Here is a 144179-nt window from a genome sequence, read left to right on the forward strand (position 1 = left end):
TGAACAACGATGTAATCATTTTTTCAACTTCAAAAAGCTACATTCGTTGTGATAATTTTTTCATAGGAATTAATTTTTTATTAAATTTTATGTAATATTTATAATACAATATTAACTTTTATTAATTATTTAGTATCTGTAGATGCTTTAAATATGTGTTCGTAATTTGTGTGTTATGTGCAACATTTAAAATATAGTTTTTATGGAAGTTTAAATACGGGTAACAAGAAACAGAAGGAGGTGAACTCACCCCTTAACAGGAACCATTCTCAACACGTTGAAGCTCACTCACCACCCAACTACAGCCAGTACCACCACCAGCGTGAAATTATTTTTACTAATGCAGTTGATAAGATGACAACAGCCATAACCTCTTTGACGAAAATCCTCGAAAAACAAAACCAAGTGGCTTATCCATTGTACGTCGTTAATAGATCTAGATCGGACAATCCGTACATAGAAAATTTAGCTATTAATAATACGACGAATATTAATAATTCAAAAACTGATAACAAAGTTGACATAGATAAAATAATGAGCAAATTCATTCGATCCCAAGAATGTCTAAAAACAGTTGTACAACCCATCCTACACAAATTCTCCCCTAGCAATAATTCTGATAACCACGCAAACGACGTTACTCTCAAGGAGCTCTTCAAACCAAATGTCTCCCCACGAAGATCTTCTGAATTAGATTGGAATTCAAATACGGGAATATATATTGATAAAAAGGGTACCTCATCGTTTGTGCTGCCACGACGTTCATGTGACCCGAAAATTCCACAGGTATGTGTATAAAAACATGAAATTGTATTGTGATGACTTTGTTTAGTATTAATGTTTTTAATTTTATTGTTTAATTACACATGATTATGGCTGCGTGTTTGCAGTGGATGCCCATTAGTTTTAGACCACCGGAGGATATGATTCTAACGACGGATGAACTTGCTTGTGCCGCATATATTTTTGGTCCGGATTTAAAGTTTCAAGTTAATCGGTAACACCTTATAAGACTATTCGATTTGATGCAAGTCTACTTTATACTTTCGTAACAACAATTTTCTGAATTGAATATTTGCATGTGCATTCGTAAAGGGATGAAGTATTGGTGTCAACTCGTACCGCATATGCAAATAGAGAAAGTTTAGCCACGTTAATTCCAGGAGAACAAGTCATCCAAGATGTAAATATTTATTTTTTATTATTTAACATTAAAAAAGTATAAAATGTTAATGTTATGTATCGTAAAATTAAAAATATGCAAATGTATTTATTTGTAGGTTATAGATTTCCTTGCTTGCATTCTCACACAATAGCATAAAAAGCTTAACAAGTTGCCCTCCGTATGGTTTCTGCCAACAACTTTTTCAGTAAGTTTTAGTACAAAAATACTGTGGATAAATTTGTATTTAATATTTTGTTTGGATTAAGTTTCAAGCAGCATATGAATAATTTGATGTCATATTTTTTTATGACAATATAATCAGCAATTAGCACTTACATGGTCCAGACCACCCAATCAACTAAGGGAACAATATGCAGATAACTATATGTATAAGATTGAGTACTTATCAAGGGTAAGTCCTTTAATTTTTAGTAAATAAAATATGATTTATTTCATACAAATTGTATGGTTATCTTAATAGCATAGACTCACAATCCTCCTTATTTTGTAAATAAGTATATTTTTGTCCCCATCAACGACCTCAATGAGCATTGGTTCCTGATAATCTTAGACATAAAAAAAGAAAAGATCGTTGTGCTTGATTCTTGTAAAATACCAGACAGAAATTATGGTAGGCTATTATCAGTTAAAACCATGGTAAGTGGTCCAGTTTGATTTTGTTTGAAAGTAAATTTAGTTTTTCAACTTTTATTCTCTTTACTATTATGAATGTTTTGTATATAATAAAAAAAACACGACATCGTTTGATTACAATTGAAATTTGTATTTTAAGATCATTGCTATATTCGGTTTGTAAGTGATTTAATAGTTTGTTTAATTTGAAATTAAGGTTCATTTGTTAACACTAATATCAAATTAATAATTTTTAAATTTTTTATAATCTATCCATTTTAGACAGGTAATAAAAATCAACCCGTTACATTGCTTGCACTACACAGTATCACATTATATTTTATGTCACACAGGCTATATTCATCGAACGAATGTTAAAACACAAATCTTTCTACAATTCTAGTGAAATTACTGTACCTCGGATTTCTAAGTTTCGTATCGTAGAACCGTCTGACCTGCCACAACAGAGGAAAGGCTCGTAAGTAATATTATTTTAAATTTTTTTTTACTTTCATGTCTATTGAGTTTGTTATGTACGAATCATGTGTTCGGTTAAACTGATTAAGTAGTACAATCACACATTTAACTTTTCAGTAATGACTGCGGTATCTGGGTTGCTCAATGGATGAAAGAGTGCGGGTGGACTGATGATTTTGGCATCACGGTAATCAAATTTATTCAATTAATAATTTTTTTATTATTATTAGAAAAAAATGTAATATGTATCTAAGTGTATATATATATATATTATTCTAATTGTTCCGTACTTTTTAAAATTATTAGGTCTCTGACAGTGATAGGATGATGCTAGCAATCGACTTGGTTAGCAAGGAATTCAATATGAAGAAGTCAGAAGTTATGGATAAGGCACATGCATATATGAAAAATATACTACAAAAATAGTCACGACTACAAAAGGATATGTAGTTTTTTTTTCCATCGCATTTTATTTTTTCCGAGACACATCATATTTTATTATGCATTTTTTAGTTTAAGTGATTCTTTGGTTATAGGATATTTTGTTCTCTTATCGAATCTATTGTTGAGTCATTTGATGTTTATTTCTATGCTTAATAAGAGAGCTAATATCATTTAACTTTAATCTTTTGATTTCAAGATAAATCCAAAGATATAACTTTTATGCATTATATAATTTAAAAGTTACTTATTATATAGCTATCTAATAACATTCTCAACTTAAAATAACTGTTGTTTCTGGATAGTAATCAAATGACGATAATACTAATAAGAAGATTCACATTCGATTATGAAAATCAATCTCATCCTGAAGATATGATATCATTTTTTCTAAAAATGTAAAACCAAGCAATAATGTATAGTTTACTTAATGTGTATGTTGAAATAAATGTTAATTGTATATAGTAGCAGCCACACGTGGAATTGCAATGGCTGTATTTTGTCTCAATGTACTATATTACACTGCGATTTAAATATACAAGTCTTTAATTAAAAAACTTACATTTATGTGCTGTTTTTTACTAACTTAGTTCGAAATAATAAATTTTGATATCATTTTATAGGGTTACTGACATCAAATTTTGATAATTTGGCCAAAAATTATAAATGCTTTGTGTCTTAATTTTTTCAGCAAACCTTCAACAACTCATAAAAGTTTATAGCATATATGGTTTTAGATTATAGTGATAGACAATGGTAAAAGTTGCGATGATAATACCTGGTGATAATTCATAACGATCGTGCGAAGAGAAGGTAGCAGGATAAGAAAAAAATAAGAAAGATGGCCAATGTAATTTAATAGTCAATAATATGTATGTGTACAGAGATCAGTATACAGTAAGAGAAAGAATATTGTTTAATATGATGAAGGGATATTACAAAAATGTATATTAATGTTTTATAAAAATAAAAAATAAAGATAATTTAAAAAATTAAATATAAAATTTAAAAATATTTTTTACCAATTGATAATATATATGAATATAAAGGGTATTTAGAATATGAATTTTTATCTCTACTTCAAATTAGATACTATTAAAAATAGATAAGTAAAGTTAATAACGTTTATAAATAGTTAATTATTTATAATGTTTATAAATCTTTAATTGAATTTTGTTATACATAATAACAACATAATAAATTTGTTTAATATCTTATTTAATTTAAATTTATAAATTTTATATAATATAAATCGAAAAAACTTGGATAGGTTTTTTTAATGTTTTTATTTTTAATGTTTAAATTATTATATCCAATTAATAAGGTTAAAATTAAAATTAGAAAAGTTAGTCTTATAAAGAGTTACTAAATATATTAAACTGCTAATATAATAATTAAGTAGGTTAGTACCCTAGAGTTAAGTAGTGTTCCATCCAATTTAAAATTATTGTGCTTTACAAAAAATATTTTATTTTACCAATATTATTTACCATGAGTTTTTATAAATTCATGCAATATTGATAAAAGACTTCCTTTTTTTCCTGTTCATTTTTCGGAATTCAATTTACATGATTTTTTATTTTTAGTTTACAGGAGTTTTATAAACCCCCTTTAAAAATTTTTAATCTTGGGTAAATAGTCGCCTCTTTCAATTTTTTCCCAATTTTGGCGCAAAAGAAAAACCTAAACCCGCTCAAACCAAAACATTCTTCTCAATCCTTTCCTAATTCCATCGTCTATGCTTCACACCAAAATCTCTGTTTTGCTGAGCTTTTGTTCCCTAAACCCATCGTATATCCTTATCTAAACCCATCTTCTCGTCAGAAACTCTGTTCCTTGGCTGCTTCTACTAATGGTTGCGTTGTTGATAGGGGTGTTCAAAACCGATTTAAACCGACAAAACTGACCAATCGAACCAAACAAACCGAAAATCGAATAAATCGAAAACCGAAAAAACCGAAAAATGATATTTTGATTTTTTGCGGTTCAGTTCGGTTTTCGATTTTAATTGTAAAAATCCTAACCGAACCGAACCGAACCTGTTACTTAAAAAAACCCTAAAATTCAAACCCCCCAACCCCCAACTTACCCAAGTAGTCGCCACTCCCACACTCAGCATTCAGCAACCCTAGTCCCCACTCCCCAACTCTCTCCACTCTCTATCTCCCCTTGAGTCCTCAACCACTCCACAGCACCAAAAACTCCTCCTTCCATCCTCCATAGAGCCGTCGACCTCTCAGCCACTGACATCGTCAAATGGCACCCTCTTGGCAGCCCTTCCTCGTCAGTCGTCACGCTTCCCTCTTCTCGGTTCTCGGCGCGGTCCTTTCTCTTTCGACCTTCCTCATCGTGCTTCCCTCTCCTCGGCGGGGCTCTGTCTCTCCCTCCCTTCCTCGTCGTCATCCACGCGCTGCAGCCGCCGTCTCCTCCACGCACCAGGAGCTGCGTCGTCCTCTACGAACAGCATTCTTCGTTTCTTCCAGAACTTGAGAGGAGTCACCAACATTTGATTCCATTCAATTCACCCTTCATAAACCCTAATCTTCAACCAGGTAACGTTCCACCTAGTTTTCTTTCTTTGTCCCTTTCAGCATTCTCTTCTAATATCAAATCCTAGGGTTTATCACACATAGAATTGGACGATTTGATTCATGTTGCGTTGAAGAATAATGTAATTTGGCTTTCAATAATTTTTTTCTGATAAAATAATTGTTCAATTGGTTGTTTATTATATATCGATGCTAATTATACGTGGGATTATGCCATGTTTAATCACTATATTTTGTTTAGATTGTATAACAAAATTTCCAGGAAGTTCTGTGTAATTTGTGAATCTGTTAATTGTATAATTATGTTTTTTTATTCTGGTTTTAGCTATGGTTGTCTTTGTTTGTGTCTCTCTTGGATTGTGAATTTGTGATGCTGTGACATGCCTTGTTTTGTTTGGCTATTTTTTTTTTTACCTTTTAAATAGTATTAGCTTCCTGATTTGATTAGTTTTGTTTATTCTAGTTTAGTTTTATACGAGCTTGCTTGAATTTGCTTGAAATTTCTTCTGATTGCTGGTTTACTGTCATTGATTCATTGTTGCTGGTTTTTGTTAACTTGTTATATTTGTTTTATTATTTTACTTGTCACTGATCATTGATTTCATTGTTGCTGGTTGTTGTTTTATTGCTGGTTCAGTGATTCTAATTTCTTTTATCTGGTATAGCACAAGTCAGTCAATATTATGAGATACTGATTTTTATTTAATATTTCTGTGTTTTGCTGCTCCTGCTCCTGCAGTTCATCCTGAAAGTTGGAAACCTATGTGGTCTGTTTCAAGGTCAGATTGACTTTAGTTATGATGTTTCATTATGTGATTTGTTTTCTAATCTATTCATTTAACTTTTTGGTAGAACACAGTCTGATTCAGATGTTTTCTTTGATGACAGGCCAATAATGCATACGTATTCCCCGAACAGAGCAGCGATTCCCCACCGCAGAACAGAGCAGAGATTCCCCACCGCCGCTGCACCACGAACGCGAAGACCCAGATCAACACAGCACCTCGCCACCACCAACTGACCCAACAGGGCAGCACAGCAGACAGCACCCACGAGGCCACGATCAACAAAGCACCTCGCCACCTCCACTCAGCAGCGTTTCTGGGTTCTGGCCACCCACGATCAACACAGCAGGTCGCCACCTCCACCTCAATTTATTGTTCAGTTTATTGTTGATAACTTGGGTTTATAATTATGAAATAGTTAGGGCTTGATTTTGTTAATTATTATTTCTGTGTTTATGAGTTGCTGGATTTGTTTAGGGTTTTGTTACTTTCTTGTTAATAACTTTGATTCTGTACTTCTGAGTTGCTGGGTTCAAATTCTATGATTCTCTGATTCTGTGATTCTGATTCTGTGATTATGTGATTCTGAATTGATTTTTGGTTTGCTGCACTTATTTTGCTTGTTTTGAAATTTTGTTAGTAATACTGATGAGTTACTATGTAATTTCACTCATTTTTGTTCAATAATCATTGATTCATTGTTGCTGTTTGTTGGTATTGTTTACTTTATTGTTGGTATTCTTGTTTGTTGATTCATTGTTGCTCTTGCTCATCACTATTTCGGTTTTTTCTTCTTCCTTCCTTGAATATGTTTAACTTCTATTTCTATTCCGCCGTCTGATTTTGTTGAGCCTCTACTTTTACTTGGACTTTCCAACACCATTTCTTGTTGCCTTCCATTTTTATTCTAACATTAACACAAATTTTTTAAATTAAATCTAAAAATGTAAAAAATTAAATTTAGATAAAATAAAAAATTATAAAGATAATTCTAATATGAACTGTCTGTGCTTTGTGATGCTGAAGTCGCTCTTGTTGTCTTCTCCAGCCTTGGCCGTTTGTATGAGTATGCTAACAACAGAAATCCTCTCGAAGTAAGCTGTTGATTTTCTGTCATATCAAGTGTGCTCTGGTGTTTTCCTTAATACTCTATCTCACTTGTGCATATTTTCTTTGGTAATTTTCACCAACTATTTGTCTATTTTGCAGGAAACAGCTCGAAACAGCTCCAATTAGAGTTTTTGGACCATGGAGTACTAATTTTGTTGAAGAATTAGCTTGAGCCACTTCCCGATGGAAGCTTGTCAAATATTAACATAATGGTTTGTACTTTGTATATTCTGAATCATAGTTATTAAGTATTTTTCGGGAGTTTCTTGTATTGGTGCAAGTTCAAACATAAGTAACTGGAAAGTTATAATGACATTCACCAAAACTAAGTAATTCCTCACAAATTGTATTTGCTTGTATTCTAGATCTTGATCACATCAAACCAAATTTAACTTCGACTTACTAAAAGCTCAAAAGTTGGCTCGAGCTTTTCTTCTCTTGTATTAAAATAATTATATATGTATAGATGTGTATATAATACAAAATATAGAGCTCAAACATAGCTCATAACTTGCATATACATGACTTTTAAAAAGGTTAAACTACTAGAAGAATAAATTAGTGATGTTAGCCTCTCATAACTTGCTGGCAAATTCATCAACTGTGATTCCCTCAGCTGTGATACGCTTCTTCCCAATTTCATTGCCACCTTCATTTCAAGGAGCTCCCCGTTTTCTCTTTTCTCCATATCACTTTCTTCCAAAGTTAATTCAATGGAGGTTTCTAACTGCTAGAAGAGGCCAGCAGAGTTTTTATACATTTCGAATACCATACCAACTTGGCCTTCTTGCTCGAAGGTGTTGATTGCAGCATCCAAAGAACCAGCCATGAGAGGCACCATTGACCATTGTAGCATACCTAGCCGTTCTTGTCAAATTCTCATTCTCTCTGCCGAGCAAATAAGCAAGTCAAATTCATAGAAACCACACAAGAATGTTGACAGCAAACAGCCACAAATTTATTTATAGATTTATGTGCTACTCTTTTACCATAAATCTCAACAATTAAATAGTCAGTCTATCACGAGCAGCAATATCTTAACATTTCAGATATCGGTTTTCCCATAGTAAAAGATCATTCTAGAATTCCAAAAATCCAAAATAATTTCATGTTGAACCTTCTAACCATGGTGCATAAAATCAAATAAAATAAATAAAAAGTAAGAATGATTGTAAAAAAAGGAGACCTGTAAGGAATATGCTGATGTGTAGAAATGTCCCTGTATTTCTTAGCAATACCAAAGTCAATGATATACACCTGACATTTTTCTGAATAAGAAAGAAAACCAAGTCAATAGCATGCTCGATCAGACACACATGACTTGTCCTTCAATAATTTAATTTGCCACTGAAATATGCAGAAACCTTAAATTGCCATGCCCTACAGCACGTCAGCACCCCATAGCTCTAATATATCTCTCTTAAGGAAAAAAAAAAGAACTAGTTTTGCATATTCATTTCTTGGAATATCACTAAAACATTACAATTCTCCTAATTTCGGCAGCTCTTGGAATTTTATTTAAAATTTTATTTAAAGTTGCATAATTATACATCATTCTTTATGCAGTAATAGTTGGCTTTTTCAAGTGTCAACTAAATAGCATATTCTTGCTTTCCAACAGGATACACCATGTGCAAATGCCTATTTATATTAAAAAACCCCTTTCATATGGTAAAAGTATTCTCGTTCTCTTTTTCTTTTCTTGCTTTTTGGTGAAATATGGTAAAAGTCTTCACTTATAAACTAAACTCACTGGAATTAAACTATAAATCAAAGAAACAATAATGAAAGAAATCAAAGGGACACAATCAATTGAGAAGAAAAATGACCAAGTTATTTAGAGATATTGAACCATATTGCTATAAAGGAATACAAAAGGCATATAAAACCATATTGGATTCAATATCGCAGTAAAGAAAAACATATTACAAGTTTACAACAGATAATCACAAAAGGAATTTGGAAATTGAATTATGGAAGGCTGTGGTATTTTCAATGTATTATTGCTCATAAAGCCACTCAAATTCAAGATACCCCGTGAGGATTTGAAACATGCAAATTAACCATGCACAACCAGCTGTTTAATGCCTTTTTAATCAGAATAAACAACCAATAATAGTGCATGGATGAAATGCACATAAAATCAGATGAAAGGATCACCGGTTTACAGAGGTCTTCAAGGAACTCAGAGTATGTAATGGGTTTCATGTCATTGAATTTAGCAATGAATGAATGCTTGATGATATCAATTATCAGTTTGCATACATATTCCCATAATTCTCACTCACTAACAATGTACCTCCTAATTGCCCATAATACCCTTATCATATTCATATCATATTTCCTTAAAAGATCAAAACGCATACATAAAATATTTATTAGTCTTTAACCAATGCAACCCATTAAGTCCTAACAAAATTAGAATTTAAATCAAAGGGATGCACTAATCATGGACTTCAACACCGTATCTAACTTTCATTTTGCTTAAAAAGTGACTTTTATTCATCATATTGTAAAAGGGTTTGCATAATTTTCTATTTAGCATAGGAACTAATCATCAATATACCAAATAAGCAGAAATCAAAGGAAAATAAACTCTAGCAAGCACAATAACTTACCAAAGTAAACCAAACTGTATACATTGTCCCTGCTGTATTGCTTATACACATTGCTTTTTATCTGAGCAAAATTATTTGACACCAGCAAAGCGAACAATGCATTGTTGTGAGCAACTATACAGGTTGATAGAGTGATTGCCTGAGCTAATAACATAAAAGAATGAACAAGTAAGACTAGTCAAGGAACCAACCTCTGTTTCTTACTCTTGCTTACAAAGAATAACATAGTTAACAAAACATATATGATTTTTCCCTTTTCTTTGGTGTTTTTTTTTTTGGGGGGGGGGAGGGGAGACCTAAGAATCTGAGAAAACGAAAGTAATTCCAACGAGGAAGGATACTTGAAGCAGCAATAGCTAAAGATTCATCGGCAATAAATCTCCATATCCAGAATCTCGTACTTGTTGGTGGACAACTTGCAAGTCCTTCAAAAAAACTAATGAGATCAAAGCATTTACGTCATCTGAATTGGAATCTATAAAAGAATTTGTACCCCAAAAATACAAAGGAATTATGCTTATAGTCTATCCTTCCATATACCGATCTTGATAATAATAATATTGGGTGAGAGGGAAGGATACCGTGAGGAAGGCGGCACTGCTTGTGACGACGCCGCCCAATGATAGCAACACGTGTCCCTTCTTCTATAGCATCAGCATCATCAATGGCAAAAATGAATCTACAATGGAGCAGTTGCTAATGATTATGAACTAAGATTTCAAGTATTAGAGCAATAGAATGAAAAGAAGAAAAAAAAATCCACTTTACTTTACACATTTCCACCTTTTACTTAAATTTAAGTTTCAAGCAACCAAGATCCTCTAAAACAAGAAACACTCAACATTAAAGGAAAATGTAGAAGCTAATTATTTTTATGCACACTTGACTACTGTTTTGGTAGGTATCCAATGGTATCCCAAACTTTGCTGCCTCGCTTGCACTTGCAACAGACTTGGAACAACCGATGCATTAAGGTTCAACGGTTCATTGGTTTGATTGAAATTCCCATTGTATAAAGATATTTCCATTGCAGAAAGTGACCAAAATTCAGAATATGGCTAATTCAAATAGCTAACATCATTAAAACAGCATAGTAATGACTGATAATATAAAAAAGGAAGGGAAGAAGAAATGTAAAGTGCCAAAGAGGAAGAACTCACATGGGAATCCCTACTATGTCCTTCAAATTACCGGTACGAAGCTGGCGACCCAAATGCTGGATTGCCATACCAGAAGCATGACCAGACCCCAATCCTACAACCATTCCACTTTTCACATATGTGTCTACCTATCAAACAGCATATCTACAAAATCATTCATCTTCCAACAATATGGAAAATCACTATGCATAAAAAAGGAGTTTTAATCCCAACATAAGCCTAGTAACCCTAAAATCTGGACAACAAAAAGCTGCATACATTACAACACTAGGCATCAACAACAAGAATGCAATACTGTATCAACTAATTCACAGAAAGCAACCCAACAAAAAGAGAAAGGATTTTTGACAAACATTGCTAAGTAAAACATGAAACTAGGGATTATGATAACAAAGCTAGTGAATTCTGAATTGGCATGGATGAAAAACCATACATTGATCACACATAGTAAATTGCAAAGTTGCAAACTTTGAAAAATGCAGAACTGGGAATTCGAGTTTCATAGGCATACAGTGTATTGAGCTGCTCGGAGAAGTGCGGAACTGTCATCGAGACAGGAACGAGTCACCATTCTTAGAAAATCGTGGTTGCTTCTTCTTCTTGATCTTTTTAGAGGTGTTGAGGAATGAAGAGGAAGCTTTGTTGAGAATGATGAAGATGATGAACAACTAAAAAAAGCAATTTGATTCATGTTCATCACACTTGGTGGTTATTGCAGAGTGGATAAGGGATTCTGCAACGCAATTTCATGAGACTGTGAGAGGGAAGGATACCGTGAGGAAGGCGGCGCTGCTTGTGACGACGGCGGCGGCGATGCTTTCGAGCACGGAGATGGCACGACAGACGGAGAGAATGGGGGCACCCAATTAGGCGGTTATGCTCGGTGGCGGCGACGGTGCCAGAACGGAGGAGGAAATAAAGAAGATTAGGGTTAATTTTGTGGGAGCATGATTTGGAGAATACTCAAAAACTGAATTTTTAATATTTGAGTAAATTATATAATTATTTATTTTGGGTTATAAATTTAATTTATCAATAATTTAATTATAGTTAACATAATAATTAATTAAAATATGACATGTCTCATAGAGTAATATATATGTTATTATAGAAAGAATAGAGTAGAATTTATTTAATATTAATTATACATTTTTAATATTATCATTTATGTATTAGTAATCATCATATATTAGCTAAATTGATATAATATGATTTAAGATAATATAATAAAAATGATAGTGATTATTTTTGAATTTAAATATGAGAAAGTTAAGAGTTAAAAGGTTTAAATGATACTATATTATTAATTAATAATACATTGGTTATAATTTTCATTCGACTACTTGCAAAGTTAATTTCGACATTTAGTCGATAAATTTTGGGTTGAACTTTTTTTAGAGGAATCTTATCTGCTTTTCGAATTGAGATTATTGATACAAGTTTGATCGATATCTTGTATCGAGGTCAAACAAAACATAATGCAAAACAATTAAAAAATAAGATATTTTTATCTTTAAAATTTGATAATTTTATGATAAGTGAATATCTTTTTTATTCTTTTGTCAATGCTAATTTTTTTTTTAAAATCCAAAAACTGTAGAGATCGAATTTTGGTTAGTAAATATATTTTTTAATTAATTATTTAAATATTCTCGCAGAATTTCAAATTAAATATACAAGTAACTTAATCAAATATAAATATTATTTGTCACTTATAAAAAATAGCATTTTATATTTTATTATTTCTATCATATTTTAGAATAATTAAAAATATCCTTATCATTAACAAATTTCAAAGGTAATTTTGTTTGAAATATTTGATAATTTTAAGTAATTTTAGTGGTTTTATTCTCTTTAAGATTTTTAACCATTTTGGAATAACATCTATACTTTTCAAATCTCAACTGATTGATTGTGAGAAATAGGGATGTACATAGTCCGGTCCAATCCAAAGACCTGATCCGATCTCGAATATTTTAGGGACTAATTTATTGTGATTTTACTGGGTTTAAAATCGGATAAAGATCTCAAAAATAGACCCGGTCATTATTTCAGACTAGGTCCAAGTCAAGGAGAATTCGGCTTCACTTGATCCATCTGTATCCTAAGAGAACTAAAAAAGATATATATGTTTTAAATTAATTTTAATATTATGTTATAATAATTATAAGTTTATTGTTTTATTTTTAATCACTTGTTGAATTAGAAAATAGATAAAAAAAAGCATCAAATTAAAATTTATGCATAAATTTAAATTCAAATATGGATATCAACTTTTTAATAATAATTTTTTTTTATAAATAAGTGTATCATAAATATTTTTTTTTATAAATTGTTGTTAAAGGGCTTAGGGTTTAAGGGTTAGGGGTTAGGGCTTAGGGTTTAGTGCTTAGGGTTTAAGGGTTAGGGGTTAGGGCTTAGGGGTGAGGGGTTTGGGATTTGGGGTTTAGGGATTTATGGGTTTAGGGGTTACGGGTTAGGGGTTAAGGTTTAGGGTGTAGGATGTAGGGTGTTGGGCTTAGGGCTTAGGGGTTGGAGGTTGGGAGTTGGGGGTTGGGGCTTGGCGTTGGGGGTTAAGGGTTGGGGGTTGGGGGTTGAGGGTTTGGGATTTGGGGTTTGTTGTTTGGGGTGTAGGGTGTAGGGTGTAGGGTGTAGGGCTTAGGGCTTAGGACTTAGGGTTTAGGGCTTAGGGGTTAGGGTTTAGGGCTTAGGACTTAGGGGTTAAGGGTTAGGGTTTAGGGTGTAGGGTGTAGGGCTTAGGGCTTAGGGCTTAGGGCTTAGGGGTTGGGGGTTGGGGTTTCGGGGTTAGGGTTGAGGGTTGAGGTTCGGGATTTATGGTTTGGGGTGTAGGGTGTAGTGTGTAGGGCTTGGGGCTTAGGGCTTAAGGGATGGGTGTTGGGGCTTGGGGTTAGGGCTTGGGGTTGGGGTTGGGGGTCGGGGGTTAAGGGTTTGGGGTTTAGGGTTTGGGGTTTGAGGTGTAGGGTGTAGGGTGTAGGGCGTAGGGCTTAGGGGTTAGGGGTTAGGGTGTAGGGTGTAGGGCTTAGGACTTAGGGGTTAGGGCTTAGGGGTTAGGGGTTGGGGTTGGGGCTCGGGGCTCGGGGCTTGGAGGTTAAGGGTTGGGGGTTGGGGCTTGGGGTTGGGGTTTGGGGGTTGAGGGTTTGAGGTTTGGGGTTTGGGGTTTGGGGTTTGAGGTGTAGGGTTTAGGGTGTATGGTGTAGGGCGTAGGGCTTAGGGCTTAGGGCTTAGGGGTTAGGGGTAAGGGGTTTAGGGGTTAGGGGTTAGGGGTTTATGGGTTAGGGTGTAGGGTGTAGTGTGTAGGGTGTAGGGCTTAGGGCTTAGGGGTTGAGGGTTGGGGGTTCAGATTTTGGGCTTGGGGTTGGGGGTTAAGGGTTGGGGGTTGAGGGTTGAGGGTTGAGGGTTTGGGATTTGGGATTTGGGGTTTGGGGTGTAGGATGTAGGGTGTAGAGCTTAGGGCTTAGGGCCTAGGACTTATGGCTTAGGGCTTAGGGTTTAGGGGTTAGGGCTTGGGGTTTAGGGCTTAGGGGTTTGGGGTTTAGGGATTTGGGGGGGTTTAGGGCTTAGGGATTAGGGGTTATGGTTTAGGGTGTAGGGTGTAGGGTGTAGGGCTTAGGGCTTAGGGATTGGGGGTTGGGGTTTGGGGCTTAGGGCTTAGGGCTTAGGGCTTGGGGTTAGGGGTTGGGGGTTGAGGGTTGAGGGTTGAGAGTTTGGGATTTGGGGTTTGGGGTGTAGGGTATAGGGTGTAGGACTTAGGGCTTAGGGCTTAAGGCTTAGGGGTTAGGGGTTAGGGCTTAGGGCTTAGGGATTAGGGGTTTAGGGTGTAGGGTGTAGGGCGTAAGGCTTAGGGTTTAGGGCTTAGGGGTTAGGGCTTAGGGGTTAGGGGTTGGGGGTTGGGGCTTGGGGCTTGGGGCTTGGGGCTTGGGGTTGGGGGTTGGGGGTTGGGGGTTGGCGGTTAAGGGTTGGGGGTTGAGGGTTTGGGATTTGGGGTTTTGGGTTTCGGGTTTGGGGTGTAGGGTGTAGGGCTTAGGGCTTAGGGCTTAGGGGTTAGGGCTTAGGGCTTAGGGCTTAGGGGTTAGGGCTTAGGGCTTAGGGCTTAGGACTTAGGGGTTAGGGGTTAGGGCTTAGGGGTTAGGGGTTTGGAGTTTGGGGTTTAGGGTTTGGGGTTAAGGGATTTGAGGGTTAGGGTTTGGGGTTTAAGGGTTAGGTTTTGGGGTTAGGGTTTAGGGGGTTTAGAGTTTAGGGGTTTGGGGTTTAGGGGGTTTAGGGTTTAGTGGTTTGGGGTTGTGGTTTAGGGGTTAGGGTTTAGGGTTTAAGGTTCTAGGGTCTAGGGGTTCTAGGGTCTTAGGGGTTCTAGGGTCTTAGGGTTCTAGAGTCTTTGGTTTCTAGGGTTTAGGGTTCTAGGGTATTGCTCGAATCTCTCAAGAAACTAACTCTCCTCCCCAACGATGGCCACTTTCGCCGCCACAACCGCTGCAGTGTCGCACCAGCTCTCGCAGAAGGAGCAAGACATCCAAATGATGCTCGCAGCTGAGGTTCATCTCGGAACCAAAAACTGCGACTTCCAGATGGAACGCTACGTTTTCAAGCGCCGCAATGATGGTAACCCATGCTTCTTTTGATATTTTCTTTGTGGTTATACGACTAGTTTAGTTCTTGAAATCTAATGAAGAACACATATTTGTGTAGTTTCTTTGGGGTCTAGATACTCCTTGCTCTTCAATGGGTTTAGCATTTTTTCTTCTATTTTTCGTGTGTAGGGTTCTTTTTTTGGGAGACCTTTTTATTAGTTTGTTATAGACTAGTGTTTGTCAGTTGTTCTCGATTTGGTTTGTAAGGATTTTGACATGAGTATGTGTACTTGCATTATCACATTGTTTTCAAAACAGCTTATTATCATAATTTTACCAATGAGTTTCTGATGAAAAAGCAACTTATGTCCCAAAATTTATGAAACATATACACGCCTTTAATCTTTCCGATGCTTCCCTTTGCAGTAGGAAAATATTTTTATGGCTTGGTTGATTTTTCGTATTTCTTATCCCCAGGTATTTACATAATTAACCTTGGCAAGACATGGGAGAACCTCTAACTTGCTACTAGGATTATTGTTGCCATCGAGAACCCTCACGACATCATTGTTCAGTCTGCTAGGCCATATGGTCAGAGGGCAGTCTTGAAGTTTGCCCAATACACGGGTGCGAATGCAATTGCTGGAAGGCACACTCATGGAACATTCACTAATCAGATGCAGACATCCTATAACGAGCCTCGCCTACTCATTCTGACTGATCCAAGGACTGATCATCAGGTGCCACTTTTTTTAGATGTTTGAAACTTATTTTTTTCACTTGTGTTGAGTGTAGTGGTGTATGTTGTTTCACAATTAACTGTCAATATGTTTTTATGGGAGTTTGAAATTCTATTATTAGTTTATCTCATTTTGAGTTTGCTTTTCTATTTTTTTATTTTTAAAATATGTGCAGCCCATTAAGGAAGGTGCTCTTGGAAATATTCCAACAATTGCCTTCTGCGACACTGATTCTTCAATGCGCTATGTTGATGTTGGCATTCCTGCCAATAACAAGGGGAAGCACTGTATTGGTTGTCTGTTTTGGTTATTAGCAAGGATGGTTCTGCAGATGAGGGGTACTATTCGTCCAGGGCTTAAGTGGGATGTGATGGTAAACTAATTTTGCTCTTAACGAGTTGAACTATTATTATTTTGTAGCTCTTTTAGATTTATTGTGTTTTTCTCAATGTCTGCATTGCAAATGTCTCATCTGGTATGCACTTTTTTAGAACAATCTTTCTTGCAGTACATACAGGTGTAAAAAATTTGGGTAATTCACATGATAAAATAGTTTGGGGTTCAAAATTATATGGATGTTCTAAACCAATTTTGTTACACACCTGTCCTAGATAATCTAAAAGGTGTTTAGGACAGGCGTGTAGCAAAAATTGGTTTAGAACATCTACATAATTTGAACCCCAAACTATTTATTCATCTGAATTACCCAAAAAATTTCATATTTTATCAAAAGATAGTAGTCTTATTATGTTGTTTCCTTTGAACTTTAGCTAAATTATGTCGACTTTTCATGTATAGGTGGATTTATTCTTCTATAGAGAACCTAAAGAGGTCAAGCAACAAGAGGAGGAGGAATTACCAGCTGCCCCAAAATATGCCATTCAAGATTTTGGTGCTGCTGGCATTGCCGGCTTCCCTGCAGCTGATGGGGAATGGGGGCTGTGACGTTAGGATTTTTGCTAGTAAAGAATTTTACAAAAATAGTCGCGTTGTAAGTATAGCTTCTAAACTAACAGAAAATCCCTTCGTACAAACGTTGGTTGTCACAAGTAACAAACCCTTTTAAAATTGATAACCGAGTATTCAAACCTCGGGTCGTCTTCTCAAGGAATTGAAGGGAGGTATGTTCTTATTATTGGTTATGGGTTTTGTAAATTAGGGTTTTGAAAGTGAGGAACAAGTAAATTAAATGACAAATAAAATAAATAATTAACTATAAGATAAACTCTTGGCAAGATATGAAAATTCGGAAGTCCTATCCTAGTTACTCCTATAAGAATGGAAGTTAATCCCACTTAGTTAACTTTTGCGTAAGCAAGGGAAAGTCAAGTGAACTAATTGGTTAGATTTCCCAAGTCCTAGCCAAATCCTAAGGAAAGATTAGAGTTAGTGGAATTCCAGTTAATTAACCGACATAACAATCAATCATGAATAGTTGATAACTCAAGAGCTTCCAGTTAATCAATTAAAGCCAAAAGGGAAGAGAATCTACTTGAATGAAAATAATTTGGATAGAGCCAAAGCATCAATAACATAAATTAAAGAGAGCAATCATAAATCTGAAATACCTCAAAATCATAAATTAATAAAGATATCACATGTAACATGGGCAGTTGTAGCCAAATAAAGAAGTTGAGTTGAACAGAGAAATTCATAAACTAAATTGAGGAAATAAATAAAAGGAACATTGAACCTGATATGAAGATGAAATAATCTTGAACTGAAAAGAAATCCTAATCCTAAAATAAATTCTAATCCAAATCCTAATCCTAAGAGAGAGGAGAGAACCTCTCTCTCTGAAAACTACATCTAAAACTATAAAAAGTGTATTATGAAAGCATAATTATGAATGGATGCATTCCCCCACTTTATAGCCTCTAATTTGTGTTCTCTGGGCCGAAAACTGGGTTAGAAACAGCCCAGAAATTGCTGATTGTGAAATCTGGTCCGTACAGGTTGCGGCAAAGTAACGCGGAGGCGTCATCCACGCGTTTGCGTGGAATGAGATTCGCAGATGCGACGCATCCGCGTGGAGCGCGCGTTCACGTCACCTTTCTGTACGGCCACTATGGCGAATTATATATCAAATCGAAGCCCCAGACGTTAGCTTTCCAATGCAAGTAAAACCGCATCATTTGAACCTCTGTAGCTCAAGTTATGATCGTTTTAGTGCGAGAGGGTCAGGCTGACAGCTTTTCAGTTCCTTCAACTTTTTGTATTCCTTCTACTTTTGCATGCTTCATTTCCATCCTCTAAGCCATTCCTGTCCTGTAATTCCTGAAAGCACTTAACACACGTATCAATGCATCTAATGGTAATAAGAAAGGATTAAATAAAAGGAAATAAAAGCCAAAGAAGCATGTTTTCAATCATAGCACAAATTTCGGAAGGAAAACGTAAAACATGCGATTAGTATGAATAAATGGGTAAAGAGTTGATAAAAACCACTCAATTAAGCACAAGATGAACCATGAAATAGTGGTTTATCAGGCTGTTATAGCTTTACAATCCTGGACTGAACCAGTTCCTCAACAACCCATTGCAGCTGCACCTGCTAACTGGGCCCCAGACGCCGGTAAGAATAATTGTTTCCACTCTGGATCTGTTAGTCACATGCGTGATTTAAGTTCAATTTTATCTATTGAAATTTTTTTGTCTATCAAGTCTTTGTATTTGTTCTCCCATTAGTCTGTTAAATTTGATGCAACATAATTGTCGCATTTGCTTCTAATATGTTCTAGTCAAATAATTCTGGATTGTTGTTGTGTTGAATCGTTCTCCCTCAATATGCAAGAAAATCGGTACGCCTTACCATAGTTCTGTCAGAAACTGTGATGGCAATATATTTGACCTAAGTTCTTTTGTATCCGCAGCTGTAGGTGATTGGGAGCTAGTTCCAGCTCCACAGGCTTCCGTTCCTGCACCCGGAGGTGTTGCCCCCACTGGCTGGGAATAAGCACTCTTAAGATTTAAGCACAACTCATCAAAATTGTTCTGAAGAATTTTCTCTTCCTTTAGTGATGTATATTGACACGATTTTTAACAAAACTGTTATTTTAGAGAGTACAGTTTGTTTTATGTTCTTATTTTGTGATTAGGGGTTAGGGTTTAGGGGTTAGGGCTTAGGGTTTAGGGGTTAGGGGTTAGGGCTTAGGGGTTTGGGGTTTAGGGTTTGGGATTTAGGGATTTTGGGGTTTAGAGGTTAGGGGTTATGGTTTAGGGTGTAGGGTGTAGGGCTTAGGGCTTAGAGCTTAGGGGTTAAGGCTAAGGGGTTGGGGCTTGGGGCTTGGGGCTTGGGGCTTGGGGCTTGGGGGTTGGGGGTTGAGGGTTGAGGGTTTGGGACTTGGGGTTTGGGGTTTGGGGTGTAGGGTGTAGGGTGTAAGGTGTAGGGCTTAGGGGTTAGGGGTTAGGGGTTAGGGTGTAGGGTGTAGGGTGTAGGACTTAGGGTTTAGGGCTTAGGGCTTAGGGGTTAGGGCTTAGGGGTTGGGGGTTGGGGGTTGCGGGGTGGGGGTTGGGGCTTGGGGCTTGGGGTTAGAGGTTAGGGGTTGGGGGTTGAGGGTTGAGGGTTTGGGATTTTGGGTTTGGGATTTAGGATTTGGGGTGTAGGGTGTAGGGCTTAGGGCTTAGGGGTTAGAGCTTAAGGCTTAGGGGTTAGAGCTTAGGGCTTAGGGCTTATGGTTTAGGGGTTAGGGCTTAGGGCTTAGGGGTTAGGGGTTAGGGGTTAAGGGTTTGGGGTTTAGAGTTTGGGGTTTAGGGATTTAGGGATTAGGATTTGGGGGTTAGGGTTTGGGGTTTAGGGGTTAGGGTTTATGGGTTTAGGGTTTAGGGGTTTGGTGTTAGGGATTATGGTTTAGGGTTTAGGGTTTAAGGTTTAGGATTTAGGGTTTAAGGTTCTAGGGTCTTAGGGTTCTAGGGTATTGCTACAAATCTCTCAAGAGACCAACTCTCCTCCCGAACGATGGCCACTTCTGCCGCCACAACGGCTGCAGTGTCGCACCAGCTCTCGCAGAAGGAGCAAGACATCCAAATGATGCTCGCAGCTGAGGTTCATCTCGTAACCAAAAACTGCGACTTCCAGATGGAAAGCTACGTTTTCAAGCGCCGCAATGATAGTAACCCACGCTTCTTTTGATATTTTCTTTGGGGTTATATGACTAGTTTAGTTCTTGAAATCTAATGAAGAACACATATTTGTGTAGTTTATTTGGGGTCTAGATACTCCTTGCTCTTCAATGGGTTTAGCATTTTTTTTCTATTTATCTTTTTGTGTGTAGGGTTCTTTTTTTGGGAGACATTTTTATTAATTTGTTATAGACTAGTGTTTGTCAATTGTTCTCGATTTGGTTTGTGCTATTGATTGAAAGGGTCAATTTAATTATTAATAAGGATTTTGACATGAATATGTGTACTTGCATTATCACATTGTTTTCAAAACAGCTTATTATCATAATTTTACCAATGAGTTTCTGATGAAAAAGTAACTTCTGTCCCAAAATTTATGAAACATATACACGCATTTAATCTTTCCGATGCTTCCCTTGGCAGTAGGAAAATATTTATATGGCTTGGTTGATTTTTTGTATTCCTTGTCCCCAGGTATTTACATAATTAACCTTGGCAAGACATGGGAGAACCTCAAACTTACTGCTAGGATTATTGTTGCCATCGAGAACCCTCAGGACATCATTGTTCAGTCTGCTAGGCCATATGGTCAGAGGGCAGTCTTGAAGTTTGCCCAATACACGGGTGCGAATGCAATTGCTGGAAGGCACACTCCTGGAACATTCACTAATCAGATGCAGACATCGTATAACGAGCCTCGCTTACTCATTCTGACTGATCCAAGGACTGATCATCACGTGCCACTTTTTTTAGATGTTTGAAACTTATTTTTTCACTTGTGTTGAGTGTAGTGGTGTATGTTGTTTCACAATTAACTGTCAATATGTTTTTATGGGAGTTTGAAATTCTGTTATTAGTTTATCTCATTTTGAGTTTGCTTTTCTATTTTTTTATTTTTTAAAATATGTGCAGCGCATTAAGGAAGGTGCTCTTGGAAATATTCCAACGATTGCCTTCTGCGACACTGATTCTCCGATGCGCTATGTTGATGTTACCATTCCTGCCAATAACAAGGGGAAGCACAGTATTGGTTGCTTGTTTTGGTTATTAGCAAGGATGGTTCTGCAGATAAGGGGTACTATTCGTCCAGGGCTTAAGTGGGATGTGATGGTAAACTAATTTTGCTCTTAACGGGTTGAACTATTATTATTTTGTAGCTCTTTTAGATTTATTGTGTGTTGCTCAATGTCTGCATTGCAAATATTTCATCTGGTATGCACTTTTTTAGAACAATCTTTCTTGCAGTACATACAGGTGTAAAAAATTTGGGTAATTCACATGATAAAATAGTTTGGGGTTCAAAATTATACAGATGTTCTAAACCAATTTTGTTACATGCCTGTTCTAAACAATCTAAAAGGTGTTTAGGACAGGAATGTAGCAAAAATTAGTTTAGAACATCTGCATATTTGAACCCCAAACTATTTATTCATCTGAATTACCTAAAAAATTTCATATTTTATCAAAATATAGCAGTCTTATTATGTTATTTCCTTTGAACTTTAGCTAAATTATGTCGACTTTTCTTGTGTAGGTGGATTTATTCTTCTATAGAGAACCTGAAGAGGCCAAGCAACAAGAGGAGGAGGAATTACCAGCTGCCCCAGTATATGCCATTCAAGATTTTGGTGCTACTGGCATTGTGGGCTTTCCTGCAGCTGATGGGGAATAGGGGGCTGTTACAGCTGAACAATCCTGGACTGAATCAGTTCCTCAACAACCCATTGTAGCTGCACCTGCTAACTAGGCCCCAGACGCCGGTAAGAATAATTGTTTCCACTCTGGATCTGTTAGTCACTTGCGTGATTTAATTTCAATTTTATCTATTGAAATTTTATGTCTAATAAGTCTTTGTATTTGTTCTCCCATTAGTCTGTTAAATTTGATGCAACATAATTGTCGCATTTGCTTCTAATATGTTCTAGTCAAATAATTCTGGATTGTTGTTGTGTTGAATCGTTCTCCCTCAATATGCAAGAAAATCGGTACGCCTTAGCATAGTTCTGTCGGAAACTGTGATGGCAATATATTTGACCTAAGTTCTTTTGTATCCGCAGCTGCAGGTGATTGAGAGCCAGTTCCAGCTCCACAGGCTTCCGTTCCTGCACCCGGAGGTGTTGCCCCCACTGGCTGGGAATAAGCACTCTTAAGATTTAAGCACAACTCATCAAAACTGTTCTGAAGAATTTTCTCTTCCTTTAGTGATGTATATTGACACGATTTTTAAACAAAACTGTTATTTTAGAGAGTACATTTTGTTTCATGATCTTATTTTGTGATTAGGGGTTAGGGCTTAGGGTTTAGGGCTTAGGGTTTAGGGCTTAGGGTTTAGGGGTTAGGGGTTAGGGCTTAGGGGTTAGATGTTTGGGGTTTAGGGTTTGGGGTTTAGGGATTTGGGGGGTTTAGGGGCTAGGGGTTAGGGCTTAGGGTTTAGGGCGTAAGGTGTAGGGTGTAGGGTGTAGGGTGTAAGGCTTAGAGCTTTAGGGTTAGGGCTTAGGGCGGGTTTGGGGTTGGGGCTTGGGGCTTGGGGCTTGGGGTTGGGGGTTGGGGGTTAAGGGTTGGGGGTTGGGGGTTGAGGGTTGAGGGTTTGGGATTTGGAGTTTGGAGTTTGGGGTGTAGGGTTAGGGTGTAGGGCTTAGGGCTTTGGGCTTTGGGCTTAGGGCTTAGGGGTTAGGGGTTAAGGGTTAGGGCTTACGGCTTAGGGGTTAGGGGTTAGGGGTTAGGGGTTAAGGGTTAGGGGTTTAGGGGTTAGGGTTTAGGGGTTAGGGGTTATGATTTAGGGTGTAGGGTGTAAGGTGTAGGGTGTAGGGTGTAAGGCTTAGGGCTTAGAGCTTAGGGATTAGGGCTTAGAGGTTGGGGGTTGGGGCTTGGGGCTTGGGGCTTAGGGTTAGGGGTTGGGGGTTGGGGGTTGAGGGTTGAGGGTTTGGGATTTGGGGTTTGGGGTGTAGGGTGTAGGGTGTAGGGCTTAGAGCTTAGGGCTTATAGCTTAGGGTTTAGGGGTTAGGGGTTAGGGTTTAGGGCTTAGGGGTTAGGGGTTTGGGGTTTAGGGTTTAGGGTTTAGGGATTTGGGGGTTATGGTTTGGGGTTTAGGGGTTATGTTTAGGGGTTAGGGTTTAGGGGTTTAGGGTTTAGGGTTTAGGGGTTTGGGGTTAGTGGTTATGGTTTAGGGGTTAGGGTTTAGGGTTTAAGGTTCTAGGGTCTTAGGGGTTCTAGGGTCTTAGGGATTCTAGGGTCTTAGGGTTCTAGAGTCTTTGGGTTCTAGGGTTTAGGATTCTAGGGTATTGCTACGAATCTCTCAAGAGACCAACTTTCCTCCCCAACGATGGCCACTTCCGTCGCCACAACCGCTGAAGTGTCGCACCAGCTCTCGCGGAAGGAGCAAGACATCCAAATGATGCTCGTAGCTGAGGTTCATCTCGAAGGCAAAAACTGCGACGTCCAGATGGAACGCTACGTTTTCAAGCGCTGCAATGATTGTAACCCACGCTTCTATTGATATTTTCTTTGGGGTTATACGACTAGTTTAATTCTTGAAATCTAATGAAGAACACATATTTGTGTAGTTTCTTTGGGGTCTAGATACTCCTTGCTCTTCAATGGGTTTATCATTTTTTCTTCTATTTATCTTTTCGTGTGTAGGGTTCTTTTTTTGGGAGACATTTTTATTAGTTTGTTATAGACTAGTGTTTGTCAATTGTTCTCGATTTAGTTTGTGCTATTGATTGAAAGGGTCAATTTAATTATTAATAAGGATTTTGACATGAATATGTGTACTTGCATTATCACATTGTTTTCAAAACAGCTTATTATCATAATTTTACCAATGAGTTTCTGATGAAAAAGCAACTTCTGTCCCAAAATTTATGAAACATATACACGCCTTTAATCTTTCCGATGCTTCCCTTTGCAATAGGAAAATATTTTTATGGCTTGGTTGATTTTTCGTATTCCTTGTCCCCAGGTATTTACATAATTAACCTTGGCAAGACATGGGAGAACCTCCAACTTGCTACTAGGATTATTGTTGCCATCGAGAACCCTCACGACATCATTGTTCAGTCTGCTAGGCCATATGGTCAGAGGGCAGTCTTGAAGTTTGCCCAATACACGGGTGCGAATGCAATTGCTGGAAGGCACACTCCTGGAACATTCACTAATCAGATGCAGACATCGTATAACGAGCCTCGCTTACTCATTCTGACTGATCCAAGGACTGATCATCACGTGCCACTTTTTTTAGATGTTTGAAACTTATTTTTTCACTTGTGTTGAGTGTAGTGGTGTATGTTGTTTCACAATTAACTGTCAATATGTTTTTATGGGAGTTTGAAATTCTGTTATTAGTTTATCTCATTTTGAGTTTGCTTTTCTATTTTTTTATTTTTTAAAATATGTGCAGCGCATTAAGGAAGGTGCTCTTGGAAATATTCCAACGATTGCCTTCTGCGACACTGATTCTCCGATGCGCTATGTTGATGTTACCATTCCTGCCAATAACAAGGGGAAGCACAGTATTGGTTGCTTGTTTTGGTTATTAGCAAGGATGGTTCTGCAGATAAGGGGTACTATTCGTCCAGGGCTTAAGTGGGATGTGATGGTAAACTAATTTTGCTCTTAACGGGTTGAACTATTATTATTTGGAGCTCTTTTAGATTTATTGTGTGTTGCTCAATGTCTGCATTGCAAATATTTCATCTGGTATGCACTTTTTTAGAACAATCTTTCTTGCAGTACATACAGGTGTAAAAAATTTGGGTAATTCACATGATAAAATAGTTTGGGGTTCAAAATTATACAGATGTTCTAAACCAATTTTGTTACATGCCTGTTCTAAACAATCTAAAAGGTGTTTAGGACAGGAATGTAGCAAAAATTAGTTTAGAACATCTGCATATTTGAACCCCAAACTATTTATTCATCTGAATTACCTAAAAAATTTCATATTTTATCAAAATATAGCAGTCTTATTATGTTATTTCCTTTGAACTTTAGCTAAATTATGTCGACTTTTCTTGTGTAGGTGGATTTATTCTTCTATAGAGAACCTGAAGAGGCCAAGCAACAAGAGGAGGAGGAATTACCAGCTGCCCCAGTATATGCCATTCAAGATTTTGGTGCTACTGGCATTGTGGGCTTTCCTGCAGCTGATGGAGAATAGGGGGCTGTTACAGCTGAACAATCCTGGACTGAATCAGTTCCTCAACAACCCATTGTAGCTGCACCTGCTAACTAGGCCCCAGACGCCGGTAAGAATAATTGTTTCCACTCTGGATCTGTTAGTCACTTGCGTGATTTAATTTCAATTTTATCTATTGAAATTTTCTGTCTAATAAGTCTTTGTATTTGTTCTCCCATTAGTCTGTTAAATTTGATGCAACATAATTGTCGCATTTGCTTCTAATATGTTCTAGTCAAATAATTCTGGATTGTTGTTGTGTTGAATCGTTCTCCCTCAATATGCAAGAAAATCGGTACGCCTTAGCATAGTTCTGTCGGAAACTGTGATGGCAATATATTTGACCTAAGTTCTTTTGTATCCGCAGCTGCAGGTGATTGGGAGCCAGTTCCAGCTCCACAGGCTTCCGTTCCTGCACCCGGAGGTGTTGCCCCCACTGGCTGGGAATAAGCACTCTTAAGATTTAAGCACAACTCATTAAAACTGTTCTGAAGAATTTTCTCTTCCTTTAGTGATGTATATTGACACGATTTTTAAACAAAACTGTTATTTTAGAGAGTACATTTTGTTTCATGATCTTATTTTGTGATTAGGGGTTAGGGCTTAGGGTTTAGGGCTTAGGGTTTAGGGCTTAGGGGTTAGGGGTTAGGGCTTAGGGGTTAGATGTTTGGGGTTTAGGGTTTGGGGTTTAGGGATTTGGGGGGTTTAGGGGCTAGGGGTTAGGGCTTAGGGTTTAGGGCGTAAGGTGTAGGGTGTAGGGTGTAGGGTGTAAGGCTTAGAGCTTTAGGGTTAGGGCTTAGGGCGGGTTTGGGGTTGGGGCTTGGGGCTTGGGGCTTGGGGTTGGGGGTTGGGGGTTAAGGGTTGGGGTTGGGGGTTGAGGGTTGAGGGTTTGGGATTTGGAGTTTGGAGTTTGGGGTGTAGGGTTAGGGTGTAGGGCTTAGGGCTTTGGGCTTTGGGCTTAGGGCTTAGGGGTTAGGGGTTAAGGGTTAGGGCTTACGGCTTAGGGGTTAGGGGTTAGGGGTTAGGGGTTAAGGGTTAGGGGTTTAGGGGTTAGAGTTTAGGGGTTAGGGGTTATGATTTAGGGTGTAGGGTGTAAGGTGTAGGGTGTAGGGTGTAAGGCTTAGGGCTTAGAGCTTAGGGATTAGGGCTTAGAGGTTGGGGGTTGGGGCTTGGGGCTTGGGGCTTGGGGTTAGGGCTTGGGGGTTGGGGGTTGAGGGTTGAGGGTTTGGGATTTGGGGTTTGGGGTGTAGGGTGTAGGGTGTAGGGCTTAGAGCTTAGGGCTTATAGCTTAGGGTTTAGGGGTTAGGGGTTAGGGTTTAGGGCTTAGGGGTTAGGGCTTAGGGGTTAGGGGTTTGGGGTTTAGGGTTTAGGGATTTGGGGGTTATGGTTTGGGATTTAGGGGTTATGTTTAGGGGTTAGGGTTTAGGGGTTTAGGGTTTAGGGTTTAGGGGTTTGGGGTTAGGGGTTATGGTTTAGGGGTTAGGGTTTAGGGTTTAAGGTTCTAGGGTCTTAGGGGTTCTAGGGTCTTAGGGATTCTAGGGTCTTAGGGTTCTAGAGTCTTTGGGTTCTAGGGTTTAGGGTTCTAGGGTATTGCTACGAATCTCTCAAGAGACCAACTTTCCTCCCCAACGATGGCCACTTCCGCCGCCACAACCGCTGAAGTGTCGCACCAGCTCTCGCGGAAGGAGCAAGACATCCAAATGATGCTCGTAGCTGAGGTTCATCTCGAAGGCAAAAACTGCAACTTCCAGATGGAACGCTACGTTTTCAAGCGCTGCAATGATTGTAACCCACGCTTCTTTTGATATTTTCTTTGGGGTTATACGACTAGTTTAGTTCTTGAAATCTAATGAAGAACACATATTTGTGTAGTTTCTTTGGGGTCTAGATACTCCTTGCTCTTCAATGGGTTTATCATTTTTTCTTCTATTTATCTTTTCGTGTGTAGGGTTCTTTTTTTGGGAGACATTTTTATTAGTTTGTTATAGACTAGTGTTTGTCAATTGTTCTCGATTTAGTTTGTGCTATTGATTGAAAGGGTCAATTTAATTATTAATAAGGATTTTGACATGAATATGTGTACTTGCATTATCACATTGTTTTCAAAACAGCTTATTATCATAATTTTACCAATGAGTTTCTGATGAAAAAGCAACTTCTGTCCCAAAATTTATGAAACATATACACGCCTTTAATCTTTCCGATGCTTCCCTTTGCAATAGGAAAATATTTTTATGGCTTGGTTGATTTTTCGTATTCCTTGTCCCCAGGTATTTACATAATTAACCTTGGCAAGACATGGGAGAACCTCCAACTTGCTACTAGGATTATTGTTGCCATCGAGAACCCTCACGACATCATTGTTCAGTCTGCTAGGCCATATGGTCAGAGGGCAGTCTTGAAGTTTGCCCAATACACGGGTGCGAATGCAATTGCTGGAAGGCACACTCCTGGAACATTCACTAATCAGATGCAGACATCGTATAACGAGCCTCGCTTACTCATTCTGACTGATCCAAGGACTGATCATCACGTGCCACTTTTTTTAGATGTTTGAAACTTATTTTTTCACTTGTGTTGAGTGTAGTGGTGTATGTTGTTTCACAATTAACTGTCAATATGTTTTTATGGGAGTTTGAAATTCTGTTATTAGTTTATCTCATTTTGAGTTTGCTTTTCTATTTTTTTATTTTTTAAAATATGTGCAGCCCATTAAGGAAGGTGCTCTTGGAAATATTCCAACGATTGCCTTCTGCGACACTGATTCTCCGATGCGCTATGTTGATGTTGGCATTCCTGCCAATAACAAGGGGAAGCACAGTATTGGTTGTCTGTTTTGGTTATTAGCAAGGATGGTTCTGCAGATGAGGGGTACTATTCGTCCAGGGCTTAAGTGGGATGTGATGGTAAACTAATTTTGCTCTTAACGGGTTGAACTATTATTATTTTGTAGCTCTTTTAGATTTATTGTGTGCTTCTCAATGTCTGCATTGCAAATGTCTCATCTGGTATGCACTTTTTTAGAACAATCTTTCTTGCAGTACATACAGGTGTAAAAAATTTGGGTAATTCACATGATAAAATAGTTTGGGATTCAAAATTATACAGATATTCTAAACCAATTTTGTTACACGCTTGTCCTAAACAATCTAAAAGGTGTTTAGGACAGGCGTGTAGCAAAAATTAGTTTAGAACATCTGCATAATTTGAACCCCAAACTATTTATTCATCTGAATTACCCAAAAAATTTCATATTTTATCAAAAGATAGTAGTCTTATTATGTTGTTTCCTTTGAACTTTAGCTAAATTATGTCGACTTTTCATGTGTAGGTGGATTTATTCTTCAATAGAGAATCTGAAGAGGCCAAGCAACAAGAGGAGGAGGAATTACCAGCTGCCCCAGTATATGCCATTCAAGATTTTGGTGCTACTGGCATTGCCGGCTTCCCTGCAGCTGATGGGGAATGGGGGGCTGTTACAGCTGAACAATCCTGGACTGAACCAGTTCCTCAACAACCCATTGCAGCTGCACCTGCTAATTTGGCCCCAGACGCCGGTAAGAATAATTGTTTCCACTCTGGATCTGTTAGTCACATGCGTGATTTAAGTTCAATTTTATCTATTGAAATTTTCTATCTATCAAGTCTTTGTATTTGTTCTCCCATTAGTCTGTTATATTTGATGCAACATAATTGTCGCATTTACTTCTAATATGTTCTAGTCAAATAATTCTAGATTGTTGTTGTGTTGAATCGTTCTCCCTCAATATGCAAGAAAATCGGTATGCCTTACCATAGTTCTGTCGGAAGCTGTGATGGCAATATATTTGATCTAAGTTCTTTTGTATCCGCAGCTGCAGGTGATTGGAAGCCAGTTCCAGCTCCACAGGCTTCCGTTCCTGCATCCATAGGTGTTGCCCCCACTGGCTGGGAATAAGCACTCTTAAGATTTAAGCACAACTCATCAAAACTGTTCTGAAGAATTTTCTCTTCCTTTAGTGATGTATATTGACACGATTTTTAACAAAACTGTTATTTTAGAGAGTACATTTTGTTTTATATTCTTATTTGTTTAATCCTTCATAGATACTCAATATATTGAGAAAATTAGTGATCAATATCCGACATTCTTCGTTCTAATCAACATAACCTTTAAAGTAGCATGGACATAATTGAACATACTGTTTACATCAGCTCTCTCTGATATTACATTGATGATCAATTTTCTTTACTAAAGTATTTCTTGTATTTCTTTAGGGTGTCTTTGAAAATTCAAATAACTGGAAATAATTTAATTTGTAAATCAAATCTTATATTTGGAATAGATAAAATTTAAGAATTGATTTGATTTTTAAATATATGAAATTTACAATTAAGATCAAGTTTGAGGTAGCAGTTTTGGGGTGTTTATTAGTGGTGATGAAAAACTATGGGATAAATAAAAATTAAATTATTATATAAATATTTAAATCAACTTATTTTTTATTTTACATAAATTTAAATATACCTCATTTTAGTTCATTTCATTTCGAACGAAATGAAATTGATTTTAAAAATAGTTTCAAATACACTTTTATGTAAAGTACACTATTGAACCAAAATTGATATGCTTGTATTATTGACAAGTTGACCAAATTACATCAAGTAATACTATGGTGAGTGAATGTCGTTCTCACGATGATTACGGGTGGCAAGTTTGCCCCAACTCGCCTCGCCCCGCCTAGGCCGTTCCATAAACGGGGCGGGCCGACCCGTCCCGCCAACTAAAATGGGTTCAAAATGCTAGCCTGCCCCCACTTTATGGCGGATTGGTGGGTCGGTGAGTTAGCCCGCTTGACTTTTTTTTTAAATAACACTCATTAAAATGAACTAAAATATAGTAATTAAAAAATTAAATAAAAATAAAAAATAGTCAAATTATAATATAATTTTTTTCACTATCTTTTTTTTTAATTTTTAACTTCAATAAAATTGTTCAAAATAATATTTGTCAATAGAACTATCTTTATTTTGAAAAATAAGTCACATAATTTGAACAAATATGCAAAATTGTAAAATAAGATAAATAAAGTTAATAACTAAAAGAAGAATAAAAACAAAAACAAAAAAAAGTGTTTGAAAATTGTATAATTATTAATTTTATAATAGTAATCACTTTTTTATTTAATAAAAAAAAGAAAAATAAAAATATTCGGACCGGCGGACCGGCCTGCCCCGCCCCGCCAAAACGCGCCAATTTGGCGGTGCGGGTTTGGCGAATTTTTTTAATTTGGCGGGCTCCAAATCCTAGCCCGATGGGTTCATCCCGTTTTGCCACCCCTAACGATGATTAACGGATTAAAGCAAGCAATATCTAATTAAATCTCTAATTAGGTCAATCAAACATTGGCAAGAGGGTTGTGGATCTTGAATTAGAAGCAAGAACAGTGAAGAGGAGAATTGAGAGAACGAGAGAAGGCTTAGGTAGCATTTGTTTTGAGGTACTGGAATAGAGACTGAGAGACGGAGACCCTGTATCATGTTTCTTGACTCAGAGACTAGTACTGAAATTTCTGTCTCTGTCCTCAAAATTTTAGTACCTCTAAAAAGTGGGGACACAGGAGACTGGAATTTTTAGAGACGGAGACTAAAATTTTAATAACATTTTATACCTAAAATATTCTCATTTCAATTAATTAATTTCAATTTTACCCTTTGTACAAATTAAATTAGAGTTTCATTCTTGTTTCAATTTCTATCTCCCACTTTGTACCAAATAGAATACTGAGATTTATTTCAGTCTCTCAATCTCAGTTTTTCAATCTCTATCTCTCTACCAAATACTACCTTAGAGAATTAGGAAGTAATTAAGGATAGGGAATGTTAAAGGTTTCGGAGATGTTATATTCTTAGAAAACACTTACCAGTTTTTTTTGTTGATTCAATACAATAGGGGAAATCTCATAAAGTTCCTTACCAAGACAACAGACACACTATGGATCCTTCGCATGCTGGGCATACCTCTTCTGTGCGTCTTTCTCGTGGCGGAAACAGAACAACAAGGAAAGACCTGGCCGACCTGCCCGATGCTTGTGTTTCCTTATTTTGACTCAAATAAAAATCTTTTCACAACAAATTATTTATAATCAAATTCTAATTCCTTGACAATTTAATTTTTCTTAACTTAATTAATCGTCAATTTCTTGGTCAATTAATTAAGAGAAAAGATGAAGAACGTTTTTTATTTAAAGCCACACAATTTTCAAAATACTATTCCTAGTCAAGTTAAAAATCATGACAAAGAGTTTAGAGCTAATTTCAATATTAAATTTTCTAAAGTAATAATGGAATCCAAGACAAAATTAGAATATTTTCTAATACTTCTAACCATTAAATATGAAGAACGAAACTTAATCCTGAAAAAGTAGAAAAACATGAATCAAAATAAAGAAGACACTTGAATTACTAATCTATGAAAATAAAATAGAGCTCCTAACATTTAACAAGAGAGGTTTAATTACTCATGATAGAAAAGAAAATAACTAAAATTAAAGAAGGAGATATTTGGTCAAAGATGATCTCTATTTTGTGAACCTTGTTTATTTATTTATATCTAACTTCCTACCTAACTGAAATTTAAAAACTAATATTATCTTTTAAAGAGAAATATAACTTATTTAAATTTAAATTTAATCTAATCTAAATCCTAACAACCAAATCGTATCTTTCTAGAAGAGGTTGTTGCTAACTAATCATTTAAATCTTGAATCTTGACTTAAATTGAAACTTCCTAGGAGTTGGTTAGGCATTTGGCGGTGGGCTTGGTGTACTTAGCGATGGGCTTTGAAACTCTTTGGATTGTTGGGAGTGAAAAGTGCAATTGGAGTTTTGGCGCCCATTACTTGGAATTTTGGTGGAGTTGGGCGCTAGGGGTGTTTGCGGTTCGGTTTGGTTCGGTTTTTTATCGAGGTCATCCGAACCAAACCAAACTAATTAAAATCGATTTGGTTTGGTTCGATTTGTTCGGTTTTTTCAATCGATTCAAAAAATATACTACCATACTATTTCACAAAGTCATAACATTGAAATCGGCAAGCACAAATACACAATAGCTAACAAAGTCTTGATCCAATGAAATTTAACGATAAAAGGAATTCAAATACGACAATTAAAGAAGTTTAAAAGTTCGGTAGTCAATACAACTGAAAATAAAAATAAATTTTCATTAAAAGATAGCCAAGTTATGGTGTCTTCTCTAACAAAATAGCGAAACTTCTTAACGCAAACCAACTTAAAATAAAAAAGCAGTTAAATAATAATAATAATAATAATAATAATAATAATAATAATAATAATAATAATAATAATCAATAAAATTATTAGAGATTATTCTACAAAAAATTTAAATTTAAAACTATTTAATATTTTTGTATTTAATATAATAAAAAAATATACTATTTTAAAAAATATGTTTGTATTAAAAAAATATGTATTTAATATAAATTCAAATTAAAATATTTTCTTTTAATACATATTTTTTTTACATAGAATATCTTTTGATTATATTAAATACAAAAATATCAAATGATTTTAACCTTGAATTTTTTTGTAAAATAATCTCTAATAATTTTATTGATTATTATTATTATTATTATTATTATTATTATTATTATTATTATTATTATTATTATTATTATTATTGAGTGACTATATATATATATATATATATATATATATATATATATATATATATAGGTAAATTCTACTCTATCCTTCCTATAATAACATGTATATTATTCTCTGTAACATGTCATTCTATAATTGGTGGTTATGTTAATTATGGTTAAACTATTGGTAATTAAATTATAGTCCAAAGTAGGTAATTGTATAATTTACTAAAATATTAAAAACCCAATTTTTGTTTCTTCTTGAAATCATGCTCCCAAAAAATGAATCCTTGCTTTTCAATTGATGAATCCCAAGATCGTGAAGACTTCTTGCAAATGTTGATCCTTAAGAAGGAAATTTCAGCATCGTTTGAGCATTAGAAAGAAGATGACGGAGTACAGCCATTAGTGATTTGCAACGGTTAAGAATTCATCAAGGCAAGTTTATCTGTGGGGCTTTAATTATAAAATTATCCTACTTTAGTTAAGATATTAACTCTTATTGAGTTAAATTAATTCAAACTAAAACTAAACATCCAATTAAAATGTGCCACGTCACGGGTTAATTTACATGTTGATTTAGAGGGGGTTGGGTAGAACTCAATATATATATATATAAATCTAATGAATAAATTTATTATTATTTTTACAAAAAAAATGTAGTACAGTATTATTATGTAATTAATAATAATTATTATTTTATTTTATTTTATTTTTGGAAAAAGACTGTTATGTCGAAGAGAAACGTTGAGAATTGATTTGTACATTATTTGTTTTTGGAGACTAAAATGTCTATTTTTAAAATTTACAAACCTATTTACAAACCTTGAGAATTAATTCTGTATATTAATTTTTTTGGGGGCTAAAATGTCCAATTTTAAAATTCTTGGGAACTAATTTGGATAATTACTCTATAATTAAATTTCGAGAATCTCTAAAGACGAATTCATTTGAGATCAAAGTACTCAACCTAAAATTTTTTGAACACCAATTTAAATTTATCCTTAGAATAATAAATATTTAGTATGACTAGTGAATTATGATTATTTTATTTAATTAAAAAAACCCATGTCAAAACTATGCCGGTAAACATTATGAAAATTTCTTGTTTACAAAATGACTTATAATAAATTAATAATTAACTTTAGATACATGTTATGATTTTTCATTTCTAATTCTCATTTGATTCTATTTACAGCAGGTAATATCTCAAACAAGGCAAAACAGAAGGATTTGTCGGAGAAAATATCGGCGGCAAGGAATGAGAAAGGAGCAGAGGGGAACCCACATGTATCAGGGTTTAAGTTGACTAGGCTACCTTAAAACTTTGCAAAGAAATCCCCTATTCCATCTCCTCTATCAACCCCAAGAAGCAACACTATTGAGCACACTAACTATGAATCATCAAACATTTCGTTGGAAACAACGGTTCAACCAGCACAAGAAACCCTGGAAGAAATGAAACTTGCCGAGTTGAAAAAACTGGCCAAGTCAAGGGGAATAAAAGGTTCCTCTAAGCTTAAGAAGATCGAACTTATCAAAGTACTTGGATCCTAGACCTAATCCTAGTTTTCCTTGTGATGACTCTAACTACCATCAAATTGTACAAATGTATGGAACTATGGATTATATGAAACTCAGATTTCATAGATTTTATGCAAATCAACATGGTATGCTGAACCGCTAGAAGTCATAGAACGGTTCAAACACAATGCTTTTGTAGCTATAACAAGCGGTAACAGATATAACAACATTAACAAAATTAAGTCCCTTCCGAAAATGACACCCTAAATTAAATAAAAACAATACCGACATTGTATTGAACTCAAAATGAAACAAATATCTTGCTTCATAAAATTGGGCAAAATCCCATCAAAACTTGAAGAAAACCAAATGAAATAGTTGCATGTTGCTGACTACCATTCCAAAAAAAAAACTAAAATAGTGCTGTCTAGGATACAATTTGTTGGGACTTGTTAAGAATAACTCTTTCGTACTTAACTTGAAACCACTTCATTGCATCTTCTTTGGTGACCCTGTGTTGAATTCCAACATGGGACTTTCGTCTCCTCCGCCTACCCACACGGTATCCAGCACGCTCTAAGGCGACAAAGAAATCCATGCCGTAGATCCCAGTAGAAGGATCATACCTGAAGCAAAATAACATAACATTAGCATAACACCACAACTAAAAATTATTTTCATATATTTAGCTATTTATGCTGTAAAAAATTGTAGGTGGTGCATGTGGCATCTTAATTCTTAAAGCTTTCTCTTTTACTTGTACAATATCAAGCATTTATTTTTCACACTTGTTATCTATACCAGCAGCTTCTGCTTAATTTCGTAATTGATGGTTTAATTTGTTTGGTCTTTGTATTATTATTGCAGTAGATTTATACCTTTTTATTTGCTACATATTGTGTTTATTTGCATCCCAATTAGCTCAAACAGAGTTTTCCGGAATCCCTCATATGTTTGTGTACTTTTAAGATACCTTGTATTTGAATTTGAGGCCATGATAGAATATAGTTTCAGTTGTCCTGAAACTCTCTTCTATGGCTTTTGTTTGACATATCGCTGTTGTTCATTTTTGGAGCAAGATAGCTCTGGCAGTTGTGACATTGATTTAAGGTTCTGCAGCAATTGGGCAAAATAGTGGTGCTATTATTTGTGGGCACACACAACTTGAGGAAAAACATTCTTTATCTAGACTTGCAGAAAGGGACAGCAGCCCCATGTTGATGATGGTTGGTGTACATAATTTGTTGAGTGGAGAACCATAATATCTGGCTTTGGTCCAATTTCATGTTCTGTGCTATACTGTCTTGGACGGTTGGATATAAGCTGTCTCTCCTACTTTCATTTAAATGAACTTGAACATCGATTCTTGTTCCAAATTAGATTGGAATTCTGATAAAATAATATTATTAGTCAAGCTTAATATCTTAAGGTTTCAAATAGTATAATGTAATAACTATCCAACACTGCAAGTTGCTTAACATAGTGATCAAGATAGATAGCAAAAGAATACAATGTGTATAGTGTGATCTTTATGCATGGGAGAGAGAGAGAGCATAAAGAATAATTTGATGAAATGGTGATGGAAAAGACACGGCCAAGATATTCCTATTGACTGCTGTTAGTTATAAATGCGGCTTTGTCCAATTAAGGTGCCTGATTTGCAAGGAAGGAGGAATAGTCGGTGGAGTGGATTGGTCACTGCACGTGATCTGCACGCAGCTTTGTTAGAACTTTGCACTTTCCTATGTGTTTATTCCATGATTATGATTGTTGGGTCCATTTTTATTTTACTTTTGAAATAGTTTAGCCATGTAGAATGATTTTATTTGGTCTCAAACTCTCAATGGTGCATTCGCTTGTTATGAACAGATAATACCCTCTTGCAAGTTGCAAAGCCTATAAGAAGAAAGGTGTTGCGATTTTTAGCCATAGAGTCTGCGCTTGCTTGCACGCGTTACAGATCACAGAAAATTGTGGACCAGCTATTTTACCCGTGGGAAAGAATAAGTAAATAAATAAATAAAAAGAGTATAAAGTATAATATATGTATGTTCATTTAAGAAATGGAGTGGGGGTCTGTGAACTGTGATTTAATACCAGATGTGTTTGAGAATTGGTTTTTTCTAATTATTTTTTTCTTTTTCTGGGGAAGATGGATGTGGTTGCTTTTCATTTCTATAGCGTTCTTGGCTTCTCTTTCTTCACGAGTTTCTCTTTGAGCAAACACTGCTATTTAGCTGGTACTTCAACTTCCTTTTCTTGTTCTGTTCTGAGAGAGTGAGGTAATAAAGATTTCTAAAAATCTTATTTGATTGCTGTTTTTCTTGGATTCATTTCATTCATTCACCTTTTTTGATTTCTTATGCTTTTAATATTAGTCCAACAAATCATCAACCTCTTGGTAGCTTAACTTCATTCTTAAATGGCACTTATAAATTGGTAGAAGAGTTCACTTCACAACAAATTTTTGGGAAGAATAATTTCGTATGGCTTTCTGCGACATAATGAGCAAAATTTTCATCTTATTTGTTCTTCAATACATAACTTGATGCAATTTGGGGTAGTGATATATTGATAATGTTCCCTGATATTGTGCGGACTAAGTTCTGAGGATAATACTATGATGCACCTTGTTAAAATGTGGCAGAGGTTCAAGTTCAACCTTCACCCTTTGCGTTCAAAATGGCTGTCTCTCCATTTACCAATTCAAAGATTATAAGATCTAAAGGAGACATCGAAGAAATTCAAACAAGTAGAAAAATTGAAGACAATAGATCTAAATCATTCAAGGCTGAGAAAATAGAGTCACCTCATCATGAAGAGATAATGGATCTACTCGAAAGCATACGAATTTCAATATCAAAGGGTAAATCACAATACAAGGATAAGCCCTCAGCCGAATATGATCAAGATATTCTTGGTGAACCAAAGAAACAAGTGAAAGGTATTGCCTTGGTTATAATGGCAGATCTTCATATATTTTAAGAAAATACCTAAGTTTATTTTATTGTACTTTTGCATATATACTGAGGTTATCTATATTTTTCAATACTAATCAAACTGAAGAACAATCACCAAGAACAAATTTGCCATGCAAAAAGTAGCATGTCGTTGTCAATTAACTGCTCAAACTTCCATTACGAATCCTCTTAAATTGTTGAAACTAAACAAGCTTCCATCGATACGTCAACAAAATTTTAAAACTCAATACCAAGACTACAAAATACTAAATATGTATGTTTCCTAAAGAAATAATCCCAGAAGAAAAATTGCTCAGGAAACAAAGAAAACATAGAAACAAAATTCCAAACTCGATGCCTAGTCCCAGCCAGTGGGAGCAACACCTCCAGGTTCATGAACGGATGCCTGTGGGGCTGGAACTGGCTCCCAATCACCTGCAGCTGCGGATACAAAAGAACTTGGGTCAAATAAACTGCCATCACAGTTTTCGACAGAACTATGTTAAGGCGCACAGATTTTCTTGCATATCGAGGGAGAATGATTCAACACAACAACCCAGAATTATTTGACTAGAACATATTAGAAGCAAATACGACAATTATGTTGCATCAAATTTAACAGATCCAGAGTGGAAATAATTATTCTTACCGGCGTCTGGGGCCCAGTTAGTAGGAGCAGCTGCAATGGGTTGCTGAAGAACTGGTTCAGTTCAGGATTGTTCAGCTGTAACAGCCCCCATTCCCCATCAGCTGCGGGGAAGCAGCAGCACCAAAATCTTGAATGGCATATTTTGGGGTAGCTGGTAATTCCTCCTCCTCTTGTTGCTTGGCCTCTTCAGGTTCTCTATAGAAGAATAAATCCATCTACACATGAAAAGTTGACAAATTTAGCTAAGGTTCAAAGGAAACCACATAATAAGACTACTATCTTTTGTTAAAATATGAAATTTTTTACACCTGTATGTATAGCAAGAAAGATTGTTCTAAATAAGTGCATACGAGATCAGACACTTACAATGCAGACATTGGAAAACACAATAAATCTAAAAGTGCTACAAAATAATAATAGTTCAATCCGTTAAGAGCAAAAATTAGTTTACCATCACGTCCCACTTAAGCCCCAGACAAATAGTACCCCTCATCTGCAGAACCATCCTTGCTAATAACCAAAACAGACAACCAATACTGTGCTTCCCCTTTTTATTGGCAGGAATGCCAACATCAACATAGCGCATCGGAGAATCGGTATCACAGAAGGCAATGGTCGGAATATTTCCAAGAGCACCTTCCTTAATGGGCTACACATATTTTTTTGAAAAAAAAATAGAAAAACAAACCCAAGATGAGATCAATTAATAACAGAATTTCAAACTCCCACAAAAAATATATTGACAGTTAATAGTGAAACAAGTGAATAACATAAGTTGCACCTGATGATCAGTCCTTGGATCAGTCAGAATGAGTAGACGAGGCTCGTTATAGGATGTTTGCTTTTGATTAGTGAATGTTCCAGGAGTGTGCCTTCCAGCAATTGCATTCGCACCAGTGTATTGTGCAAACTTAAGGACAATTCTCTGACCATATGGCCTAGCAGACTGAACAATGATGTCCTACGGGTTCTCGATAGCAACAATAATCCTAGCAACAAGTTGGAGCTTCTCCCATGTCTTACCAAGGTTAATTATGTAAATAACTGGGAACAAGGAATACGAAAAATCAACCAAACATAAATTGAATTGACTCTTTGAATAGAAAACACGAAACAAATAAAGAAAAATTGACAAACCACTAGATTATAACAAATTTATAAAAAGTATATATCAAAAAAGGAACCCTAGATACAGGAAAAGATAAATGTAAAAAAACCGAATACAAAATTCACAAAAGAGCAAGGAATATATTACAAAAAAAACTACGCACATCTGTGTTGTTTGCATTAGATTTCAAGAACTGAACTACTCACTACAGTTTGAGTAAATATGAAAAAATCCATATCAGAATAAACAATTTGAGATTGAAAAGATATAACATTTTGCAAAATACCCTTCAAACTCGCCATAATCGACACACTCTTCAATAATATTCAGACTCAAAATCCAAAAGAAAAAACGAAAAAGATCACGAAGACTGACCATCATTTCGGCGTTTGAAGACGTAGCATTCCATCTGGAAGTCACAATTTTTGGTTCCGAGGTGGACCTCAGCAGCAAGCATCATCTGGATGTCCTGCTCCTTCTGTGACAGCTGGCGTGGCACTGCGTCAGTTGTGGCGGTGGCGGCGGAAGTGGCCATGGTTGCGGTGCAGATTTGCGCTCTTGAGAGATTTGGAGACAATGGAAGCTCCAACTCATAGCAGCTGCAGTATCAAACGAACTAGTTATTTGGAATGAAGGGTATTTTAAGGGGATCCGTTTCTGTTTCTCTAAACCCTAGTTTTGTTGTGAAATGACACCAATGCCCTCTTCTTCCTCCTCGTAAGCATAAATTATAAATTAAAATTGAGCTCTCCAAACTATTCAAATAACACTACTTAGATATGAATATGATATTAGTTAAAACTGTTTGGTCTAGTGAAACAGATCAAAGAATAAAGGAACTGGAAGCAGGGTAGTAAATTAGAGTCTAAATCATTAACCGATTCGGTTATATTCTGTTTTTATCCTTCTTCTAAGCTATATATATATAATTGTATTATGTGCCTCGCTCTTATATATTTATTTGGCCTAATTCATTCAGACTTAACTGCCAAGACAGTAATCACCACTCAATATCATATCTAATGTAATCAAATATTTAAATAGGAACAACTCTTCACTAGAATAAAAATGCAAATATTGTTTATCAAATTGTTTTGCAATGACTTTTAAAAAGAATGAAACCATTTGGACTTAGCATAATAAACATTTATCCAGAAACAAACACAGGCACCGATAAAGGCATAGTTTTGAAAATTAGGACGACCCAAAAAATTAGTCCAATTCAGAATATTAACTCAGGAATATAAATTACACAACCAGAAATTCATAATCGGAATCAGATTAACCTAACTTTAGATTAACTCAATATTAACTCGGAAATATTAATCAGAATCAGAAATCAAATTCATATCAACCTAACTCAGAAATATAAATTACACAACCAGAATCCATAAATTCATAGTCAGAAAATCATTAACCTAATCAGAAATTCAGAAATTCGTTAACCAAATCAGAAATTCAGAAATTTGTTTCAGATATTCGTTAACCAAATCAGAAATTCATTAACCTAATCAGAAATTTAGAAATTCAGTAACCTAATCAGAAATTCAGCAACTCAAATCTCAAGAATCCAGAAAATCAAAACACAAAAATTCAGATTAATAGGAATCTCATTAATTCAGAACACCCAAATTCGTTACCCTAATTCAGAAATCTAAATTCAGAAAAGGGGATAGAAGACCAGCGAAGACCAGGACTGACTTACCTGAACCTGATGGAGAAAAGGGGAAGCAAGACTAGCGTCCAACGAAGACCGGCAACACGAACAGGAGAAGATGACGACCACGACCAGGAAAAGACGACGACGTTGCTGAGTCTGGGGTGGGAGTCGGCGCTGAGAGACCAGGGGGTGAAAGGCAGCGGCGACAAATTATTAAGGAAACAAATTATTAAGTGCCTTTTTCGTTATTGTACTTTTCTAATTCAATATAATTACCCGCACCAGGAAACAGCATACTACTAATTTGTGGCTCATAAAAAAAATTTCAGGAAAATAGTATGATCTTTAATGATTTCTAAATGCCAAGATAGCTTAATTTTGAGGAACCATTGGGAACAATATATTCCAATTTCAGAATTACAAGAAAAAAAACCTATAGAGAAAATAATTAAAGAACAAACGCCCAAAAAAAAAGATCTGTGCTCTAACTTGGATTAAAACATAATTTCAAATTACTAATTACATCACTCTCAAGGATTGAAACTTATGTATTACTTTCTTCCAACCACATGCAATCAATCACATTTTGCACTGCAAGGGAAATTACTAGTCTGCAAAATTAAGCTAGTTTTCAATAGAAAATCCAAAACTGAAGTAGAACCATTCATCTTCTAAACCTGCAACAACCTCAAACTCCTTAAATCCTTCCAAACGTTTGTAAAAGGCCCTAGATTCCACTTAGTGAATCCTAACTGCAATCAAAACTCATAACTAACACTTACTACAACAAACAGAGAACCTGAAACTTGAGGCCTGAAACAGACTTAATCCTTGTACTAAAGTTGCTCAACCAATAAATTAAGTACAATAAGAAGGTGAATCAGCTTTATGTTTAGTCGATTCATGTATCACCGTTTTGGGTTATAATTCAATATATAAATGGTGCAGCAAATCAGAATTTTTCATTCTACAAAATATAAATTATTAATACAGAATACCATAGCATAAACTCATCAACAAGCAACAACTAATAAAATCAGAATTCAGAATTAATGGAAAATAAAAAAAAATTAAAGTATGAAAAAAATGAAAAAAACAGCCACCAATTATCAGAAATTCATAGAACAAAACATCCATTAACAAAAACAATGGCCACCAACTTCAAAAAATCAAAATCACCATCAAATTCATGAAAAAAAAAGCAAAAACCTAAACTAAAATCCCAAAATACAAGAAGAAAAGGAGAGAGTAGTGAATCTTACTAGGGATAAGAGAGAAATGGCTGAAGAGGTCAGAAACACCGGTGAAGAGAAGAGCGGCGAACGACGGGAAGAGAGCAAACGGAACAGGGTGCACGGGGCGGTGCGGTGATGATGCAGTGTGGGCCGGCTGAAACGGACAGTGACGAGGCCATGACGATGGTGGTCGGAGGTTGCTGGCTGGGAAGACAGAGAGAATGCAGAGGAAGGGTGCAGAGAGAGACGAAGGGTTTCGTGAGGAGAGGAGCACTGTTGAACAACAAATGTGGTGCTCTATGTTGGAAGTGGGAAGTGGGAACTAGGAAGAGGAGTTAGGGTTAATTTTCTATATATATATGCAAAGTGAAATTACTTAAAAACCAAAATAAAAATTAAATTCATAAGGATATTTAAGTAATTTAATATATTCGGGGATTGTGGGGAATACGAAGACGGGGACGGGGATCCCCGCTCGGGTCCCCGCATCTGCTTCGGGAGAATTTTGTCCCCATCTCCGTCTCCACAGGAAAAATTTTTCGCCGTCGGAGCCCCATTTGGGACGGTCCCTGCGGGGATCCCTGCTTCCTGGGGATTTTTGACACCCCTAATTAATTCAGTAAGAATCATTATATATACTTATTTTTTTACATAAATATACTAAATAATGAGAATCTACTACTATGGTTTAGTGGCTATGTCATTCCTTACTAAATTTTGGTGATTGTTTAGCATAATTTGGGTTATTAAATTTTGGTACTGTTTATGGATCTTTATGATAAATTTAGTATCCAGTCACTAATCACAATCTATCTATAAAAAAATTTTGAACAGGATGAATCTAGAATTTTAGTAAAAAAGAAATCAAAAATTAAAATTTTTTATAATTAAATATAATATTATATATTTGATTAATTTTTTAATTTAAAAATATTAATAAATTCTTGTCAAATAAAGAAGTTATCTTTATTCTTATAAGATATAAAAATATCTATTTTTTATTTTTTGTTAATTAATTTATTTTATTAAGTATTGGATAAAATATGTAAAATGTACTTGTTTAATGAACTTATTTAATATCTAATAAATAATAATTTTAACATCATAAAAAATTTTAAAGTAAAAAATAAAATCATTTTTAAGTCAAACAAATTCGATCAATTATAATATTTATATATTAAAAACATAAAAAATAAAATTTATATAAATAAAAATGTCTGTTCACAACACAAAATATGAATAGAAATTAAATAAATTTATGAGTGTGGATAAAGAAATTGTTATGATACTGTAATTTACGTTTTATTGAATTGATTATTTTTTTCAATTTTTACATTTATTCTGCAGAAGCAATTACACTGTTCAATATTATACTTCGAAAAGGAATATCGGCTCTAATAATTCTGTCTCCGTCTATCAAAACAACTAAAAATGCATCAAAAAAATTAAAGTAAGCATACGCCGTACAAAAAGTTTACGCTCCTCTTTATCTCTAAAGTTAGGATGTCCTAACCAACCGACGGCTATTCCATCTCCATTATCCAATGGATATGAATGAGTCGAATTACTTATCTCTCGGTCTATTAGTGAATTATCTCTCCAGCAATTATGAAAGATGTTCCACTAAAAATATTCTTATTATTGTTTCAACTCATATTCCCCAAAAAGTAGATCCTGCTCTAATAGCTCTGAATAAATTAAATACATGCATTAAGATACGAAGGCTTCTTATTCTACAACAACGAAAGCACTTTTTCATTCTTTCATATACTAGGAGATTTCACTTGAAAAGGAGAATGTTCCATACATGGACTCGGATACATAACCATAACTATGGATTCTAATGTACGAGATCTTGTTGCAATTACCAATGAGACCCTATCGATTAGTATTATACAAAAACAATTCATTATAGACACTAATATAATTAGATCTGCTCTTCATAGACAAACTTGGAATTTGCAATCTCAGGTAAGATCAGTTCAAAATCATGGGATCCTTTTCTATTAGATAGGAATGGATATTTCAAAAAATGTATTTCTAAGTAATTGCTCTAACTAAAAAGACGAAATCATTTTTCATTATCTCGATTGAAGTAATGAGCCCTAATATTGGTATATTAGGAGTTCATTACTTCAACTAGTCTCTGTATTTTTCGAATAGCTCTCTTAGTTATCGAGAGAATTGCCCAAAAATAATATATAAAGCATATTCAGTAAAACTTACAAGTAAATCGGATATACAAAATTACCTTTTTTTTATTTTAGAATATTGGTGTAATATTGAAGTACATTTGAATTGTTTATGTGAATTACCTTAAATATATAAATTTTATTATTTTATTTGTGTAGTATTATTTTAAAAATTTTGCTAAATTGTGCATTAAGAATATAAATTAAACATACCATAAAAATTAAAAAATATATATTTTATAAATGTTATTACAAAAATTATTTATTTTTATATTTTTAATGCATTAAATACATTAAAAGAATTAAAAAAATTCTATTGTTATTTTTTTAAAATGTGTCTTTATTTTTAGAACATAAGTTAATTAAATCCTTATTTTAATTATTCTGGATGATAAAAGTACTGCATTAATAAATGTGTATTAAATTTTGAAAATTGTTAGACTGTTAGAGGGTAATTGAGAAAGTCTAGGGACTAGTACTTTTATTAAAATTTGGTCAGCACTTAAACTAATAAAAAAAAGTAAGTAATCTTACACCATTAGATGTAATCTCATACCATTAAAAATACTAATAATAACTAATTAATGATTACAAATTATAAAATTTACTGACTCTCTAGCATTCTTAATTAAAATTTTTTTTACCATTATTTTTAGCTATTGACGCAGTTATTTTAGTTTAATAATTTAACAACATATTTTATTCTATTAATTAATAATAAAAATAATAAATTTTAATAATTTTTTAGTATTTCTTTTAAATTTTATTTGGAGGATAATTGTATTGTAGAAAAATTATGATTAGGCACAAGTGAGAAAAAATGGTAAAATTATAGCCAAATAATTTGCAATAATTTTTTCAGGATTTGTCCAGCTCTACAAGTCCGAAATGCTATCCAATATCTTCAAGCCATTGGAACAATGGTTTGGATCATTTCGCCGCAGTCTCAATCCAACGTAGCATGAAAGCTGCTTATTAGATTAGCCTTTTTTGTCATTTTAAGGATCATTTTAGGGATTCTTTGGTAATTTTTATGCACAGTACAAAATAAATGATTAACTTGAAAATGGACAGTACATGGAAGAGCAGATTTTTGTTATACGGAGCTCATCCCTCGTTTTTGTGAGTAAAAATTATCTCCCATACCTGTTTCTCAACGGGTAAATTCCTGCGAGTATCCGTTCCGTCGAAAATTTTTGCCATGCCTAATAAAAACTAAATCCGTAATTGAACCAGTAGAACTAAAAATTTAACTGAAATTAAATTAAATTAAATTAAATATAATAAAATAATATATTTATGTATAATATATATTTTTTTAAAATAAATAATTTTTATATTTTATTATTTTAAATTAGTTTACTATTAAAAAATTAAATTAGTTCAACTAATTAACTATTATTTAATTATTTTTTTATTTTTAATTAATTAATTACTAATCAATTTTTATCTTGAATTGAACTTGTTTGATAAATAATTCCTAATTAATCTGATCGATCCAATTCTCAGAATAATAATACAACAAAATTTGCTAATACCTTAAATCTATGTCGTAAGGAACAGATCAGAGCACCAATAGTATAACAGGGATTTAATTAGTTTGTACGTACAATAATAACGGGTTAATGCATATTGTAAGACCCCAAATTTTGAAAATTAAATAATAAATTATTTATAATTTATTTTATTTATTCGAAAGCATATTTTCAGAAATTTTTGTATTAATTGAGTACTTTTAATTATTGATTTAAAACTTTAGTGATTTAAAAACAATGAGAATTTTATATGCGTTAATTTGAATAACTAAATTTTGAACTTTATTTTATAATTTTAAAAAAATTAATTTAAATATCTCTAATTATTGAATTAGAGTCTTTATTTGAAAAATAAATTATAAGTTGATAATTAAATAGTATTTTCATAGATATTATTATTTGATTAAATTTGATTTCAAATTATTACTCTATTACCTTTAATTTTATTAAAATTACTAAAATATCCAAAATTTTCAATTTCAAACCCTAATTTCACTAACCCTAACCTCTCTCATTCAATTCACATACACGTGCCCCTCTCCACCCGTTTGTTTCTCAGTGAGCCACGCTAACCCTCCCTCACCACTCATTCACTCATAAACAGAACACACACCACACACAAAACAAATAAACAAGCGCATACACAGACATATACACGGAGAGAAGAGAAGAGAGAGTGCTGCGAGCCAGGGACGACGCGAGGAAGGAGAGGAGCCATCGTGCTCGGCCGCTGCTAGCTCCATCGCATCCTACGCCGCGCCATCGCCCCCAGACCGCGTCCGTTCCGTTCAGCCACCGCCGCTGCCGTCGTGTGGGTGAGAGAGAGAAGCTGAGAAAGACTCAGCCGCGAGAACCAGAGGCGCGTGAGAGAGGGAAGACACGATCGACGAAGGGAAGGGAAAAGGGTTTCACCACCGCGGTGTCCGGCCACCACTGCTGCCTCCGACTGGAGCCCTAGTCACCGGAGCCCCTATCGTCGCCGTTGCATGTGAGAGGAGGAGATGACATTGCTGATTTGGATTCTGCCCATGTCCCTCATCGTCACTGGAATCACGAACCAGAGGCGGAAGGAGGCATTCCTCCATCGCCCGCCAGCCACCAAGCTATGACTAAATTGGAGACATTGTTTCTCTTACCTTCCGTTTTGGTAAGCTTATGAAGAAATTGCTCTGTCTCTGCCCTGTATCACCTTGCTCCGCAATTGTTTCTGATTCATTTAGTTTTTCAGAGTCATTATTGTCATTATTCGGCGTTGCCACCCTTGTCTAGAGCTATTGAATGTTTCTGCTGCGAGAATAATACTAGAATCGCTGCTGCTGCCACGAATTGGGGATAAAGGGGATACCTGCGTCAAAACCTGCTATTGCGACATTGAGGTAGGGGATTTGTTTTACAATAAATGTTTTAAGTTATGAATGCCAATAAAATTAAATGAGTAACTGCAAATGGTTTATGGTTGCTTTGTGTGAATAATTGTTGGAATTGAGTTGAATCATGGTTGTAGTTGGTGATTGGTTAATGATTTAATGTTGTAATTAATGACGATGTTGTGTATTTTGAAGTTATACTTGCTGCTAGTACTTGTTGATGTTGATCTTGTGTATGGAATGTTGCTGTGGCTGCTGGAAATTGATTTGATGAATCAGAACTTGAGATATGTTGTTATAGATGAGGTGCTGAAGAATGGATACTGTGATAATATTGTTACGTTGCACTTATGATATGAAATTGTGATATATTGAATTAAGAGTTCTTGGGCAACTTTGGTTAGTCAAAAAAAGTTAGAAATGTGGTTTTAGATGAATCCTAGGCTTGAATATAGGATTTGGTATGTGAGGTTGTTGGAAATACTTTGTACAGAATTTCTGCAGAAATCTGCATAATTGGCAGCAGAACAAAGACTTTTTAGGAGGGGTCCAGACTTAATTTTTAGATGAAATTATTTTTCTGTAAAACTTTAGTGTGTCTTGAATATTCCATAATAAAATTCATGGAGTTTGGCGAAGTGGTTTGGAAGATACGATTTTTTGAAATTTAGTGGTTGCTGCAGATTTTTCTGGTTTTCTGGTTCTGCAGTACCAACTTCCAGACGCTATAACTTTTAATTTAAACAGAATTTTGAGTTGATTTTAAAAGGATTTTAAAGATTTATCAGTCTATTTTAAGTGAGTACAAGTTTCATGTTCATATCTATTTTGTAGACTTAGATAAGTCACTTGGAAGGTCGGTTGTTTGCTGGAAACTCTGAACTGGTTTATGAAAACAAAGCTCCACTTCCAATTGATAATTAATTAATCAAATGAAATGATATGAACCTGAAATTTGTGGATTCTAAAACTTAGGGATGTTGACTGTAATCTCACCAAAATTTAGAAGTAACGAATTAGAATTGAAATTATTATGGAATTTATAAAAAACATGGCTGCTGTCTATTTTTTGAATTTTTGTAAATGCAATAGCAGAATTTTAAAGCTTGTACAAAATTCAATTCTAATCCAAATTCAGTAAAACCTAACTTAAATTAAAGATTAAGATCTCTAGAGTTACCTTACCAACATGGTTTTGAATTAGACAAACTTAGGAAATGAAAAGGAATGTAAGTTGTCCCTAAGAAAGGTTAAAGTTAAGGACAATGATATTGAGAGATATAGTGAAGAAAGAAAAATGAGGAATAAGGAATGAAATAAAAGTTGAGAAGTATATTGAATGGGCCTTTGTGCCGAGTGCTAATGCGGAAGTGTCCGCCTAACTGATATCATATTGTATGTTTAAATGGGCCTTTGTGCCGAACTACTAATGCGAAAGTGCCTGCCTAATGGATAGCCTGAGATTGCTAATGCGGGAATGTTTGCCTAATTGATAGCACTGTTCCTTACTGTGATACACATTGAAATGTTATTATATGAGGCCTAATTGACACGGGTAACCGTGATGCCAAGGTGTCTAATTGACATAGTAAAGGGACCATATTCGGGGTTCACTCCGAGTAACGTCGGGTTGCGGGTAGACAACCGACGCATGAGCTCATGGCCTGCGTTAGGAACAGGTATGCATCATCTTGTTTGCACATTTATATTTGATTGTGTTTGCTTTATTTTTATTTATTTGTGATTGTGCGGTTGTTTTGGTGATGTACTGGTGTGCTTTATGGATATTTTACTTGTGTTGTAGTCTTGATAATGTATTTAGGAATGTTGTTTATGGATAAGGAATTGTTAATGTGACTGGGATTTTGTTTAAGTAACGTGATTTAAAGAAAGGAATTTAAAACAGTTTTAAGTGAAATTGTTTTTGTGATATGAACTAGCTATTTGTATTTACTCTGTTTTTTTTTTACGGCGTTCACGTTCCCTACTGAGAACGTGTGGCTTTGTTCTCACCCCAAAATCTTCCACCCCTTTCAGTGACACAGGTTCCAGGACTGAGTGTGAAGCTGCGAGCGATTATGAGTTTCTTTTGAATTCTTTTGTATAATATTTATCATTATTAGTAATTAAGTGATTATTATTACCTGTGTGTTTTTTATGAATGATTTTGATTAATGAGAAATAATATTTTCCTGCATTTTCTTAAAAATTGAAACGCGGTATCGAATTAAAGGCTCAATATTAAATAGTAAGTATGGAAAACAGGTCAGTAACGCCTTGCTTTTGGTACGATCATGACGTGCTAAAAGTTAGGGTGTTACACATATTCATGCTATTTATTGTTTGAGAAAATGACAATTTTTTTCTTCTGTCTAAATAAAACTATTTTCTCTTTTATTTATAAAATATATGTTTACTTTTTTTTTACACCAAAAACAAAACACATTTTTTAGTTTATTTAACTAAAATATTTTTTAATAATTATTATAATTATATATAAAAATTAATAATAATTGTTTGGTTTATAATAATAATAACAATATAAAATAAATATTTTTAATAAAAAATTATGTAATTTTAATATTTTATCATTAATCATCAAATATGAAAAAATATTGAGATTAAATATTTTGTAAGATGTTAAAATATTTTATATTATGTGATAAAATATAAAAAAATAAATTTTATTACAATAATAATATTGAATAAACCAAATAATTATTTTATCACTACAACAACAAACAACAACAAAACTTTAACCCTTTAGGTTAGATCGACTATATGGATTAGTTGATGTCATTGAAATCTATCATAAATTATGTCTATAAATTATGTCTATAATGAGATTATTTACACAAAATTATATTATCACTAATTTATATATAATTATAATAATTATTAAAAGATAATTTGATCAAATAGACTAAAGAGTGTTTTTTTTACTAAGGGAATGGAGTGTATGTTTTATAAGTTAAAGGAAGAGAGTGTTACTTAAACATCCTAAAGATGATGGAAGTGTTATCACTATATTATAGAAGTATTAAATGTTAATTGTGAAATTTGTCAATAATTACAAGAGTTTTTATAAGGACCCGATTTTTAGTAAACCGAATTTTCGACAATTCAACGATTTATTTCGTAAAATCTATAACCATGGCTCATCATGAATCAGTGAGGCGATCCAGATTTAAAAAAAAAAAGAAAATTAAAGAAAAATATTAATAAATAAGTAAAAAAATTTTATCTTTATAAAGGTAAATATTCTCTTGACTATGTAGAGACCTGTTTATACTTGGTTTTGGTCTGCTTTTTCTCCCTAGAAATTTTTTGAGTTGAGATTTGCTTTTCATGATGATTTTGCTCTAGTTGAAAAAATAGCAGCATACCAAAGACTGTAAAATCAGTAATAATATAATTATCACCTTTGTAATTATCCTTTTAGGATTAATCTCAGCTACTCATTCTTGTTGTTATTCTTTTAAGAATAAACCTCAGCTGTTCATTGTTTTACCACAAGGTAAAACTTAATCCGAGACAGACCTCAGCCTAATACTCAGCGTACATCTCCTAGAGACACTGAATTCTCTTTCTTCTCTCTCAAGTAACACGGTCCCCTCTATCCCTAGAGTGGCCAAATTCTCTCTCTTTTATCTTTTTCGTAGTGTTTTTAACTCGAGCAACAAACTGCGAATAAATTCGATACAAAAGCGTTGACCAAGCTTCATAATTTTCACACCCCTTCCTTTTTCATTCTTTATCCCCTTGACCACTGGATTTTAGCACTTTTTATCACTATTAATACATGTTTTACTTCAGCCTTTATTTAAGTAGAAATAAAAAACACTAAGTTAAAGCTAAAAAAAATAAGTGAAAATAAAAAGAAAGAGAACCGAGCTTTAAAGAGAGAGAAGAGCACATCTTCAGCTAAGTTGAACATTTTTCCAACACATATTCATAGTGTTCATCTATTGTTCTTGGATGGTTTTTCAAGGATTCAAGCATTCTAAGTCCAAATTCTTGTTCTCCCTTGCTTTTCTTGTTTCATCATACAAATTCTAGCAAAGGTAACCATCATTATTCACCTTTTCTTTTTTGGTTTTCAACCTAAAACTAAGGGTCATGTTTCTCTCTTCTATGTCTAGAAAATTAATATTGAAGGCCTTAAAGGAGCATGCCAAAAGAACTAAAAAATTCAAGTTCAAAGTGGATGAAATTCATTCCTTTTTCCAGCACCATAATTCAACCAAGAGGACTCAATTTTTATTAATTGTCTTCTTACTTTTGTTTAGGTAATTTTTAGTGTGTAAAATGTGTAAGTACTTATTTGAACAAGAGGTAAGGATTAGGATTAGTTAGATTATCCTCATACTTAATTGGTGTTCATATGAGAACTATTTTATGATAATTTTGTGCATAAAACCTAATTCTGAAAATTGTATGATGCACAGTTATTTTGACCTGATATATATGTGAAATATAATTTTTTTATGACCATGTTTCTTATATTTAAGAGCCGAAAATTTGCAGCACTTGACGTTTAAGTTTCAAACCTCAAAAGTCACTAAAAAGTGGTGGAAATCATAAAAAAAAAACCCTAAGAATCATCCACAAAAGGGTGTAAAAAAATCTACTTTAAAGTCCTCTGAAAAATGTATGGTGCATCACTAGGGGTATTTAGGCCACTTGTATAAAAAAGGGGTTAAAAATATAACTAACACAAGTTAGGTTAATAACTGTGGTCTTAGAGATAAAGTTATAATTATATGAAAAAACTGGATTAAAATTATAATTAATACAAAATTAACAAGTCTAAATAAAAGCTTTAGGTAAGTGATAAACCGCTATTTTACGGTTTATCTTATGCTCAATTAAGTGGATTTTATCAATTTTTCATACACTTGTTCATACAAAATGCATGGCTTTATATTCTCCTTCCTAATTTTGTGCTATAATTGAAAACATGCTTCTTTGACCTTATATTTGCTAATATTAATCCTCTCTTATTATCATTAGATGCCGTGATATGTGCGTTAAGTGATTACAGGGATTACACAGCAGGAATGGATTGGAGAACGGAAAGGAAGCATGCAAAAGTGGAAGGAATTCAAGAAATTGAAGGAATTGTTGAGCTGTACAGCCTGACCTTCTCACACTAAAACAATCATAACTTGAGTTACATGGGTCCAAATGAGGCAGTTCTAGTTGCGTTGGAAAGCTAACATCCGGGGCTTCGAAATAATATATAATTTACCATAGTGGCCATGCAGCGTATATATAGTGAACAACGATGTAATCATTTTTTCAACTTCAAAAAGCTACATTCTTTGTGATAATTTTTTCATAGGAATTAATTTTTTATTAAATTTTATGTAATATTTATAATACAATATTAACTTTTATTAATTATTTAGTATCTGTAGATGCTTTAAATATGTGTTCGTAATTTGTGTGTTATGTGCAACATTTAAAATATAGTTTTTATGGAAGTTTAAATACGGGTAACAAGAAACAGAAGGAGGTGAACTCACCGCTTAACAGGAACCATTCTCAACATGTTGAAGCTCACTCACCACCCAACTACAACCAGTACCACCACCAGCGTGAAATTATTTTTACTAATGCAGTTGATAAGATGACAACAGCCATAACCTCTTTGACGAAAATCCTCGAAAAACAAAACCAAGTGGCTTATCCATTGTACGTCGTTAATAGATCTAGATCGGACAATCCGTACATAGAAAATTTAGCTATTAATAATACGACGAATATTAATAATTCAAAAACTGATAACAAAGTTGACATAGATAAAATAATGAGCAAATTCATTCGATCCCAAGAATGTCTAAAAACAGTTGTACAACCCATCCTACACAAATTCTCCCCTAGCAATAATTCTGATAACCACGCAAACGACGTTACTCTCAAGGAGCTCTTCAAACCAAATGTCTCCCCACGAAGATCTTCTGAATTAGATTGGAATTCAAATACGGGAATATATATTGATAAAAGGGTACCTCATCGTTTGTGCTGCCACGGCGTTCATGTGGCCCGAAAATTCCACAGGTATGTGTATAAAAACATGAAATTGTATTGTGATGACTTTGTTTAGTATTAATGTTTTTAATTTTATTGTTTAATTACACATGATTATGGCTGCGTGTTTGCAGTGGATGCCCATTAGTTTTAGACCACCGGAGGATATGATTCTAACGACGGATGAACTTGCTTGTGCCGCATATATTTTTGGTCCGGATTTAAAGTTTCAAGTTAATCGGTAACACCTTATAAGACTATTCGATTTGATGCAAGTCTACTTTATACTTTCGTAACAACAATTTTCTGAATTGAATATTTGCATGTGCATTCGTAAAGGGATGAAGTATTGGTGTCAACTCGTACCGCATATGCAAATAGAGAAAGTTTAGCCACGTTAATTCCAGGAGAACAAGTCATCCAAGATGTAAATATTTATTTTTTATTATTTAACATTAAAAAAGTATAAAATGTTAATGTTATGTATCGTAAAATTAAAAATATACAAATGTATTTATTTGTAGGTTATAGATTTCCTTGCTTGCATTCTCACACAATAGCATAAAAAGCTTAACAAGTTGCCCTCCGTATGGTTTCTGCCAACAACTTTTTCGGTAAGTTTTAGTACAAAAATTCTGTGGATAAATTTGTATTTAATATTTTGTTTGGATTAAGTTTCAAGCAGCATATGAATAATTTGATGTCATATTTTTTTATGACAATATAATCAGCAATTAGCACTTACATGGTCCAGACCACCCAATCAACTAAGGGAACAATATGCAGATAACTATATGTATAAGATTGAGTACTTATCAAGGGTAAGTCCTTTAATTTTTAGTAAATAAAATATGATTTATTTCATACAAATTGTATGGTTATCTTAATAGCACAGACTCACAATCCTCCTTATTTTGTAAATAAGTATATTTTTGTCCCCATCAACGACCTCAATGAGCATTGGTTCCTGATAATCTTAGACATAAAAAAAGAAAAGATCGTTGTGCTTGATTCTTGTAAAATACCAAACAGAAATTATGGTAGGCTATTATCAGTTAAAACCATGGTAAGTGGTCCAGTTTGATTTTGTTTGAAAGTAAATTTAGTTTTTCAACTTTTATTCTCTTTACTATTATGAATGTTTTGTATATAATAAAAAAAACACGACATCGTTTGAAATTACAATTGAAATTTGTATTTTAAGATCATTGCTATATTCGGTTTGTAAGTGATTTAATAGTTTGTTTAATTTGAAATTAAGGTTCATTTGTTAACACTAATATCGAATTAATAATTTTTAAATTTTTTATAATCTATCCATTTTAGACAGGTAATAAAAATTAACCCGTTACATTGCTTGCACTACACAGTATCACATTATATTTTATGTCACACAGGCTATATTCATCGAACGAATGTTAAAACACAAATCTTTCTACAATTCTAGTGAAATTACTGTACCTCGGATTTCTAAGTTTCGTATCGTGGAACCGTCTGACCTGCCACAACAGAGGAAAGGCTCGTAAGTAATATTATTTTAAATTTTTTTTACTTTCATGTCTATTGAGTTTGTTATGTACGAATCATGTGTTCGGTTAAACTGATTAAGTAGTACAATCACACATTTAACTTTTCAGTAATGACTGCGGTATCTGGGTTGCTCAATGGATGAAAGAGTGCGGGTGGACTGATGATTTTGGCATCACGGTAATCAAATTTATTCAATTAATAAATTTTTTATTATTATTAGAAAAAAAATGTAATATGTATCTAAGTGTATATATATATATATATATATATATATATATATATATATATATATATATATATATATATATATATATATATATATATATATATATATATATATTATTCTAATTGTTCCGTACTTTTTAAAATTATTAGGTCTCTGACAGTGATAGGATGATGCTAGCAATCGACTTGGTTAGCAAGGAATTCAATATAAAGAAGTCAGAAGTTATGGATAAGGCACATGCATATATGAAAAATATACTACAAAAATAGTCACGACTACAAAAGGATATGTGTTGTGATAAGCATGGGACGTGGATGCCCATTTCTCCATGTGAAGCTCACATTCTCAAGAGAGAATGTATTTAATAAGGGTTGAAAAAGGGTGATATTTTATGTGTATAAATAGGGGATGCATTGCATCCATCTGTACACAACAATAAAAATAAAATACTATTCTCTCTCTTTCTTTCTTACACAGAAGCAAGTAATAAGAAATCTATTTCTTCTTTATGCTACAATCAAATACTATTCTCCTTATATTTCTACTACAATTCTTTCTCTTATTTTATTTTATAAGCATTTTAAATTCTATTTTCTATTACTCTTTACATATAATATTAATAGCAATGTTAATCATCTTTATTATATTGAGATAGTAACGATAAATAAATGCAATTCTCTCTCTCTTTATTTTTAATACTTTTTCTTATCTTTGTATATATATACACTATACAACATATAATATTATTATATATATATAATAATTATTGAGCTAATTATATTAATAATAGAGTCTTCTATTTATACATCTTTATTATATATATATCTTTTATTTCACAACACGTTATCAGCACGAGACTCTGATCAAATTTTTAGGAAGACTCAGGTAACAATTTTTCATTATGTCGAAGCTCTCTCATCTTGAATTCAATGCTCTTGATATATCTGGAAACAATTATTTATCATGGATACTAGATGCTGAAATCCATCTTGATTCAATGGATCTTGGAGATACCATTAAGGCTGAAAATAATGCATCCCAGAAGGATAAAGCTAAAGCCATGATTTTTCTTCGTCGTCATCTTGACGAAGGATTGAAAAATGAATATCTCACATTAAAAGATCCTGCAGATCTTTGGAAAGACCTTGAAGAAAGGTATAATCATCAGAAAATGGTAATACTTCCTCAGGCCCGATATGAATGGACGCATTTGCGTTTACAAGATTTTAAATCTATAAATGAATATAATTCTGCAATGTTTCGAATCACCTCACGAATGAAATTGTGTGGGGAAAAAATAACTGATCATGATATGTTGGAGAAAACTTTCTCAACCTTCCATGCCTCGAATGTGCTCCTGCAGCAGCAGTATCGAGAGAAAGGGTTTAAAAAATATTCTGAGTTAATTTCTTGCCTTCTTGTTGCCGAACGCAACAATGAGTTGTTATTGAAAAATCATGAAGCGCGCCCAGCTGGCGCCGCCCCATTTCCTGAAGTAAATGCGGCAAATCATTACCCCAGAAGAGGTAAATGGCAAGCTTTTAATAACAAGAAAAATTATGGAAGGAAAAAGAATTATGTTCAAAAGAGAGGATCTCACCAGAAGTGGGATAAAGAAAAGAATATCGGGCAAAATAAATCAACCGAGGAGAAGTGTTTCCGCTGTGGTGGAAAGGGCCATTGGTCACGTACCTGTCGTACCCCAAGGCACCTAGTCGATCTTTACCAGGCATCTTTGAAAAAGAACGACAAAGGAAAGGAAACAAATTTTGTTTCAAATGATGCTGAGAACTCCACCACTCATTATGATGTATCTGATTTCTTTGAGGATCCTGAAGGAAATATTGGTCATTTGATCAATGATGGAGTAGTTTAATATGTGGGATTGTGAAGTATATATGTAAATAAATAATGTAAAGAACTTATTGTTAAGTTTTATTTTCTATGTATTTAAGTCTCAAATGTGATGTACATAAATAATGAAATATTAATGAATTTTGAAATTATTAAATGTGTCAAATTTTAAAATAAAATTTCAGTATATGACATTATTTTATGTACAGTATTTCTTAGAAAAATAATTCTGATCAAGCATTCAATTTAACTGTGCATACTACTCATTTTATTATTATTTGTTTTTGAAGAAAATGGCAAGGATATGTAATGAAGATGTATGCCTTGTGGATAGTGCAAGTTCGCACACAATTCTCAAAAGTGATATATATTTTACCCATCTTGTGCCAAAAGAAGAGTGTGTTAATACTATCATTGGCTCAGGCAATGTGATTGAAGGCTCCGGAAGAGCTATAATTTTGTTTCCTGGAGGAACAAAATTTATAATAAATAATGCACTGTTATCTACCAAGTCTCGTAGAAACTTGTTGAGCTTTAAAGATATTCGCCGAAATGGATATCATATTGAGACTATGAATGAGGAAAATCATGAGTTCTTATGTATCACAACTCATGATTTAAATAAGAAAGTTATATTAGAAAAATTACCCTCACTTTCATCTGGGTTGTATTATACTAAGATTAGTGCAATTGAATCACATGCCACTGTAAACCAGAAGTTTACTAGCCCAAATGAATTCATAACTTGGCACGACCGTTTGGGTCATCCGGGAATAACCATGATGAGAAGAATTATTGAAAACTCTCATGGACATTCACTAAAGAACCAGAAGATTCTTAAAACTAGTGAATTTTGTTGTGCTGCATGTTCTCAAGGAAAGTTAATTTTAAGGCCATCACCAGTAAAGATTGGATTTGAGTCCCCTGAATTCCTAGAAAGGATTCAAGGTGATATATGTGGACCTATTCATCCACCATGTGGATCTTTTAGATATTTTATGGTCCTAATAGACGCATCTTCGAGATGGTCACATGTGTGCTTATTATCTTCTCGCAACCTGGCGTTTGCAAGATTACTGGCTCAAATTATTCGATTAAAAGCACAATTTCCAGAAAATCCAATTAAAGCAATTCGTCTTGATAATGCTGGTGAATTTACTTCCCAAGCTTTTGATGCTTATTGTATGGCTAATGGAATAAGTGTTGAACATCCAGTAGCTTATGTTCACACACAAAATGGGTTAGCAGAATCACTTATTAAGCGCCTCCAATTAATTGCTAGACCCTTGCTTATGAGAACAAATCTCCCAACCTCGGTTTGGGGGCATGCTATTTTACATGCCGCAGCACTTATTCGTTTGAGGCCAACGAGTTATCATCAATTCTCTCCTATACAATTAGCTTTTGGCCAGCAGCCAAATGTTTCCCATTTAAGAATATTTGGGTGTGCGATATATGTTCCCATTGCACCACCTAATCGCACCAAAATGGGACCCCAAAGAAAATTGGGGATATATGTTGGATATGATTCTCCCTCTATAGTGAGGTATCTTGAGATACAAACTGGTGATGTGTTTAAAGCCCGGTTTGCGGATTGTCATTTTGATGAATCAAAATTTCCAACATTAGGGGGAGAGAATAAGCTTCCTGAAAAGGAACTTAATTGGAATGCATCATCGTTGATGCATTTGGATCCTCGATCAGGGCAATGTGAACTAGAAGTTCAAAAGATTATACATTTGCAAAGAATAGCAAATGAATTGCCTGATGCATTTTCCGATACAAAGAGGATAACCAAATCTTATATACCAGCGGAAAATGCCTCAATTCGAATTGACGTCCCAGTAGGACAAGTAGCCACTGAAGCAAATTCACGCCAGAAGCGTGGCAGGGCGGAAAATGCCCCAATTCGAATTGATATCCCAGTAGGACAAATAGCCACGGAAGCAAATACACGCCAGAAGCGTGGCAGGCCTGTCGGTTCCAAAGATAAAAATCCTCGAAAGAGAAAAGAGGTAAATACGATTCCTGTTGAAAAAGACATAGTAAAGACACCGGCAGTTGTCCAAAATTCTGATATAACGCCAGAAGACGTTCAGGTACCTGAAAATTGTGAAAATGACGAGATCTCGATAAATTATGTCTTTACAGGAGAGAAATGGGACCGAAATAAGACAATTGTCAATGAAATATTTGCATATAATGTGGCATTGAATATCATGCATGAAAGTAAGGATCTTGAGCCAAGATCAGTTGAAGAATGTCGACAAAGAAGTGATTGGCCAAAATGGGAAGCAGCCATGAAGGCTGAATTAGACTCACTTGCAAAACGTGAAGTCTTTGGACCTGTAGTCCGTACACCAGAAGATGTAAAACCTGTTGGATATAAGTGGGTATTTGTGAGAAAACGAAATGAGAAAAATGAAGTTGTGCGCTATAAAGCCCGACTTGTGGCACAAGGTTTTTCACAAAGGCCCGGTATAGATTATGAAGAAACGTATTCCCCTGTAGTGGATGCGATAACATTGCGTTATTTGGTCAGTTTATCTGCATATCATAAACTGCATATGCATTTAATGGATGTGGTAACAGCCTATTTGTACGGCTCATTAGATCGAGATATCTATATGAAAGTCCCTGAAGGACTAAAGATATCTAAACCATCCAATGAATATTCGCAAGGGTTATACTCAGTCAAATTGCAAAGATCTTTATATGGTCTAAAGCAATCTGGACGAATGTGGTATAATCGTCTTACTGAGTATCTGGCCAAAAACGGATTCAAGAATGATGATATCTGCCCATGTGTTTTCATAAAGAAATCTGCATCTGGATTCGTTATAATTGCTGTGTACGTTGATGATTTAAATATCATTGGGACTCCTGAAGAGATTCCAACAATTATAAAAACTCTAAAAGAAGAGTTTGAGATGAAAGATCTTGGAAAGACTAAGTTTTGTCTCGGCCTGCAGATCGAGCATATAAAAGGTGGGATCTTTATTCATCAAACAACATACACAGAAAAGATCTTGAAAAGATTTTATATGGATAAATCACATCCATTAAGTACACCAATGATCGTAAGATCTTTGGATGTGAAAAAGGATCAATTCCGTCCTAAAGAAGAAAATGAAGATATCCTTGGTCCTGAAGTACCATATCTTAGTGCCATTGGAGCGCTAATGTATCTTGCTAATAATACGCGACCTGACATATCATTTGCTGTGAATTTACTAGCAAGATATAGTTCCTCTCCAACCAGAAGACATTGGAGTGGAATCAAACAAATTTTTCGATATCTTCATGGAACGGTTGATATGGGATTGTTTTATCCCTATGGATCCAAGTCACAACTTGTTGGCTATGCAGATGCTGGCTACTTGTCTGATCCACATAAAGGGAGATCTCAAACAGGATACCTGTTCACATATGGTGGTACAGCTATATCTTGGAGGTCCACAAAACAGACGATTGCAGCAACCTCCTCTAATCATGCTGAAATACTGGCGATTCATGAAGCTAGTCGCGAGTGTTTTTGGCTGAGGAGTCTGATTCAATATATTCTGTCATCATGTGGACTGATTGATCATAAGATAGCTCCAACTGTACTGTTTGAAGATAATACAGCATGCATTGCTCAACTTAAAGGCGGATACATCAAAGGTGATAGAACAAAACATATTTCTCCCAAATTCTTCTTCACTCATGACCTTCAAAATCAAGGGATAATTGATGTCCAACAGATCCGCTCAAGTGACAATCTGGCAGATTTATTTACAAAGTCACTCCCAAAATCCTCCTTTGATAAATTGGTACATGAGATTGGAATGCGCCGATTTCAAGACATTAAATGATGTCGACAAGAGGGGGAGACTGTACTCTTTTTCCCTTGGTCAGGTTTTTTTTCCCATTGGGTTTTTCTTGACAAGGTTTTTAATGAGGCAGTCCCATCACTAAAGGATATTGTACTCTTTTTCCTTCACTAAGGTTTTTTCCCACTGGGTTTTTCTTTAGTAAGGTTTTAATGAGGCAATAATCCTAAAATGGTCATCCAAGGGGGAGTGTTGTGATAAGCATGGGACGTGGATGCCCATTTCTCCATGTGAAGCTCACATTCTCAAGAGAGAATGTATTTAATAAGGGTTGAAAAAGGGTGATATTTTATGTGTATAAATAGGGGATGCATTGCATCCATCTGTACACAACAATAAAAATAAAATACTATTCTCTCTCTTTCTTTCTTACACAGAAGCAAGTAATAAGAAATCTATTTCTTCTTTATGCTACAATCAAATACTATTCTCCTTATATTTCTACTACAATTCTTTCTCTTATTTTATTTTATAAGCATTTTAAATTCTATTTTCTATTACTCTTTACATATAATATTAATAGCAATGTTAATCATCTTTATTATATTGAGATAGTAACGATAAATAAATGCAATTCTCTCTCTCTTTATTTTTAATACTTTTTCTTATCTTTGTATATATATACACTATACAACATATAATATTATTATATATATATAATAATTATTGAGCTAATTATATTAATAATAGAGTCTTCTATTTATACATCTTTATTATATATATATCTTTTATTTCACAACAATATGTAGTTTTTTTCCATCGCATTTTATTTTTTCCGAGACACATCATATTTTATTATGCATTTTTTAGTTTAAGTGATTCTTTGGTTATAGGATATTTTGTTCTCTTATCGAATCTATTGTTGAGTCATTTGATGTTTATTTCTATGCTTAATAAGAGAGCTAATATCATTTAACTTTAATCTTTTGATTTCAAGATAAATCCAAAGATATAACTTTTATGCATTATATAATTTAAAAGTTACTTATTATATAGCTATCTAATAACATTCTCAACTTAAAATAATTGTTGTTTCTGGATAGTAATCAAATGACGATAATACTAATAAGAAGATTCACATTCGATTATGAAAATCAATCTCATCCTAAAGATATGATATCATTTTTTCTAAAAATGTAAAACCAAGCAATAATGTATAGTTTACTTAATGTGTATGTTGAAATAAATGTTAATTGTATATAGTAGCAGCCACACGTGGAATTGCAATGGCTGTATTTTGTCTCAATGTACTATATTACACTGCGATTTAAATATACAAGTCTTTAATTAAAAAACTTACATTTATGTGCTGTTTTTTACTAACTTAGTTCGAAATAATAAATTTTGATATCATTTTATAGGGTTACTGACATCAAATTTTGATAATTTGGCCAAAAATTATAAATGCTTTGTGTCTTAATTTTTTCAGCAAACCTTCAACAACTCATAAAAGTTTATAGCATATATGGTTTTAGATTATAGTGATAGACAATGGTAAAAGTTGCGATGATAATACCTGGTGATAATTCATAACGATCGTGCGAAGAGAAGGTAGCAGGATAAGAAAAAAATAAGAAAGATGGCCAATGTAATTTAATAGTCAATAATATGTATGTGTAAAGAGATCAGTATACAGTAAGAGAAAGAATATTGTTTAATATGATGAAGGGATATTACAAAAATGTATATTAATGTTTTATAAAAATAAAAAATAAAGATAATTTAAAAAATTAAATATAAAATTTAAAAATATTTTTCACCAATTGATAATATATATGAATATAAAGGGTATTTAGAATATGAATTTTTATCTCTACTTCAAATTAGATACTATTAAAAATAGATAAGTAAAGTTAATAACGTTTATAAATAGTTAATTATTTATAATGTTTATAAATCTTTAATTGAATTTTGTTATACATAATAACAACATAATAAATTTGTTTAATATCTTATTTAATTTAAATTTATAAATTTTATATAATATAAATTGAAAAAACTTGGATAGGTTTTTTTAATGTTTTTATTTTTAATGTTTAAATTATTATATCCAATTAATAAGGTTAAAATTAAAATTAGAAAAGTTAGTCTTATAAAGAGTTACTAAATATATTAAACTGCTAATATAATAATTAAGTAGGTTAGTACCCTAGAGTTAAGTAGTGTTCCATCCAATTTAAAATTATTGTGCTTTACAAAAAATATTTTATTTTACCAATATTATTTACCATGAGTTTTTATAAATTCATGCAATATTGATAAAAGACTTCCTTTTTTTCCTGTTCATTTTTCGGAATTCAATTTACATGATTTTTTATTTTTAGTTTACAGGAGTTTTATAAACCCCCTTTAAAAATTTTTAATCTTGGGTAAATAGTCGCCTCTTTCAATTTTTCCCCAATTTTGGCGCAAAAGAAAAACCTAAACCCGCTCAAACCAAAACATTCTTCTCAATCCTTTCCTAATTCCATCGTCTATGCTTCACACCAGAATCTCTGTTTTGCTAGCTTTTGTTCCCTAAACCCATCGTATATCCTTATCTAAACCCATCTTCTCGTCAGGAACTCTGTTCCTTGGCTGCTTCTACTAATGGTTGCGTTGCTGATAGGGGTGTTCAAAACCGATTTAAACCGACAAAACTGACCAATCGAACCAAACAAACCGAAAATCGAATAAATCGAAAACCGAAAAAACCGAAAAATGATATTTTGATTTTTTGCGGTTCGGTTCGGTTTTCGATTTTAATTGTAAAAATCCTAACCGAACCGAACCGAACCGGTTACTTAAAAAACCCTAAAATTCAAACCCCCCAACCCCCAACTTACCCAAGTAGTCGCCACTCCCACACTCAGCATTCAGCAACCCTAGTCCCCACTCCCCAACTCTCTCCACTCTCTATCTCCCCTTGAGTCCTCAACCACTCCACAGCACCAAAAACTCCTCCTTCCATCCTCCATAGAGCCGTCGACCTCTCAGCCACTGACATCGTCAACTGGCACCCTCTTGGCAGCCCTTCCTCGTCAGTCGTCACGCTTCCCTCTTCTCGGTTCTCGGCGCGGTCCTTTCTCTTTCGACCTTCCTCATCGTGCTTCCCTCTCCTCGGCGGGGCTCTGTCTCTCCCTCCCTTCCTCGTCGTCATCCACGCGCTGCAGCCGCCGTCTCCTCCACGCACCAGGAGCTGCGTCGTCCTCTACGAACAGCATTCTTCGTTTCTTCCAGAACTTGAGAGGAGTCACCAACATTTGATTCCATTCAATTCACCCTTCATAAACCCTAATCTTCAACCAGGTAACGTTCCACCTAGTTTTCTTTCTTTGTCCCTTTCAGCATTCTCTTCTAATATCAAATCCTAGGGTTTATCACACATAGAATTGGACGATTTGATTCATGTTGCGTTGAAGAAATAATGTAATTTGGCTTTCAATAATTTTTTTCTGATAAAATAATTGTTCAATTGGTTGTTTATTATATATCGATGCTAATTATACGTGGGATTATGCCATGTTTAATCACTATATTTTGTTTAGATTGTATAACAAAATTTCCAGGAAGTTCTGTGTAATTTGTGAATCTGTTAATTGTATAATTATGTTTTTTTATTCTGGTTTTAGCTATGGTTGTCTTTGTTTGTGTCTCTCTTGGATTGTGAATTTGTGATGCTGTGACATGCCTTGTTTTGTTTGGCTATTTTTTTTTTTAACCTTTTAAATAGTATTAGCTTCCTGATTTGATTAGTTTTGTTTATTCTAGTTTAGTTTTATACGAGCTTGCTTGAATTTGCTTGAAATTTCTTCTGATTGCTGGTTTACTGTCATTGATTCATTGTTGCTGGTTTTTGTTAACTTGTTATATTTGTTTTATTATTTTACTTGTCACTGATCATTGATTTCATTGTTGCTGGTTGTTGTTTTATTGCTGGTTCAGTGATTCTAATTTCTTTTATCTGGTATAGCACAAGTCAGTCAATATTATGAGATACTGATTTTTATTTAATATTTCTGTGTTTTGCTGCTCCTGCTCCTGCAGTTCATCCTGAAAGTTGGAAACCTATGTGGTCTGTTTCAAGGTCAGATTGACTTTAGTTATGATGTTTCATTATGTGATTTGTTTTCTAATCTATTCATTTAACTTTTGGGTAGAACACAGTCTGATTCAGATGTTTTCTTTGATGACAGGCCAATAATGCATACGTATTCCCCGAACAGAGCAGCGATTCCCCACCGCAGAACAGAGCAGAGATTCCCCACCGCCGCTGCACCACGAACGCGAAGACCCAGATCAACACAGCACCTCGCCACCACCAACTGACCCAACAGGGCAGCACAGCAGACAGCACCCACGAGGCCACGATCAACAAAGCACCTCGCCACCTCCACTCAGCAGCGTTTCTGGGTTCTGGCCACCCACGATCAACACAGCAGGTCGCCACCTCCACCTCAATTTATTGTTCAGTTTATTGTTGATAACTTGGGTTTATAATTATGAAATAGTTAGGGCTTGATTTTGTTAATTATTATTTCTGTGTTTATGAGTTGCTGGATTTGTTTAGGGTTTTGTTACTTTCTTGTTAATAACTTTGATTCTGTACTTCTGAGTTGCTGGGTTCAAATTCTATGATTCTCTGATTCTGTGATTCTGATTCTGTGATTATGTGATTCTGAATTGATTTTTGGTTTGCTGCACTTATTTTGCTTGTTTTGAAATTTTGTTAGTAATACTGATGAGTTACTATGTAATTTCACTCATTTTTGTTCAATAATCATTGATTCATTGTTGCTGTTTGTTGGTATTGTTTACTTTATTGTTGGTATTCTTGTTTGTTGATTCATTGTTGCTCTTGCTCATCACTATTTCGGTTTTTTCTTCTTCCTTCCTTGAATATGTTTAACTTCTATTTCTATTCCGCTGTCTGATTTTGTTGAGCCTCTACTTTTACTTGGACTTTCCAACACCATTTCTTGTTGCCTTCCATTTTTATTCTAACATTAACACAAATTTTTTAAATTAAATCTAAAAATGTAAAAAATTAAATTTAGATAAAATAAAAAATTATAAAGATAATTCTAATATGAACTGTCTGTGCTTTGTGATGCTGAAGTCGCTCTTGTTGTCTTCTCCAGCCTTGGCCGTTTGTATGAGTATGCTAACAACAGAAATCCTCTCGAAGTAAGCTGTTGATTTTCTGTCATATCAAGTGTGCTCTGGTGTTTTCCTTAATACTCTATCTTACTTGTGCATATTTTCTTTGGTAATTTTCACCAACTATTTGTCTATTTTGCAGGAAACAGCTCGAAACAGCTCCAATTAGAGTTTTTAGACCATGGAGTACTAATTTTGTTGAAGAATTAGCTTGAGGCACTTCCCGATGGAAGCTTGTCAAATATTAACATAATGGTTTGTACTTTGTATATTCTGAATCATAGTTATTAAGTATTTTTCGGGAGTTTCTTGTGTTGGTGCAAGTTCAAACATAAGTAACTGGAAAGTTATAATGACATTCACCAAAACTAAGTAATTCCTCACAAATTGTATTTGCTTGTATTCTAGATCTTGATCACATCAAACCAAATTTAACTTCGACTTACTAAAAGCTCAAAAGTTGGCTCGAGCTTTTCTTCTCTTGTATTAAAATAATTATATATGTATAGATGTGTATATAATACAAAATATAGAGCTCAGCTTCAAGCTCAAACATAGCTCATAACTTGCATATACATGACTTTTAAAAAGGTTAAACTACTAGAAGAATAAATTAGTGATGTTAGCCTCTCATAACTTGCTGGCAAATTCATCAACTGTGATTCCCTCAGCTGTGATATGCTTCTTCCCAATTTCATTGCCACCTTCATTTCAAGGATCTCCCCGTTTTCTCTTTTCTCCATATCACTTTCTTCCAAAGTTAATTCAATGGAGGTTTCTAACTGCTAGAAGAGGCCAGCAGAGTTTTTATACATTTCGAATACCATACCAACTTGGCCTTCTTGCTCGAAGGTGTTGATTGCAGCATCCAAAGAACCAGCCATGAGAGGCACCATTGACCATTGTAGCATACCTAGCCGTTCTTGTCAAATTCTCATTCTCTCTGCAGAGCAAATAAGCAAGTCAAATTCATAGAAACCACACAAGAATGTTGACAGCAAACAGCCACAAATTTATTTATAGATTTATGTGCTACTCTTTTACCATAAATCTCAACAATTAAATAGTCAGTCTATCACGAGCAGCTATATCTTAACATTTCAGATATCGGTTTTCCCATAGTAAAAGATCATTCTAGAATTCCAAAAATCCAAAATAATTTCATGTTGAACCTTCTAACCATGGTGCATAAAATCAAATAAAATAAATAAAAAGTAAGAATGATTGTAAAAAAAGGAGACCTGTAAGGAATATGCTGATGTGTAGAAATGTCCCTGTATTTCTTAGCAATACCAAAGTCAATGATATACACCTGACATTTTTCTGAATAAGAAAGAAAACCAAGTCAATAGCATGCTCGATCAGACACACATGACTTGTCCTTCAATAATTTAATTTGCCACTGAAATATGCAGAAACCTTAAATTGCCATGCCCTACAGCACGTCAGCACCCCATAGCTCTAATATATCTCTCTTAAGGAAAAAAAAAAAGAACTAGTTTTGCATATTCATTTCTTGGAATATCACTAAAACATTACAATTCTCCTAATTTCGGCAGCTCTTGGAATTTTATTTAAAGTTGCATAATTATACATCATTCTTTATGCAGTAATAGTTGGCTTTTTCAAGTGTCAACTAAATAGCATATTCTTGCTTTCCAACAGGATACACCATGTGCAAATGCCTATTTATATTAAAAAACCCCTTTCATATGGTAAAAGTATTCTCGTTCTCTTTTTCTTTTCTTGCTTTTTGGTGAAATATGGTAAAAGTCTTCACTTATAAACTAAACTCACTGGAATTAAGGGTTGGGGGTTGGGGGTTAAGGGTTGGGGGTTGGGGGTTGAGGGTTGAGGGTTTGGGATTTGGGGTTTCGGGTTTCGGGTTTGGGGTGTAGGGTGTAGGGTTAGGGGTTAGGGCTTAGGGCTTAGGACTTAGGGGTTAGGGCTTAAGGCTTAGGGGTTAGGGGTTTGGAGTTTGGGGTTTAGGGTTTGGGGTTAAGGGATTTGGGGGTTAGGGTTTGGGGTTTAAGGGTTAGGTTTTGGGGTTAGGGTTTAGGGGGTTTAGAGTTTAGGGGTTTGGGGTTTAGGGGGTTTAGAGTTTAGGGGTTTGGGGTTTAGGGTTTAGTGGTTTGGGGTTAGGGGTTGTGGTTTAGGGGTTAGGGTTTAGGGTTTAAGGTTCTAGAGTCTTAGGGGTTCTAGGGTCTAGGGGTTCTAGGGTCTAGGAGTTCTAGGGTCTTAGGGTTCTAGAGTCTTTGGTTTCTAGGGTTTAGGGTTCTAGGGTATTGCTCGAATCTCTCAAGAAACTAACTCTCCTCCCCAACGATGGCCACTTCCGCCGCCACAACCGCTGCAGTGTCGCACCAGCTCTCGCAGAAGGAGCAAGACATCCAAATGATCCAAGGACTGATCATCAGGTGCCACTTTTTTTAGATGTTTGAAACTTATTTTTTTCACTTGTGTTGAGTGTAGTGGTGTATGTTGTTTCACAATTAACTGACAATATGTTTTTATGGGAGTTTGAAATTCTATTATTAGTTTATCTCATTTTGAGTTTGCTTTTCTATTTTTTTATTTTTTAAAATATGTGCAGCCCATTAAGGAAGGTGCTCTTGGAAATATTCCAACAATTGCCTTCTGCGACACTGATTCTTCAATGCGCTATGTTGATGTTGGCATTCCTGCCAATAACAAGGGGAAGCACTGTATTGGTTGTCTGTTTTGGTTATTAGCAAGGATGGTTCTGCAAATGAGGGGTACTATTCGTCCAGGGCTTAAGTGGGATGTGATGGTAAACTAATTTTGTTCTTAACGAGTTGAACTATTATTATTTTGTAGCTCTTTTAGATTTATTGTGTTTTTCTCAATGTCTGCATTGCAAATGTCTCATCTGGTATGCACTTTTTTAGAACAATCTTTCTTGCAGTACATACAGGTGTAAAAAATTTGGGTAATTCACATGATAAAATAGTTTGGGGTTCAAAATTATATGGATGTTCTAAACCAATTTTGTTACACACCTGTCCTAGATAATCTAAAAGGTGTTTAGGACAGGCGTGTAGCAAAAATTGGTTTAGAACATCTACATAATTTGAACCCCAAACTATTTATTCATCTGAATTACCCAAAAAATTTCATATTTTATCAAAAGATAGTAGTCTTATTATGTTGTTTCCTTTGAACTTTAGTAAATTATGTCGACTTTTCATGTATAGGTGGATTTATTCTTCTATAGAGAACCTAAAGAGGCCAAGCAACAAGAGGAGGAGGAATTACCAGCTGCCCCAAAATATGCCATTCAAGATTTTGGTGCTGCTGGCATTGCCGGCTTCCCTGCAGCTGATGGGGAATGGGGGGCTGTGACGTTAGGATTTTTGCTAGTAAAGAATTTTACAAAAATAGTCGCGTTGTAAGTATAGCTTCTAAACTAACAGAAAATCCCTTCGTACAAACGTTGGTTGTCACAAGTAACAAACCCTTTTAAAATTGATAACCGAGTATTCAAACCTCGGGTCGTCTTCTCAAGGAATTGCAGGGAGGTATGTTCTTATTATTGGTTATGGGTTTTGTAAATTAGGGTTTTGAAAGTGAGGAACAAGTAAATTAAATGACAAATAAAATAAATAATTAACTATAAGATAAACTCTTGGCAAGATATGAAAATTCGGAAGTCCTATCCTAGTTACTCCTATAAGAATGGAAGTTAATCCCACTTAGTTAACTTTTGCGTAAGCAAGGGAAAGTCAAGTGAACTAATTGGTTAGATTTCCCAAGTCCTAGCCAAATCCTAAGGAAAGACTAGAGTTAGTGGAATTCCAGTTAATTAACCGACATAACAATCAATCATGAATAGTTGATAACTCAAGAGCTTCTAGTTAATCAATTAAAGCCAAAAGGGAAGAGAATCTACTTGAATGAAAATAATTTGGATAGAGCCAAAGCATCAATAACATAAATTAAAGAGAGCAATCATAAATCTGAAATACCTCAAAATCATAAATTAATAAAGATATCACATGTAACATGGGCAGTTGTAGCCAAATAAAGAAGTTGAGTTGAACATAGAAATCCATAAACTAAATTGAGGAAATAAATAAAAGGAACATTGAACCTGATATGAAGATGAAATAATCTTGAAGTGAAAAGAAATCATAATCCTAAAATAAATTCTAATCCAAATCCTAATCCTAAGAGAGAGGAGAGAACCTCTCTCTCTGAAAACTACATCTAAAACTATAAAAAGTGTATTATGAAAGCATAATTATGAATGGATGCATTCCCCCACTTTATAGCCTCTAATTTGTGTTCTTTGGGCCGAAAACTGGGTTAGAAACAGCCCAGAAATTGCTGATTGTGAAATCTGGTCCGTATAGGTTGCGGCAAAGTAACGCGGAGGCGTCATCCACGCGTTTGCGTGGAATGAGATTCGCAGATGCGACGCATCCGCGTGGAGCGCGCGTTCGCGTCACCTTTCTGTACGGCCAATATGGCGAATTATATATCAAATCGAAGCCCCAGACGTTAGCTTTCCAATGCAAGTAAAACCGCATCATTTGAACCTCTGTAGCTCAAGTTATGATCGTTTTAGTGCGAGAGGGTCAGGCTGACAGCTTTTCAGTTCCTTCAACTTTTTGTGTTCCTTCCACTTTTGCATGCTTCATTTCCATCCTCTAAGCCATTCCTGTCCTGTAATTCCTGAAAGCACTTAACACACGTATCAATGCATCTAATGGTAATAAGAAAGGATTAAATAAAAGGAAATAAAAGCCAAAGAAGCATGTTTTCAATCATAGCACAAATTTCGGAAGGAAAACGTAAAACATGCGATTAGTATGAATAAATGGGTAAAGAGTTGATAAAAACCACTCAATTAAGCACAAGATGAACCATGAAATAGTGGTTTATCAGGCTGTTATAGCTTTACAATCCTGGACTGAACCAGTTCCTCAACAACCCATTGCAGCTGCACCTGCTAACTGGGCCCCAGACGCCGGTAAGAATAATTGTTTCCACTCTGGATCTGTTAGTCACATGCGTGATTTAAGTTCAATTTTATCTATTGAAATTTTTTGTCTATCAAGTCTTTGTATTTGTTCTCCCATTAGTCTGTTAAATTTGATGCAACATAATTGTCGCATTTGCTTCTAATATGTTCTAGTCAAATAATTCTGGATTGTTGTTGTGTTGAATCGTTCTCCCTCAATATGCAAGAAAATCGGTACGCCTTACCATAGTTCTGTCAGAAACTGTGATGGCAATATATTTGACCTAAGTTCTTTTGTATCCGCAGCTGTAGGTGATTGGGAGCCAGTTCCAGCTCCACAGGCTTCCGTTCCTGCACCCGGAGGTGTTGCCCCCACTGGCTGGGAATAAGCACTCTTAAGATTTAAGCACAACTCATCAAAATTGTTCTGAAGAATTTTCTCTTCCTTTAGTGATGTATATTGACACGATTTTTAACAAAACTGTTATTTTAGAGAGTACAGTTTGTTTTATGTTCTTATTTTGTGATTAGGGGTTAGGGTTTAGGGGTTAGGGCTTAGGGTTTAGGGGTTAGGGGTTAGGGCTTAGGGGTTAGGGGTTTGGGGTTTAGGGTTTGGGATTTAGGGATTTTGGGGTTTAGAGGTTAGGGGTTATGGTTTAGGGTGTAGGGTGTAGGGCTTAGGGCTTAGAGCTTAGGGGTTAAGGCTAAGGGGTTGGGGCTTGGGGCTTGGGGCTTGGGGCTTGGGGGTTGGGGGTTGAGGGTTGAGGGTTTGGGACTTGGGGTTTGGGGTTTGGGGTGTAGGGTGTAGGGTGTAAGGTACGGCTTAGGGGTTAGGGGTTAGGGGTTAGGGGTTAGGGTTTAGGGTGTAGGGTGTAGGGTGTAGGGCTTAGGGTTTATGGCTTAGGGCTTAGGGCTTAGGGCTTAGGGGTTGGGGGTTGGGGGTTGGGGGGTGGGGGTTGGGGCTTGGGGCTTGGGGTTGGAGGTTAGGGGTTGGGGGTTGAGGGTTGAGGGTTTGGGATTTTGGGTTTGGGATTTAGGATTTGGGGTGTAGGGTGTAGGGCTTAGGGCTTAGGGGTTAGAGCTTAGGGCTTAGGGGTTAGAGCTTAGGGCTTAGGGCTTATGGTTTAGGGGTTAGGGCTTAGGGCTTAGGGGTTAGGGGTTAGGGGTTAAGGGTTTGGGGTTTAGAGTTTGGGGTTTAGGGATTTAGGGATTAGGATTCGGGGGTTAGGGTTTGGGGTTTAGGGGTTAGGGTTTATGGGTTTAGGGTTTAGGGGTTTGGGGTTAGGGATTATGGTTTAGGGTTTAGGGTTTAAGGTTTAGGATTTAGGGTTTAAGGTTCTAGGGTCTTAGGGATTCTAGGGTCTTAGGGTTCTAGGGTATTGCTACAAATCTCTCAAGAGACCAACTCTCCTCCCGAATGATGGCCACTTCTGCCGCCACAACGGCTGCAGTGTCGCACCAGCTCTCGCAGAAGGAGCAAGACATCCAAATGATGCTCGCAGCTGAGGTTCATCTCGTAACCAAAAACTGCGACTTCCAGATGGAACGCTACGTTTTCAAGCGCCGCAATGATAGTAACCCACGCTTCTTTTGATATTTTCTTTGGGGTTATATGACTAGTTTAGTTCTTGAAATCTAATGAAGAACACATATTGTGTAGTTTCTTTGGGGTCTAGATACTCCTTGCTCTTCAATGGGTTTAGCATTTTTTTTTCTATTTATCTTTTTGTGTGTAGGGTTCTTTTTTTGGGAGACATTTTTATTAATTTGTTATAGACTAGTGTTTGTCAATTGTTCTCGATTTGGTTTGTGCTATTGATTGAAAGGGTCAATTTAATTATTAATAAGGATTTTGACATGAATATGTGTACTTGCATTATCACATTGTTTTCAAAACAGCTTATTATCATAATTTTACCAATGAGTTTCTGATGAAAAAGTAACTTCTGTCCCAAAATTTATGAAACATATACACGCATTTAATCTTTCCGATGCTTCCCTTTGCAGTAGGAAAATATTTTTATGGCTTGGTTGATTTTTTGTATTCCTTGCCCCCAGGTATTTACATAATTAACCTTGGCAAGACATGGGAGAACCTCAAACTTACTGCTAGGATTATTGTTGCCATCGAGAACCCTCAGGACATCATTGTTCAGTTTGCTAGGCCATATGGTCAGAGGGCAGTCTCGAAGTTTGCCCAATACACGGGTGCGAATGCAATTGCTGGAAGGCACACTCCTGGAACATTCACTAATCAGATGCAGACATCCTATAACGAGCCTCGCTTACTCATTCTGACTGATCCAAGGACTGATCATCACGTGCCACTTTTTTTAGATGTTTGAAACTTATTTTTTCACTTGTGTTGAGTGTAGTGGTGTATGTTGTTTCACAATTAACTGTCAATATGTTTTTATGGGAGTTTGAAATTCTGTTATTAGTTTATCTCATTTTGAGTTTGCTTTTCTATTTTTTTATTTTTTAAAATATGTGCAGCGCATTAAGGAAGGTGCTCTTGGAAATATTCCAATGATTGCCTTCTGCGACACTGATTCTCCGATGCGCTATGTTGATGTTACCATTCCTGCCAATAACAAGGGGAAGCACAGTATTGGTTGCTTGTTTTGGTTATTAGCAAGGATGGTTCTGCAGATAAGGGGTACTATTCGTCCAGGGCTTAAGTGGGATGTGATGGTAAACTAATTTTGCTCTTAACGGGTTGAACTATTATTATTTTGTAGCTCTTTTAGATTTATTGTGTGTTGCTCAATGTCTGCATTGCAAATATTTCATCTGGTATGCACTTTTTTAGAACAATCTTTCTTGCAGTACATACAGGTGTAAAAAATTTGGGTAATTCACATGATAAAATAGTTTGGGGTTCAAAATTATACAGATGTTCTAAACCAATTTTGTTACATGCCTGTTCTAAACAATCTAAAAGGTGTTTAGGACAGGAATGTAGCAAAAATTAGTTTAGAACATCTGCATAATTTGAACCCCAAACTATTTATTCATCTGAATTACCTAAAAAATTTCATATTTTATCAAAATATAGCAGTCTTATTATGTTATTTCCTTTGAACTTTAGCTAAATTATGTCGACTTTTCTTGTGTAGGTGGATTTATTCTTCTATAGAGAACCTGAAGAGGCTAAGCAACAAGAGGAGGAGGAATTACCAGCTGCCCCAGTATATGCCATTCAAGATTTTGGTGCTACTGGCATTGTGGGCTTCCCTGCAGCTGATGGGGAATGGGGGGCTGTTACAGCTGAATAATCCTGGACTGAATCAGTTCCTCAACAACCCATTGTAGCTGCACCTGCTAACTAGGCCCCAGACGCTGGTAAGAATAATTATTTCCACTCTGGATCTGTTAGTCACTTGCGTGATTTAATTTCAATTTTATCTATTGAAATTTTCTGTCTAATAAGTCTTTGTATTTGTTCTCCTATTAGTCTGTTAAATTTGATGCAACATAATTGTCGCATTTGCTTCTAATATGTTCTAGTCAAATAATTCTGGATTGTTGTTGTGTTGAATCGTTCTCCCTCAATATGCAAGAAAATCGGTACGCCTTAGCATAGTTCTGTTGGAAACTGTGATGGCAATATATTTGACCTAAGTTCTTTTGTATCCGCAGCTGCAGGTGATTGGGAGCCAGTTCCAGCTCCACAGGCTTCCGTTCCTACACCCGGAGGTGTTGCCCCCACTGGCTGGGAATAGGCACTCTTAAGATTTAAGCACAACTCATCAAAACTGTTCTGAAGAATTTTCTCTTCCTTTAGTGATGTATATTGACACGATTTTTAAACAAAACTGTTGTTTTAGATAGTACATTTTGTTTCATGTTCTTATTTTGTGATTAGGGGTTCGGGCTTAGGGTTTAGGGCTTAGGAGTTAGGGCTTAGGGTTTAGGACTTAGGGTTTAGGGGTTAGGGGTTAGGGCTTAGGGGTTAGATGTTTGGGGTTTAGGGTTTGGGGTTTAGGGATTTGGGGGGTTTAGGGGCTAGGGGTTAGGGCTTAGGGTTTAGGGCGTAAGGTGTAGGGTGTAGGGTGTAAGGCTTAGAGCTTTAGGGTTAGGGCTTAGGGCGGGTTTGGGGTTGGGGCTTGGGGCTTGGGGCTTGGGGTTGGGGGTTGGGGGTTAAGGGTTGGGGGTTGGGGGTTGAGGGTTGAAGGTTTGGGATTTGGAGTTTGGAGTTTGGGGTGTAGGGTTAGGGTGTAGGGCTTAGGGCTTTGGGCTTTGGGCTTAGGGCTTAGGGGTTAGGGGTTAAGGGTTAGGGCTTACGGCTTAGGGGTTAGGGGTTAGGGGTTAAGGGTTAGGGGTTTAGGGGTTAGGGTTTAGGGGTTAGGGGTTATGATTTAGGGTGTAGGGTGTAAGGTGTAGGGTGTAGGGTGTAAGGCTTAGGGCTTAGAGCTTAGGAATTAGGGCTTAGAGGTTGGGGGTTGGGGCTTGGGGCTTGGGGCTTGGGGTTAGGTGTTGGGGGTTGGGGGTTGAGGGTTGAGGGTTTGGGATTTGGGGTTTGGGGTGTAGGGTGTAGGGTGTATGGCTTAGAGCTTAGGGCTTATAGCTTAGGGGTTAGGGGTTAGGGGTTAGGGTTTAGGGCTTAGGGGTCAGGGCTTAGAGGTTAGGGGTTTGGGGTTTAAGGTTTAGGGATTTGGGGGTTATGGTTTGGGGTTTAGGGGTTATGTTTAGGGGTTAGGGTTTAGGGGTTTAGGGTTTAGGGTTTAGGGGTTTGGGGTTAGGGGTTATGGTTTAGGGGTTAGGGTTTAGGGTTTAGGGTTTAAGGTTCTAGGGTCTTAGGGGTTCTAGGGTCTTAGGGATTCTAGGGTCTTAGGGTTCTAGAGTCTTTGGGTTCTAGGGTTTAGGGTTCTAGGGTATTGCTACGAATCTCTCAAGAGACCAACTTTCCTCCCCAACGATGGCCACTTCCGCCGCCACAACCGCTGAAGTGTCGCACCAGCTCTCGCGGAAGGAGCAAGACATCCAAATGATGCTCGTAGCTGAGGTTCATCTCGAAGGCAAAAACTGCGACTTCCAGATGGAACGCTACGTTTTCAAGCGCTGCAATGATTGTAACCCACGCTTCTTTTGATATTTTCTTTGGGGTTATACGACTAGTTTAGTTCTTGAAATCTAATGAAGAACACATATTTGTGTAGTTTCTTTGGGGTCTAAATACTCCTTGCTCTTCAATGGGTTTATCATTTTTTCTTCTATTTATCTTTTCGTGTGTAGGGTTCTTTTTTGGGAGACATTTTTATTAGTTTGTTATAGACTAGTGTTTGTCAATTGTTCTCGATTTAGTTTGTGCTATTGATTGAAAGGTTCAATTTAATTATTAATAAGGATTTTGACATGAATATGTGTACTTGCATTATCACATTGTTTTCAAAACAGCTTATTATCATAATTTTACCAATGAGTTTCTGATGAAAAAGCAACTTCTGTCCCAAAATTTATGAAACATATACACGCCTTTAATCTTTCCGATGCTTCCCTTTGCAATAGGAAAATATTTTTATGGCTTGGTTGATTTTTCGTATTCCTTGTCCCCAGGTATTTACATAATTAACCTTGGCAAGACTTGGGAGAACCTCCAACTTGCTACTAGGATTATTGTTGCCATCGAGAACCCTCACGACATCATTGTTCAGTCTGCTAGGCCATATGGTCAGAGGGCAGTCTTGAAGTTTGCCCAATACACGGGTGCGAATGCAATTGCTGGAAGGCACACTCCTGGAACATTCACTAATCAGATGCAGACATCCTATAACGAGCCTCGCCTACTCATTCTGACTGATCCAATGACTGATCATCAGGTGCCACTTTTTTTAGATGTTTGAAACTTATTTTTTTCACTTGTGTTGAGTGTAGTGGTGTATGTTGTTTCACAATTAACTGTCAATATGTTTTTATGGGAGTTTGAAATTCTATTATTAGTTTATCTCATTTTGAGTTTGCTTTTCTATTTTTTTATTTTTTAAAATATGTGCAGCCCATTAAGGAAGGTGCTCTTGGAAATATTCCAACAATTGCCTTCTGCGACACTGATTCTCCGATGCGCTATGTTGATGTTTGCATTCCTGCCAATAACAAGGGGAAGCACAGTATTGGTTGTCTGTTTTGGTTATTAGCAAGGATGGTTCTGCAGATGAGGGGTACTATTCGTCCAGGGCTTAAGTGGGATGTGATGGTAAACTAATTTTGCTCTTAACGGGTTGAACTATTATTATTTTGTAGCTCTTTTAGATTTATTGTGTGCTTCTCAATGTCGGCATTGCAAATGTCTCATCTGGTATGCACTTTTTTAGAACAATCTTTCTTGCAGTACATACAGGTGTAAAAAATTTGGGTAATTCACATGATAAAATAGTTTGGGATTCAAAATTATACAGATATTCTAAACCAATTTTGTTACACGCTTGTCCTAAACAATCTAAAAGGTGTTTAGGACAGGCGTGTAGCAAAAATTAGTTTAGAACATCTGCATAATTTGAACCCCAAACTATTTATTCATCTGAATTACCCAAAAAATTTCATATTTTATCAAAAGATAGTAGTCTTATTATGTTGTTTCCTTTGAACTTTAGCTAAATTATGTCGACTTTTCATGTGTAGGTGGATTTATTCTTCAATAGAGAATCTGAAGAGGCCAAGCAACAAGAGGAGGAGGAATTACCAGCTGCCCCAGTATATGCCATTCAAGATTTTGGTGCTACTGGCATTGCCGGCTTCCCTGCAGCTGATGGGGAATGGGGGGGCTGTTACAGCTGAACAATCCTGGACTGAACCAGTTCCTCAACAACCCATTGCAGCTGCACCTGCTAACTTGGCCCCAGACACCGGTAAGAATAATTGTTTCCACTCTGGATCTGTTAGTCACATGCGTGATTTAAGTTCAATTTTATCTATTGAAATTTTCTATCTATCAAGTCTTTGTATTTGTTCTCCCATTAGTCTGTTATATTTGATGCAACATAATTGTCGCATTTACTTCTAATATGTTCTAGTCAAATAATTCTGGATTGTTGTTGTGTTGAATCGTTCTCCCTCAATATGCAAGAAAATCGGTATGCCTTACCATAGTTCTGTCGGAAGCTGTGATGGCAATATATTTGACCTAAGTTCTTTTGTATCCGCAGCTGCAGGTGATTGGAAGCCAGTTCCAGCTCCACAGGCTTCCGTTCCTGCATCCATAGGTGTTGCTCCCACTGGCTGGGAATAAGCACTCTTAAGATTTAAGCACAACTCATCAAAACTGTTCTGAAGAATTTTCTCTTCCTTTAGTGATGTATATTGACACGATTTTTAACAAAACTGTTATTTCAGAGAGTACATTTTGTTTTATATTCTTATTTGTTTAATCCTTCATAGATACTCAATATATTGAGAAAATTAGTGATCAATATCCGACATTCTTCGTTCTAATCAACATAACCTTTAAAGTAGCATGGACATAATTGAACATACTGTTTACATCAGCTCTCTCTGATATTACATTGATGATCAATTTTCTTTACTAAAGTATTTCTTGTATTTCTTTAGGGTGTCTTTGAAAATTCAAATAACTGGAAATAATTTAATTTGTAAATCAAATCTTATATTTGGAATAGATAAAATTTAAGAATTGATTTGATTTTTAAATATATGAAATTTACAATTAAGATCAAGTTTGAGGTAGCAGTTTTGGGGTGTTTATTAGTGGTGATGAAAAACTATGGGATAAATAAAAATTAAATTATTATATAAATATTTAAATCAACTTATTTTTTATTTTACATAAATTTAAATATACTTCATTTTAGTTCATTTCATTTCGAACGAAATGAAATTGATTTTAAAAATAGTTTCAAATACACTTTTATGTAAAGTACACTATTGAACCAAAATTGATATGCTTGTATTATTGACAAGTTGACCAAATTACATCAAGTAATACTACGGTGAGTGAATGTCGTTCTCACGATGATTACGGGTGGCAAGTTTGCCCCAACTCGCCTCGCCCCGCCTAGGCCGTTCCATAAACGGGGCGGGCCGACCCGTCCCGCCAACTAAAATGGGTTCAAAATGCTAGCCTGCCCCCACTTTATGGCGGATTGGTGGGTCGGTGAGTTAGCCCGCTTGACTTTTTTTTTAAATAACACTCATTAAAATGAACTAAAATATAGTAATTAAAAAATCAAATAAAAATAAAAAATAGTCAAATTATAATATAATTTTTTTCACTATCTTTTTTTTTAATTTTTAACTTCAATAAAATTGTTCAAAATAATATTTGTCAATAGAACTATCTTTATTTTGAAAAATAAGTCACATAATTTGAACAAATATGCAAAATTGTAAAATAAGATAAATAAAGTTAATAACTAAAAGAAGAATAAAAACAAAAACAAAAAAAAGTGTTTGAAAATTGTATAATTATTAATTTTATAATAGTAATCACTTTTTTATTTAATAAAAAAAGAAAAATAAAAATATTCGGACCGGCGGATCGGCCTGCCCCGTCCCGCCAAAACGCGCCAATTTGGCGGTGCGGGTTTGGCGAATTTTTTTAATTTGGCGGGCTCCAAATCCTAGCACGATGGGTTCATCCCGTTTTGCCACCCCTAACGATGATTAACGGATTAAAGCAAGCAATATCTAATTAAATCTCTAATTAGGTCAATCAAACATTGGCAAGAGGGTTGTGGATCTTGAATTAGAAGCAAGAACAGTGAAGAGGAGAATTGAGAGAACGAGAGAAGGCTTAGGTAGCATTTGTTTTGAGGTATTGGAATAGAGACTGAGAGACGGAGACCCTGTATCATGTTTCTTGACTCAGAGACTAGTACTGAAATTTCTGTCTCTGTCCTCAAAATTTCAGTACCTCTAAAAAGTGGGGACACAGGAGACTGGAATTTTTAGAGACGGAGACTAAAATTTAATAAATTTTATACCTAAAATATCCTCATTTCAATTAATTAATTTCAATTTTACCCTTTGTACAAATTAAATTAGAGTTTCATTCTTGTTTCAATTTCTATCTCCCACTTTGTACCAAATAGAATACTGAGATTTATTTCAGTCTCTCAATCTCAGTTTTTCAATCTCTATCTCTCTACCAAATACTACTTTAGAGAATTAGGAAGTAATTAAGGATAGGGAATGTTAAAGGTTTCGGAGATGTTATATTCTTAGAAAACACTTACCAGTTTTTTTTGTTGATTCAATACAATAGGGGAAATCTCATAAAGTTCCTTACCAAGACAACAGACACACTATGGATCCTTTGCATGCTGGGCATACCTCTTCTGTGCGTCTTTCTCGTGGCGGAAACAGAACAACAAGGAAAGACCTGGCCGACCTGCCCGATGCTTGTGTTTCCTTATTTTGACTCAAATAAAAATCTTTTCACAACAAATTATTTATAATCAAATTCTAATTCCTTGACAATTTAATTTTTCTTAACTTAATTAATCGCCAATTTCTTGGTTAATTAATTAAGAGAAAAGATGAAGAACGTTTTTTATTTAAAGCCACACAATTTTCAAAATACTATTCCTAGTCAAGTTAAAAATCATGACAAAGAGTTTAGAGCTAATTTCAATATTAAATTTTCTAAAGTAATAATGGAATCCAAGACAAAATTAGAATATTTTCTAATACTTCTAACCATTAAATATGAAGAACGAAACTTAATCCTGAAAAAGTAGAAAAACATGAATCAAAATAAAGAAGACACTTGAATTACTAATCTATGAAAATAAAATAGAGCTCCTAACATTTAACAAGAGAGGTTTAGTTACTCATGATAGAAAAGAAAATAACTAAAATTAAAGAAGGAGATATTTGGTCAAAGATGATCTCTATTTTGTGAACCTTGTTTATTTATTTATATCTAACTTCCTACCTAACTGAAATTTAAAAACTAATATTATCTTTTAAAGAGAAATATAACTTATTTAAATTTAAATTTAATCTAATCTAAATCCTAACAACCAAATCGTATCTTTCTAGAAGAGGTTGTTGCTAACTAATCATTTAAATCTTGAATCTTGACTTAATTGAAACTTCCTAGGAGTTGGTTAGGCATTTGGCGGTGGGATTGGTGTACTTAGCGATGGGCTTTGAAACTCTTTGGATTGTTGGGAGTGAAAAGTGCAATTGGAGTTTTGGCGCCCATTACTTGGAATTTTGGTGGAGTTGGGCGCTAGGGGTGTTTGCGGTTCGGTTTGGTTCGGTTTTTTATCGAGGTCATCCGAACCAAACCAAACTAATTAAAATCGATTTGGTTTGGTTCGATTTGTTCGGTTTTTCAATCGATTCAAAAAATATACTACCATACTATTTCACAAAGTCATAACATTGAAATCGGCAAGCACAAATACACAATAGCTAACAAAGTCTTGATCCAATGAAATTTAACGATAAAAGGAATTCAAATACGACAATTAAAGAAGTTTAAAAGTTCGGTAGTCAATACAACTGAAAATAAAAATAAATTTTCATTAAAAGATAGCCAAGTTATGGTGTCTTCTCCAACAAAATAGCAAACTTCTTAACGCAAACCAACTTAAAATAAAAAAGCAGTTAAATAATAATAATAATAATAATAATAATAATAATAATAATAATAATAATAATAATAATAATAATAATAATAATAATAATAATAATAATAATCAATAAAATTATTAGAGATTATTCTACAAAAAATTTAAATTTAAAACTATTTAATATTTTTTATTTAATATAATAAAAAAATATACTATTTTAAAAAATATGTTTGTATTAAAAAAATATGTATTTAATATAAATTCAAATTAAAATATTTTTTTTAATAATATTTTTTTTACATAGAATATCTTTTGATTATATTAAATACAAAAATATCAAATGATTTTAACCTTGAATTTTTTTGTAAAATAATCTCTAATAATTTTATTGATTATTATTATTATTATTATTATTATTATTATTGACTATATATTATTATTATATATATATATATATATATATATATATATAGGTAAATTCTACTCTATCCTTCCTATAATAACATGTATATTATCCTCTGTAACATGTCATTCTATAATTGGTGGTTATGTTAATTATGGTTAAACTATTGGTAATTAAATTATAGCCAAATAGGTAATTGTATAATTTACTAAAATATTAAAAACCCAATTTTTGTTTCTTCTTGAAATCATGCTCCCAAAAAATGAATCCTTGCTTTTCAATTGATGAATCCCAAGATCGTGAAGACTTCTTGCAAATGTTGATCCTTAGAAGGAAATTTCAGCATCGTTTGAGCATTAGAAAGATGATGAGTATCAGTGTCATTCCCCAGAATGCCTTCAGTGAAACATCACATTCTTTTAATTGAAATTGAAGAATATTGACGCAGTACAGCCATTAGTGATCTGCAACGGTTAAGAATACATCAAGGCGAGTTTATTTGTGGGGCTTTAATTATAAAATTATCCTACTTTAGTTAAGATATTAACTCTTATTGAGTTAAATTAATTCAAACTAAAACTAAACATCCAATTAAAATGTGCCACGTCACGGGTAATTTACATGTTGATTTAGAGGGGGTTGGGTAGAACTCACTATATATATATATATATATATATATATATATATATATATATATATATATATATATATATATATAAATCTAATGAATAAATTTATTATTATTTTTACAAAAAAAATGTAGTACAGTATTATTATGTAATTAATAATAATAATTATTTTATTTTATTTTATTTTTGGACAAAAGACTGTTATGTCGAAGAGAAACGTTGAGAATTGACTTGTACATTATTTGTTTTTGGAGACTAAAATGTCTGTTTTTAAAATTTACAAACCTATTAGCAAACCTTGAGAATTAATTCTGTATATTAATTTTTTGGGGGCTAAAATGTCCAATTTTAAAATTCTTGGGAACTAATTTGGATAATTACTCTATAATTAAATTTCGAGAATCTCTAAAGACGAATTCATTTGAGATCAAAGTACTCAACCTAAAATTTTTTGAACACCAATTTAAATTTATCCTTAGAATAATAAATATTTAGTATGACTTGTGAATTATGATTATTTTATTTAATTAAAAAAACCCATGTCAAAACTATGCCCGTAAACATTATGAAAATTTCTTGTTTACAAAATGACTTATAATAAATTAATAATTAACTTTAGATACATGTTATGATTTTTCATTTCTAATTCTCATTTGATTCTATTTACAGCAGGTAATATCTCAAACAAGGCAAAACAGAAGGATTTGTCGGAGAAAATATCAGCGGCAAGGAATGAGAAAGGAGCAGAGGGGAACCCACATGTATCAGGGTTTAAGTTGACTAGGCTACCTTAAAACTTTGCAAAGAAATCCCCTATTCCATCTCCTCTATCAACCCCAAGAAGCAACACTATTGAGCACACTAACTATGAATCATCAAACATTTCGTTGGAAACAACGGTTCAACCAGCGCAAGAAACCCTGGAAGAAATGAAACTTGCCGAGTTGAAAAAACTGGCCAAGTCAAGGGGAATAAAAGGTTCCTCTAAGCTTAAGAAGATCGAACTTATCAAAGTACTCGGATCCTAGACCTAATCCTAGTTTTCCTTGTGATGACTCTAACTACCATCAAATTGTACAAATGTATGGAACTATGGATTATATGAAACTCAGATTTCATAGATTTTATGCAAATCAACATGGTATGCTGAACCGCTAAAGTCATAGAACGGTTCAAACACAATGCTTTTGTAGCTATAACAAGCGGTAACAGATATAACAACATTAACAAAATTAAGTCCCTTCCGAAAATGACACCCTAAATTAAATAAAAACAATACCGACATTGTATTGAACTCAAAATGAAACAAATATCTTGCTTCATAAAATTGGGCAAAATCCCATCAAAACTTGAAGAAAACCAAATGAAATAGTTGCATGTTGCTGACTACCATTCCAAAAAAAAAAACTAAAATAGTGCTGTCTAGGATACAATTTGTTGGGACTTGTTAAGAATAACTCCTTCGTACTTAACTTGAAACCACTTCATTGCATCTTCTTTGGTGACCCTGTGTTGAATTCCAACACGGGACTTTCGTCTCCTCCGCCTACCCACACGGTATCCAGCACGCTCTAAGACGAGAAAGAAATCCATGTCGTAGATCCCAGTAAAAGGATCATACCTGAAGCAAAATAACATAACATTAGCATAACACCACAACTAAAAATTATTTTCATATATTTAGCTATTTATGCTGTAAAAGATTGTAGGTGGTGCATGTGGCATCTTAATTCTTAAAGCTTTCTCTTTTACTTGTACAATATCAAGCATTTATTTTTCACACTTGTTATCTATACCAGCAGCTTCTGCTTAATTTCGTAATTGATGGTTTAATTTGTTTGGTCTTTGTATTATTATTGCAGTAGATTTGTACCTTTTTATTTGCTACATATTGTGTTTATTTGCATCCCAATTAGCTCAAGCAGAGTTTCCCGGAATCCCTCATATGTTTGTGTACTTTTAAGATACCTTGTATTTGAATTTGAGGCCATGATAGAATATAGTTTCAGTTGTCCTGAAACTCTCTTCTATGGCTTTTGTTTGACATATCACTGTTGTTCATTTTTGGAGCAAGATAGCTCTGGCAGTTGTGACATTGATTTCAAGTTCTGCAGCAATTGGGCAAAATAGTGGTGCTATTATTTGTGGGCACACACAACTTGAGGAAAAACATTCTTTATCTAGACTTGCAGAAAGGGACAGCAGCCCCATGTTGATGATGGTTGGTGTACATAATTTGTTGAGTAGAGAACCATAATATTGGCTTTGGTCCAATTTCATGTTCTATGCTATACTGTCTTGGACGGTTGGATATAAGCTGTCTCTCCTACTTTCATTTAAATGAACTTGAACATCGATTCTTGTTCCAAATTAGATTGGAATTCTGATAAAATAATATTATTAGTCAAGCTTAATATCTTAAGGTTTCAAATAGTATAATGTAATAACTATCCAACACTGCAAGTTGCTTAACATAGTGATCAAGATAGATAGCAAAAGAATACAATGTGTATAGTGTGATCTTTATGCATGGGAGAGAGAGAGAGCATAAAGAATAATTTGATGAAATAGTGATGGAAAAGACACGGCCAAGATATTCCTATTGACTGCTGTTATTATAAATGCGGCTTTGTCCAATTAAGGTGCCTGATTTGCAAGGAAGGAGGAATAGTCGGTGGAGTGGATTGGTCACTGCACGTGATCTGCACGCAGCTTTGTTAGAACTTTGCACTTTCCTATGTGTTTATTCCATGATTATGATTGTTGGGTCCATTTTTATTTTACTTTTGAAATAGTTTAGCCATGTAGAATGATCTTATTTGGTCTCAAACTCTCAACGGTGCATTCGCTTGTTATGAACAGATAATACCCTCTTGCAAGTTGCAAAGCCTATAAGAAGAAAGGTGTTGCGATTTTTAGCCACAGAGTCTGCGCTTGCTTGCACGCGTTACAGATCACAGAAAATTGTGGACCAGCTATTTTACCCGTGGGAAAGAATAAGTAAAGAAATAAATAAAAAGAGTATAAAGTATAATATATGTATGTTCATTTAAGAAATGGAGTGGGGGTCTGTGAACTGTGATTTAATACCAGATGTGTTTGAGAATTGGTTTTTTCCAATTATTTTTTTCTTTTTCTGGGGAAGATGGATGTGGTTGCTTTTCATTCCTATAGCGTTCTTGGCTTCTCTTTCTTCACGAGTTTCTCTTTGAGCAAACACTGCTATTTAGCTGGTACTTCAACTTCCTTTTCTTGTTCTGTTCTGAGAGAGTGAGGTAATAAAGATTTCTAAAAATCTTATTTGATTGCTGTTTTTCTTGGATTCATTTCATTCATTCACCTTTTTTGATTTCTTATGCTTTTAATATTAGTCCAACAAATCATCAACCTCTTGGTAGCTTAACTTCATTCTTAAATGGCACTTATAAATTGGTAGAAGAGTTCACTTCACAACAAATTTTTGGGAAGAATAATTTCGTATGGCTTTCTGCGACATAATGAGCAAAATTTTCATCTTATTTGTTCTTCAATACATAACTTGATGCAATTTGGGGTAGTGATATATTGATAATGTTCCCTGATATTGTGCGGACTAAGTTCTGAGGATAATACTATGATGCAGCTTGTTAAAATGTGGCAGAGGTTCAAGTTCAACCTTCACCCTTTGCGTTCAAAATGGCTGTCTCTCCATTTACCAATTCAAAGATTATAAGATCTAAAGGAGACATCGAGGAAATTCAAACAAGTAGAAAAATTGAAGACAAGAGATCTAAATCATTCTAGGCTGAGAAAATAGAGTCACCTCATCATGAAGAGATAATGGATCTACTCAAAAGGATATGGATTTCAATATCAAAGGGTAAATCACAATACAAGGATAAGCCCTCAGCCGAATATGATCAAGATATTCTTGGTGAACCAAAGAAACAAGTGAAAGGTATTGCCTTGGTTATAATGGCAGATCTTCATATATTTTAAGAAAATACCTAAGTTTATTTTATTGCACTTTTGCATATATACTGAGGTTATCTATATTTTTCAATACTAATCAAACTGAAGAACAATCACCAAGAACAAATTTGCCATGCAAAAAGTAGCATGTCGTTGTCAATTAACTGCTCAAACTTCCATTACGAATCCTCTTAAATTGTTGAAACTAAACAAGCTTCCATCGATACGTCAACAAAATTTTAAAACTCAATACCAAGACTACAAAATACTAAATATGTATGTTTCCTAAAGAAATAATCCCGGAAAAAAATTGCTCAGGAAGCAAAGAAAATATAGAAACAAAATTCCAAACTCGATGCCTAGTCACAGCCAGTGGGAGCAACACCTCCAGGTTCATGAACGGATGCCTGTGGGGCTGGAACTGGCTCCCAATCACCTGCAGCTGCGGATACAAAAGAACTTGGGTCAAATAAACTGCCATCACAGTTTTCGACAGAACTATGTTAAGGCGCACAGATTTTCTTGCATATCGAGGGAGAATGATTCAACACAACAACCCATAATTATTTGACTAGAACATATTAGAAGCAAATACGACAATTATGTTGCATCAAATTTAACAGATCCAGAGTGGAAATAATTATTCTTACCGGCGTCTGGGGCCCAGTTAGTAGGAGCAGCTGCAATGGGTTACTGAAGAACTGGTTCAGTTCAGGATTGTTTAGCTGTAACAGCCCCCATTCCCCATCAGCTGCGGGGAAGCAGCAGCACCAAAATCTTGAATGGCATATTTTGGGGCAGCTGGTAATTCCTCCTCCTCTTGTTGCTTGGCCTCTTCAGGTTCTCTATAGAAGAATAAATCCATCTACACATGAAAAGTTGACAAATTTAGCTAAGGTTCAAAGGAAACCACATAATAAGACTACTATCTTTTGTTAAAATATGAAATTTTTTACACCTGTATGTATAGCAAGAAAGATTGTTCTAAATAAGTGCATACGAGATCAGACACTTACAATGCAGACATTGGAAAACACAATAAATCTAAAAGTGCTACAAAATAATAATAGTTCAATCCGTTAAGAGCAAAAATTAGTTTACCATCACGTCCCACTTAAGCCCCGGACGAATAGTACCCCTCATCTGTAGAACCATCCTTGCTAATAACCAAAACAGACAACCAATATTGTGCTTCCCCTTGTTATTGGCAGGAATGCCAACATCAACATAGCGCATCGGAGAATCGGTGTCACAGAAGGCAATGGTCGGAATATTTCCAAGAGCACCTTCCTTAATGGGCTACACATATTTTTTTGAAAAAAAATAGAAAAACAAACCCAAGATGAGATCAATTAATAACAGAATTTCAAACTCCCACAAAAAATATATTGACAGTTAATAGTGAAACAAGTGAATAACATAAGTTGCACCTGATGATCAGTCCTTGGATCAGTCAGAATGAGTAGACGAGGCTCGTTATAGGATGTTTGCTTTTGATTAGTGAATGTTCCAGGAGTGTGCCTTCCAGCAATTGCATTCGCACCAGTGTATTGTGCAAACTTAAGGACAATTCTCTGACCATATGGCCTAGCAGACTGAACAATGATGTCCTGCAGGTTCTCGATAGCAACAATAATCCTAGCAACAAGTTGGAGCTTCTCCCATGTCTTACCAAGGTTAATTATGTAAATAATTGGGAACAAGGAATACGAAAAATCAACCAAACATAAAAATGCTTTCATAAGCTCTATCATAAAATTATGATAATAAGCTGTTTTGAATACAAAGGTGGTAATACAAAATACACTTACTCGTATCAAAATCCTGATAATTAAATTGACTCTTTGAATAGAAAACATGAAACAAATAAAGAAAAATTGACAAACCACTAGATTATAACAAATTTATAAAAAGTATATATCAAAAAAGGAACCTTAGATACAGGAAAAGATAAATGTAAAAAAACCGAATACAAAATTCACAAAAGAGCAAGAAATATATTACAAAAAAAACTACGCACATCTGTGTTGTTTGCATTAGATTTCAAGAACTGAACTACTCACTACAGTTTGAGTAAATATGAAAAAATCCATATCAGAATAAACAATTTGAGATTGAAAAGATATAACATTTTGCAAAATACCCTTCAAACTCGCCATAATCGACACACTCTTCAATAATATTCAGACTCAAAATCCAAAAGGAAAAACGAAAAAGATCACGAAGACTGACCATCATTTCGGCGTTTGAAGACGTAGCATTCCATCTGGAAGTCACAATTTTTGGTTCCGAGGTGGACCTCAGCAGCAAGCATCATCTGGATGTCCTGCTCCTTCTGTGACAGCTGGCGTGGCACTGCGTCAGTTGTGGCGGTGGCGGCGGAAGTGGCCATGGTTGCGGTGCAGATTTGCGCTCTTGAGAGATTTGGAGACAATAGAAGCTCCAACTCGTAGCAGCTGCAGTATCAAACGAACTAGTTATTTGGAATGAAGGGTATTTTAAGGGGATCCGTTTCTGTTTCTCTAAACCCTAATTTTGTTGTGAAATGACACCAATGCCCTCTTCTTCCTCCTCGTAAGCATAAATTATAAATTAAAACTGAGCTCTCCAAACTATTCAAATAACACTACTTAAATATGAATATGATATTAGTTAAAACTGTTTGGTCTAGTGAAACAGATCAAAGAATAAAGGAACTGGAAGCAGGGTAGTAAATTAGAGTTTAAATCATTAACCGATTCGGTTATATTCTGTTTTTATCCTTCTTCTAAGCTTTATATATATATATATATATATATATATATATATATATATATATATATATATATAATTGTATTATGTGCCTCGCTCTTATATATTTATTTGGCCTAATTCATTCAGACTTAACTGCCAAGACAGTAATCACCACTCAATATCATATCTAATGTAATCAAATATTTAAATAGGAACAACTCTTCACTAGAATAAAAATGCAAATATTGTTTATCAAATTGTTTTGCAATGACTTTTAAAAAGAATGAAACCATTTGGACTTAGCATAATAAACATTTATGCAGAAACAAACACAGGCACCGATAAAGGCATAATTTTGAAAATTAGGACGACCCAAAAAATTAGTCCAATTCAGAATATTAACTCAGAAATATAAATTACACAACCAGAAATTCATAATCGGAATCAGATTAACCTAACTTTAGATTAACTCAATATTAACTCAGAAATATTAATCAGAATCAGAAATCAAATTCATATCAACCTAACTCAGAAAAATAAATTACACAACCAGAATCCAGAAATTCATAGTCAGAAAATCATTAACCTAATCAGAAATTCAGAAATTCGTTAACCAAATCAGAAATTTAGAAATTCGTTTTAAAAATTCGTTAACCAAATCAGAAATTCATTAACCTAATCAGAAATTTAGAAATTCAGTAACCTAATCAGAAATTCAGCAACTCAAAACTCAAGAATCCAGAAAATCAAAACACAAAAATTCAAATTAATAGGAATCTCATTAATTCAGAACACCCAAATTCGTTTCCCTAATTCAGAAATCTAAATTCAGAAAAGGGGATAGAAGACCAGCGAAGACCAGGACTGACTTACCTGAACCTGATGGAGAAAAGGGGAAGCAAGACTAGCGTCCAGCGAAGACCGGCAACACGAACAGGGGAAGATGACGACCACGACCAGGAAAAGACGACGACGTTGCTGAGTCTGGGGTGGGAGTCGGCGCTGAGAGACCAGGGGGTGAAAGGCAGCGGCGACAAATTATTAAGGAAACAAATTATTAAGTGCCTTTTTCGTTATTGTACTTTTCTAATTCAATATAATTACCCGCACCAGGAAACAGCATACTACTAATTTGTGGCTCAGAAAAAAATTTCAGGAAAATAGTATGATCTTTAATGATTTCTAAATGCCAAGATAGCTTAATTTTGAGGAACCATTGGGAACAATATATTCCAATTTCAGAATTACAAGAAAAAAAAACCTATAGAGAAAATAATTAAAGAACAAACGCCCAAAAAAAAAGATCTGTGCTCTAACTTGGATTAAAACATAATTTCAAATTACTAATTACATCACTCTCAAGGATTGAAACTTATGTATTACTTTCTTCCAACCACATGCAATCAATCACATTTTGCACTGCAAGGGAAATTACTAGTCTGCAAAATTAAGCTAGTTTTCAATAGAAAATCCAAAACTGAAGTAGAACCATTCATCTTCTAAACCTGCAACAACCTCAAACTCCTTAAATCCTTCCAAACGTTTGTAAAAGGCCCTAGATTCCACTTAGTGAATCCTAACTGCAATCAAAACTCATAACTAACACTTACTACAACAAACAGAGAACCTGAAACTTGAGGCCTGAAACAGACTTAATCCTTGTACTAAAGTTGCTCAACCAATAAATTAAGCACAATAAGAAGGTGAATCAGCTTTATGTTTAGTCGATTCATGTATCACCGTTTTGGGTTAGAATTCAATATATAAATGGTGCAGCAAATCAGAATTTTTCATTCTACAAAATATAAATTATTAATACAGAATACCATAGCATAAACTCATCAACAAGCAACAACTAATAAAATCAGAATTCAGAATTAATGGAAAATAAAAAAAATTAAAGTATGAAAAAAATGAAAAAAACAGCCACCAATTATCAGAAATTCATAGAACAAAACATCCATTAACAAAAACAATAGCCACCAACTTCAAAAAATCAAAATCACCATCAAATTCATGAAAAAAAAAAGCAAAAACCTAAACTAAAATCCCAAAATACAAGAAGAAAAGGAGAGAGTAGTGAATCTTACTAGGGATAAGAGAGAAATGGCTGAAGAGGTCAGAAACGCCGGTGAAGAGAAGAGCGGCGAACGATGGGAAGAGAGCAAACGGAACAGGGTGCACGGGGCGGTGCGGTGATGATGCAGTGTGGGCCGGCTGAAACGGACAGTGACGAGACCGTGACGATGGTGGTCGGAGGTTGCTGGCTAGGAAGACGGAGAGAATGCAGAGGAAGGGTGCAGAGAGAGACGGAGGATTTCGTGAGGAGAGGAGCACTGTTGAACAACAAATGTGGTGCTCTATGTTGGAAGTGGGAAGTGGGAACTAGGAAGAGGAGTTAGGGTTAATTTTCTATATATATATGCAAAGTGAAATTACTTAAAAACCAAAATAAAAATTAAATTCATAAGGATATTTAAGTAATTTAATATATTCGGGGATTGTGGGGAATACGAAGACGGGGACGGGGATCCCCGCTCGGGTCCCCGCATCTGCTTCGGGAGAATTTTGTCCCCATCTCCGTCCCCATAGGAAAAATTTTTCGCCGTCGGAGCCCCATTCGGGACGGTCCCTGCGGGGATCCCTGCTTCCTGGGGATTTTTGACACCCCTAATTAATTCGGTAAGAATCATTATATATACTTATTTTCTTACATAAATATACTAAATAATGAGAATCTACTACTATGGTTTAGTGGCTATGTCATTCCTTACTAAATTTTGGTGATTGTTTAGCATAATTTGTGTTATTAAATTTTGGTACTGTTTATGGATCTTTATGATAAATTTAGTATCCAGTCACTAATCACAATTTATCAATAAAAATTTTTTGAACAGGATGAATCTAGAATTTTAGTAAAAAAGAAATCAAAAATTAAAATTTTTTATAATTAAATATAATATTATATATTTGATTAATTTTTTTTAATTTAAAAATATTAATAAATTCTTGTCAAATAAAGAAGTTATCTTTATTCTTATAAGATATAAAAATATCTATTTTTTATTTTTGTTAATTAATTTATTTTATTAAGTATTGGATAAAATATGTAAAATGTACTTGTTTAATGAACTTATTTAATATCTAATAAATAATAATTTTAACATCATAAAAAATTTTAAAGTAAAAAATAAAATCATTTTTAAGTCAAACAAATTCGATCAATTATAATATTTATATATTAAAAACATAAAAAATAAAATTTATATAAATAAAAATGTCTGTTCACAACACAAAATATGAATAGAAATTAAATAAATTTATGAGTGTGGATAAAGAAATTGTTATGATACTGTAATTTACGTTTTATTGAATTGATTATTTTTTCAATTTTTACATTTATTCTGTAGAAGCAATTACACTGTTCAATATTATACTTCGAAAAGGAATATCGGCTCTAATAATTCTGTCTCCGTCTATCAAAACAACTAAAAATGCATCAAAAAAATTAAAGTAAGCATACGCCGTACAAAAAGTTTACGCTCCTCTTTATCTCTAAAGTTAGGATGTCCTAACCAACCGACGGCTATTCCATCTCCATTATCCAATGGATATGAATGAGTCGAATTACTTATCTCTCGGTCTATTAGTGAATTTTCTCTCCAGCAATTATGAAAGATGTTCCACTAAAAATATTCTTATTATTGTTTCAACTCATATTCCCCAAAAAGTAGATCCTGCTCTAATAGCTCCGAATAAATTAAATACATGCATTAAGATACGAAGGCTTCTTATTCTATAACAACGAAAGCACTTTTTCACTCTTTCATATACTAGGAGATTTCACTTGAAAAGGAGAATGTTCCATACATGGACTCGGATACATAACTATAACTATGGATTCTAATGTACGAGATCTTGTAGCAATTACCAATGAGACCCTATCGATTAGTATTATACAAAAGCAATTCATTATAGACACTAATATAATTAGATCTGCTCTTCATAGACAAACTTGGAATTTGCAATCCCAGGTAAGATCAGTTCAAAATCATGGGATCATTTTCTATTAGATAGGAATGGATATTTCAAAAAATATATTTCTAAGTAATTGCTCTATCTAAAAAGACGAAATCATTTTTCATTATCTCGATTGAAGTAATGAGCCCCAATATTGGTATATTAGGAGTTCATTACTTCAACTAGTCTCTGTATTTTTCGAATAGCTCTCTTAGTTATTGAGAGAGTTGCCCAAAAATAATATATAAAACATATTCAGTAAAACTTACAAGTAAATCGGATATACAAAATTACCTTTTTTTTATTTTAGAATATTGGTGTAATATTGAAGTACATTTGAATTGTTTATGTGAATTACCTTAAATATATAAATTTTATTATTTTATTTGTGTAGTATTATTTTAAAAATTTTGCTAACTTGTGCATTAAGAATATAAATTAAACATACCATAAAAATTAAAAAATATATATTTTATAAATGTTATTACAAAAATTATTTATTTTTATATTTTTAATGCATTAAATACATTAAAAGTATTAAAAAATTTCTATTGTTATTTTTTTAAAATGTGTCTTTATTTTTAGAACATAAGTTAATTAAATCCTTATTTTAATTATTCTGGATGATAAAAGTACTGTATTAATAAATGTGTATTAAATTTTGAAAATTGTTAGACTGTTAGAGGGTAATTGAGAAGAGAAATTCTCCATATACAAGCATTTTTTTTATACAAGTCTTTACAAGTTATTATATTAGCGCGCTTGAACGTTACTGCACGTTCTTCTTCCTCTTCCTCTTCTTCTTCTTTTCTTTCGTTTCTTACTTTCTCTTTCTCCTTCTTCAACCGTTACTGCACAATTTTACTGCACCGTCTTCTTCTTCTTGCTGCACATTCTTCTTCCTCTTCCTCCTCTTCTTCTTCTTCTTTTCTTTCGTTTTTTGCCTTCTCTTTCTCCTTCTTCATTTACGTGCTTTTCTCTTTGTTTTCTTTTTTCGTTATTCTTGATTTCCATTATTTTTTGATATCAAGCTCTAAAGAGTTCTGAATTATGCATAAAGTGTCCTTTGGGTGTATTTTCTATAATCGTTTGGGTGTATTTTCTATAATCGTTTGGGTGTATTTCTGAAGTTTCATTATTTTCAAAACGATTTCAAAGCTTGATTTCAGAAACCATGAAAATCGAAAAAAAAGAAGTAAGAATACCAGTAATAAACGAGTAAAACAACTAATGAAAAGGCAAAGAGAATAACGAAGAAATATCGTTTGGGTGTATTTTCTATAATCGTTTGGGTGTATTTTCTATAATCGTTTGGGTGTATTTCTGAAGTTTCATTATCTTCAAAACGATTTCAAAGCTTGATTTCAGAAACCATGAAAATCGAAAAAAAAAGAAGTAAGAATACCAGTAATAAACGAGTAAAACAACTAATGAAAAGGCAAAGAGAATAACGAAGAAATATCGTTTGGGTGTATTTTCTATAATCGTTTGGGTGTATTTTCTATAATCGTTTGGGTGTATTTTTGAAGTTCTATTATTTTCAAAACGATTTCAAAGTTTGATTTCAGAAACCATGAAAATCGAAAAAAAAGAAGCAAGAATACCAGTAATAAATGCAAGTAAAACAACTAATGAAAAGGCAAAGAGAATAACGAAGAAATATCGTTTGGGTGTATTTTCTATAATCGTTTGGGTGTATTTTCTATAATCGTTTGGGTGTATTTCTGAAGTTCCATTATCTTCAAAACGATTTCAAAGCTTGATTTCAGAAACCATGAAAATCGAAAAAAAACGAAGCAAGAATACCAGTAATAAACGCAAATAAAACAACTAATGAAAAGGCAAAGAGAATAACGAAGAAATACATGGAGGAGGAGGAAGAAGAAGAAGAAGGAGAAGAAGAGGAAGAGGAAGAGGAAGAGGAAGATGAGTTGTTCATAATCCACGGTGAGTGAAGAAGAAGAAGAAGAAGAGGAAGAGAAAGAGGAAGAGGAAGAGGAAGAGGAAGAGGAAGATGAGTTTTTCATAATTCACGGTGAGTGAAGAAGAAGAAGAAGAAAGAAGAAGAGGAAGAGGAAGATGAAGAGGAGTCGTTCATAATTCACGGTGAGTGTAGCGCTTTGGAAACTAAATAACGCATTAAAAGACTCTAATGTGTAGCAACTTGTAAAACTTGTAAGTCAAAAAGACTTGTATGTGTAGCAAGCCTCAGTTGAGAAAGTCTAGGGGCTAGTACTTTTATTAAAATTTGGTCAGCACTTAAACTAATAAAAAAAAGTAAGTAATCTTACACCATTAGATGTAATCTCATACCATTAAAAATACTAATAATAACTAATTAATTATTACAAATTATAAAATTTACTGACTCTCTAGCACTCTTAATTAAAATTTATTTTTTTACCATTATTTTTAGCTATTGACGCAGTTATTTTAGTTTAATAATTCAACAACATATTTTATTCTATTAATTAATAATAAAAATAATAAATTTTAATAATTTTTTAGTATTTTTTTTAAATTTTATTTGGAGGATAATTGTATTGTAGAAAAATTATGATTGGGCACAAGTGAGAAAAAATGGTGAAATTATAGTCAAATAATTTGCAATAATTTTTTTAGGATTTGTCCAGCTCTACAAGTCCGAAATGCTATCAAATAGAAAAAATGGTGAAATTATAGCCAAATAATTTGCAATAATTTTTTCAGGATTTGTCCAGCTCTACAAGGCCGAAATGCTATCCAATATCTTCAAGCCATTGGAACAATGGTTTGGATCATTTCGCCGCAGTCTCAATTCAACGTAGCATGAAAGCTGCTTATTAGATTAGCCTTTTTTGTCATTTTAAGGATCATTTTAGGGATTCTTTGGTAATTTTTATGCAGAGTAAAAAACAAATGATTAACTTGAAAATGGACAGTACATGGAAGAGCAGATTTCCACTAAAGTGGTGTGGTATATGTGAAAGCTTTCCTCTATATATATTAGGGGTGAGCACGGGTAGCGGGTACCCGATTACCCACCCGAATCCGAACTAAACCAATCAAATTGGTTCTGGAACCGACGGGTAATCGGGTCCAACCCGAACCAAACCAATGACATTTGCTTATGATTGGTTCGGGTATCGGTTTTGGGGGCGCGGAACCCGAACCAACCCGTATACCCGATCATAATTAATTAAATAAAATATATATGACTTTTTATGTGTTTTCTAACTCATAACCCTAATCCTATCTCACTAATGTTTAGATTTTAATGTGTTTTAGTTTTAGCTTCTTTCAAAGATTATTCACTAGACTTTTGTATTTAACTTCTAATATTTCTATTGCACTTTTATATTTTCATTAGACAAGATTATTTACTATTAATATGTTTGAATTTTGATGAGTTTAATTTTTAATATATTTGGTATTTAATATGTTTGCATTATTTCTGTTGATGTTACATGTTTATTGTATTTCTTGAATTTTTAAGATAAAAATTTGCCAATTTAATTTTTTTTTAATGAATTTCAAAGTCATCGGGTACCCGCTACCCGAACCGAACCAATCCGCTCTTAATCGGTTTGGTTTGGTTCGGGTACAAGCACAAAAAAACGCGAATCCGAACCAAACCAAACCAATTACTTTTTGATCGGTTCGGTTCTAATTTTACCTTGAACCCGAACCAAACCGACCCGTGCTCACCCCTAATATATATATTAGGATATTTTTGTTATACGGAGCTCGTCTCTCGTTTTTGCGGGTAAAAATTATCTCCCATACCTGTTTTTCAACGGGTAAATTCCTGCGAGTATCCGTCTCGTTGGAAATTTTTGCCATGCCTAATAAAAACTAAATCCGTAATTGAACCAGTAGAACTAAAAATTTAACTGAAATTAAATTAAATTAAATTAAATATAATAAAATAATATATTTATGTATAATATATATATTTTTTTAAAATAAATAATTTTTTATATTTTATTATTTTAAATTAGTTTACTATTAAAAAATTAAATTGGTTCAACTAATTAACTATTATTTAATTATTTTTTTATTTTTAATTAATTAATTACTAATCAATTTTTATCTTGAATTGAACTTGTTTGATAAATAATTCCTAATTAATCTGATCGATCCAATTCTCAGAATAATAATACAACAAAATTTGCTAATACCTTAAATCTATGTCGTAAGGAACATATCAGAGCACCAATAGTATAACAGGGATTTAATTAGTTTGTGCGTACAATAATAACGGGTTAATGCATATTGTAAGACCCCAAATTTTGAAAATTAAATAATAAATTATTTATAATTTATTTTATTTATTCGAAAGCATATTTTCAGAAATTTTTGTATTAATTGAGTACTTTTAATTATTGATTTAAAACTTTAGTGATTTAAAAACAATGAGAATTTTATATGCGTTAATTTGAATAACTAAATTTTGAACTTTATTTTATAATTTTAAAAAAATTAATTTAAATATCTCTAATTATTGAATTAGAGTCTTTATTTGAAAAATAAATTATAAGTTGATAATTAAATAGTATTTTCATAGATATTATTATTTGATTAAATTTGATTTCAAATTATTACTCTATTACCTTTAATTTTATTAAAATTACTAAAATATCCAAAATTTTCAATTTCAAACCCTAATTTCACTAACCCTAACCTCTCTCATTCAATTCACATACACGTGCCCCTCTCCACCCGTTTGTTTCTCAGTGAGCCACGCTAACCCTCCCTCACCACTCATTCACTCATAAACAGAACACACACCACACACAAAACAAATAAACAAGCGCATACACAGACATATACACGGAGAGAAGAGAAGAGAGAGTGCTGCGAGCCAGGGACGACGCGAGGAAGGAGAGGAGCCATCGTGCTCGGCCGCTGCTAGCTCCATCGCATCCTACGCCGCGCCATCGCCCCCAGACCGCGTCCGTTCCGTTCAGCCACCGCCGCTGCCGTCGTGTGGGTGAGAGAGAGAAGCTGAGAAAGACTCAGCCGCGAGAACCAGAGGCGCGTGAGAGAGGGAAGACACGATCGACGAAGGGAAGGGAAAAGGGTTTCACCACCGCGGTGTCCGGCCACCACTGCTGCCTCCGACTGGAGCCCTAGTCACCGGAGCCCCTATCGTCGCCGTTGCATGTGAGAGGAGGAGATGACATTGCTGATTTGGATTCTGCCCATGTCCCTCATCGTCACTGGAATCACGAACCAGAGGCGGAAGGAGGCATTCCTCCATCGCCCGCCAGCCACCAAGCTATGACTAAATTGGAGACATTGTTTCTCTTACCTTCCGTTTTGGTAAGCTTATGAAGAAATTGCTCTGTCTCTGCCCTGTATCACCTTGCTCCGCAATTGTTTCTGATTCATTTAGTTTTTCAGAGTCATTATTGTCATTATTCGGCGTTGCCACCCTTGTCTAGAGCTATTGAATGTTTCTGCTGCGAGAATAATACTAGAATCGCTGCTGCTGCCACGAATTGGGGATAAAGGGGATACCTGCGTCAAAACCTGCTATTGCGACATTGAGGTAGGGGATTTGTTTTACAATAAATGTTTTAAGTTATGAATGCCAATAAAATTAAATGAGTAACTGCAAATGGTTTATGGTTGCTTTGTGTGAATAATTGTTGGAATTGAGTTGAATCATGGTTGTAGTTGGTGATTGGTTAATGATTTAATGTTGTAATTAATGACGATGTTGTGTATTTTGAAGTTATACTTGCTGCTAGTACTTGTTGATGTTGATCTTGTGTATGGAATGTTGCTGTGGCTGCTGGAAATTGATTTGATGAATCAGAACTTGAGATATGTTGTTATAGATGAGGTGCTGAAGAATGGATACTGTGATAATATTGTTACGTTGCACTTATGATATGAAATTGTGATATATTGAATTAAGAGTTTTTGGGCAACTTTGGTTAGTCAAAAAAAAGTTAGAAATGTGGTTTTAGATGAATCCTAGGCTTGAATATAGGATTTGGTATGTGAGGTTGTTGGAAATACTTTGTACAGAATTTCTGCAGAAATCTGCATAATTGGCAGCAGAACAAAGACTTTTTAGGAGGGGTCCAGACTTAATTTTTAGATGAAATTATTTTTCTGTAAAACTTTAGTGTGTCTTGAATATTCCATAATAAAATTCATGGAGTTTGGCGAAGTGGTTTGGAAGATACGATTTTTTGAAATTTAGTGGTTGCTGCAGTCTGGTTTTCTGGTTCTGCAGTACCAACTTCCAGACGCTATAACTTTTAATTTAAACAGAATTTTGAGTTGATTTTAAAAGGATTTTAAAGATTTATCAGTCTATTTTAAGTGAGTACAAGTTTCATGTTCATATCTATTTTGTAGACTTAGATAAGTCACTTGGAAGGTCGGTTGTTTGCTGGAAACTCTGAACTGGTTTATGAAAACAAAGCTCCACTTCCAATTGATAATTAATTAATCAAATGAAATGATATGAACCTGAAATTTGTGGATTCTAAAACTTAGGGATGTTGACTGTAATCTCACCAAAATTTAGAAGTAACGAATTAGAATTGAAATTATTATGGAATTTATAAAAAACATGGCTGCTGTCTATTTTTTGAATTTTTGTAAATGCAATAGCAGAATTTTAAAGCTTGTACAAAATTCAATTCTAATCCAAATTCAGTAAAACCTAACTTAAATTAAAGATTAAGATCTCTAGAGTTACCTTACCAACATGGTTTTGAATTAGACAAACTTAGGAAATGAAAAGGAATGTAAGTTGTCCCTAAGAAAGGTTAAAGTTAAGGACAATGATATTGAGAGATATAGTGAAGAAAGAAAAATGAGGAATAAGGAATGAAATAAAAGTTGAGAAGTATATTGAATGGGCCTTTGTGCCGAGTGCTAATGCGGAAGTGTCCGCCTAACTGATAGCATATTGTATGTTTAAATGGACCTTTGTGCCGAGCTGCTAATGCGAAAGTGCCTGCCTAACGGATAGCCTGAGATTGCTAATGCGGGAATGTTTGCCTAATTGATATCACTGTTCCTTACTGTGATACACATTGAAATGTTATTATATGAGACCTAATTGACACGGGTAACCGTGATGCCAAGGTGTCTAATTGACATAGTAAAGGGACCATATTCGGGGTTCACTCCGAGTAACGTCGGGTTGCGGGTAGACAACCGACGCATGAGCTCATGGCCTGCGCTAGGAACAGGTATGCATCATCTTGTTTGCACATTTACATTTGATTGTGTTTGCTTTATTTTTATTTATTTGTGATTGTGTGGTTGTTTTGGTGATGTACTGGTGTGCTTTATGGATATTTTACTTGTGTTGTAGTCTTGATAATGTATTTAGGAATGTTGTTTATGGATAAGGAATTGTTATTGTGACTGGAATTTTGTTTAAGTAACGTGATTTAAAGAAAGGAATTTAAAACAGTTTTAAGTGAAATTGTTTTTGTGATATGAACTAGCTATTTGTATTTACTCTGTTTTTTTTTTTTGCGGCGTTCACGTTCCCTACCGAGAACGTGTGTCTTTGTTCTCACCCCAAAATCTTCCACCCCTTTCAGTGACACAGGTTCCAGGACTGAGTGTGAAGCTGCGAGCGATTATGAGTTTGTTTTGAATTCTTTTGTATAATATTTATCATTATTAGTAATTAAGTGATTATTATTACCTGTGTTTTTTTATGAATGATTTTGATTAATGAGAAACAATATTTTCCTGCATTTTCTTAAAAATTGAAACGCGGTATCGAATTAAAGGCTCAATATTAAATAGTAAATAAGGAAAACAGGTCAGTAACGTCTTACTTTTGGTACGATCATGACGTGCTGAAAGTTAGGGTGTTACACATATTCATGCTATTTATTGTTTGAGAAAATGACAATTTTTTTCTTCTGTCTAAATAAAACTATTTTCTCTTTTATTTATAAAATATATGTTTACTTTTTTTTACACCAAAAACGAAACACATTTTTTAGTTTATTTAACTAAATATTTTTTAATAATTATTATAATTATATATAAAAATTAATAATAATTGTTTGGTTTATAATAATAATAACAATATAAAATAAATATTTTTAATAAAAAATTTTGTAATTTTAATATTTTATCATTAATCATCAAATGAAAAAATATTGAGATTAAATATTTTGTAAGATGTTAAAATATTTTCATATTATGTGATAAAATATAAAAAAATAAATTTTATTACAATAATAATATTGAATAAACCAAATAATTATTTAATCACTACAACAACAAACAACAACAAAACTTTAACCCTTTAGGTTAGATCGACTATATGGATTAGATGATGTCATTGAAATCTATCATAAATCATGTCTATAATGAGATTATTTACACAAAAAATTATATTATCACTAATTTATATATAATTATAATAATTATTAAAAGATAATTTGATCAAATAGACTAAAGAGTATTTTTTTTTTACTAAGGGAATGGAGTGTATGTTTTATAAGTTAAAGGAAGAGAGTGTTACTTAAACATCCTAAAGATGATGGAAGTGTTATCACTATATTATAGAAGTATTAAATGTTAATTGTGAAATTTGTCAATAATTACAAGAGTTTTTGTAAGGACCCGATTTTTAGTAAACCGAATTTTCGATAATTCAACGATTTATTTCGTAAAATCTATAACCATGGCTCATCATGAATCAGTGAGGCGATCCAGATTAAAAAAAAAAGAAAATTAAAGAAAAATATTAATAAATAAGTAAAAAAAATTTTACCTTTATAAAGGTAAATATTCTCTTGACTATGTAGAGACTTGTTTATACTTGGTTTTGGTCTGCTTTTTCTCACTAGAAATTTTTTGAGTTGAGATTTGCTTTTCATGATGATTTTGCTCTAGTTGAAAAAATAGCAGCATACCAAAGACTGTAAAATCAGTAATAATATAATTATCACCTTTGTAATTATCCTTTTAGGACTAATCTCAACTACTCATTCTTGTTGTTATTCTTTTAAGAATAAACCTCAGCTGTTCATTGTTTTACCACAAGGTAAAACTTAATCCGAGACAGACCTCAGCCTAATACTCAGCGTACATCTCCTAGAGACACTGAATTCTCTTTCTTCTCTCTCAAGTAACACGGTCCCCTCTATCCCTAGAGTGGTCAAATTCTCTCTCTCTTTTATCTTTTTCGTAGTGTTTTTAACTCGAGTAACAAACTGCGAATAAATTCGATACAAAAGCGTTGACCAAGCTTCATAATTTTCACACCCCTTCCTTTTTCATTCTTTATCCCCTTGACCACTGGATTTTAGCACTTTTTATCACTATTAATACATGTTTTACTTCAGCCTTTATTTAAGTAGAACAAAAAACACTAAGTTAAAGCTAAAAAAAATAAGTGAAAATAAAAAGAAAGAGAACCGAGCTTTAAAGAGAGAGAGAGAGAAGAGCACATCTTCAGCTAAGTTGAACATTTTTCCAACACATATTCATAGTGTTCATCTATTGTTCTTGGATGGTTTTTCAAGGATTCAAGCATTCTAAGTCCAAATTCTTGTTCTCCCTTGCTTTTCTTGTTTCATCATACAAATTCTAGCAAAGGTAACTATCATTATTCACCTTTTCTTTTTTGGTTTTCAACCTAAAACTAAGGGTCATGTTTCTCTCTTCTATGTCTAGAAAATTAATATTGAAGGCCTTAAAGGAGCATGCCAAAAGAACTAAAAAATTCAAGTTCAAAGTGGATGAAATTCATTCCTTTTTCCAGCACCATAATTCAACCAAGAGGACTCAATTTTTATTAATTGTCTTCTTACTTTTGTTTAGGTAATTTTTGGTGTGTAAAATGTGTAAGAACTTATTTGAACAAGAGGTAAGGATTAGGATTAGTTAGATTATCCTCATACTTAATTGGTGTTCATATGAGAACTATTTTATGATAATTTTGTGCATAAAACCTAATTCTAAAAATTGTATGATGCACAGTTATTTTGACTTGATATATATGTGAAATATAATTTTTTTTATGACCATGTTTCTTATATTTAAGAGCCAAAAATTTGCAGCACTTGACGTTTAAGTTTCAAACCTCAAAAGTCACTAAAAAGTGGTGGAAATCATAAAAAAAAAAACCTAAGAAAATCATCCACAAAAGGGTGTAAAAAAATCTACTTTAAAGTCCTCTGAAAAATGTATGGTGCATCACTAGGGGTATTTAGGCCAATTGTATAAAAAAGGGGTTAAAAATATAACGAACACAAGTTAGGTTAATAACTGTGGTCTTAGGGATAAAGTTATAATTATATGAAAAAACTGGATTAAAATTATAATTAATACAAAATTAACAAGTCTAAATAAAAGCTTTAGGTAAGTGATAAACCGCTATTTTACGGTTTATCTTATGCTCAATTAAGTGGATTTTATCAATCTTTCATATACTTGTTCATACACAATGCATGGCTTTACATTCTCCTTCCTAATTTTGTGCTATAATTGAAAACATGTTTCTTTGACCTTATATTTGCTAATATTAATCCTCTCTTATTATCATTAGATGCCGTGATATGTGCGTTAAGTGATTACAGGGATTACAGAGCAGGAATGGATTGGAGAACGGAAAGGAAGCATGCAAAAGTGGAAGGAATTCAAGAAATTGAAGGAATTGTTGAGCTGTACAACCTGACCTTCTCACACTAAAACAATCATAACTTGAGCTACATGGGTCCAAATGAGGCAGTTCTAGTTGCGTTAGAAAGCTAATATCCGGAGCTTCGAAATAATATATAATTTACCATAGTGGCCATACAGCGTATATATAGTGAACAACGATGTAATCATTTTTTCAATTTCAAAAAGCTACATTCTTTGTGATAATTTTTTCATAGGAATTAATTTTTTATTAAATTTTATGTAATATTTATAATACAATATTAACTTTTATTAATTATTTAGTATTTGTAGATGCTTTAAATATGTGTTCGTAATTTGTGTGTTATGTGCAACATTTAAAATATAGTTTTTATGGAAGTTTAAATACGGATAACAAGAAACAGAGGGAGGTGAACTCACCCCTTAACAGGAACCATTCTCAACACGTTGAAGCTCACTCACCACCCAACTACAACCAGTACCACCACCAGCGTGAAATTATTTTTACTAATGCAGTTGATAAGATGACAACAGCCATAACCTCTTTGACGAAAATCCTCAAAAAACAAAACCAAGTGGCTTATCCATTGTACGTCGTTAATAGATCTAGATCGGACAATCCGTACATAGAAAATTTAGCTATTAATAATACGACGAATATTAATAATTCAAAAACTGATAACAAAGTTGACATAGATAAAATAATGAGCAAATTCATTCGATCCCAAGAATGTCTAAAAATAGTTGTACAACCCATCCTACACAAATTCTCCCCTAGCAATAATTCTGATAACCACGCAAACGACGTTACTCTCAAGGAGCTCTTCAAACCAAATGTCTCCCCACGAAGATCTTCTGAATTAGATTGGAATTCAAATACGGGAATATATATTGATAAAAAGGGTACCTCATCGTTTGTGCTGCCACGGCGTTCATGTGGCCCGAAAATTCCACATGTATGTGTATAAAAACATGAAATTGTATTGTGATGACTTTGTTTAGTATTAATGTTTTTAATTTTATTGTTTAATTACACATGATTATGGCTGCGTGTTTGCAGTAGATGCCCATTAGTTTTAGACCACCGGAGGATATGATTCTAACGACGGATGAACTTGCTTGTACCGCATATATTTTTGGTCCGGATTTAAAGTTCCAAGTTAATCGGTAACACCTTATAAGACTATTTGATTTGATGCAAGTCTACTTTATACTTTCGTAACAACAATTTTCTGAATTGAATATTTGCATGTGCATACGTAAAGGGATGAAGTATTGGTGTCAACTCGTACCGCATATGCAAATAGAGAAAGTTTAGCCACGTTAATTCCAGGAGAACAAGTCATCCAAGATGTAAATATTTATTTTTTATTATTTAACATAAAAAAGTATAAAATGTTAATGTTATGTATCGTAAAATAAAAAATATACAAATGTATTTATTTGTAGGTTATAGATTTCCTTGCTTGCATTCTCACATAATAGCATAAAAAGCTTAACAAGTTGCCCTCTGTATGGTTTCTGCCAACAACTTTTTCGGTAAGTTTTAGTACAAAAATATTGTGGATAAATTTGTATTTAATATTTTGTTTGGATTAAGTTTCAAGCAGCATATGAATAATTTGATGTCATATTTTTTTATGACAATATAATCAGCAATTAGCACTTACATGGTCCAGACCACCCAATCAACTAAGGGAACAATATGCAGATAACTATATGTATAAGATTGAGTACTTATCAAGGGTAAGTCCTTTAATTTTTAGTAAATAAAATATGATTTATTTCATACAAATTGTAGTTATCTGAATAGCATAGACTCACAATCCTCCTTATTTTGTAAATAAGTATATTTTTGTCCCCATCAACGACCTCAATGAGCATTGGTTCCTGATAATCTTAGACATAAAAAAAGAAAAGATAGTTGTGCTTGATTCTTGTAAAATACCAGACAGAAATTATGGTAGGCTATTATCAGTTAAAATCATGGTAAGTGGTCCAGTTTGATTTTGTTTGAAAGTAAATTTAGTTTTTCAACTTTTATTCTCTTTACTATTATGAATGTTTTGTATATAATAAAAAAAAAACACGACATCGTTTGAAATTACAATTGAAATTTGTATTTTAAGATCATTGCTATATTCGGTTTGTAAGTGATTTAATAGTTTGTTTAATTTGAAATTAAGGTTCATTTGTTAACACTAATATCGAATTAATAATTTTTAAATTTTTTATAATCTATCCATTTTAGACAGGTAATAAAAATTAACCCGTTACATTGCTTGCACTACACAGATCACATTATATTTTATGTCACACAGGCTATATTCATCGAACGAATGTTAAAACACAAATCTTTCTACAATTCTAGTGAAATTACTGTACCTCGGATTTCTAAGTTTCGTATCGTGGAACCGTCTGACCTGCCACAACAGAGGAAAGGCTCGTAAGTAATATTATTTTAAATTTTTTTTTACTTTCATGTCTATTGAGTTTGTTATGTACGAATCATGTGTTCGGTTCAACTGATTAAGTAGTACAATCACACATTTAACTTTTCAGTAATGACTGCGGTATCTGGGTTGCTCAATAGATGAAAGAGTGCGGGTAGACTGATGATTTTGGCATCCCGGTAATCAAATTTATTCAATTAATAAATTTTTATTATTATTAGAAAAAAATGTAATATGTATCTAAGTGTGTGTGTGTGTGTATATATATATATATATATATATATATATATATATATATATTATTCTAATTGTTCCCTACTTTTTAAAATTATTAGGTCTCTGACAGTGATAGGATGATGCTAGCAATCGACTTGGTTAGCAAGGAATTCAATATGAAGAAGTCAGAAGTTATGGATAAGGCACATGCATATATGAAAGATATACTACAAAAATAGTCACGACTGCAAAAGGATATGTAGTTTTTTTTTCCATCGCATTTTATTTTTTCCGAGTCACATCATATTTTATTATGCATTTTTTAGTTTAAGTGATTCTTTAGTTATAGGATATTTTGTTCTCTTATCGAATCTATTGTTGAGTCATTTGATGTTTATTTCTATGCTTAATAAGAGAGCTAATATCATTTAACTTTAATCTTTTGATTTCAAGATAAATCCAAAGATATAACTTTTATGCATTATATAATTTAAAAGTTACTTATTATATAACTATCTAATAACATTCTCAACTTAAAGTAACTGTTGTTTCTGGATAGTAATCAAATGACGATAATACTAATAAGAAGATTCACATTCGATTATGAAAATCAATCTCATCCTAAAGATATGATATCATTTTTTCTAAAAATGTAAAACCAAGCAATAATGTATAGTTTACTTAATGTGTATGTTGAAATAAATGTTAATTGTATATAGTAGCAGCCACACGTGGAATTGCAATGGCTGTATTTTGTCTCAATGTACTATATTACACTGCGACTTAAATATACAAGTCTTTAATTAAAAAACTTACATTTATGTGCTGTTTTTTACTAACTTAGTTCGAAATAATAAATTTTGATATCATTTTATAGGGTTACTGACATCAAATTTTGATAATTTGGCCAAAAATTATAAATGCTTTGTGTCTTAAATTTTTCAGCAAACCTTCAACAACTCATAAAAGTTTATAGCATATATGGTTTTAGATTATAGTGATAGACAATGGTAAAAGTTGCGATGATAATACCTGGTGATAATTCATAATGATCGTGCGAAGAGAAGGTAGCAGGATAAGAAAAAAAATAAGAAAGATGGCCAATGTAATTTAATAGTCAATAATATGTATGTGTACAGAGATCAGTATACAGTAAGAGAAAGAATATTGTTTAATATGATGAAAGGATATTACAAAAATGTATCTTAATGTTTTATAAAAATAAAAAAAATAAAGATAATTTAAAAAATTAAATATAAAATTTAAAAATATTTTTCACCAATTGATAATATATATGAATATAAAGGGTATTTAGAATATAAATTTTTATCTCTACTTCAAATTAGATACTATTAAAAATAGATAAGTAAAGTTAATAACGTTTATAAATAGTTAATTATTTATAATGTTTATAAATCTTTAATAGAATTTTGTTATATATAATAACAACATAATAAATTTGTTTAATATCTTATTTAATTTAAATTTATAAATTTTATATAATATAAATTGAAAAAACTTGTATAGGTTTTTTTAATGTTTTTATTTTTAATGTTTAAATTATTATATCCAATTAATAAGATTAAAATTAAAATTAGAAAAGTTAGTCTTATAAAGAGTTACTAAATATATTAAACTGCTAATATAATAATTAAGTAGGTTAGTACCCTAGAGTTAAGTAGTGTTTCATCCAATTTAAAATCATTGTGCTTTACAAAAAATATTTTATTTTACCAATATTATTTACCATGAGTTTTTATAAATTCATGCAATATTGATAAAAGACTTCCTTTTTTTCCTGTTCATTTTTCGGAATTCAATTTACATGATTTTCTATTTTTAGTTTACAGGAGTTTTATAAACCCCCTTTAAAAATTTTTAATCTTGGGTAAATAGTCGCCTTTTTCAATTTTTTTCCAAATTTTGGCGCAAAAGAAAAACCTAAACCCGCTCAAACCAAAACATTCTTCTCAATTCTTCCCTAATTCCATCGTCTATGCTTCACACGAGAATCTCTGTTTTGCTGAGCTTTTGTTCCCTAAACCCATCGTATATCCTTATCTAAACCCATCTTCTCGTCAGGAACTCTGTTCCTTGGCTGCTTCTACTAATGGTTGCGTTGCTGATAGGGTGTTCAAAAACGATTTAAACCAACAAAACTGACCAATCAAACCAAACAAACCGAAAATCGAATAAATCGAAAACCGAAAAAACCGAAAAATGATATTTTGATTTTTTGCGGTTCGGTTCGGTTTTTTATTTTAATTGTAAAAATCCTAACCGAACCGAACCGAACCGGTTACTTAAAAAAACCCTAAAATTCAAACCCCCCAACCCCCAACTTACCCAAGTAGTCGCCACTCCCACACTCAGCATTCAGCAACCCTAGTCCCCACTCCCCAACTCTCTCCACTCTCTATCTCCCCTTGAGTCCTCAACCACTCCACAGCACCAAAAACTCCTCCTTCCATCCTCCATAGGGCCGTTGACCTCTCAGCCACTGACATCGTCAAATGGCACCCTCTTGGCAGCCCTTCCTCGTCAGTCGTCACGCTTCCCTCTTCTCGGTTCTCGGCGCGGTCCTTTCTCTTTCGACCTTCCTCATCGTGCTTCCCTCTCCTCGGCGGGGCTCTGTCTCTCCCTCCCTTCCTCGTCGTCATCCACGCGCTGCAGCCGCCGTCTCCGCCACGCACCAGGAGCTGCGTCGTCCTCTACGAACAGCATCCTTCGTTTCTTCCAGAACTTGAGAGGAGTCACCAACATTTGATTCCATTCAATTCACCCTTCATAAACCCTAATCTTCAACCAGGTAACGTTCCACCTAGTTTTCTTTCTTTGTCCCTTTCAGCATTCTCTTCTAATATCAAATCCTAGGGTTTATCACACATAGAATTGGACGATTTGATTTATGTTGCGTTGAAGAAATAATGTAATTTGGCTTTCAATAATTTTTTTCTGATAAAATAATTGTTCAATTGGTTGTTTATTATATATCGATGCTAATTATACGTGGGATTATGCCATGTTTAATCACTATATTTTGTTTAGATTGTATAACAAAATTTTCAGGAAGTTCTGTGTAATTTGTGAATCTGTTAATTGTATAATTATGTTTTTTTATTCTGGTTTTAGCTATGGCTGTCTTTGTTTGTGTCTCTCTTGGATTGTGAATTTGTGATGCTGTGACATGCCTTGTTTTGTTTGGCTATTTTTTTTTACCTTTTAAATAGTATTAGCTTCCTGATTTGATTAGTTTTGTTTATTCTAGTTTAGTTTTATACGAGCTTGCTTGAATTTTCTTGAAATTTCTTCTGATTGCTGGTTTACTGTCATTGATTCATTGTTGCTGGTTTTTGTTAACTTGTTATATTTGTTTTATTATTTTACTTGTCACTGATCATTGATTTCATTGTTGCTGGTTGTTGTTTTATTGCTGGTTCAGTGATTCTAATTTCTTTTATCTGGTATAGCACAAGTCAGTCAATATTATGAGATACTGATTTTTATTTAATATTTCTGTGTTTTGCTGCTCCTGCTCCTGCAGTTCATCCTGAAAGTTGGAAACCTATGTGGTCTGTTTCAAGGTCAGATTGACTTTAGTTATGATGTTTCATTATGTGATTTGTTTTCTAATCTATTCATTTAACTTTTGGGTAGAACACAGTCTGATTCAGATGTTTTCTTTGATGACAGGCCAATAATGCATACATATTCCCCGAACAGAGCAGCGATTCCCCACCGCAGAACAGAGCAGAGATTCCCCACCGCCGGTGCACCACGAACGCGAAGACCCAGATCAACACAGCACCTCGCCACCACCAACTGACCCAACAGGGCAGCACAGCAGACAGCACCCACGAGGCCACGATCAACAAAGCACCTCGCCACCTCCACTCAGCAGCGTTTCTGGGTTCTGGCCACCCACGATCAACACAGCAGGTCGCCACCTCCACCTCAGTTTATTGTTCAGTTTATTGTTGATAACTTGGGTTTATAATTATGAAATAGTTAGGGCTTGATTTTGTTAATTATTATTTCTGTGTTTATGAGTTGCTGGATTTGTTTAGGGTTTTGTTACTTTCTTGTTAATAACTTTGATTCTGTGCTTCTGAGTTGCTGGGTTCAAATTTGCTTCTTTTGCTTCGTTCAAATTCTATGATTCTCTGATTCTGTGATTCTGATTCTGTGATTATGTGATTCTGAATTGATTTTTGGTTTGCTGCACTTATTTTGCTTGTTTTGAAATTTTGTTAGTAATACTGATGAGTTACTATGTAATTTCACTCATTTTTGTTCAATAATCATTGATTCATTGTTGCTGTTTGTTGGTATTGTTTATGCAAATAGAGAAAGTTTAGCCACGTTAATTTCAGGAGAACAAGTCATCCAAGATGTAAATATTTATTTTTTATTATTTAACATTAAAAAAGTATAAAATGTTAATGTTATGTATCGTAAAATTAAAAATATACAAATGTATTTATTTGTAGGTTATAGATTTCCTTGCTTGCATTCTCACACAATAGCATAAAAAGCTTAACAAGTTGCCCTCCGTATGGTTTCTGCCAACAACTTTTTCGGTAAGTTTTAGTACAAAAATACTGTGGATAAATTTGTATTTAATATTTTGTTTGGATTAAGTTTCAAGCAGCATATGAATAATTTGATGTCATATTTTTTTATGACAATATAATCAGCAATTAGCACTTACATGGTCCAGACCACCCAATCAACCAAGGGAACAATATGCAGATAACTATATGTATAAGATTGAGTACTTATCAAGGGTAAGTCCTTTAATTTTTAGTAAATAAAATATGATTTATTTCATACAAATTGTATGGTTATCTTAATAGCATAGACTCACAATCCTCCTTATTTTGTAAATAAGTATATTTTTGTCCCCATCAATGACCTCAATGAGCATTGGTTCCTGATAATCTTAGACATAAAAAAAGAAAAGATCGTTGTGCTTGATTCTTGTAAAATACCAGATAGAAATTATGGTAGGCTATTATCAGTTAAAACCATGGTAAGTTGTCCAGTTTGATTTTGTTTGAACGTAAATTTAGTTTTTCAACTTTTATTCTCTTTACTATTATGAATGTTTTGTATATAATAAAAAAAACACGACATCGTTTGAAATTACAATTGAAATTTGTATTTTAAGATCATTGCTATATTCGGTTTGTAAGTGATTTAATAGTTTGTTTAATTTGAAATTAAGGTTCATTTGTTAACACTAATATCGAATTAATAATTTTTAAATTTTTTATAATCTATCCATTTTAGACAGGTAATAAAAATTAACCCGTTACATTGCTTGCACTACACAGTATCACATTATATTTTATGTCACACAGGCTATATTCATCGAACGAATGTTAAAACACAAATCTTTCTACAATTCTAGTGAAATTACTGTACCTCGAATTTCTAAGTTTCGTATCGTGGAACCGTCTGACCTGCCACAATAGAGGAAAGGCTCGTAAGTAATATTATTTTAATTTTTTTTTTTACTTTCATGTCTATTGAGTTTGTTATGTACGAATCATGTGTTCGGTTAAACTGATTAAGTAGTACAATCACACATTTAACTTTTCAGTAATGACTGCGGTATCTGGGTTGCTCAATGGATGAAAGAGTGCGGGTGGACTGATGATTTTGGCATCACGGTAATCAAATTTATTCAATTAATAAATTTTTTATTATTATTAAAAAAAAATGTAATATGTATCTAAGTATATATATATATATATATATATATATATATATATATATATATATATATATATATATATATTATTCTAATTGTTCCGTACTTTTTAAAATTATTAGGTCTCTGACAGTGATAGGATGATGCTAGCAATCGACTTGGTTAGCAAGGAATTCAATATGAAGAAGTCAGAAGTTATGGATAAGGCACATGCATATATGAAAGATATACTACAAAAATAGTCACGACTACAAAAGGATATGTAGTTTTTTTTCCATCGCATTTTATTTTTTCCGAGAAACATCATATTTTATTATGCATTTTTTAGTTTAAGTGATTTTTTGGTTATAGGATATTTTGTTCTCTTATCGAATCTATTGTTGAGTCATTTGATGTTTATTTCTATGCTTAATAAGAGAGCTAATATCATATAACTTTAATCTTTTGATTTCAAGATAAATCCAAAGATATAACTTTTATGCATTATATAATTTAAAAGTTACTTATTATATAGCTATCTAATAACATTCTCAACTTAAAGTAACTGTTGTTTCTGGACAGTAATCAAATGACGATAATACTAATAAGAAGATTCACATTCGATTATGAAAATCAATCTCATCCTGAAGATATGATATCATTTTTTCTAAAAATGTAAAACCAAACAATAATGTATAGTTTACTTAATGTGTCTGTTGAAATAAATGTTAATTGTATATAGTAGCAGCCACACGTGGAATTGCAATGGCTGTATTTTGTCTCAATGTACTATATTACACTGCGATTTAAATATACAAGTCTTTAATTAAAAAACTTACATTTATGTGCTGTTTTTTACTAACTTAGTTCGAAATAATAAATTTTGATATCATTTTATAGGGTTACTGACATCAAATTTTGATAATTTGGCCAAAAATTATAAATGCTGTGTGTCTTAATTTTTTCAGCAAACCTTCAACAACTCATAAAAGTTTATAGCATATATGGTTTTAGATTATAGTGATAGACAATGGTAAAAGTTGCGATGATAATACCTGGTGATAATTCATAACGATCGTGCGAAGAGAAGGTAGCAGGATAAGAAAAAAAATAAGAAAGATGGCCAATGTAATTTAATAGTCAATAATATGTATGTGTACAGAGATCAGTATACAGTAAGAGAAAAAATATTGTTTAATATGATGAAGGGATATTACAAAAATGTATATTAATGTTTTATAAAAATAAAAAATAAAGATAATTTAAAAAATTAAATATAAAATTTAAAAATATTTTTCACCAATTGATAATATATATGAATATAAAGGGTATTTAGAATATGAATTTTTATCTCTACTTCAAATTAGATACTATTAAAAATAGATAAGTAAAGTTAATAACGTTTATAAATAGTTAATTATTTATAATGTTTATAAATCTTTAATTGAATTTTGTTATACATAATAACAACATAATAAATTTGTTTAATATCTTATTTAATTTAAATTTATAAATTTTATATAATATAAATTGAAAAAACTTGTATAGGTTTTTTTAATGTTTTTATTTTTAATGTTTAAATTATTATATCCAATTAATAAGGTTAAAATTAAAATTAGAAAAGTTAGTCTTATAAAGAGTTACTAAATATATTAAACTGCTAATATAATAATTAAGTAGGTTAGTACCCTAGAGTTAAGTAGTGTTTCATCCAATTTAGAATTATTGTGCTTTACAAAAAATATTTTATTTTACCAATATTATTTACCATGAGTTTTTATAAATTCATGCAATATTGATAAAAGACTTCCTTTTTTTTCCTGTTCATTTTTCGGAATTCAATTTACATGATTTTCTATTTTTAGTTTACAGGAGTTTTATAAACCCCCTTTAAAAATTTTTAATCTTGGGTAAATAGTCGCCTCTTTCAATTTTTCCCAAATTTTGGCGCAAAAGAAAAACCTAAACTCGCTCAAACCAAAACATTCTTCTCAATCCTTCCCTAATTCCATCGTCTATGCTTCACACTAGAATCTCTGTTTTGCTGAGCTTTTGTTCCCTAAACCCATCGTATATCCTTATCTAAACCCATCTTCTCGTCAGGAACTCTGTTCCTTGGCTGCTTCTACTAATGGTTGCGTTGCTGATAGGGGTGTTCAAAACCGATTTAAACCGACAAAACTGACCAATCGAACAAAACAAACCGAAAATCGAATAAATCAAAAACCAAAAAAACCGAAAAATGATATTTTGATTTTTTGCGGTTCGGTTCGGTTTTCGATTTTAATTGTAAAAATCCTAACCGAACCGAACCGAACCGGTTACTTAAAAAAACCCTAAAATTCAAACCCCCCAACCCCCAACTTACCCAAGTAGTCGCCACTCCCACACTCAGCATTCAGCAACCCTACTCCCCACTCCCCAACTCTCTCCACTCTCTATCTCCCCTTGAGTCCTCAACCACTCCACAGCACCAAAAACTCCTCCTTCCATCCTCCATGGAGCCGTCGACCTCTCAGCCACTGACATCGTCAAATGGCACCCTCTTGGCAGCCCTTCCTCGTCAGTCGTCACGCTTCCCTCTTCTCGGTTCTCGGCGCGGTCCTTTCTCTTTCGACCTTCCTCATCGTGCTTCCCTCTCCTCGGCGGGGCTCTGTCTCTCCCTCCCTTCCTCGTCGTCATCCACGCGCTGCAGCCGCCGTCTCCTCCACGCACCAGGAGCTGCGTCGTCCTCTACGAACAGCATTCTTCGTTTCTTCCAGAACTTGAGAGGAGTCACCAACATTTGATTCCATTCAATTCACCCTTCATAAACCCTAATCTTCAACCAGGTAACGTTCCACCTAGTTTTCTTTCTTTGTCCCTTTCAGCATTCTCTTCTAATATCAAATCCTAGGGTTTATCACACATAGAATTGGACGATTTGATTCATGTTGCGTTGAAGAAATAATGTAATTTGGCTTTCAATAATTTTTTTCTGATAAAATAATTGTTCAATTGGTTGTTTATTATATATCGATGCTAATTATACGTGGGATTATGCCATGTTTAATCACTATATTTTGTTTAGATTGTATAACAAAATTTCCAGGAAGTTCTGTGTAATTTGTGAATCTGTTAATTGTATAATTATGTTTTTTTATTCTGGTTTTAGCTATGGTTGTCTTTGTTTGTGTCTCTCTTGGATTGTGAATTTGTGATGCTGTGACATGCCTTGTTTTGTTTGGCTATTTTTTTTTTTTACCTTTTAAATAGTATTAGCTTCCTGATTTGATTAGTTTTGTTTATTCTAGTTTAGTTTTATACGAGCTTGCTTGAATTTGCTTGAAATTTCTTCTGATTGCTGGTTTACTGTCATTGATTCATTGTTGCTGGTTTTTGTTAACTTGTTATATTTGTTTTATTATTTTACTTGTCACTGATCATTGATTTCATTGTTGCTGGTTGTTGTTTTATTGCTGGTTCAGTGATTCTAATTTCTTTTATCTGGTATAGCACAAGTCAGTCAATATTATGAGATACTGATTTTTATTTAATATTTCTGTGTTTTGCTGCTCCTGCTCCTGCAGTTCATCCTGAAAGTTGGAAACCTATGTGGTCTGTTTCAAGGTCAGATTGACTTTAGTTATGATGTTTCATTATGTGATTTGTTTTCTAATCTATTCATTTAACTTTTGGGTAGAACACAGTCTGATTCAGATGTTTTCTTTGATGACAGGCCAATAATGCATACATATTCCCCGAACAGAGCAGCGATTCCCCACCGCAGAACAGAGCAGAGATTCCCCACCGCCGGTGCACCACGAACGCGAAGACCCAGATCAACACAGCACCTCGCCACCACCAACTGACCCAACAGGGCAGCACAGCAGACAGCACCCACGAGGCCACGATCAACAAAGCACCTCGCCACCTCCACTCAGCAGCGTTTCTGGGTTCTGGCCACCCACGATCAACACAGCAGGTCGCCACCTCCACCTCAGTTTATTGTTCAGTTTATTGTTGATAACTTGGGTTTATAATTATGAAATAGTTAGGGCTTGATTTTGTTAATTATTATTTCTGTGTTTATGAGTTGCTGGATTTGTTTAGGGTTTTGTTACTTTCTTGTTAATAACTTTGATTCTGTGCTTCTGAGTTGCTGGGTTCAAATTCTATGATTCTCTGATTCTGTGATTCTGATTCTGTGATTATGTGATTCTGAATTGATTTTTGGTTTGCTGCACTTATTTTGCTTGTTTTGAAATTTTGTTAGTAATACTGATGAGTTACTATGTAATTTCACTCATTTTTGTTCAATAATCATTGATTCATTGTTGCTGTTTGTTGGTATTGTTTACTTTATTGTTGGTATTCTTGTTTGTTGATTCATTGTTGCTCTTGCTCATCACTATTTCGGTTTTTTCTTCTTCCTTCCTTGAATATGTTTAACTTCTATTTCTATTCCGCTGTCTGATTTTGTTGAGCCTCTACTTTTACTTGGACTTTCCAACACCATTTCTTGTTGCCTTCCATTTTTATTCTAACATTTACACAAATTTTTTAAATTAAATCTAAAAATGTAAAAAATTAAATTTAGATAAAATAAAAAATTATAAAGATAATTCTAATATGAACTGTCTGTGCTTTGTGATGCTGAAGTCGCTCTTGTTGTCTTCTCCAGCCTTGGCCGTTTGTATGAGTATGCTAACAACAGAAATCCTCTCGAAGTAAGCTGTTGATTTTCTGTCATATTAAGTGTGCTCTGGTGTTTTCCTTAATACTCTATCTTGTGCATATTTTATTTGGTAATTTTCACCAACTATTTGTCTATTTTGCAGGAAACAGCTCCAATTAGACTTTTTGGACCATGGAGTACTAATTTTGTTGAAGAATTAGCTTGAGCCACTTCCCGATGGAAGCTTGTCAAATATTAACATTCGCAAAGCAATTTTGAGTATTTTAAATGATGTACTGAGTTTTCACCATTATAAATATTTTTTTTATTCAATTGCCCTTCTCCAGCAAAATGTTAAAGGAACTAAACGGCATAAGGGCATTTTAGACGGAAGAAAATTCTACTATGCAAGTTGAGTAGAATTAGAAGTCAATTATCAGGGATTTGAATGGTTTGTACTTTGTATATTCTGAATCATAGTTATTAAGTATTTTTCGGAGTTTCTTGTATTGGTAGATGCAAGTTCAAACATAAGTAACTGGAAAGTTATAATGACATTCACCAAAACTAAGTAATTCCTCATATATTGTATTTGCTTGTATTCTAGATTTTGATCACATCAAACCAAATTTAACTTTGACTTACTAAAAGCTCAAAAGCTGGTTCGAGCTTTTCTTATATTAAAATAATTATATATGTATAGATGTGTATATAATACAAAATATAGAGCTCAACTTCAAGCTCAAACATAGCTCATAACTTGCATATACATGACTTTTAAAAAGGTTAAACTACTAGAAGAATAAATTAGTGATGTTAGCCTCTCATAACTTGCTGGCAAATTCATCAACCGTGATTCCTTCAGCTGTGATATGCTTCTTTCCAATTTCATTGCCACTTTCATTTCAAAGAGCTCCCCGTTTTCTCTTTTCTCCATATCACTTTCTTCCAAAGTTAATTCAATGGAGGTTTCTAACTGCTAGAAGAGGCTAGCAGAGTTTTTATACATTTCGAATACCATACCAACTTGGCCTGCTCGAAGGTGTTGATTGCAGCATCCAATGAACCAACTTGACCATTGTAGCATACCTAGCCGTTCTTGTCAAATTCTTATTCTCTCTGCAGAGCAAACAAGCAAGTCAAATTCATAGAAACCACACAAGAATGTTGACAGCAAACAGCCACAAATTTATTTATAGATTTATGTGCTACTCTTTTACCATAAATCTCAACAATTAAATAGTCAGTCTATCACGAGCAGCAATATCTTAACATTTCAGATATCGGTTTTCCCATAGTAAAAGATCATTCTAGAATTCCAAAAATCCAAAATAATTTCATGTTGAACCTTCTAACCATGGTGCATAAAATCAAATAAAATAAATAAAAAGTAAGAATGATTGTAAAAAAAGGAGACCTGTAAGGAATATGCTGATGTGTAGAAATGTCGCTGTATTTCTTAGCAATACCAAAGTCAATGATATACACCTACAGAGGGTGCTTGGTTTTGACATTTTTCTGAATAAGAAAGAAAACCAAGCCAATAGCATGCTCGATTAGACACACATGACTTGTCCTTCAATAATTTAATTTTGCCACTGAAATATGCAGAAACCTTAAATTGCCATGCCCTACAGCACGTCAGCACCCCATAGCTCTAATATATATCTCTTAAGGAAAAAAAAAAAACTAGTTTTGCATATTCATTTCTTGGAATATCACTAAAACATTACAATTCTCCTAATTTCGGCAGCTCTTGGAATTTTATTTAAAATTTTATTTAAAGTTGCATAATTATACATCATTCTTTATGCAGTAATAGTTGGCTTTTTCAAGTGTCAACTAAATAGCATATTCTTGCTTTCCAACAGGATACACCATGTGCAAATGCCTATTTATATTAAAAAAAAACCCCTTCCATATGGTAAAAGTATTCTCGTTCTCTTTTTCTTTTCTTGCTTTTTGGTGAAATATCGTAAAAGTCTTCACTTATAAACTAAATTCACTGGAATTAAGCTATAAATCAAAGAAACAATAATGAAAGAAATCAAAGGGACACAATCAATTGAGAAGAAAAATGACCAAGTTATTTAGAGATATTGAACCATATTGCTATAAAGGAATACAAAAGGCATATAAAACCATATTGGATTCAATATCGCAGTAAAGAAAAACATATTACAAGTTTACAACAGATAATCACAAAAGGAATTTGGAAATTGAATTATGGAATGGTATTTTCAATGTATTATTGCTCATAAAGCCACTCAAATTCAAGATACCCCGTGAGGGATTTGAAATATATGCAAATTAACCATGCACAACCAGCTGTTTAATGCCTTTTTAATCAGAATAAACAACCAATAATAGTGCATGGATGAAATGCACATAAAATCAGATGAAAGGATCACCGGTTTACAGAGGTCTTCAAGGAACTCAGAGTATGTAATGGGTTTCATGTCATTGAATTTAGCAATGAATGAATGCTTGATGATATCAATTATCAGTTTGCATACATATTCCCATAATTCTCACTCACTAACAACGTACCTCCTAATTGCCCATAATACCCTTATCATATTCATATCATATTTCCTTAAAAGATCAAAACGCATACATAAAATATTTATTAGTCTTTAACCAATGCAACCCATTAAGTCCTAACAAAATTAGAATTTAAATCAAAGGGATGCACTAATCATGGACTTCAACACCGTATCTAACTTTCATTTTGCTTAAAAAGTGACTTTTATTCATCATATTGTAAAAGGGTTTGCATAATTTTCTATTTAGCATAGGAACTAATCATCAATATACCAAATAAGCAGAAATCAAAGGAAAATAAACTCTAGTAGGCACAATAACTTACCAAAGTAAACCAAACTGTATACATTGTCCCTGCTGTATCGCTTATACACATTGCTTTTTATCTGAGCAATATTATTTGACACCAGCAAAGCGAACAATGCATTGTTGTGAGCAACTATACAGGTTGATAGAGTGATTGCCTGAGCTAATAACATAAAAGAATGAACAAGTAAGACTAGTCAAGGAACCAACCTCTGTTTCTTACTCTTGCTTACAAAGAATAACATAGTTAACAAAACATATATGATTTTTCCCTTTTCTTTGGTGTTTTTTTTTTTTTTGGGGGGGAGGGGGAGACCTAAGAATCTGAGAAAACGAAAGTAATTCCAACGAGGAAGGATACTTGAAGCAACAATAGCTAAAGATTCATCGGCAATAAATCTCCATATCCAGAATCTCGTACTTGCTGGTGGACAACTTGCAAGTCCTTCAAAAAAACCAATGAGATCAAAGCATTTACGTCATCTGAATTGGAATCTATAAAAGAATTTGTACCCCAAAATACAAAGGAATTATGCTTATAGTCTATCCTTCCATGTACCGATCTTGATAATAATAATATTGGGTGAGAGGGAAGGATACCGTGAGGAAGGCGGCGCTGCTTGTGACGACGCCGCCCAATGATAGCAACAAGTGTCCCTTCTTCTATAGCATCAGCATCATCAAAGGCAAAATCAATCTACAATGGAGCAGTTGCTAATGATTATGAACTAAGATTTCAAGTATTAGAGGAATAGAATGAAAAGAAGAAAAAAAATCCACTTTACTTTACACATTTCCACCTTTTACTTAAATTTAAGTTTCAGGCAACCAAGATCCTCTAAAACAAGAAACACTCAACATTAAAGGAAAATGTAGAAGCTAATTATTTTTATGCACACTTGACTACTGTCTTGGTAGGTATCCAATGGTATCCCAAACTTTGCTGCCTCGCTTGCACTTGCAACAGACTTGGAACAACCGATGCATTAAGGTTCAATGGTTCATTGGTTTGATTGAAATTCCCATTGTATAAAGATATTTCCATTGCAGAAAGTGACCAAAATTTAGAATATGGCTAATTCAAATAGCTAACATCATTAAAACAGCATAGTAATGACTGATAATATAAAAAAGGAAGGGAAGAAGAAATGTAAAGTGCCAAAGAGGAAGAACTCACATGGGAATCCCTACTATGTCCTTCAAATTACCGGTACGAAGCTGGCGACCCAAATGCTGGATTGCCATACCAGAAGCATGACCAGACCCCAATCCTACAACCATTCCACTTTTCACATATGTGTCTACCTATCAAACAGCATATCTACAAAATCATTCATCTTCCAACAATATGGAAAATCACTATGCATAAAAAAGGAGTTTTAATCCCAACATAAGCCTAGTAACCCTAAAATCTGGACAACAAAAAGCTGCATACATTACAACACTAGGCATCAACAACAAGAATGCAATACTGTATCAACTAATTCACAGAAAGCAACCCAACAAAAAGAGAAAGGATTTTTGACAAACATTGCTAAGTAAAACATGAAACTAGGGATTATGATAACAAAGCTAGTGAATTCTGAATTGGCATGGATTAAAAACCATACATTGATCACACATAGTAAATTGCAAAGTTGCAAACTTTGAAAGATGCAGAACTGGGAATTCAAGTTTCATAGGCATACAGTGTATTGAGCTGCTCGGAGAATTGCGGAACTGTCATCGAGACAGGAACGAGTCACCATTCTTAGAAAATCGTGGTTGCTTCTTCTTCTTGATCTTTTTAGAGGTGTTGAGGAATGAAGAGGAAGCTTTGTTGAGAATGATGAAGATGATGAACAACTAAAAAAAGCAATTTGATTCATGTTCATCACACTTGGTGGTTATTGCAGAGTGGATAAGGGATTCTGCAACGCAATTTCATGAGACTGTGAGAGGGAAGGATACCGTGAGGAAGGCGGCGTTGCTTGTGACGACGGCGGCGGCGATGCTTTCGAGCACGGAGATTGCACGACAGACGGAGAGAATGGGGGCATCCAATTAGGCGGTTATGCTCGGTGGCGGTGGCGGCGACGGTGCCAGAACGGGGGAGGAAATAAAGAAGATTAGGGTTGATTTTGTGGGAGCATGATTAGGGTTCACTAGAATTTACCTAATATTAATTATACATTATTAATATTATCATTTATGTATTAGTAATCATCATATATTAGCTAAATTGATATAATATGATTTAAGATAAGGAAAAACTCTGGGCTTGTATGCTTTACAAGTTCATTAAATAATAAAATCAAATTACGTGCTGCTCCACGTATGACGCGCTACATCCCTTCTTCTTCTCCTTCTTTTTCGATCGTTCTTTTCTCCTCATTTCTCACTGGTTTGTTCTTCGTCGTTGACGTTAGTTCCTCCACATACTGTTACGACACGTTTTCATTGCACATTCTTCTTCTTCTTGCTGCACGTTCTTCTTCCTCTTCCTCTTCCTCTTCTTCTTCTTCTTTTCTTTTGTTTCTTGCCTTCTCTTTCTCCTTCTTCATTTACGTGCTTTTCTCTCTGTTTTCTTTCTTCGTTATTCTCGATTTCTATTGTTTTTTGACATCAAGCTCTGAAATCGTTTTTGAAGAAGAAGAAGTAGCAGAAGATGAGGAGGAGAAAGAGAAAGAGTTCTGAATTATGCATGATTTTGGGTGTATTTCTTTAAATCCTTTGGGTGTATTTTCTGTAATCTTTTGGGTGTATTTCTATAATCGTTTGGGTGAATTCCTGTAACCGTTTGGGTGTATTTCTATAATCTCTTGGGTGTATTTTATGTAATCGTTTGGGTGTATTTCTGTAATCTCTTGGGTGTATTTTATGTAATCGGTTGGGTGTATTTCTGTAATGCTTGCCATTTTTTCTGAAATGAAAAATACACCCATAGATATCAGTAAGATACACCCATAGATATGAGTCAGATACACCCATAGATATTAGTCAGATATCACTCAAATACACCCAAAGGGTTACAGAAAATACACCCAAAGGATTTAAGAAAATACACCCAAAATTCGTTGAAGTACATCTTATGCATAATTCAGAACTCTTTCTCTTTCTCCTCCTCATCTTCTGCTGTTTCTTCTTCTTCAAAGACGATTTTACCATGAAAAATCGAAAAAAAACGAGAAAACAGAAAGAAAAGACGTAAATGAAGAAGAAGAAGAAGAAGAAAACGAGGAAGAAGAATGTGCAGAAACGAAAGAAAAGGAGAAGAAGAAGAGTAAGAGGAAGAAGAACGTGCAGCAAGAAGAATAAGAAGAATTTCAGAAACCATGAAAATCGAAAAAAAAAATGAAGAAGAAGAAGAAGAAGAAGAAGAAGAAGAAGAAGAAGAAGAAGAAGAAGAAGAAGAAGAAGAAGAGGAAGAGGAAGAGGAAGAGGAAGAGGAAGAGGAAGAGGAAGAAGACGAAGAAGAAGAAGAAGAAGAGAAGAAGAAGAAGAAGAAGACGAAGAGGAACCATTTGAGTGGGGCGCGTGTAGTTACGCTCCATTCAAAATGAGTTAATGCGCGTGTTAATGAAGTTTGGGCTGATAACTTGTAAAACTTGTACGGCCTTTTTACTTGTATGTGTAGCAGGCCCCTTAAGATAATATAATAAAAATGATAGTGATTATTTTTGTATTTAAATATGAGAAAGTTAAGAGTTAAAAGGCTTAAATGATACTAGCTAATAATAATAGAAATAATAAGATTTGGTTTGAAATTTTACGTCATAAAAGTAATGCTCAAATTAGTTACACACAATTTTTTAGAAATAGAGTAAAGGTGAAGACGGTCAAAAATTTAATCTGAGGGTCACAATTAAAACGTGTTCAAATAGCAAATTTGATCTTATTTAATAACTTCCATGAACTTGTAATGATTTACACGAGATAGGAGCAGAACCTGGTTGAAATTTTTGAAAGACAAGATACACCCGTGTGGGATAACTACCAATATTCTGAAAATCGGTTCGAACCGGCTGGTCGAACTGGTCGAATTGTGAACAGGACGCTAAAGCGGTTCGGACAATAAGAAAAACCGTAAAATTAGGAAATCGGCGTTAAATCGACGAACCGGACTGTTACTGGTTGGTCAAACCGAATCGAAATCCGGTCGGTTTTTTAGCTGTGCAGCAAAACGCTGCCGTTTTGCGTGAGAGTGAACCCTAATTCCCTTTGCCCTTCGCACAATCGCACTTGCCTCCTCCCACACCCACAGTTCAGCTTCAGCACTTCACCTCCACTCTCATCAAGGGTCAGAGAGAGTGAGAGACATAGAGAACGCCTGAACGCCATCACGATCCGTCGCGCCGTCAGCACCGTCACGCCATCAGCACCGTCGCGCCGTCAGCTCCGCCGCGCCGTCAGCTCCGTCGCGCACTCAACACCGTCGTGCCGTCAGGTCCGACGCGCACTCAGCTCCGTCGCGCACTCAGCCACTTCGACCAGTCACCTCCTTCGAGCTCTGAGAGAAAGCAATAGAGTTCGGTTGAATTTGTGAAGCCTGAAGCCTCAAGGAGTCAAGGTGCCTTCGAGCTCTGAGATAAAGCAATAGAGTTCCAGGTAATTTTTATTTTAGTTATGAACTTATGATTGTATGATTGAATCACTGAATAACTGTTGCATGATGAACTGACTCTGAGTCTCTGATGCTGTGATGAAATCTGATACTGTGAACTCTGATGAAACTGTGAAATCTGATGAAACTGTGAACTCTGATTTTGTGAACTCTGATTTTGTGAACAAAGAATTTTTTGAACTCTGATTTTGTGACATGATTTTGTGAACTCTGATTTTGTGAAATCTGATTGTGTGAACTCTGATTTTGTGACATGATTCTGTCACTGTGAACTCTAATTTTGTATACTCTGATTTTGAGAGATGATTTTGTGAACAAAGAATTTTTTGAACTCTGATTTTGTGACATGATTTTGTACTTCATCTGCTTGTCACATTGTTATTTAGTATTGCTAACAATTCTACGAAACCTACATTAAGGAAACTGCCACACCAAATTGGCAACTTGTACTTTTGATCCAACCCACCACATTGCTTATACCATAATGCATTATTTATACGATGAACTAGATATCAATGTATTCATCAATAGTTTATTTCTGTAGCTGAGTAATTTTATAACATGTTTCTAGGTGGAATATTATGGAAGTCCAGTTAGCTTGAAGAGCATTGCTCAAATTAGCACCGCTGATGCCAGTTCTCTTCTGGTACAACCATATGACAAATCAAAGTATGTTGTGCACTTATCCATGATAAAGGATAATGATTGATTATTGTTGAATTAGATCAAAAACATTAATTTGATCTTATCCATGTTATTGTAACAATAAAGGGGTTTTTGTTATGGTCTATGTGTCTTTGTTACTTCATGTACACTCTGTAGATTTTATTATATTAGTTCTGAGCGAGAAGTGCTTATTAGTGCATATAATCTCATTTGAGGCATTTTTCAATCACATGTATATGTTGTGTGTAAAGTATTTCTTAATGAACTCCTGGTTCTTTGTATTGTCATTCAGCTTGAAGGCTATTAAGAAAGCCATAGTTAGCTCTGATGTTGGTATGACTCCAAATAATGACGGTGAAGTTATAAGGTTGACTCTCCCACAATTGACATCTGAAAGGAGGAAGGTATTTTCCATTTCCAATTCTTTCCTTAATGAGATTCCTTATCATTCCCCATTCCTTATGGAAATCATTGTATAGATGGATTCAATATAATATTTCTAGTTGGTTCTTCAATTTTTATTTAATTATTAACAAAATGACAAAGCATTATATTTTGATCTTTAATTTATTGATAATGTGTTATATTTTGTTAGATGATATTGATGCTGATTTAGATCAAGGTGGTGGTAGTAGTAGTAGTACATTTTATGCTGCACCACTTGCTTTTTCTAGTCCAAGTAGTGGAAATGAAGGTGATGATATCAATGACGCAAATCTGCAGCAAGTTATGGAGGATTTTGATGATTGATGACAAATTTGGATTATTTTGATGTTGCTATGTTATGTTTGATTGGTTGTTTTATTTTTTGACTTTTGAATTTGTATTTGAATGAGATTATAACATTCTGGTTTATGTAGTACTTTTAATTTGAATGATATTTTAAAGTTTACATTAGAATATAATTATATTTTCATGTGTTTATTTATATTTTATTTATTATTTTATTATAACACGATTTTTTCGGTTCAACCACGATCGAACCAGTTGAACCTATGAACCAGTGAACCAGTAGCTAGAGTGGTTCGATAACCGGTTCGGTTTTCAGAACCTTGATAACTACTTAATGACTAAGAAATGAGTGTATAGAAGTCTAAGGTTCTTAGGGGGACTTCTATTAAACAACACAAAATTACACTAAAAGCTCTATAAATTCTCAATCACATTAATACTATGAAAAATCATGGAGTGCAAGTATATGTGAGTGTTGAGAGTCAATTTATTTGATTTATGCATTTCATTTCCAATTTCACTTTAGTTCATTTCTGTTCGTTCAATTTCAAGCTTTATTCTTTAGTTTTCAGTTTGATTTAGTATTCCAATATTTTTTTCTTTTTTTTCTTATTATTTTAATTTTAAATTTATGTTTACTTCTATTTTCATTTTATTCATGTTAAATATTTGTTTATACTACATTACTAATTAATAATACATTGGTTATAATTTTCATTCGACTACTTGCAAAGTTAATTTCGACACTTAGTCGATAAATTTTGGGTTGAACTTTTTTTAGAGGAATCTTATTTGCTTTTCGAATTGAGATCATTGATACAAGTTTGATTGATATCTTGTATCGAGATCAAACAAAACATCATGCGAAACAATTAAAAAATAAGATATTTTTATCTTTAAAATTTGATAATTTTATGATAAGTGAATATCTTTTTTATTCTTTTGTCAATGCTAATTTTTTTTTTAAAATCCAAAAACTCTAGAGATCGAATTTTGGTTAGTAAATATATTTTTTAAATAATCATTTAAATATTCTCACAAAATTTCAAATTAAATATACAAGTAACTTATCAAATATAAATATTATTTGTCACTTATAAAAAATAGCATTTTATATTTTATTATTTCTATCATATTTTAGAATAATTAAAAATATCTTTATCATTAACAAATTTTAAAGGTAATTTTGTTTAAAATATTTGATAATTTCAAGTAATTTTAGTGGTTTTATTATCTTTAAGATTTTTAACCATTTTGGAATGACATCTATACTTTTCAAATCTCAACTGATTGATTGTGAGAAATAGGGATGCACATAGTCCGGTTCAGTCCAAAGACATGATCCGATCTCGAATATTTTAGGGGCTAATTTAGTGTGATTTTACCGAGTTTAAAATCGGATAAGGGTCTTAAAAATAGACCCGGTCATTATTTCAGTCTAGGTCCGAGTCAAGGCGAACTCGGCTTCACTCGATCCATGTGTATCCTAAGGGAACTAAAAAAGATATATATTTTAAATTAATTTTAATATTATGTTATAAGAATTATAAGCTTATTGTTTTATTTTTAATCACTTGTTGAATTAGAAAATAGATAAAAAAAGCATCAAATTAGAATTTATGCATAAATTTAAATTCAAATATGGATATCAACTTTTTAATAATAAATTTCTTTTTTATAAATAAGTGTATCATAAATAAATTTTTTTATAAATTGTTGTTAAGGTTTTAAAGATTCAATTTTAACCTAATTTAAACATGATATAATTGGGACACAAAAATATTTAGATTTTATTGAGTCTAAGATTGAAGTAGAGTCCAAAAAATAAACCCGGTTATATATTTAGAGTAACCCAATTTCAACCGGCCATAAAACCCATGGTGAGAAAAACACCCCTTTTAAAACCCTAAGTCGTGAAACCTTCTTCCTTTATAACTGCAACTGCTACAAATTTCTCAAGAGACCAACTCTCCTCCCCAACGATGGCCACTTCCGCCGCCACAACCGCTGCAGTGTCGCGCCAGCTCTCGCAGAAGAAGCAAGACATCCAAATGATGCTCGCAGCTGAGGTTCATCTCAGAACCAAAAACTGCGACTTCCAGATGGAATGCTACATTTTCAAGCGCCGCAATGATGGTAACCCACTCTTCTTTTGATATTTTATTTGGGGTTATACGACTAGTTTAGTTCTTGAAATCTAACGAAGAACACATATTTGTGTAGTTTCTTTGGGGTCTAGATACTCCTTGCTCTTCAATGGGTTTAGCATTTTTTCTTCTATTTATCTTTTCGTGTGTAGGGTTCTTTTTTTGGGAGACATTTTATTAGTTTGTTATAGACTAGTGTTTGTCAATTGTTCTCGATTTGCTTTGTGCTATTGATTGAAAGGGTTAATTTAATTATTAATAAGGATTTTGACATGAATATGTGTACTTGCATTATCACATTGTTTTCAAAACAGCTTATTATCATAATTTTCCAATGAGTTTCTGATGAAAAAGCAACTTCTATCCCAAAATTTATGAAACATATACACGCCTTTAATCTTTCCGATGATTCCCTTTGCAGTAGGAAAATATTTTTATGGCTTGGTTGATTTTTCGTATTCCTTGTCCCCAGGTATTTACATAATTAACCTTGGCAAGACATGGGAGAAGCTCCAACTTGCTGCTAGGATTATTGTTGCCATCGAGAACCCTCAGGACATCATTGTTCAGTCTGCTAGGCCATATGGTCAGAGGGCAGTCTTGAAGTTTGCCCAATACACGGGTGCGAATGTAATTGCTGGAAGGCACACTCCTGGAACATTCACTAATCAGATGCAGATATCCTATAGCGAGCCTCGCCTACTCATTCTGACTGATCCAAGGACTGATCATCAGGTGCCACTTTTTTTAGATGTTTGAAACTTATTTTTTTCACTTGTGTTGAGTGTAGTGGTGTATGTTGTTTCACAATTAACTGTCAATATGTTTTTATGGGAGTTTGAAATTCTGTTATTAGTTTATCTCATTTTGAGTTTGCTTTTCTATTTTTTTATTTTTTAAAATATGTGCAGCCCATTAAGGAATGTGCTCTTGGAAATATTCCGACGATTGCCTTCTGCAACACTGATTCTCCGATGCGCTATGTTGATGTTGGCATTCCTGCCAATAACAAGGGGAAGCACAGTATTGGTTGTATGTTTTGGTTATTAGCAAGGATGGTTCTGCAGATGAGGGATACTATTCGTCCAGGGCTTAAGTGGGATGTGATGGTAAACTAATTTTGCTCTTAACGGGTTGAACTATTATTATTTTGTAGCTCTTTTAGATTTATTGTGTGTTTCCCAATGTCTGCATTGCAAATGTCTCATCTGGTATGCACTTTTTTAGAACAATCTTTCTTGCAGTACATACAGGTGTAAAAAATTTGGATAATTCACATGATAAAATAGTTTGGGGTTCAAAATTATACAGATGTTCTAAACCAATTTTGTTACACGCCTGTCCTAAATAATCTAAAAGGTGTTTAGGACAGGCGTGTAGCAAAAATTGGTTTAGAACATCTGCATAATTTGAACCCCAAACTATTTATTCATCTGAATTACCCAAAAATTTTCATATTTTATCAAAAGATAGTAGCGTTATTATGTTGTTTCCTTTGAACTTTAGCTAAATTATGTCGACTTTTCATGTATAGGTGGATTTATTCTTCTATAGAGAACCTGAAGAGGCCAAGCAACAAGAGGATGAGGAATTACTAGCTTCCCCAGAATATGCCATTCAAGATTTTGGTGCTGTTGGCATTGCCAGCTTCCCTGCAGCTGATGGGGAATGGGGGCTGTTACAGCTGAACAATCCTGGACTGAACCAGTTCCTCGACAACCCAGTGTAGCTGCACCTGCTAACTGGGCCCCAGACGCCGGTAAGAATAATTATTTCCACTCTGGATCTGTTAGTCACATGTGTGATTTAAGTTCAATTTTATCTATTGAAATTTTCTGTCTATCAAGTCTTTGTATTTATTCTCCCATTAGTCTGTTAAATTTAATGCAACATAATTGTCGCATTTGCTTCTAATATGTTCTAGTTAAATAATTCTGGATTGTTGTTGTGTTGAATCGTTCTCCCTCAATATGCAAGAAAATCGGTACGCCTTACCATAGTTCTGTCGAAAACTGTGATGGCAATATATTTGACCTAAGTTCTTTTGTATCCGCATCTGCAAGTGATTGGGAGCCAGTTCCAGCTCCACAGGCTTCCATTCCTGCACCCGGAGGTGTTGCTCCCACTGGCTGGGAATAAGCACTCTTAAGATTTAAGCACAACTAATCAAAACTGTTCTGAAGAATTTTCTCTTCCTTTAGTGATGTATATTGACACGATTTTTAACAAAACTATTATTTTAGAGAGTACATTGTATTTTATGTTCTTATTTGGTTAATCCTTCAAAGATATTCAATATATTGAGAAAATTAGTGATCAATATCCGACATTCTTCGTTCTAATCAACATAACCTTTACAGTAGCATGGACATAATTGAACATACTGTTTACAATTAGGAAAGGGATTATGATCAAATTGAAGTTCTATATTTGTTGCTTTTTCAATAAATGCATGTGCAGCTGAATGATTTTACGTGGAATGCTAGGCTTGGTTGGACACTGTATATTTAGCTGTTTATGCTGTAAAAGATTGTAGGTGGTGCATGTGGCATCTTAAATTCTTAAAGCTTTCTCTTTTACTTGTACAATATCACACATTTATTTTTCACATTTGTTATCTATACCAGCAGCTTATGTTTAATTTCATAATTGATGGTTTAATTTGTTTGGTCTTTGTATTATTATTGCAGTAGATTTGTACCTTTTTATTTGCTACATATTGTGTTTATTTGCATCCCAATTAGCTCAAGCAGAGTTTCCCAGAATCACTCATATGTTTGTGTACTTTTAAGATTAGTCTAGTGTAATTTAACCTTTTTATATACCTTGTATTTGAATTTGAGGCCATGAGAGAATATAGTTTCAGTTGTCCTGAAACTCTCTATGGCTTTTGTTTGACATATCACTATTGTTCATTTTTGGAGCAAGATAGCTCTGGCAGTTGTGACATTGATTTCAGGTTCTGCAGCAATTGGGCAAAACAGTGGTGCTATTATTTGTGGGCACACACAACTTGAGGAAAAATAACTTCTTTATCTAGACTTGCAGAAAGGGACAACAGCCCCATGTTGATGATGGTTGGTGTACATGATTTGTTGAGTGGAGAACCATAATATCTGGCTTTGGTCCAATTTCATGTTCTGTGCTATACTGTCTTGGACGGTTGCTATACTGACATTTCGACTTACATCGACTCACCTTCAGGTCAAACGATCTTAGTCGAGCTATCTGTATTGTCGAATTTTGTGCTAAATCACAAAATCAACATAGATCATATACCTACCTCTAACAAAGCAACTCACTTTCGACATCAATTAGTAATTTCTTTTTTAATGAAAGATAGTGGAAAAACTCCTACGTATTCATTGTTGATATTTCAATTGATATATTGATACATGACAATAGTTGATTTATGCACCTCAAGTCATGCTATTATATCTGAGATTAATATTGCTAGTAATTTAGCATGCTTGTAAAGGTTGTTGTTTGAACATCAATCAAACATGTCATTCATTCGTTACCAAAACCTATTACTGTAAAAAACGTCACACAAGATATGGAACATGGTTGATCAAAACCTATTACTGTAAGGTGTTCCATAAACAATAAGATATGGTACAGTCCTGAGAACAGTGTCAATGGAAATTGCAAAGTTAACACTTGATGACATTTCGCTCCCTGAAATTGCGTAAAAAATAGCAAAATAAGTATTCTTGGGGAGTTAGAACATTAGTGAAGAATAGCATACACATAACAGTTACCTTTTCTGGTGAAGGTTGCTGTGTTTACACCAATAACATGGCCATATGAGTCAATCAGTGGTCCCCTTGAGTTTCCTGTTTTCCATCCATGCACACATAACATCACAATTCAAACATTAGCATTGGAAACATCAGGAAAATGAGGTGTGTTGCTTGCCTGCATTAATATCTGCATTAGTTTGAATAGCTCCTTTAATGGCCCCTCCATTTGGTGAAGGTATCTCACGCCCTAAACCACTCACCACCTGCAAAAGTTACACCACACAATACACCATCATAACATCTGTTTCTTTCAATACAATGAAGTAACACCTAGAAGGTGCAACACATTTTGTTCTATCATGGAAACAACATGAAAAATTACCCCTGTTGTGAGAGTATTTTCATATCCATAAGGATTTCCAATTGCGAAACAATTTTGACCTACATGTAACTTGTTAGATTGACCAAGAACCACAGGCCTGATTTCGTGCCCATCAACATCAATATGCAAATAGAAAAATTATTGTCTGTTAATTTTTAGAACCTTAGAAGGTAAGTGTTGATGCCTCAAGTTAAGGAAAAATGTCAGCTATGCCTATGCAACATCAACACGATCAAGAGAAAAGAAACTCTGGATCATTATTATTGGCATATAAAGAAGAATCCTATAAGATTGACAAATAAAGAAATCAACTGTTGAGGTGAAAAAAAGGATTAGAATGTACCTTGAGAACAGCAAGATCATAGGCTGGATCAAACCCAATTATCTTGCCTTCACTGTAGAAGCTATTCCCTTTGGCATCAACTAAGAAAACATGTAGACAATATCATGATTTTGCATTAATAGTAGTGCTGTGCTGCTACTCAGATAAAGGGTGGTTGTTTGCATTCAGATGGAACGCTACGTTTTCAAGCGCCGCAATGATGGTAACCCACGCTTCTTTTGATATTTTCTAAATGTTTCTAGTTCTACTAGGATGCAATGGCAGAAAATATTTTTTAGGCAATCTAAAGTTGCTTTGTAGACGAAAGAATGCTGAAGGGGTTTAATCATATCCAAATTTGTCCAATATCAAAGGTCTCAGATGTAAAAGACATGACCCAGGTTCGATAAATTAGTTTATCTTCTATGATTTATAAATTTATTTCCAAAGTACTTGTTCATAGGCTTCAAGGAGTCATGAATTAGTTAATTAGCCCTGATTTGAGCGCCTTTTAGAAAGGGAGACTAATCTCCGATAATATCCTTATAACTCATGAATATATGAATTACTTAAAATAAAAAGGTGAGTCTAATTGATGAAATGACTCTGAAACTTGATATAAGTAAGGCACATTAACATTTCTATGGTTTATATTGCATAAGCTAAAATTTGAGCCTAAATGGATTGGTTGGATTCAAGAGATGGTGATTATAATTTCTTATTCTGTTATCGTTGAAAGTCAATCATATGGATATTTTAAGCCAAATAGAGGTATCAGATAAGGTGATCCTTTGTCTCCATGTGTCTTTTTCTTTTGTGCAAAAGATCTTTCTTTCTTGCTAAATAAAACAGAACAAAAGCAGCACATCTCTAGTATCGTTGATAGTGGTTGCTTTTCATTCCTATAGCGTTCTTGGCTTCTCTTTCTCCACGAGTTTCTCTTTGAGCAAGCACTGCTATTTAGCTGGTACTTCAACTTCCTTTCCTTGTTCTGTTCTGAGAGAGTGAGGTATTAAAGATTTATGAAAATCTTATTTGATTGCTGTTTTTCTTGGATTCATTTCATTCATTCACCATTTCTGATTTTTTATGCTTTTAATATTAGCTTAACTTCATTCTTAAATGGCACTTATAAATTGGTAGAAGAGTTCACTTCAGGCTTTTTTATTAAAAAAATAAGAAAAATACTTTAATTCTCTAATTACGCATGGCTGAGAATAATTCCAAGAGTCAACAGTCCCACTTCACGCACCTTACCCACAAAATGGAAGTTTTCATGCCAATTTAGAGTAGCCGGCCACGAAATGGCACCTCAGGAACAGCGTCCGCGAATTGGTGCAACTCCGGGGTGGTACACGCGAAGTGGCTGCTGTGATGGTGGGGCTCATTTTCTCTATTGTATTCACCAAAAACATTTCCAAATGCTACCTGATGAGCGGATAATTTGTATGCTTTTTGGCATTATTTTTAGTATGTTTTTGGTATAATCTAGTTAGTTTTTAGTATATTTTTATTAGTTTTTAGCTAAAATTCACTTTTCTGGACTTTACTATGAGTTTGTGTGTTTTTCTGTGATTTCAGGTATTTTCTGGCTGAAATTGAGGGTCCTGAACAAAAATCTGATTCCGAGACCAAAAAGGACTGCAGATGCTGTTGGATTCTGACCTCCCTACACTCGAAGTGGATTTTCTGGAGCTACAGAAGCCCAATTGGCGCGCTCTCAACGGCGTTGGAAAGTAGACATCCTGGGCTTTCTAGCAATATATGATAGTCCATACTTTGCCCAAGATTTGATGGCCCAAACCGGCGTGGCAAATCAGCCTCAGAAATTCCAGCGTTTAACGCTGGAACTGGCATGAAACTTGGAGTTAAACGCCCAAACTGGCATGAAAGCTGGCGTTTAACTCCAGAAAAGGTCTCTACACGAAAATGCTTCATTGCTCAACCCAAGCACACACCAAGTGGGCCCGGAAGTGGATTTTTAAGTCATTTACTCATCTCTGTATACCCGAGGCTACTAGTTTACTATTAATAGGATCATTTGACATTGTATCTGTACCTCATGACACTTTACACGTTTTCTTTGTGTACTTTCCACGGCATGAGTCTCTAAACCCCATGGTTGGGGGTGAGGAGCTCTGCTGTGTCTTGATGGATTAATGCAATTACTACTGTTTCTCATTCAATCATGCTTGCTTCCATTCTAAGATAACACTTGTTCTCAACCCGGATGAATGTGATGATCCGTGACAATCATCATCATTCTCAACTATGAACGTGTGCCTGACAACCACCTCCGTTCTACCTTAGATTAAGTAGTTATCTCTTGGATTCTTTAATCGGAATCTTCGTGGTATAAGCTAGAACTGATGGCGGCATTCAAGAGAATCCGGAAGGTCTAAACCTTGTCTGTGGTATTCTGAGTAGGATTCAATGATTGAGTGACTGTGACGAGCTTCAAACTCCTAGCAGGCGGGGCGTTAGTGACAGACGCAAAAGAATCACTGGATTCTATTCCGGCCTGACCGAGAACCGACAGATGAATTCCGCGTGCTGTGACAGAGCATATGCAATCGTTTTCACTGAGAGGATGGGAGGTAGCCATTGACAACGGTGAAACCCTACATACAGCTTGCCATGGAAGGAGACTTGCGTGTTTGAAGAAGAAGACAGTAGGAAAGCAGAGATTCAGAAGATGGAGCATCTCCAAACCTCAACCTATTCTCCATTACTGCAAAACAAGTAATCATTTCATGTTCTTTTGCTTTTCACAATCAATCCTGATAATTTCTGACATCCTGACTAAGATTTACAAGATAACCATAGCTTGCTTCAAGCCGACAATCTCCGTGGGATCGACCCTTGCTCACGCAAGGTATTACTTGGACGACCCAGTGCACTTGCTAGTTAGTTGTGCGGGGTTGCAAAAGTGTGATTGCAATTTCGTGCACCAAGTTTTTGGCGCCGTTGCCGGGGACTGTTGAGTTTGGACAACTGACGGCTTATCTTGTTGCTTAGATTAGGACTGTTTTATTTTTGTTGGTTTAGAGTCTTTTAGTTGAGTCTAGTTTCATATTCTAAGTTTGGTGTCAATTGCATGCTTTTGTTTTTCTTTTAATTTTCGATTTTTGCATGTTCTTAGTCCCTTTTTGATTTATAAAAATTCTAAGTTTGGTGTCCTCTTTGTGTTTTTCCCTTAAAAATTTTGGAAAACTGTGTGTTTGATTTTCTAAAAATTTTAAGTTTGGTGTCTTTTTGTGTTTTTCTCTTTCCTCCTTTCAAAATCAAATCTTTTTCATAAAAATTTTTCAATCATATCTCTCTAATTGCTATTTTCAAAATCTTTTTAATTAACTCATTGATTCAGTTTTCAATTTGCTTTGATCTTATTTTCTCTTTGATTTTCGAATTTTTATTTTAATTTTATTTTGTTTTATTCTATTTTTTTTCGTAAATTAAAAAAAAAACAAACAAAATTTATCTCTTTGCAATCATTATCATTTCCCTTTTGTCCATTATGGACTTAAGTGGGATCAATCAGTCCAAAAGGACTCTGGGGTCATATGCTAACCCCATTACAGCTGCATATGGGAGTAGCATCTGTACACCTCCCATCAAAGCAAGCAGCTTTGAACTAAATCCTCAACTCATTATCATAGTGCAGCAAAACTGCCAGTATTCCGGTCTTTCACAGGAAGAACCTACTGAGTTTCTGGCACAGTTTTTATAAATTGCTGACACAGTACATGATAAAGAGGTAGATCAGGATGTCTACAGACTATTACTGTTTCCATTTGCTGTAAAAGATCAAGCTAAAAGGTGGTTGAATAACCAACCTACAGCAAGCATAAAGACATGGAAACAGTTGTCAGACAAATTCCTGAATCATTTTTACCCTCCAAAAAGGATGACACAGTTAAGGCTGGACATCCAAGGCTTTAAACAAGAGGATAATGAATCCCTTTATAATGCCTGGGAGAGGTATAGAGGTATGCAAAGGAAATGTCCCTCTGAAATGTTTTCAGAGTGGGTACAGTTAGACATTTTCTACTATGGGCTTACAGAAAAAGCTCAGATGTCTTTAGACCACTCAGCTGGTGGATCTATACACATGAGGAAGACAATTGAAGAAGCTCAAGAGCTTATAGACACTGTTGCTAGAAACCAATATTTGTACTCTAGCAATGAGTTCTCTCCAAAAGAGGAAGTCATGGCAGTAGTCACTGACCCTAGTCCTCAAGAACAGATAACTGAGCTTAATCAACAATTGCTCCTGATGACAGAACAGTTAGCAGACTTTAAAGAGATGCTCCATGAAACTAAAGTTGCTAACAAGAGCATAGAACTGCAGTTAAATCAAGCAAAACAGCAAATATCTAAACAGATAACAGAGGAATGTCAAGCAGTTCAATTGAGGAGTGGGAAGACCCTGAATAACACTGCTCAAAAGAGTAAAAAGCCAAACAAGGAACAATTGACAGAGGACAACCAAACCACTGTTCAAAATTCCTCTGAGGACAGTAAGAGCCCAGAGAGGAATGTCATTGGCGTTCAGACGCCAGAAAGGGAAGGAAGGCTGGCGTTAAACGCCCATTCCTTGCCCAGTTCTGGCGTTCAAACGCCAGAAAAGGGGGAAAAGTTGGCGTTAAACGCCCAATTTCCACCCAATCCTGGCGTTCAGACGCCTGGGGAGAATCAGACACCTGAGAGTGCTGACAGTAATCCCTCTAACAAGGCTTCTTCAACCACTTCTGTAAGGAATAAACCTGCAGCATCTAAGGTTGAAGAGTATAAAGCCAAGATGCCTTATCCTCAGAAACTCCGCCAAGCGGAACAGGATAAGCAATTTGCCCGCTTTGCAGACTATCTAAGGACTCTTGAAATAAAGATTCCGTTTGCAGAGGCACTTGAGCAAATACCTTCTTATGCTAAGTTCATGAAGGAAATCTTAAGCCATAGGAAGGATTGGAGAGAAACTGAAAAAGTTTTTCTCACTGAAGAATGCAGTGCAGTCATATTAAAGAGCTTACCAGAAAAGCTTTAAGATCCAGGAAGCTTTACGATACCCTGCACATTAGAAGGTGCCTGCACCAAGACAGCCCTATGTGATCTTGGAGCAAGCATCAATCTAATACCTGCATCCACTATCAGAAAGCTTGGGTTGACTGGAGAAGTCAAACCAACCCAGATATGCCTCCAACTTGCTGATGGCTCCATTAAATACCCATCAGGCATAATAGAGGATATGATTGTCAAGGTTGGGCCATTTGCCTTTCCAACTGACTTTGTGGTGCTGGAAATGGAGGAGCACAAGAGTGCAACTCTCATTCTAGGAAGACCTTTCCTAGCAACTGGACGAACTCTCATTGATGTACAAAAAGGGGAAGTAACCTTGAGAGTCAATGAGGATGAGTTCAAGTTGAATGCTGTAAAAGCCATGCAGCATCCAGACACACCAAATGACTGCATGGGCGCTGACATTATTGACTCTCTGGTAGAAGAGATCAATATGGCTGAAAGCCTAGAATCAGAGCTTGAGGACATTTTCAAAGATGCTCAACCTGATCAAGAAGAACTAGAAGAAGCAAAGGAATTTTCGAAAATTCCTCAGGAGGAGGATAAACCTCCCAAACCTGAACTCAAACCACTACCATCATCCCTGAAATACGCATTTCTGGGAGAGGGTAACACTTTTCCAGTGATTATAAGCTCTGCTTTAAATCCACAGGAAGAGGAAGCACTGATTCAAGTGCTAAGGACACACAAGACAGCTCTTGGGTGGTCCATAAGTGATCTTAAGGGTATTAGCCCAGCTAGATGCATGCACAAGATCCTATTGGAGGATAATGCCAAACCAGTGGTCCAACCACAGAGGAGGCTAAATCCTGCCATGAAGGAGGTGGTGCAGAAAGAAGTCACTAAATTACTAGAGGCTGGGATTATTTATCCTATTTCTGATAGCCCCTGGGTGAGCCCTGTCCAAGTTGTTCCCAAAAAGGGAGGCATGACAGTGGTTCATAATGAAAAAAATGAACTGGTTCCTACTAGGACAGTCACAGGGTGGCGCATGTGTATTGATTACAGAAGGCTCAATACAGCCACCAGAAAGGATCATTTCCCTCTACCATTCATAGACCAAATGCTAGAAAGACTAGCTGGCCATGATTATTACTGCTTTTTGGATGGCTATTCAGGCTACAACCAAATTGCAGTAGATCCTCAGGACCAAGAGAAAACAGCATTCACTTGCCCTTCTGGCGTGTTTGCCTACAGGAGAATGCCTTTTGGTCTGTGCAATGCACCTGCAACCTTTCAGAGGTGCATGCTCTCTATCTTCTCAGATATGGTAGAGAAATTTCTGGAAGTCTTCATGGATGACTTTTCAGTATATGGAGACTCATTTAGCTCCTGTCTTGATCACCTAGCACTTGTCTTGAAAAGGTGCCAAGAGACTAACCTGGTTTTAAACTGGGAGAAATGTCACTTTATGGTGACTGAAGGAATTGTCCTTGGGCACAAAATTTCAAGCAGGGGAATAGAGGTGGATAAGGCAAAGGTAGAGGTAATTGAAAAATTACCACCACCTGCCAATGTTAAGGCAATCAGAAGCTTTCTGGGGCATGCAGGATTCTACAGAAGGTTTATAAAGGATTTTTCGAAAATTGCAAAACCTTTGAGTAACCTGTTAGCTGCTGACACACCATTTGTGTTTGACACACAGTGTCTGCAGGCATTTGAGACCCTGAAAGCTAAGCTGGTCACAGCACCAGTCATCTCTGCACCAGATTGGACATTACCATTTGAACTAATGTGTGATGCCAGTGACCATGCCATTGGTGCAGTGTTGGGACAGAGGCATAACAAGCTTCTGAATGTCATTTACTATGCCAGCCGTGTTCTAAATGACGCACAGAAGAACTACACAACCACAGAAAAAGAGTTACTTGCAGTGGTCTATGCCATTGACAAGTTTAAATCCTATCTAGTGGGGTCCAAAGTGGTTGTGTACACTGACCATGCTGCTCTTAAATACTTACTCACAAAGCAGGATTCAAAACCCAGGCTTATAAGATGGGTGTTGCTTCTGCAAGAGTTTGATATAGAAATAAGAGACAGAAAAGGGACAGAGAACCAAGTAGCTGATCATCTGTCCCGAATAGAACCAGTAGCTGGGGCGTCCCTCCCTTCTACTGAGATTTCTGAGACTTTCCCAGATGAGCAACTCTTTGCCATTCAGGAAGCTCCATGGTTTGCAGATATTGCAAATTATAAAGCTGTGAGGTTCATACCCAAAGAGTACAGCTACGTGCAGAGAAAGAAATTAATTTCAGATGCCAAGTACTACCTCTGGGATGAACCATATCTCTTTAAGAGATGTGCTGACGGAGTGATCCGCAGATGTGTACCCAGAGAAGAAGCACAAAGGATCCTATGGCATTGCCATGGATCACAATATGGAGGACATTTTGGAAGTGAGCGAACAGCCACTAAAGTCCTCCAATGTGGCTTCTACTGGCCTACTCTCTATAAAGATTCCCGAGAGTTTGTGCGTAACTGTGACAGTTGTCAAAGAGCTGGCAACTTGCCTCATGGATATGCCATGCCTCAACAAGGGATATTAGAGATAGAATTGTTTGATGTATGGGAAATTGACTTCATGGGACCATTCCCACCATCATACTCAAACACTTACATTCTGGTGGCAGTGGACTATGTATCTAAGTGGGTAGAAGCAATTGCTACACCCACTAATGATACCAAGACTGTGCTGAAATTCCTCCAGAAAAACATCTTCAGCAGATTTGGTGTTCCCAGAGTATTAATCAGTGACGGAGGCACTCATTTCTGCAACAAACAGCTATACTCTGCTATGGTTAGATATGGAATTAGCCACAAAGTGGCAACTCCGTATCATCCACAGACAAATGGGCAAGCTGAAGTCTCTAACAGAGAACTAAAGAGAATCCTGGAACGGACTGTGATAGCCCGAAGAAAGGATTGGGCAAAGAGCTTGGATGATGCTCTGTGGGCATACAGAACAGCATTCAAGACTCCTATAGGAACCTCTCCATACCAACTGGTATATGGGAAGGCCTGTCATTTGCCTGTGGAACTGGAACTTAAAGCCTACTGGGCAACCAGATTCCTAAACATGGATGCACAGTTAGCTGGTGAAAAAAGATTGCTCCAGCTAAATGAGCTAGAGGAGTTCAGACTCAATGCCTTTGAAAATGCAAAAATTTATAAGGAAAAGGCAAAGAAATGGCATGACAAGAAGTTGTCAACCAGAGTCTTTGAGCCAGGACAAAAAGTCCTGCTCTTCAACTCTAGGCTTAGACTGTTTCCAGGAAAACTCAAATCCCGGTGGAGGGGTCCGTATGTGATTACAGGAGTGTCACCATATGGATATGTTGAGCTTCAGGATATTGATTCTGACAAAAAGTTCATTGTTAATGGACAGAGAATCAAACATTATCTTGAAGGCAATTTTGAGCAGGAATGCTCAAAACTGAGACTTGAGTGATCCTCAGTGAAAGTCCAGCTAAAGACAGTAAAGAAGCGCTTGCTGGGAGGCAACCCAGTCATTAGGAAGTTGTATGAATTGTTCTTACAGAGGCAAGTATCAAAAAATGAAGGAATTCACAGAGTTACAGAAGGATTCAGCTCAAAAAGCAGAGAAAAAGAGCTTACTGGCGAAAAAACGCCAGTAAGGGGCATTTTGGGCGTTAAACGCCAGAATGGGTGCCATTCTGGAATGGTGCCATTTTGGGCGTTAAACGCCAGAATGGGCACCATTCTGGGCGTTTAACGCCAGGTGTGCAGCATCCTGGGCGTTCAGAAAAACGCCCAGTGATGAAGGATTTCTGGCGTTTAACGCCAGCCAGGGCACCTGGCTGGGCGTTAAACGCCCAAAAGGGGCACCAAATGGGCGTTAAACGCCAGAATGGGTGCCATTCTGGGCGTTTAACGCCAGAAAGGTGGGGGGGACCACAATTTTGTTTTCAAATCAGATTTTTTCAAACTTTCCTTTTCTCACCCATATTTTTCTACAAAAATACATTTCAATCTCTCATTATTCACTTTCAAATTTTCAAAAATTTAAAATCATTCTTCAAATCATTCCCAAATTTTGTTCAAAAACTCACCCTTCTTTCAATTTCTTTCCATATCTCCTCAAATCTCCTTTCAAAATTTGCTTTTTTTCGAAAATCTCTCCCCTACTCTATAAATAAACGTTTGCCACCCCTCATTTCCCACACCATTCGAATTTCCTCTTTCTCTCTCTCTTCTCTTCTTTCTTTTCTTTTTGCTTGAGGACAAGCAAACCTCTAAGTTTGGTGTGCTTTTCCGTGATCACTAAGCCAAGATTCATCAAAATCATGGCTCCTAAAGGAAAACAAACCAATTTAAGAGGAAAGAAAGAGAATAATCCAAAGAATCTTTGGAACCAAGAGAAGTTCTTAATCAAAGATCATGAAGACCATTATCACAAAATAATGGGTCTGAGGTCAGTGATCCCGGAAGTTAAATTTGATCTGAAAGAAGATGAATATCCGGGGATCCAAGAGCAAATTCGAAACAGAGGATGGGAAGTTCTGACCAATCCTGAAATAAAGGTTGGAAGGAACATGGTTCAGGAATTCTACTCTAATCTGTGGCTAACAGATAAGCAAAGAATGACTAGAACTGCTTACCATACCTACAGAACCATGGTCAGAGGGAAAGTTATGTACTTCCATCTGGACAAAATAAGAGAAATCTTCAAACTACCTCAACTGCAAGATGATCCTGATTCCTTCAATAGGAGGATGGTGAGAGTAGATAAAGGGTTGGATCAAGTTCTAGAGGATATATGCCTCCCTGGGACTAAGTGGATAACCAATTCAAAGGGTGTCCCAAACCAACTCAAGAGGGGAGACCTCAAGCCAATTGCAAGAGGGTGGCTAGACTTTATTGGGCGTTCCATATTGCCCACTAGCAACCGTTCTGAGGTCACCATCAAGAGAGCAGTGATGATTCATTGCATTATGCTTGGAAAAGAAGTGGAGGTCCATCATGTGATTGCTTGTGAGATCTACAAAATTGCAAATAAGAATTCCACTGAAGCCAAATTGGCTTATCCAAGCCTGATCTCCTTGCTCTGTAAAGAGGCTGGGGTGAAGATGGGAGTAGATGAGTTCATACCCATTGAACACCCAATCACCAAGAAGTCAATGGAAGGACAAGTGCAAGACAACTCTATCAAGAGGAGGGCGCAGGAATTCCTCCCTGAATTCCCAAGAATTGACTACTGGACCAGCCTAGAAGCATCTATCACCAAGTTGCAAGAGACTATGGAGCAACTGAAGGAAGAACAGCAGAATCAGAACTGCATGCTCTGCAAATTGCTGAAGGAACAAGAGAAGCAGGGGCGTGAACTCCAAGAGTTGAAACGCCAAAAGCTCTCCTCTCAAGCTGAGGGAGCATCCACTTCTCAAAATCAAGGTTGTTGAGTCCTAACTCTGTGAAAATCTCTATCATTAGGAGCCTATGTTTTTGCGTTTTCTTTTTCTTTTCTTTTGTTTTCTATTTTTATTTTTTTAGTCTTATATCTATTTTTGAGTCTTGTTCTTAATTCATAGTTAATAAAATTGAAATTTTATGCCTTAAAGTTATGAATGTCCTATGAATCCATCACCTCTCTTAAATGAAAAATGCTTTAATCACAAAAGAACAAGAAGTATAGGATTTCGAAATTTATCCTTGAAACTAGTTGAATTAGCTTGATGTGGTGACAATACTTTTTGTTTTCTGAATGAATGCTTGAACAGTGCATATATCTCTTGAATTTGTTGTTTTGAGAATGTTAAAATTGTTGGCTCTTGAAAGAATGAGGAAAAAGAGAACTGTTATTGAGGATCTAAAAAAAATCATTAGATTGATTCTTGAAGCAAGAAAAAGCAGTGAAAAAAAAAACTTTCGAAAAAAAAAAGAGAAAAAGAAAGAAATAAAGTTGTGATCCAAGGCAACAAGAGTGTGCTTAAGAACCCTGGACACCTCTAATTGGGGACTTTTAGCAAAGCTGAGTCACAATCTGAAAGGGTTCACCCAATTATGTGTCTGTGGCATGTATGTATCCGGTGGTAATACTGGAAGACAGAGTGCTTTGGGCCACAGCCAAGACTCATACACTAGCTATGTTCAAGAATCATTATGCTCAACTAAGAGAATCAATAACACTATCTGAGTTCTGAGTTCTTATAGATGCCAATCATTCTGAACTTCAAGGGATAGAGTGAGATGCCAAAACTGTTCGGAGGCAAACAGCTACTAGTCCCGCTCATCTAATTGGAGCTATGTTTCCTTGATATTTTGGAGTCTATAGTATATTCTCTTCTTTTTATCCTATTTTGATTTTCAGTTGCTTGGGGACAAGCAACAATTTAAGTTTGGTGTTGTGATGAGCGGATAATTTGTATGCTTTTTGGCATTATTTTTAGTATATTTTTGGTATAATCTAGTTAGTTTTTAGTATATTTTTATTAGTTTTTAGCTAAAATTCACTTTTCTGGACTTTACTATGAGTTTGTGTGTTTTTCTGTGATTTCAGGTATTTTCTGGCTGAAATTGAGGGTCCTGAACAAAAATCTGATTCCGAGACCAAAAAGGACTGCAGATGCTGTTGGATTCTGACCTCCCTGCACTCGAAGTGGATTTTCTGGAGCTACAGAAGCCCAATTGGCGCGCTCTCAACGGC

The 144179-nt window shown here is 34.6% G+C and overlaps 3 protein-coding genes, 3 long non-coding RNA genes and 6 pseudogenes across 9 annotated transcripts in view; 10 read left to right on the forward strand and 2 right to left on the reverse strand.

The window, feature by feature from the left end:
- Window positions 1-154, forward strand: part of LOC112739768 (uncharacterized) — a 6292-nt gene extending 6138 nt beyond the window's left edge. The window contains exon 4 of the long non-coding RNA XR_011871691.1: window positions 1-154. This exon is cut by the window's left edge and continues 234 nt beyond it. This is a non-coding gene — a long non-coding RNA (uncharacterized lncRNA).
- A 15247-nt stretch (window positions 155-15401) lies between these two features.
- Window positions 15402-17209, forward strand: LOC112739832 (small ribosomal subunit protein uS2-like; annotated as a pseudogene).
- Window positions 17210-20222: 3013 nt separating this feature from the next.
- On the forward strand, window positions 20223-22536 carry LOC112722394 (small ribosomal subunit protein uS2-like; annotated as a pseudogene).
- A 1172-nt stretch (window positions 22537-23708) lies between these two features.
- Window positions 23709-26012, forward strand: LOC112722403 (small ribosomal subunit protein uS2-like; annotated as a pseudogene).
- Window positions 26013-27193: 1181 nt separating this feature from the next.
- Window positions 27194-29499, forward strand: LOC112722412 (small ribosomal subunit protein uS2-like). The gene is made up of 5 exons (XM_029289914.1): window positions 27194-27347; window positions 27833-28095; window positions 28271-28468; window positions 28894-29148; window positions 29299-29499. The coding sequence occupies exons 1-5, from the start codon at window positions 27194-27196 to the stop codon at window positions 29497-29499; spliced, it is 1071 nt and encodes a 356-aa protein (XP_029145747.1).
- Window positions 29500-46587: 17088 nt separating this feature from the next.
- Window positions 46588-102096, forward strand: LOC112739864 (uncharacterized). 3 transcript variants are annotated; one of them, XR_003170803.3, is made up of 4 exons: window positions 46594-47218; window positions 47300-47447; window positions 49476-50475; window positions 101866-102096. It is a non-coding gene; the product is annotated as an uncharacterized lncRNA (long non-coding RNA). The 3 variants fall into 3 exon arrangements; XR_011871693.1 differs by having other exon boundaries at window positions 46607-47218; window positions 47300-49117; XR_011871692.1 differs by lacking the exons at window positions 49476-50475; window positions 101866-102096 and having other exon boundaries at window positions 46588-47218; window positions 47300-49370.
- LOC112730200 (small ribosomal subunit protein uS2-like) lies at window positions 72497-74801 on the forward strand (annotated as a pseudogene).
- On the forward strand, window positions 75998-78304 carry LOC112739816 (small ribosomal subunit protein uS2-like; annotated as a pseudogene).
- Window positions 87319-88989, reverse strand: LOC112722419 (small ribosomal subunit protein uS2-like). Its single transcript, XM_025773433.3, has 4 exons — window positions 88830-88989; window positions 88028-88344; window positions 87699-87896; window positions 87319-87462 (listed from the first exon to the last, which is right to left on the reverse strand). The coding sequence occupies exons 1-4, from the start codon at window positions 88987-88989 to the stop codon at window positions 87319-87321; spliced, it is 819 nt and encodes a 272-aa protein (XP_025629218.1).
- LOC112739880 (uncharacterized) lies at window positions 98043-101068 on the forward strand. Of its 2 annotated transcripts, XR_003170826.3 has the most exons (4): window positions 98043-98654; window positions 98736-98883; window positions 100443-100549; window positions 100910-101068. It is a non-coding gene; the product is annotated as an uncharacterized lncRNA (long non-coding RNA). The 2 variants fall into 2 exon arrangements; XR_003170820.3 differs by lacking the exon at window positions 100443-100549.
- Window positions 102097-127830: 25734 nt separating the features above from the next.
- LOC112739800 (small ribosomal subunit protein uS2-like) lies at window positions 127831-130506 on the forward strand (annotated as a pseudogene).
- Window positions 130507-131404: 898 nt separating this feature from the next.
- On the reverse strand, window positions 131405-132547 carry LOC112722428 (protease Do-like 5, chloroplastic; the record flags this gene model as incomplete). The annotated part of the gene is made up of 5 exons (XM_072211134.1): window positions 131405-131673; window positions 131757-131831; window positions 131914-132001; window positions 132121-132242; window positions 132463-132547. Coding segments are annotated over 5 exons (477 nt in total), but the record flags the coding sequence as incomplete, so codon positions are not given.
- Window positions 132548-144179: the final 11632 nt, after the last annotated feature.

This window comes from Arachis hypogaea, chromosome 2 (genome assembly GCF_003086295.3).
Source record: "Arachis hypogaea cultivar Tifrunner chromosome 2, arahy.Tifrunner.gnm2.J5K5, whole genome shotgun sequence".
Classification (NCBI taxonomy): Eukaryota; Viridiplantae; Streptophyta; class Magnoliopsida; order Fabales; family Fabaceae; genus Arachis; species Arachis hypogaea.

Bases quoted from the DNA above. Each gene is read 5' to 3' on its own strand.
- LOC112722412 (XM_029289914.1), top strand. From the start codon at position 27,194: ATGGCCACTTCCGCCGCCACAACCGCTGAAGTGTCGCACCAGCTCTCG. The intron at 28,469-28,893 runs GTAAACTAATTT...TTTCATGTGTAG, and splicing joins GGCTTAAGTGGGATGTGATG to GTGGATTTATTCTTCAATAG. The intron at 29,149-29,298 runs GTTAGTCACATG...AAATAATTCTAG, and splicing joins ATTGTTTCCACTCTGGATCT to ATTGTTGTTGTGTTGAATCG.
- LOC112722419 (XM_025773433.3), bottom strand. From the start codon at position 88,989: ATGGCCACTTCCGCCGCCACCGCCACAACTGACGCAGTGCCACGCCAG. The intron at 88,345-88,829 runs GTCAGTCTTCGT...ATTTTATGATAG, and splicing joins CTTCAAACGCCGAAATGATG to AGCTTATGAAAGCATTTTTA. The intron at 87,463-87,698 runs GTAAACTAATTT...TTTCATGTGTAG, and splicing joins GGCTTAAGTGGGACGTGATG to ATGGATTTATTCTTCTATAG.